Source organism: Aquarana catesbeiana, linkage group LG03 (assembly GCF_042186555.1).
Source record: "Aquarana catesbeiana isolate 2022-GZ linkage group LG03, ASM4218655v1, whole genome shotgun sequence".
NCBI lineage: Eukaryota > Metazoa > Chordata > Amphibia > Anura > Ranidae > Aquarana > Aquarana catesbeiana.
In genome coordinates, this window is record NC_133326.1 from 604,372,918 (window position 1) to 604,517,096 (window position 144,179).

The window sequence follows — 144,179 nt, forward strand, 5'->3', positions numbered from 1 at the left end:
CCACTATTTCTGACCTGCTTCTGAAAATGCAAGTTTTCTTGATGTCCCTGGTGACGTTCCAGGTCATTGATTTGGAACAAGCCTGCAGCAGCCAGAGTCAAGTAAAGTCAGAATTCCTGATCTGCATACTTGTTGTGGGTCAGTTACTCAAAGTAATAAAATCCTTAGAGCAGCATAACAGCCAGACAACTAGCATTTTTAGGAGCGGTAGTAATGGCATCTTTCTTTAGTACAGGCTTCCTTTCTGGAGTGCTAACATGCAGTAAATTCATCGGCTTCATTAATGCCTTTAGCAGAATTAAAATCCATCTTTTCAAATAAAAGTGGTTAACCAGAAGTACTCTACGCAAATATGACAGCATTTACGCAGAGCAGTTTAAATACATTGTTTTATAGTGCAAGACACATCTATGGAAATGCATTGTAAATACATCTGAAATTAACATTGATATGTTTGACAAAGGATTTGTTAGAAATGAATAACATGCTGGCAGGCAAATTGTGTTATCTGATTTATGTGTATGACTGAATAGCATAGGAACGGCATGAGAGGAATTGACAGTAGTAGTGCAGTGCATTGCTGTGCCATACACTTTGAATGGCACCACTATGTAGCTACATCACTAAAGCTGGCCATGCACGGTGAAGGCCAAATTTCGATCAGTGGGTGGCTTTGTCTATCTGCACTGTATAGCATGGATGGAGGAATCGGTTAGTTTTTTTTTTTTTATAGTGATGTATGATCATCTTTAATTTTGCTACATCCCTATTTTGTCCTGCAGTGATGGCAGGAGGAACTAGAGTGGCCATTGGGGGACCCCCTCTTCAGCACTCCAGAGGCATTGGAGAGTGTCAGTGCACTAAGCTCAGAAAAAAAGGAAAGTTTTAGCAAATCAGGTGTCAGCCAGGTAGGTATAAACCTACTTTTTTCATGATCTCTGATTTGTTTGGGTTGTTTTAAAGGAAATTTGTTGTAAGAGATTGAGGTGGCCGTGGCTCACCTCTCTTTCTGAAAATGCTAGCTGCCTGGTTGTCATGCTGACCCATTGCCGTCAATACTTTCTGTTCCTGCCCAGAACAAGTATGCAGATCAGAAATTCTGACTTCAGTGACTCAACAAGTCTGACAGGCCAAAGACTTAAAAGTTATTAAAGTGTGCGGTGGATATCCCAGTGGGAAGAATAACACACAATCTTCATCAGTGGGTTTTAATTATTTTAATTAAATTATTTTTTATTTTATTTTATTTTAATATTATTTGGTTAATGGAAGGTAGCAGGTTAACAGATATCAATGGGAGCAATCCTCTGCACACAAGCCCTTGATATGAAGTCTGTGATATCAGTGCCTACTACTTTAAAAGGAGAGGTACCCACTCCTTTAAATCTTACGTTACCAGAGCAGCTTCTGAGAAGGGGGTGGCTGATAGGCAAGACGTGGTGCAAACAGCACAAAAGACTGGTGCAAGTCTTGATCACAGCACCATGGTCCTTAAATCCAAAGTAGTGGGCCGTGGTGTCCCTTGTCTGTTCCTCCTTGCCAGAAACCTTTCCCCTAGGGCCATATACAGCAGGTAAAATAAGTATTGAACATGTCACCATTTTTATAGATAAATGTATTCTTAAAGGTGCTGTTAACATGAAATTTTCACCGCATGTCAGTAACAACCCATGCAATCCACACATACAAAGAAACCAAAACAAATAAGTTCAGAAATTAAGTTATGTGTAAAAAAAATGGAAAAAGTATTGAACACATGAAGAAAGGGAGGTGAAAAAAGGCATGGAAAGCCAAGACACCAGCTGAAATCTATCAGTAATTAGAAAGAAATCATGCCCCTTGTCAGTGCAAATTAATATCAGCTAGTTCAGTCTCAATTGATGGTCTATAAAAAGGTGTCTCATTACCAAGGTGTCACACAAGAAACATCTCATGATGGGTAAAAGCAAAGAGCTCTCTCAAGATCTTCTCAACCTTATTTTTGCAAAACATACCGATGGCATTGGTTACAGAGGGATTTTTAAACTTCTGAGTGATCCAGTGAGCACTATTGGAGCCATAATCCGGAAGTGGAAAGATCATAATTTTACCATAAACTGGCCACGACCAGGTGCTCCTCACAAGATTTCTGGCAGAGGAGTGAAAAGAATTATCAGAAGAGTTGTCCAAGACTCAGGACCACTTGTGGAGAGCTTCAGAAAGACCTTGAATTAGCAGGTACAATTGTTTCAAAGAAAACTGTAAGTAATTGACTCAACCATGGCCTGTATGCACGCTCACCACGCAAGACTCCATTGCTGAAGAAAAAGCATGTTGAAGCTTGTTTAAAGTTTGCTGCTCAACATTTGGACAAGCCCGTGAAATACTAGGAGAATATAGTCCAGTCAGGTGGGACAGAAATTTAACTCTTTGGATGCCATAATACACATCATGTTTGGAGGTCAAATGGCACTGCACATCATCCTAAAAACACCCCCATACCAACAGTGAAGTTTGGAGGTGGTAACATCATGTTGTGGGGCTGTTTTTCAGCATAAAGTACTAGCCAACTTCATATCATTGAAGGATGGATGAATGAAAAAATGTAACAAGACATTCTTGATAAAAAATCTGCTGCCCTCTACCAGTATGATGAAGAGGAAATGAGTGTGGACATTTCAGCAAGACAATGATTCAGGGCACATGGGGTACAATCACAAAGCCAAGGAAATTCTCAATTGGTTTCAAAGAAAGAAAATAAATGGCCCAGCCAATCACCTGACTTGAATCCAGTAGAAAATCTATGGAAAGAACTAAAGATCAGAGTTCATAGACGAGGCCCACGGCACCTTTAAGATTTGGAGACCGTGTGGATGAATGGGCTAAAATCACACCTGAGCAATGCATGTGACTAGTTTATCCATACAGGAGGATCCTGAAGCTGTCATTACCAACAAACGATTTAGTACAAAGTATTAAATAGATTTCAGTTAGCGTGTTCAATACATTTTACCTGAGTCATTCCATTTTATTACACATAACTTCATTTCTGAACGTATTTGTTTTGGTTTCTTTATATGTATGGCTTGTTACTGACATGTGGTGAAAATTTCATGTCAATAGCACCTTTAGAAATATATATACACCTAGAAAAATGGTGTTGTCTTCAATACTTAATTTACCCGCTGTATGCTATCCCTATGCAATATGGATTCTGTCCTACTCTATCTATTACGCAACTGCGCAGCAACCACAGTGGGGCACTGCTATTTATAACCATTGCCCACCCTAAAGATATCCACTGAGGTCAGCCAGGGTTGCAATGTCCAAACGGACACCTATGGAGATCGCACCTATGGAAGCTACAGAAAAAGAAGGCTCGTCTCCTCCTCCATCCCCTCTTTAAGGCAGTTTGCAACACAGCGCCACCTACAGGGGAAAAACAAACTGCACTTGCCTACATGTTGATCATGCAAGAAAAGTAGTAGCCATGTCACTTTCTGTAAGATGAACTGAAATCACAAGTAATACTATCGTTCCAAGCTATCTTGTATGAACTACCTTGTCCCCCAAGTAATGGAGATGAAGAGAGAAGACATGTTTGTAGTCCATATTTGGAGATCAGCCTAAGATGACAACACAGCTTCTCCATAGTTACAGTGTGTTGATTGAGCTTAGCCACCCCACGTGAGGAAGTTTGTTATTAGCAGGATCACCAGATCAAAATAAAAGGAACAAAGCCTGAAAAAACATACATTTTCAGCCACCACATCTAAGAACTTGTAAGCTGTGATTTATTACATTTTTGTTTTTAGGTTTAGATATGCTTTAAACCCCATCTGCATATTTTGTTTCCTAAAAGAGGTGACTATTAGGCTTTATGCCCACAGGAGTAAAAAAATGCCACATTTTTTACTGATCTGAACCCAAGTGCCTTGCTGCCTATGGAAAAATGCATACCACTGCATCAGTAATATAGTGATGAAGACATGAAAAAAAATAGAAGATTTTACATTAGAGTGCACAGGGGTGCGCTCTCTAACAGTGAAAAATCAGAATCTGAGAAAGCGCTCTCCTGTGATGGTGGAGGTGAAGAGTAAGGGCTAGGAGTCTCTTAGCAACAAGGCAGGATGGGATTATGTGATCTTTTTCAGTCAAGTTTCAGGAGCTACATAAATGGCCTACACCTAAAGCAAGGGCATTATTCACTAATAGTGATGATGTTGCGCTGTCAAGTGCCAATATGTGAAATCCAATAATGAAAATAAGATGTAATAGATAACTGTGTGCTTCTAAACAACACATATCATGATTGAACTCATAAAAATAAAAAAAATGGTAATCATATAATGGGTGAAGCAATTAACGACCGATATAAATAGAATACAAAGTGACCACAATATAAATATACAGTGCCAATAACATGCAAAAACCATAACTGACGTGAAAAGTGCAAGTGCAGACAATGCTGACTCTGATGCGGTAATAAAAACTAGGTGATCTATCTCCTCCGCATTACAAAGCAGTAAATATAAGGTGATTGATGTCTCTTCCTACAATTGCTATGACAGCTCAGTGCTCACAAGCCTCTTACCTTACTGCTGTAAGGTAACAGCATTGCATAGATAGCTCTTATAGGGGGTCCATATGTCTCCACCTGCCTCTGGGGATCTTTCTATGGTGAGCCCAGCCTGTGGAACTAGATGATTGATACCTGATACACTCCGTAGTGGTGGTATATAAATAAGGAATCTCCAATAGTGTGATATCGTTTTCCAAAGTTTATTTTTAAAAGAACAGCTATTTTAACTCACATTAAGCAAAGTAAAAATGGTAATATACTCCATGAGCAGCGAGCTTGTACTCCTGCGTCAATTCCAGTCTACCTGACGCGTATACCTTCACGACCACGTGACTTCATCAGGGGTATTTGAACACTGAAAAATCTAAATCTGAGAAAGCTCTCTCCTGTGATGGTGGAGGTGAAGTGTAATGCCCCGTACACACGGTCGGACTTTGTTCGGACATTCCGACAACAAAATCCTAGGATTTTTTCCGACGGATGTTGGCTCAAACTTGTCTTGCATACACACGGTCACACAAAGTTGTCGGAAAATCCGATCGTTCTAAACGCGGTGACGTAAAACACGTACGTCGGGACTATAAACGGGGCAGTGGCCAATAGCTTTCATCTCTTTATTTATTCTGAGCATGCGTGGCACTTTGTCCGTCGGATTTGTGTACACACGATCGGAATTTCCGACAACGGATTTTGTTGTCGGAAAATTTTATCTCCTGCTCTCCAACTTTGTGTGTCGGAAAATCCGATGGAAAATGTCCGATGGAGCCCACACACGGTCGGAATTTCCGACAACACCCTCCGATCGGACATTTTCCATCGGAAAATCCGACCGTGTGTACGGGGCATAAGAGCTACGAGTCCCTTAACAACGTCAGCAACAAGGCAGGATGGGATTATGTGATCTTTTTCAGTCAAGTTTCAGGAGTTACATAAATGGCCTACACCTAAAGCAAGGGCATTATTCAACTTTAGTCAAAACCGCCCAGTTTGTTTTATCCACAGGCACTCCTTACCTTCATAGAGCAGTTTGTGGTAAAAGTAAACTATGCCTTTAAGTGTTTATGTGCTTGTTTCCCTACGCCTGACTACGAACAACATGCATAGTCCCGTTCTTTCTAATTATCCCTTTTTACACTTGTACACTCTATGCCCTGCACACAAAAATGTATGCCTGAAGATCTCCTCTCCTTCTATATAGAGCTGCACGATTCTGGCCAAAATGAGATGACGATTCTCTCATGATTCTCGCGACGTAAAATCTTTCACATTATACAAAAAAAAATTGGGCTAACTTTACTGTTTTTTCTTAATTCATTAACCAGTTGCGGACCAGCCGCCGCAGTTTTACTGCGGCAGGTTGGCTCCACTGTGCGAAATCACATTATTGTACGTGATCTCGCAAGGTCCGGATAGCAGGCGTGCGCGCGCGCAAGCCGCAAGCTCCATGTGTCCGGCCCCGATTCGATGTCCGTGGGGATACCCGTGATCATCTCACGGAGAGGAAGAATGGGGAAATGCTGATGTAAACAAGCATTTCCCCGTTTTGCCTAGTGACACTGATCACAGCTCCCTGTAATCAGGAGCGGTGATTAGTGTCGTGTCACACATAGCCCATCCCCCCACAGTTAGAATCACTCCCTAGGACACACTTAACCCCTGCAGCGCCCCCTCTTGGTTAACCCCTTCACTGCCAGTCACATTTACACAGTAATCAGTGCATTTTTAATTGCACTGATCGCTGTAAAAGTGTGAATGGTCCCAAAATAGCACCAAAAGTGTCCGATGTGTCCGCCATAATGTCGCAGTCACGATAAAAAACGCTGATCGCCGCCATTACTAGTAAAAAAAAAATATTAATAAAAATGCCATAAAACTATCCCCTATTTTGTAGACACTATAGCTTTTGCGCAAACCAATCAATAAACGCTTATTGTGATTTTTTTTTTACCAAAAATATGTAGAAGAATACGTATCAGCCTAAACTGAGGGAAAAATGTTTTTTATATATTTTTTGGGGATATTTATTATAGCAAAAAGTAAAAAATATTGCGTTTTTTTTCAAAATTGTGCTCTTTTTTTGTTTATAGCACAAAAAATAAAAACCTCAGAGGCGATCAAATACCACCAAAAGAAAGATCTATTTGTGGGAAAAAAAGGACATCAATATTGTTTGGGTACAAGGTCGCACAATCGCGCAATTGTCAGTTAAAGCGTCGCAGTGCCGAATCGCAAAAAACGCTCTGGTCAGGAAGGGGGTAAATTCTTCCGGGGCTGAAGCGGCTAAAGTAATTTTTTCAAAAAAAATTGCATTTAAAAGACCGCTGCGCAAATACAGTGTGACATAAAATATTGCAACAACCATCATTTTATTCTCTAGGATCTCTACTAAAAAATATATATATAATTTTTGGGGTTCTAAGTAATTTTCTAGCAAAAAAAAAAAAAAAAAAGATTTTAACTTGAACCCAACAAATGTCAGAAAAAGGTTTAGTGTTTAAGTGGTGAAACTTTCCTCATTTACACACCAAAGTGTATTCCTTTGACAAATTGTTACAATGTTTATACTTAAGTTCCACTGCTAAAGAATGTTGTGATTCTTGGCAGACTACCCGTTTTTTTCTTCCTTTCTTTTGAAGGCTGTGGCTTCAGCAGAGCAGAGAGAATTCTCTGCATAGAAAGAATCGGGAAAAACTTTTGTCAAGATCGCAACGGGGAAAAAATCGCGATAACGATTCTTGGCAATTAATCGTACAGCTCTACTTCTATAGAACTGCTCTCTTTCCTTGCCCCGCCCAGGAAACAAATGCTTGAAGCTTGATACACATGCAAAAAATGCATTTAAAAACCTGTAAAATGCCTGAAAGTCAGAAAAACAACACTTTAAAATCACCAGCTAAGGTGTGAATGCAGACTGAAGCTGGTCATACACTAGTAGATTTTTTAACAAGCGTTTGTTCAAATATTTGTACAAATTTCATACAAAAATTTTTAGGACATTTAAAGACTTGATGAATGTCCTTCAAATTTCCTGTACAAAAACCGCACTCACTGTTGGAAACTTTTTCTCAATAGAACAAGTTTCCATCTTGCCCCTTTGATTTTTTTGTTACTATGGTTGAAATTGAATGATGATTTGACCCCATTAATGATTTGAAAATTGAATAAATGTTCTTAAAAAAAAAGTTTGAATTAAATTTTACTGGTGTATGGCCAACTTCAGACTCACAATGGTAAGTGGTGAGTTGGGGGATAAATGAAATACGACACTGTCTGATATACACTTATGCCCCGTACACACGGTCGGACTTTGTTCGGACATTCCGACAACAAAATCCATGGATTTTTTCCGACGGATGTTGGCTCAAACTTGTCTTGCATACACACGGTCACACAAAGTTGTCGGAAAATCCGATCGTTCTAAACGCAGTGACGTAAAACACGTACATTGGGACTATAAACGGGGCAGTGGCCAATAGCTTTCATCTCATTATTTATTCTGAGCATGCGTGGCACTTTGTGCATCGGATTTGTGTACACACGATCGGAATTTCTGACAACGGATTTTGTTGTCGGAAAATTTTATATCCTGCTCTCAAACTTTGTGTGTCGGAAAATCCGATGGAAAATGTGTGATGGAGCCTACACACGGTTGGAATTTCCGACAACAAGGTCCTATCACACATTTTCCGTCGGAAAATCCGACCGTGTGTATGGGGCATTAGGCTGGGTTCACACCTATGTGAATTGGATGCGGATTTCTCCGCATCCAATTTGTATAGCAGGAGAATGTGACCGACTCTCTATGGAGCCGGTTCACATATCTATGGGGTGGCTGCGGAGCGCACTGCACAAAAACATTGTGCATCTTTAGCTCCATTTCAGGGCCGAATTCAGGCAAAGATTAGACATGTGCGCCGTCAATAAATTTGTTTTGTTCCGTTCCGTTTCGTCAATTCGTATTTCGGAATTCATATCCGAAATTCTATTTGGATTTGTACGACATACGAATTTTCGTTAGGTTCATTAACTTTTCGTAGCAATTACAAACGTTCGTTATGATGAATTTATCATTATGAGGGGCTCCCACTATCCCTGTGCTGTGCTCATTATGAGGAGCTCCCACCATCCCTGTGCTGTGCTCATTATGAGGAGCTCCCACCATCCCTGTGCTGTGCTGACTTCCTGGGTTTTTAACTTCATCATAACGAATAATCGTAATTAACGAACATTCTTATTTTGTCCGATTCTGAATCTCCCATCGACTACCAGTACCAGTCTCCCACTCCCATATTAAAAAAGGTCATTTTCCCAACCCTCACTCAGCAACAGAAGAAAACCTCTGATTGGTCAACAAAACACCAGTCACGTTTCCGTTGTAACGGAATTTGGATCCGAAATTTGTAAATGAAATTTTGTATTTCGTACAAAATTTGGAAGCATAGCAATTCGTATTTCGGATCCTCCCGAATGTACGAATTTACGGAAATTCGTACGAATTTTCAATTAGTGCAAAACTAATCGCACATGTCTAGCAAAGATTCGGCCCTGATTCGTCCCTGAACCAGAGGATGGGGACGCACAGTGTTCCTGTGCGAACCGCAGCTGGTTCCAGTGTGAACCGAGCCTTAATGTTCTTCTTGACATGAAATCTGCTTGCACATCCTTTTATTATAGTTCTAGTATAATTATTTCTATGAGTATGATCGCAATCTTCTAAAGAGCCTAATGCTTTGTAACAGGGGTCTTTTGGTGATCTGAGATTAACATGCAGAATGGAAGCATAACAATGCAAGCTCCACATGAAATGAGATTGCTCCCTCCCTTGGTAAATTAGGGTGTTTGTTGACAGGTTTGCTTAGTTTAGTCAACAAGCAGGAAGCCAGATTACTGGGTAGGCTGTGGTAGGCTGATGATGTGTGCTGCAGTCATGGAAACCACAGGCACATACCACAATTCACATATGGAATGACCCGCTAAACCTTCTGTTTGGAGTTAATAAAAATGCAATCTTTATATGCTAACTAAAGGGCACAAGGTGACTGACCAGTTGTAAGCCGACTGAAGAATGCGATTTAGGGCTGATTATTAATTGGCTTCAAATGTCATGTATAATGTTATTTCACATTTTATGTCAGAAGAGAAAATACAGTAGGGGGAATTTATCAGAACTGGAGCAGCCAGAATCCGGAGCAGCTCTGCATGGCAACCAATCAGCTTCTATCTTTAGCTTGTTTGGTCAAGCTTCAAAAATGAAAGATATAAGCTAATTGGTTGTCATGCACAGCTGCTCCAGATTCTGGCTGCTCCAGTTTTAATAAATTCCCCTTCAGTGATCATGAACTTATATCAGATTGGTCCTTCTGACTCTTTTGATTAAATGAACAGTCAGGATTAGTGACTGACAAGCCACTTATTGTAGCAATTAATTAAAAAAGTGAATCCCCCCCCCCCCACACTGCAACGCACCACTCTACTGATACATATCAACGAGGAAGGAGGATCTGGACAGCCGCACTCCAATATAAACGCCTTTATTGTATAAAAATAACAAAAGTTCAAACAACAGCAGGGTACGTGATATATTATATGACGCGTTTCACATTCTCAATAGTGCTTAGTCATAGCTATGGCGTTTAAAAGGCGTTTATATTGGAGTGCAGCTGTCCAGATTCTCCTTCCTCATTGCTACATGCTTAGCCTGCAACTGCTGCTTCCACCCTGAGGAGAGTGTCATTCTCAACACCCCTACCTGGAGTGGTAACCTTTTCTCTTACTGATACATATCCTCTTTGCTGAGTGCCAGCAAAAAATGAATACTGTGTCTCCTGCACAGCCTGATCCCTCTATGTCCCCTACATCTCTGTCTGCTTTCAGTGGCGGAGAAAGCTGCCTGTGTCCAGCGGGGAGGATCCACTGACAGACGGGTGCCAGCATTCAACACCTGCACAGCCCACTTTCTCTGCTGTTCCCAGTGATCCCCCAGCTGCTTTCCCTGCTTGTAGTGGCAAAGACAGTGTGCTGTGGAGGGAGAAGAGGGCCAGCAGATCAAATGTTCAAGAATTGAAAATTCATGTTTACAATGTCCTCTTTTGTGAAGGAACAGGAAGCACTTTGTACAGAGCACTTCCTGTTCAGTGTGTGGGTGCAAAAAAGTAGAGGATTGAGGAATCTGTCCTCAAATCCCTTCCTATATTTCAAAATTGAAATATTAAACAATCCCTTGTCTACAGTCTGCTGTCAGCTGGGAATCCTCAGCTGACAGCTGAATGGGGATGTCATGGTTGTTAGGTTGCTAGTAGCTGTCGGCTTCCTAACAGCCAACCTGAGGGAAGGCTATCACATTTAGCAGCAGTAGTAATACTACTGCTAAATGTGTCACTTCCCGCTGCTATCAGAGGTTCAACAATTTAGTTTGGCCTTTGCGGAATCTCGGAACAAGTAAACTTCGGTCCAAACCAAATCCAAAATTGTTCTGGAATAAAAACCTCTAGATCCTTTCTTAAATAACTACTGAAATGCTAAACAGATGGTGGAAGAGTTTTCGGTATGTGCCCAAAACACTAAATTCAGAAAAATAAGACCCTGCCTCTAACCCATAATAAAGGTCACCTAGAAGGAACTATATAAATTTGAACCATTCTGAATTTCTCAATATAGAGACTGGTTGAACCACCAAGTAGGGAGACCTTGCTATCATTATATATATTTCTATCATATAAAAAAAATCAAAATGTATTGATATCACAAACAAAATATCTTTTGGTTGTAATGTTAGTGGATCTGTTAAGGGACCAGTATGACACCTACAAGCATTTTTACACTGCCTCACTCAAAACTGAACTGGATAAGCAAATATTGTCTAAATATAAGAATCATGTGTAGGCTTATTTGAATCTTGGTGTACTATAGCCTCCAGATCTGTACAGTAACCGGTATGAAACTTTGCCTTTGTTCAGGAGCTTCCTTTAATAAAGACCGGTCACTGCTGTTCTCTCTCCTTGTGACAGCTGACATGCTTAGGCAAAATATTAAACATAATGAATAATTGCTTCCAGTTGGATGTTCTGATCTTGATATGCCCCTTGCATCCCACAGTTCAGAGCATATGCCTCTCCTCAGCATGACCTGTAGACAGTTGCACACTGTGAGCCATAGGATGCCTATTCACTTTAAATGGTAAGTTAACCTTTACACATTGAAAGACAAGAAAACAAATTTGCTAATGCATTTAATTTAGGCAGTTAAAGCAGCCTGATTTTTAAATGCCTACAGTCTATTTGGATGGATAGAGTAATTGATCTAATTACACAGCTTCCTTGTTAAAATGCTGTTCCCCCATCCCCTAAGTATTGTTCACATAAGCCAAAAATTTAGGCATTTGGTCATGTGGATCTCTGCTGTAGGAGATGATCAACCAAATTTTATCCTTTCATTTAACAGAGATCTCATGATTGGCTTTTGGTTTTGGCTGTGTAGCTAGAACAGAAAGGAAATAAGGAGGAGCATCAGGATAGGAAAATATTTTAGCATTTCAGTTATTCTTTGTTAATTCTTTTTATTTTAATAACAGAGTTGCTTTCATCCCTGAGTTTTCCTTAATATTTTAAACAATAAACCTGTACCAACAGAAATACGGGGGCTTCCATTGTTGACTTCCTTTTTGAAAATGCTATTTGCCTAGCTGCCTCCAGCTTTAACACTTTACAATTCACTGACCCAGAACAAACACGCTAAACAGTATGGCCATTGTATCAACATTAAACTCAAGCATTGGTATATTTAGAAGCAAAGGTCAACAGTAACAACCTTCATGCTTCCTTAGTTTGGATTTCCTGTAAAAGAAATGATGAACTAAAAAAAGACCCCACTAGTGAAGTAGTAATGGAGTTGATAGAACCCCTAAAACTCTAGGCAGATATAAAAGACACAACGTCATGCAGATTTTTTGGATTGCTGGTGGGGACAGCCTGTTTGGTGGAGGAGCAATATAATCCAGAATCCACAGCCTGCTCCTAAAGAGCGTAACCTGCACCTAGATGTTTTGGTAGACTTACGCAGTACTTTCTTTCAAGTAAAAAAGGAACCCATGTCAGCTAGCAATTCTCACAGGATAGATAATGATAGTGAACACCCTAGTGACAATGCAAGTGGTTCTTTGGTCAAACTGACTGAAATGTGAGCACAGCACATGTTCAAAGTGTTTTCTGGTACTGTTCCTTGTGCCACAAGAAGAAAGTTTTGAAGTCTGGAAAGAGCACACTAACCAGTGTCTAAGGGAGTAGTCCTGTTCAAAATGACTAATTAATCGATTACAGTTACTCTTGTCAGGTTTGGTGTATCACACTGCTACAACAGTTCTTCTGAAGTGGACTCTATGAGGACCAGTAGGTTAGTAAGATGCTTGCTACATCATCATTCTCTTACACAAATCATTTTATCTGACAGAATTCTTTCTCTCAATGAGTTATTGAAGCTAGTGAAGAAACAAGAGGCTGATATTCAGTTTTGTACTCCTAAGAAGGTGAACCTGTTCCAAAAGAGTATCCCTATTTTAACTCCCCCCTAAAGAGAACATTCTGAGTCTTACCCACCCAAATCTTTGGTTGCTCAACCAGTTGCTTCACTGATGAGTAGGATTCTTGAAGGTGTTTCAGGTGGGGTCACAATTGCCATTCTGCAAAACAGTGTCATGAGGACTCTGGGGAAACAGTGCTAAGTGTGGCATTCCCTGTACAAAAGAAAAGATGCAGATGTGGGCATTTTTAGGCCAAAGCCAGGAGGACCTCTCACAGAGTCTTTATCTATAGTTAAAGGAGAAGTCCAGCCAAAGCTCTTTTGGCTGGGCTTCTCCTATGGATCACAGGAGTGCAGTTCGTTATGCACTCATGTGACCTGTTTTCAGCAGAGAGCGGACTGAAGTCTGACATCACGGATATCAGTTCAGTCACCACGTCATCCTGACAATGGGAGTCTGGATCCGCCAGGTTTTCAGCCTCTCAGCAAGCGGTTAAGAGCCTGAGAAGGGCACTCAACAGCTCCGCGCTCCAATGAGCGCGGAGGGCGATGAGCAGTGAGCTGTGATTGACAGTCTACAGCTCTCTGCTCACTGAGTTGTCAGAACCGAGTGATCGGCAGTGTTCGATCACTCAGTTTTCAGTGCAGAGGCGCCGGAGGACAGATGCAGCATCAGACTAGTTAAGTATAAATCCAAAAGAAATAAAAATAAACCCTTATTTCTCTTTTAAAGTCAATGTCAACGGGCATCCACCCCCAGATTTTTTTGACACAGGTTCCCAAGATACCCTTATTTACTCTTACACTACCAGAAGTAGTTGAGCAACATACCTCTTCAGTCTAGTGAGAGAATAGAATTATGTGGCCTGAACACTGAGTCATTTACTTTTGATGGAAGTTTGCATGTAATTATGATTGTTCCTGATTTAGAAAACGGGTGTTCCTCCTATCGAGATCATGGCTCATGTCTATCCTGACACAGGTATTTCCTTTACATCTCCACCGCAAACTAATTGTATAGCAGTAAATAGTGCCTTCCAGAAGTTTTTTGAGGGAGGTTGGGCTGTTTCTTCTGAACTAGTTGATATGCCATCTGAACTTCAAGCATTCTGTGATGTCCTCTCTGTTAAGCATGGAGTAGTGTATCATATCGGTGAGCACCCAGTAAAAATTCCACCAGGAGGAGAGGTAGTGCTGAGGAGAGCCTCCAGTATTGTCCCTGAGCTGCTCAGGGATGGAAGTTATGTCCTCGTGGAAACTCTTGAAGAGATGATGAACAAAGAAGGGTGGATAGTGATTTCTAAGAGAAAGGAATGGAAAACCAGAGTAGAATTATCTACAATTGTGACTGTGAAAAATGATTCCCCCATCCTCTCATAACTGCTACCCTGTGCTGGGTTTTAACCCCTATGCTAAAGTGCACAGAGTCCAAGTCAGAAATACACATTCTACCCTCAAATTCAGTGTGAGGGACCCAAAGTTGCCAGGGCTCTGACAAGAAACTCACACAAGAATTTTCTAGATTTGTCAGAAGTATTCTCTACAGATGGTATGGAGGATGTAGGCTGTGCTAAGAATTTTCAACATACTCAGCCCTTCCAAGAGAGACCTTGGAGGTTGGCAGCAAAAGATGTGGATGAGGTAAGACAGACACTACATCAGATAACAGACCAGGGGATCATTGTGGTCAGTGATAGTGCCTATGGCTCCCCCATTGTGGTAACGAGAAAAATGCAGATCCTTCCACCTGTGTGTAGGTTACAGAACTCGGAATCAGAGGACAATACCTGATCAGCATACATTGCCCAGAATTGAAGAAGCTCTGGAGGCTTAAAATGGAAATGTTGGTTCACCGTACTAGACCTCTGGTCTGGATAGTACCAAGTTGCCATGACACTTTAACCACTTCAGCCCCGGAAGATTTGGCTGCTCAATGACCAGGCCATTTTTTGCGATATGGCACTGCGTCGCTTTAACTGACAATTGCGCGGTCGTGCGACGCTGTACCCAAACAAAATTGAAGTCCTTTTTTTCCCACAAATAGAGCTTTCTTTTGGTGGTATTTGATCACCTCTGCGGTTTTTATTTTATGCGCTATAAACAAAAGAAGAGCGACAATTTTGAAAAAAACACAATATCTTTTACTTTTTGCTATAATAAATATCCCACTTTTTTTTTTCAAAAAAACAAATTTTTTCCTCAGTTTAGGCCGATTTGTATTCTCCTACATATTTTTGGTAAAAAAAAAATCACAATAAGCGTATATTGATTGGTTTGCACAAAAGTTATAGCATCTACAAAATAGGGGATACATTTATGGCATTTTTATTATTTTTTTTTTTTTACTAGTAATGGCAGCTATCTACGATTTTAATTAGGACTGCAATATTGCGGCGGACAAATTGGACACTTTTGACACATTTTTGAGACCATTGACAATTATACAGCGCTATAAAAATGCACTGATTACTGTATAAATGTCACTGGTAGGGAAGGGGCGATCAAGGGAATAACTGATTCACTGTGTTCTAACTGTAGGGGGATGGGACTGTCTAGGAGAAGAGAGTGATCGGTGTCCATACTTAGTATGAACACACGATCTCTCTCTACTCCCATGAAAGAACCGGGATTTGTGTGTTTACACACAGACATCTCGGTTCTCTCTCTGTCGCGAGTGATCGCGGGTGCCCAGCTGTCATCGCGCCCGCCGGGCACTTGCATCGGCTCCAGGCACACGCTGCGACGCGCGCGGCCCTAGTGGCCAAAAGGAAAAGCGGCGTAAGGTAACGTCGATTTGCCCAGCCGAGCCAACCTGCCGCAGTAAAACTGCAGCGGCTGGTCTGGAAGTGGTTAAGATCAGGAGAAGCCTTTGGGTGTCTATCAATTTACTCGCATGCCACAAGACATAGAAGGTGCATCTGCAACATTCCAAAAGTTAATGGAATCAATATATGCACAGAGGATGATTAGAAGTGAAAAAGCTGACTAACTAATTGGACCTCTGTATAGGGCCGTGAGTGCCAAAGACTAAGAAGTGTTGAGGAAGGCTCCTCCTGATGAGTGTGGTCAATTCCTTAGAGAATGGGAGAAGCTTAAGATAGACAAAGGATCATCTAATCTCGTATGTTTTTTGTTTACTCTTTACTCCAGAATTCACTGGTTTCTTTTCTATCTATTCATCTCTTCAGTCCACACAGGTTGATCTGCGCAGTCAGCTCTGCATAACAAAAAGTAAGTCAAAACTATTTGATCTATTGCCATGGCACCACTGAATATACTTTCCCTGAATGTTCAGGGAATAAATGTCCCTCAAAAAAGGACCAAAGCCTTCCGTACTTTCCATAACAAGAAGGCTCACATAGTATGCCTCCAAGAAACACACTTCACCAAAGATTCTACTCCAAAATATATTTCTCCTTTTTATCAACAAATTTACACGGCTTCTGCCTGTACCAAGCAAAGGGGAACTCTAATTGCATTTCACCGATCCACACCATTCACCTTATCATCAGAAATTAAAGACCCAGAAGGTAGATACCTGATACTCATGGGTTATATAATGGATACAGCAATCACGGTGATTTCCTACTACGCTCCTAACAAACAACCTACACCATTCCTCTCACATATATTACAAGTGATTAATACACACAAAATAGGAACAGTGATAATGTGTGGGGATTCGAACCAGGTCCTCCTCCCATTTCTAGATAAATCACCTTTTACACCATCCAAAATAACCTCTAGATTACCTTTTTCTCAACTTCTTTCCAAATACAATCTGGTAGATTCATGGAGAGAAAGTAACCCAATGAAAAAGAAATTCACTTATTTCTCGCGCCCTCATCAAACCTTCACCAGAATAGATCATATTTTTCTAACAATAGGAATGATACCAGAAATTATTGCATCAGATATAATTCCGATTCCGTGGTCTGACCATAATGCAGTATACACTACTATAGCCTCAGCCATACCAAAAGCGCATGACCCAACGTGGTACTTACCGGACATTATGCTCAAACACCCACTACATCAGATGGCCATTGAACAAGCTTTAAAGGAATACATATCAATTAATAATACAACAGACATCTCCCCAATAACACTGTGGGAAGCTCATAAGCCTGTCTTGCGTGGTACAATACAAAGACAAATGGCACTATTTAAACGGGAACGCAAAAATCTAGCAAAAAAACTAGAACTCAATTTTAATGCAGCCTACATATCATTCCAAGATAATCCATCTCAGAGTACAAAATCTCATCTGGAAAAATCTAGATTGGAATACGATCTATTTCTCACGGAGTCAGTTGATAAATCCCTCAAACGCTCCAAACACAATTTCTACATGAATACAAACAAACCAGGTACATATTTGGCTCGGGCATTAAATTCAACTAACAAATCTTTCAAACCAATACGTTTGAAATTATCAAAAAATGTTTACACTTGTAATCCAGTTAAAATAGTCCATAAATTTCACTCACATCTCGCAACTTTATACAAGACAAACAATGAATTTAATCCTACAGAGGCTGAATCCTTCTTCTCAAAAATAACCTTACCTGAGTTATCTCAAAATCAAAAAAGCAGTTTGGATGAGCCTATAACTATAGATGAAGTTGCTAACACCATAAAAGACCTAAAACTTAATAAAAGACCAGGCCCAGACGGCTACTCGGCTTTATACTATAAAACATTCTCAGGGGTCGGTCGAATTTGATGGAGCGACGATTAAGATCCTGCCAGACCTCTCAAGAGCGACGCTGCAGAGAAGGGCACAACTGAAACCCATACTAGACATGGCTCACCGGCAAGGATGCACATACCGCTGGGGATACCCCTTAGCGGTGAACCTCCGTAAGGGATCTAACACCTTTAACCTCCGCTCTCCACAAGACCTACCGGACTTTTTTACTTTCTTGGAAGCGGAACCGATCCCAGTTCCTAATTGGCTGGCACTGATCCCCCGAAGAACGGATCGACCAGGCCCCTCCCAACGCCGGATTCCTCAGCAGCCGCGCCAACAGCGATCCAGAAGACGGCACCGGGAGCCCTCCGACGAGGGTACACGTGAGTTGTAGCTTGATTTTCTGATCCCAGTGCAGCCCCGACATCCACATCCACTATCCCCTGGATGCCTTACCTAAAGTGAGCCCCCCGACACGATCACAATGCCCCCACCTGCATGACAACAAAACTGCTTACCCCACAATCTACAGTCACCCACCCCACTCACTAGCTATACAAGGTACTGGGATCCTGTCAGCTGGAGCGTGATTGGGATAAATTCATAGCCCTGTTCACTGAAGTGACTTCCTGGACTATTTACTCAGACCCACAACATCGGCGAGAATCAGAGTCTGAACTCTGGTTGATGACCACGGACACTCACCACTCTATGCACCAGCCGGAGACAGCAACCCCTGACCTCTCTATACCTCGCTGATAACAGTGAACAGTGCCAGCCTCAGCTCGTACAGATCCCCCTTTTGTTAGGAGAGTACACAATACAGGTTCTAGGTTAATAATATAGTTTTGTGCTCCTAGATGGCTAATATATTTGATAGACACATTCCGCTGCCGGGGATGGCAGAGGGGAGGGATCTCCGACATTGACATCTTAATGACTCACATATTGATAGATGATGGGGAAACCAATAGGAAAATGACCACAGTCCCCGGAGTCTTATCTCTTTCAGGTGATAATCTGGGGGTAACAGAAGTAGATAACATACTAAGATAACACATACAGGTCTTTATTAAGGAGTGGGAAGCAGGTCCACTACCTCTATGGGCTCAGCCGAAGATAGAAGGAGGGATGATTGGGAATGTTCAGGGTATACTGGATGACAATACAATACTCAGTTTGTTAACCTGTTTGTGTTTAACTGTTTTAATGTTCTGTTCTACCAATTAACACTGCATATGAAGGTTTACTAGTAGTTTTCATACCAATACTGTTAGCCTTTCTCAAGTGAGTTGGGAGAGGGGGGTCGATGAGTTCTATTCTGACTATCGCTTCCCACACCCCCAATTAGGATTACGCTCGTTTACCAGCAGCTCTCTGGTGAGCGTATTAGCACTAGTGTGCTACTTCCTTTAGCTTAATAATACTGCACCCTACAGTGCAAATTCGATTCGATCTTCTTTCTCTCCTTTCCACTTACTGATCTATTTCATTCCTTTCTACCTTTTCCCCCTCCCCCCCCCCTTCTTCCCCCCCCTTCCCCCCCCCTTACTACCCAAACCCACGTATTACGAAGGGACATGGAGACGGTGAAAGTATTTTCACTTAATGTGAAAGGCCTCAATGTGCCTGAGAAGAGGAGGATGTTGATCAATGACCTTCGCCGACACAAAGTCGACGTGGCGTTCCTACAGGAAACCCACTTTAAAAGGGACAACCTCCCGATCCTGAAAAACAACTTATATCCATGGGCATATCATTCCACTTTTGCGGAAGCTAAATCAAGAGGAGTTTCCATCCTGGTCTCCCGCTCAATCCCATGGACATGCGCGGAAGCAAAATGTGACCCAGAGGGACGCTATCTGTTCCTCAGAGGAGACTTGGGTGGAACAGAAGTAACACTAGCCAATCTATATGCACCTAATGATCACCAAGACTCTTTCCTAAGCAAGATAATAGATGATTTAATGGAGTTTCAGAGGGGTCAGCTAATCCTGGGTGGGGACTTCAACGTTCCGTTGATCCCCACGGAGGATACCTCCTCGGGTCACTCATCAGTCACACCAACTACCAGGAAGCGCATTGCACGCTCCCTGCACAAAGCCCAATTAATTGATGTATGGAGACTCCTTCATCCAACGGAGAGAGACTACACTTTCTACTCCTCCCCACACAAAGTATATTCCCGAATAGACTACTTCCTAATTCCCCATGCGCAATTACATTCTGTCCGCAAATCCTCGATTGATTCAATCACATGGTCAGACCACGCCCCAATAATGCTGACATATGCCTTGACAGATAATTCTACCTCCAAAACTCGGACATGGAGACTCAATGAAAGTCTTCTTCAGGATGAAGGGGTCTGTAGGGACGTCATCCGGGAATTAGATTTTTATTTTAAGACCAACATTACCCCGAACAGTAACCCCGGGATGATTTGGGAGGCGCACAAGGCGGTAATCCGGGGCGTCCTAATCAAACACGGAGCAAGGATCAAAAGACAACGCACGTCACAAATAAAATCACTCCTAGATGAGTTACAAGCAGCTGAAGCTAGACACAAACACGCCCAAACACCCTCTAATGAGGCCGAAATCCTACTCCTGCGTAATAAGATTACGGATCTAATGTTATTCCGAGCCAAAGCGACGATCCAGATCTGCCGACGCAAGAGTTATGAATCGGGAAATAAGTGCGGTAAATTCCTAGCCAATTCCCTGAAAGAACAGGTTTTGGCGAATTATATTCCTTACGTCGTGACCCCCTCAGGCCGGAAAGTAACATTACCCCGAAACATCGCAAAGGAGTTTAGAGATTTCTATGCATCTCTATACAATTTACAACGACCTCCCTCCCCACAGGACCAAATTGACGCATACCTCCATAGATCAGACTTACCTACACTTCCCACTGAAACTAGGGAATCACTAGAGGAACCGATTACCGTAGAAGAACTTAAAACAGCAATAGGGGTTAGTAAATCAGGCAAAGCCCCAGGACCTGATGGGTTAACGGTGCAATACTACAAAACCCTGATTCAATCACTGGAAGGTCCCATGCTTAAATTCTTTAATTCCATAGGCTCAGACACATCCATACCAAGAGACACCTTAGCTGCTCACATTGTAGTGATACCCAAGGAAGGGAAAGACCCCTCGGCCTGTGGTAGTTATAGACCGATCTCCCTCCTTAACACGGACCTGAAAATATTCACTAAAATTCTGGCCAACAGGATCCAAAACCACCTCCCGAATCTGATCCATCAGGATCAAGTTGGATTCGTCCCAACCAGGGAAGCAAGGGACAACACGATCAAAGTGTTGAACCTCATCCACATAGCTAATAAAAATAAGACCCCATGTGTGCTTCTAAGCATAGACGCAGAGAAGGCCTTTGACAGGGTGAACTGGCACTACATGACCTCCGTCCTGGGCTATATAGGTATGGGCAACAAAATGCTCACCTGGATAAACGCACTCTATTCAGATCCTACAGCCCAGATCCGAGCTAATGGGATCTTGTCTGACTCGTTCCCGATCAGAAACGGAACCCGCCAGGGATGTCCGTTATCCCCCCTTCTTTTCGCCCTGTCATTGGAGCCCTTCTTGTGTAATATAAGAGCCAACCAAAACATAAAAGGAGTTGAGGTCGGTAACTCGCAACAGAAAGTGGCCGCTTATGCGGATGATATGATGTTCTCACTAACCAACCCATTGATATCTCTCCCCAACCTCCTACAGGAATTCAGGGAATATAGCGCTTTGTCTAATTTGAAAATTAACATCACCAAATCCGAAGCCATGGGTTTAGGTATAAATTCTCGACTACTTACGTCCCTTAGAGGAAGTTTCAATTTCAAATGGACGACTAAAGTGCTACATTATTTAGGAACTTATATCCCTTCCAAAATGTCCCAAATATTTGCACTAAACTTCCCCCCGCTATTGAATACAATTCGGTCCCTATTATCCAAATGGCAGTCAGGTCTACACTCGTGGTTCGGTAGATGCAATATTATTAAGATGTGTATACTCCCCAAATTCTTATATTTGCTACAGGCCCTACCGATCCAGATCCCTTCATCATACTTTGCCCAGGCCAATAAACTAATCTTTGACTTCATATGGGCCAATAAAAAACCCAGACTCTCCAGGAAGCTCATAACCTTACCTAAGCTGTATGGGGGTTTGGCGGTCCCAGACCTTCGTAAATACTATTACGCAACCCATTTGGTCAGACTCATAGACTGGAATAGACATCACACTACTAAACTTTGGACCAGACTAGAACAATTACAATGTGATATACCCCTCAATAGAGCACCATGGTGTTATGAATTACTCCCAAGCCACATGAAAAGACATCCCCTCATAGGAGTGACTACACGCATATGCTCGACCTTGTTCGTAAGGTTTCATCTTACATCATCAACATCCCCGATTCGTCCGATCTTGGGTACACCCGAGTTCACACCGGGGTATACAGACCCACTATTTATATCTCTGAAGAACTCTAACCACTTCCAAGCCTCTCACTTCCTACTGAATGGAAGATGGCCTACTATAACAGAACTTAGAAACCCAGCCGGACCGTTTCAATTAGATTTTTTGAGAGCCCTCCAACTTGATCACTTTCTCAAAACATTGGCACCCCCCGATAGCTTTAACCAACCCCTGACGACATATGACCTATATTGTACGGAAGAAGACTCCATGCCACATGCCCTATCAGCCACATATCAATTGTTAATTACACCCCCCGACAACTTTAGCTTACAAAGTTTAGAATCCTGGGAACAGGACCTACAATGCAAATTTACTATGCGTCAAAAGCAGAACATAATTCATTTCACATACAGATCATCGATCTGCACGAAAACGCAGGAGACTAACTACAAGTTGATCACTAGGTGGTACAACACTCCTGTAAAACTACATAAGATGTTCCCTCTCACAACGGATAGGTGTTGGAGATGCCATAGTGACCGTGGCACCATCCTTCACATTTTTTGGACATGCCCACTGCTAGATCGGTTTTGGGGAACCATTCGAAACGTTATACAAAAGTTTACCGAACGCACATTATCAAATGATCCTGCCCTCTTTCTGCTCCACGCCACCACCTCAACCAGCAAAGTGTATAAAAAATCAATGATACGGCATCTGATGGACGCTGCCAAGGCATGTATTCCCCTGCTTTGGAAATCTACACAACCCCCATCGATTGGTGCGTGGATCAGAAAGGAAGAGGATATTAAGAGAATGGAAGATTTAATTCTGACTGCTAGAAACCAAAGCGAAGTGTTCACCAGGACTTGGTCCGGATGGAACATATTTATCTTCTCGGCGGAAGGCCAGGCGCTTTTAGAAGGGAACTAATCTGTTTAGTGGAAGTCATCTTGATATGCTATTATCTGTTATAATAAAATAGGACTGATCCTCACTAAGCCAACAAGACGGCACAAGTAGTAGTCGTCTCCCTGCCCCCCCACCCCCCCCCCTGCTACCCCATATCCTCCCCATCCCTCTCCCCTGGACCCCCCCCCCCCCCCCCTACTATCTCATCTCTCTTCATTTCCCATTTCCTACCTTTTTCCTCTCTATTGTGCAGGCCTCTTTTTTCCTTTCTTTCCTTTTTCTCTCCTTCCTTCTTTCTTCTCTCTTTTTTTAAGTAAATTGAAACGGAAACGGAGAGGTTCGGTTCCACCCACATATTGTTTCTTAGTCATACATATAAGGTTTATTAGTAGCCTACAATGATTTGTTTTTGTTTTTCTTTTTTTACAAGAAATCATAATTACGGCATCCATACGAGCAGTTTATGTATAAATGGAGGCTGCGTCCTCAAATATATTGTTGTGCACATGCCTTGTATCACTATGTGGGACCCATGTCCTCTCCTGTTCTTTAATAAAATATAATTTGAAAAAAAAAAAAAAAAAAAAAAAAAAAACATTCTCAGAAATACTCTCTCCCATTCTCACTGAAACTTTTAACAAACTTCTAGATGGACATTCTTTTCGGCAAGAAACACTAATGGCAATTGTTTGTATGATCCCAAAACCCCTTTCTGATGATACTTCCTGTGTGAATTATCGGCCTATCTCTCTGTTAAATCTCGATATTAAATTATTAGCAAAAATAATAGCAAAACGCCTCAATAGCATTATAGGAAAATTAATACATAGAGATCAAGTAGGCTTCATGTCAAATAGACAGGCAGGCAATAATATACGCAGGGCAGTGTTATTGGCACATATTGCTAAAAAACGGAAAATCCCTTTATGTTTTCTATTTCTCGATATTAAGAGGGCATTTGACACAGTATCCTGGCAATATATGCAATATTCATTACAAAAATGGGGTTTTGGACCCCACTTTTTAACATGGATCAAAGCATTATATAATAAACCCAAAGCCTATAAAAAATATGCTGGATACAAATCTGAAGCCTTCAATATCGAAAGAGGTACCCGACAGGGTTGCCCATTATCTCCCTTATTATTTGCCCTTATACTCGAACCCATGGCCCAATACATCAGAACAAACCAAACTATAACTGGCATTGAAGTAGGAGGTATTACACACAAATTATGTATATTTGCAGATGATATATTACTTTTTCTATCATCACCACAGGTCTCTGGTCCTAACTTAATACCAGCTCTTGATGGGTTTGCAGCCCTATCCGGCCTTATGATTAATCCTAAGAAATGCCTAGTGCTTAATATTTCACTCACAAACATGGAATTGATCCCGGCTAGGGCTGCACTCCCATTCACATGGGCAGAAAAATCAATCCCATATCTTGGAATTCATTTAACAGCATCTCATTCTGACTTATTCTCAACCAATTATCCTCCTGTATTAAGACAGATCACAAATCTAATAAAACAATGGTCGCAACTTCCTTTATCCTGGATAGGGAAGATTAATGCAATCAAAATGACTATTCTACCCAAATTGCTTTATCTATTCAGAGTCCTCCCTATTCCAATTCCTTCCTATTTTTTGAGAATAGTACAAAAAAGAGCAACTTCGTTTATATGGGGCTCTTCTAAACCACGTATACCTATACACACACTACATCTTCCCAAAAATAAAGGAGGCCTGGGATACCCTAATTTTACTAACTACTACAGAGCAGCACATTTGGCCAGTCTGTCCAAATACCATGCAAAACAGGAAATCCCATTATGGGTATTTATAGAGGCTTCAGAAAATGACCCTCTATTAATATCAAATTTATTATGGCTTGATCCTAAAGACCGCTTTAAAATTCATAATCCCATAACTAAACACTTCTTATCTCTCTGGGATAAACTAAAAACCAAATATCAGTTACAATCTCCACACAATCCTCTCCTTTCTTTTATCAGAAATCCGGCCTTTTATCCGGCATGGATCTACCCAAATTCTTTTAAAGCTTGGACAACATCAGGCATTCAGACACTAAATGACTTCATAGCATCTAAATCATTCCTTTCATTCCCATCGCTTAGAGAAAAATATGATCTACCAAACTCTGAGATATTTAGATATCTCCAAATCAAAAATTTCTATACACCATTCCTAAAGGGGGATACACCATTATCCCAATTATCCATTTTTGAATCAATTTGTACAAAAGATCCATTTGCTAAAGGTACAATTTCATCACTTTATAATCAGTTATATGGAGTAGCAAATCTTAATAGACCCTCTTACGTTCAGAGGTGGGAGGAGGACCTGGGACGAACTTTAGAAGACACGGACTGGTCTAACATATGGCTCACATCTAAGTCATCTTCACCCAACATCTTAGCACTGGAGACAAATTATAAAGTCCTAACTCGCTGGTACCTTGTACCCGCTAGAGTGGCAAAATATTCACCTAATACCTCAGCTCTTTGTTTTCGAGGATGCCCAGAAATAGGCACATATTTACACATATGGTGGACGTGCCCAGTAATCCAAACCTTCTGGAAGGAAGTCTTCGTGATTGCATCTAAAATATTTAAAAAAATAATACAACCAGATCCATATTTAACTTTACTTAATCTAAAACCGGAATGGTTAACACTCTCTCAATTTAAACTTATGATCCAACTAATAACGGCTGCAAAACAAACAGTGGCCAAGGCATGGAAATCTCCTACATTGGTACTAGCAGAAACAATTCACAGAATGAATAATACAATGTCCCATGCTAAGATGGTAGCCATCGATCAAAATCAAATTCCAAAATTTGAAAAACTTTGGCATCCTTGGATAAAACAACAGTTCCTGTCAAACTTCAATGACTCTGTCCTGTTGCCATGGTAACAGATTAAATGACTTACAGAGACACCCATTCTAAGGCTTCAAAGAGAACTAAAAAGAATAATAAACTGACGAGCGGGACAACCTTGTGGACCATACCTCTACCTTTCAACCCTTTTTCTTCTTTCTCTTTCCTTTTCTCCACCTTATGATTAAAGCTCATTATCAGAATTTATTTGACCTATATACACTCTACTTGTAAACAATATGTATAGTAGGTATAAATCATTTAAATACCTACAAAAGTAACTAAGGAAATGATATATATCTTTAATTTAGGTTTACGTGAACCCAATGTTTAATATTTGAAATTTCATGATATTTACCTATATAAACCCTACTGTAAAACAATGAGCTTACTTTATAGATCCTTGTAAACTTACTTTATGTATCTTTATAACATTGTATACTCAATAAACTTCTTTTGACAAGGAAAAAGATAGACAAAGGACTACTCTGTTATGTGGTATTGTATTATGACTGCCCTGAGAGATGACAACTGGTTCTCCCATATTGTTTCCAAAAGATGTTTTTCAGAAGTCTGCGTGACCATCATGGCCATCTTGGACCTGAAAAAATGTATAGCCTAGTAGACATTGCCTTGATGTTTACAGACTATAGCCCTGCCAGGTTTAAGCTGCCCCAATGGGGTACTTACAGAATTTAGGCCCTCTGGAATTTGTCAGTATAGATTTTCTTAGGGATTTGAAGGTAGACTTAAAGCTTGGCATATAAATCATTTGCTCCCTATTCCTTAAGTCATTGCTGAACATAGCTCAGATAACACTTTAGACTTTAACTTACCCTAGCTTCAGGCAGACCTCCCATCTAATCTTCCTGATACTCATTAGAGTGATTGCACAGTTTTTTTAGTCAGATACATTTTTATTAAACAAAGTACTATATAATACTAAAATTTGGAGTACCGACTCCATGAAAGGTGAAATTACAAGAAATCTAAAATTTTTCTCATCACACAAATTCTGGGAGTACATCCCGACAGCAGCTGTGCACATGCATGAAAGTACAAAAAATAAGGAAAAAAAAAAAAAAGGAAAAATCAACAGAAAGCAAAACAAGCATATAAAATAAACAACAAACAACCAAATGTCCTGGAGTGTGCAATACTCCTACCAGACATTTCGGAAGCATGAGAAAGAAGGCACTCATAATGGATCGAGCGACCTATCAATAGTATAGTTCACTACCCACCATACTATCCACTAGCCCTTGCACCCCATGGCTAATCCTTTAACACTCCTTCCTCTGGTTATAGCTGCAACAATCTAGTAAGGGTAAGTTGTGGGGGTCACCTCAGGGGTGTCTAACCAGTCTTGCCAGATATTCCTAAATTTTTTGGGTGCGTTCCTATGCTGATCGATATTCTTATCGCTAATAAGTATCATACTGACCTGTTGACACATTGGAGCCTGGGGAGATAACCAGTAAGAGTGATTGGACTGTATTTGCTGAGGTCTCTGGTTCAACAAACTCTTCCCCAATAGAGCCACTGAACCCTGAATCTAAAGAGTTTGAGTCTCAGTTAGTGAGCAGGTCTAGTCAGGGATCCAGTCCTTCTATGGCCACACCATCTTTATAATCAAATCCATACTTCCACTTAGCGAAGGTTCTGGGTGTCCTATTTACCTACAGGTTTACACACTATCCTGTTTTGAGAGGGTTATTTCTCATAACGCAATAACAAATGCAAAAAACGATATATATGGACTTTAAATATGCACCCAGGAATTATTAATTAACCATAAAAATGTTATCTAAAACATGCACTGTTTTTGCATCATTAAAGCGGTAGTAAACCGCTTTAAGAAAATAAATAGATAAAAATCTTCTCCCTGCAAGTTAATGTCATAATGTGCTAGTATACTAGCACATTATGAAATACTTACCTGAAAACGAAGCCCTCCAGCGGCCATCTGATTGGCCGAGCCATGAGCCGCATGCATGCGGGAGTCACGGCTGTGCCACAGCTTTCTCATTGGATGGCACACCATCCATTGAGAGCACAGGGCGCAAGCACTGCTTAAGTAAATATCTCCTAAACGGTACATGTTTAGGAGATATTTACCGTACTTACAGGTAAGCCTTTATATTGGCTTACCTGTAGGTATAAATCAACAAAAAAAAACTTTACTACCACTTCAAAATCCACAAATCACAGAATAAAAAGAATCATTTTTTGGATTACAGCAAATACTGTACTGTCTTTTGGAGCAGCTATGAATTGTGGCATTAACTGCATTAGTTTATGACATCTATAAATCCCATAGCACTTTAAGTAAACATTGATGCTCAAACTTGTGAAACTTGAAGCTTTAGAAAGGAGCAGATCTAGAGCAAATCCTTTGGGAGGGTGTAAGGATCTGAATCTGCCTATGTACAATATCTAGAATATTTTAGCTGCACTGCCTCGTGCTGCCGACTGCAGCTCTGTCATATCCTCTTCCTGCTCCATCACCATGGCTAGGGGCCATCCTCCTAATTTTATGCACTACCGGATATGTCCCCTGTAATCTGGCCTAAATTATAATGCTGTTGCTTTTTGCAAAGTAGCCACAGTAGTCCATAGATTAGGGTGACCAGACATCCACGGTTTAAGGTCCCTGGATTGAGGACACTGTCCCCGGTTTTGTCCCCAGATTGGATTTGAGCAGGGGCTGGGGCAATTTCAAAGACAGTCAGTGCAGAATTATGAAAAAAAAAATCTGAATTACATCCCCCGCTCTGCCGGGGGTATTTTTTTCATTATCTGTGCCCCTTTCTGATGATCATGTGCTGGTTGGAGCAGAGAGAATATTTCTTCAGTTTCGGGTGCATGCCCGTTCCGCTCCTGCTCGCATGCTCTTCTGCCATGGCTCAAGTCCCGGCCAGCCACCTGCCCATCTCCTTGCCTTCCCTGGCGGAGTGATCTTCCTCCGCTCCCCACCCAGTAGTAGCTGGGGATCGGAGCGTAAGGCTTGACAGGCTGTGAGGCGGGCGGCGACGAGCAGAGAGTCGCTAATTGCCGCCATTACTAGTAAAAAAAAAAAAAATGTCCCTGGATTTCATTTAAAAAATCTGATCACCTTACCATAGATTCTAATGCTAGCCTTTCCTGACTTTGTCTGGTTTGCTTTCAGTAATGCCTGCTGGGAAACAACCGTGGCTAAAGGCCCCATATTCTTTAACAAGGTACTTAGTCCTCTGGCCTCCCATACACAGCCCTGAACTGCTGGTGTGTACTGTACCACCTGCAATGAGGGCATGCATTGCACTGATATCCATTATTCTAGGGAAACCATTCAGGATCATTTTTGCTTTTAAAGGCTTACTGAGAATCTAAGGAAACATCAGCAACAAGCTGATCTATAGGGCAATCTGGAAGGTTTTAATCAGAATGAATCTACTTTCACGCCTTTCATACCCTAGGGGCTCTTACTGGTAGCTCTGAGATACTGAGAATCTAGTCTGACACAGCTACATTCCAGGGTGCCAGAAAGAGCATTCATATCTCTTCCTGTCAGCATGCTGCTTCCTCCATCCCTCTGCATCCACTGATACTCCAATATCTCACATTGCCACTGTATCATATCCTTAATCCTCCCTGTTCAGATTCCTAAAATAAGCCACAATGGAAGTTGACATGCATAGTGGGTCAGGAATGGAGGCACAGACCTTACTACCTAGGGTGGCAGAAAACGTAGAAATGTCTTTGGCAGGGGTCTTGAGACCTGGCATTAGAGCAGCCCTTTTCAACCAGGGTGCCCAGGCACTCTGGGGGTGCCTTGGCAAAATGCCTAAAAATGTATCAAAAATTGTATACAAGCCAGCAGGTGGATGAAGCCTGCCTTTTATGTACACAAAGCCACAGGTTTTCAATATGTGTCATAATGACTTTCTAGACATTGGCATCCTAATAAGGAGGATGTCTGTTGCCTCCACAGCATCCTTGTTTGACCCTCTTGTGCCCCTCTCCCTCAGAACTGGGGTGACATTTATAGTTAAGGTGTAGAGCTTCTAAAAATAAAGTCCACAGAAGCTCAATCCAGGAACAGATATCCAATACAATTCAATATGACAGATATATGACAGAAGAGACCATCACCGGTGTTCTGACGAGAAGTGCCCTCCACCGAATAGTGCCCGCGCATGCACAGGACGGAGCTGAACTTTAGCTGATTTGCCAATCAGCTGGAGTGTTGTGACCAGGGCGCAAGCGCACATCGTAGGAGGCATCTCTCGATGGGAGATACCATTTCATGGCCAAAATTGAAACCTATACAAACAGTGGGGGGAGATCGTAGTTCTCACATTGTGCTTCACTGTTGCGGGGTGGCTTTACAGTGTGCTGATGGTCCGGTTTTGTCTGTGTTGCAGGGTGGGTTTGCTGTTTTGAATGGCTGATTTTGCCTGTGTGAAAGGGCGGTTGCAACACAGACAAAACAAGCTCTTCAACACAGCCACTAGCCGCCCTCCAGCAGCAGCGATGCACAATCTGAGAACTGCAGTCTCCCCCGCTGTTTGTATAGGTTTAAATTGTGCCTGTGAAATGGTATCTCCCATCTAGAGATACCTCCTATGTTTGCACATGCGCCCTGGTTACGTCAGCCCAGCTGGTCGGCAATTCAGCTGTTGTGCTGTTCCATACAGCGCATGCACAGTACATCCCGGGCCCTATTCAATGGGGGGTGCTTCTTGACAGAACACCGGCACCCAATCACACAGCCGCTTACCTTTCTTAGTGGGCCCTCATCACAAAGGCCACATCAGCGTGCATATGATATATAGGAAGCCCATCAATCTTCATGCACCATATTCATGTAGCAGCAGACCGGATAATGTATGTAGTAAACCCAGGTACAGCTCTCCTTGTTCAGTATATACACTCAAGCAGTATTCACCACATATATAACATCCCATGTGGATAAAAAGGAATAAACTTCGATACGCAGTATGTAAGAACAGCGTTTTATTTCATGTAAAAATAGGGGAAATAAACTCACACAGTTACATAGTAGGTGAGGTTGAAAAAAGACACAAGTCCATCAAGTCCATCCTATGTGTGTGATTATATGTCAGTATTACATTGTATATCCCTGTATGTTGCGGTCATTCAGGTGCTTATCTTATAGTTTCTTGAAACTATCGATGCTCCCCGCTGAGACCACCGCCTGTGGAAGGGAATTCCACATCTTTGCCGCTCTTACAGTAAAGAACCCTCTACATAGTTTAATGTTAAACCTCTTTTCTTTTAATTTTAATGAGTGGCCATGAGTCTTGGTAAACTCCCTTCCCTCTCATTTTAAACAAGTAAAAATCGCTTGTGTTTGTTTTTTGAATCCAGCAATCCCCACCAGAAAGATGGCAGCTGCGTCCCAGCATGCACTAATGTCTCGTTGCCATCTCCTCCCTACGACGTTTCGTCACAGAATGACATCATCAGGGGTGTGGCTAAACGAACGCTCAGATGAATTATATATGCGGGACATGTTAATTGCAATGCGGAAGTGGGCTGCGTTCCAGACGCCAGATGTGATGAAAACAATCGTGGCCATTAGAACAGCAGTGCAATTTATATATATTTGTTTTTACTAGATCAACAACTTAATTAAAAAAAAAAAAGATCAGACTAGCTTTTTAGCTTTATAATGTGCACAACAAGTGCACAATAAGGAGATATAAAAAATCTATATAAAAATGATGTATAACATTCAGACACAGCGCCATCTTGTGGATAAGGAGAATATCACACTAAACCTTATACTGTATATATCAGGGGTCCTCAAACTTTTTAGACAGGGGGCCAGTTCATGGTCCCTCAGACTGTTGGGGGGCCGCACTATAGTTTAAAAAAACATGAACTAATTCCTATGCACACATCTTATTTGTAGTGCAAAAAAAAAAAAAAAAACAGGAAAAAAACAGTACAATATTTAAAATAAAGAACAATTGTAATCAATATGAACTTATCAGTATTTTACAGACTCCCCTCATTACAGAACCACTCCCAATCACAGACACCCCCTCCCCATCACAGACTCACCCCATAACAAAGCCCCCCCATGACAGATCCCCCCATCACAAACTCCTCTCCATCACAAAGCCCCACATAACAGATTCCCCCCATAACAGACTCCCCCATATCACATACTTCCCCCATCACAGACTTTCCCCATAACAGATTCCGCCATCACAGATCCCCCCATAACAGACTCCCCCATCACAGATCCCCCCATATCAGTCCCCCCCATAGCACAGACTCCCCCATCACAGATCCCCCCATATCACAGATCCCCCATAACAGACTCCGCCATCACAGATCCCCCCATATCAGACTCCCCCATCACAGATCCCCCATAACAGACTCCCCATCACAGATCCCCCCATATCACAGATCTCCCCATCACAGATCCCCCCATATCACAGACTCCCCCATATCACAGACTCCCCCATAACAGACTCCCCCATCACAGATCCCCCATAACAGACTCCGCCATCACAGATCACCCCATAAGAAACTCCCCATCACAGATCCCCCCCATATCACAGATCTCCCCATCACAGATCCCCCATATCACAGATCTCCCCATATCACAGATCCCCCCCATATCACAGACTCCCCCATATCACAGATCCCCCATCACATATCCCCCATCACAGATCCCCCCCATATCACAAACTCCCCCATATCACAGATCCCCCATCACATATCCCCCATCACAGATCCCTCCCATATCACAGACTCCCCCATATCACAGATACCCCATCACATATCCCCCCCCATATCACAGATCCCCCTATATCACAGATCCCCCCATATCACATATCCCCCCATATCACAGATCCCCCCATATCACATATCCCCCCTATATCACAGATCACCCATATCACAGATCCCCCATCACAGACTCCCCATATCACAGATCCCCCCATATCACAGATCCCCCATCACAGATCCCCCCATATCACAGAGCCCCCCATATCACAGATCCCCCATCACAGATCCCCCCATATCACAGACTCCCCCATATCACAGATCCCCCATCACATACTCCCCATCACAGATCCCCCCCATATCACAGACTCCCCCATATCACAGATCCCCCAACACATATCCCCCCCATATCACAGATCCCCCCATATCACAGATCCACCCATATCACAGATCCCCCATCACAGACTCCCCATATCACAGATCCCCCCATATCACAGATCCCCCTTATATCACAGATCCCCCCATATCACAGATCCCCCCATATCACAGATCCCCCATCACAGATCCCCCCATATCCCAGATGCCCCATCACAGACTCCCCATATCACAGATCCCCCCATATCAAAATAAAGAACAATTGTAATCAATATGAACTTATCAGTATTTCACAGACTCCCCTCATTACAGAACCACTCCCAATCACAGACCCCCCCCCCCTCCCCATCACAGACTCACCCCATAACAAAGCCCCCCCATGACAGATCCCCCCATCACAAAGCCCCCCAACACAAACTCCTCTCCATCACAAAGCCCCACATAACAGATTCCCCCCATAACAGACTCCCCCATATCACATACTTCCCCCATCACAGACTTTCCCCATAACAAACTCCGCCATCACAGATCCCCCCATAACAGACTCCCCCATAACAGACTCCCCCATCACAGATCCCCCCATATCAGTCCCCCCCATAGCACAGACTCCCCCATCACAGATCCCCCCATATCACAGATCCCCCATAACAGGCTCCGCCATCACAGATCCCCCCATAACAGACTCCCCCATCACAGATCCCCCCATATCACAGATCCCCCATAACAGACTCCGCCATCACAGATCCCCCCATAACAGACTCCCCCATCACAGATCCCCCATAACAGACTCCCCATCACAGATCCCCCCATATCACAGATCTCCCCATCACAGATCCCCCCATATCACAGACTCCCCCATATCACAAACTCCCCATAACAGACTCCCCCATCACAGATCCCCCATCACAGATCTCCCCATATCACAGATCCCCCATAACAGACTCTGCCATCACAGATCACCCAATAACAGACTCCCCATCACAGATCCCCCCCATATCACAGATCTCCCCATCACAGATCCCCCATATCACAGATCCCCCCATATCACAGATCCCCCCATATCACAGACTCCCCCATATCACAGATCCCCTATCACATATCCCCCATCACAGATCACTCCCATATCACAGACTCCCCCATATCACAGATCCCCCATCACATATCCCCCCCATATCACAGATCCCCCCATATCACATATCCCCCCCATATCACATATCCCCCCCCATATCACAGATCCCCCATATCACATATCCCCCCTATATCACAGATCCCCCCATATCACATATCCTCCATCACAGACTCCCCATATCAAAGATCCCCCATATCACAGATCCCCCCATATCACATATCCCCCCTATATCACAGATCCCCCCATATCACAGATCCCCCATCACAGATCCCCCCATATCACAGATCCCCCATCACAGATCCCCCCATATCACAGATCCCCCATCACAGATCCCCCATATCACAGACTCCCCCATATCACAGATCCCCCATCACATATCCTCCCATATCACAGACTCCCCCATGTCACAGATCCCCCATCACATACCCCCCCATATCACAGATCCCCCCATATCACAGATCCCCCATCACAGACTCCCCATATCACAGATCCCCCCATATCACATATCCACCCTATATCACAGATCCCCCCATATCACAGATCCCCCATCACAGATCCCCCCATATCACAGATCCCCCCATATCACAGATCCCCCATCACAGACTCCCCATATCACAGATCCCCCCATATCACATATCCCCCCATATCACATATCCCCCATATCACAGATCCCCCCATATCACATATCCCCCCATATCACAGATCCCCCCATATCACAGATTCCCCATCACAGATCCCCCCATATCACAGATCCCCCATCACAGACTGCCCATATCACAGATCCCCCATATCACAGACTCCCCTCATCAATATTACACTGCCGCCCCTTGTATAATGTCACAGCACTCTCACTCAGCACTTACCTGTATCACGCAGGACGCGAGGCATGGTAGGTCCGGACTGAGGGCGGTACTTTGGAAGTGAGGGGCAGGTGATTGTTTCCAGGGTCCACCCCGATGCCTAGTAACCAATCACCTGCTTCTTAGCACAGAAGGTCCTTTGTCAGGGCCAGTCATGTTTCCCGTCCTGTGTGATGGAGGTAGCAGAGGGCAGGGGGAGTGCTGCGATGTTAAAGGGGCAGTCCGCGGGCCGGATAAAAAACGCTGGAGGGCCGGATTCGGCCCGCGGGCCGTAGTTTGAGGACCCCTGGTATATATGGTGAACTATTATAAAGTCTATTAAACATCAATACAGTAATAAAAAACTACTAGATTAAAACCAACAAACAGAAATACTAAAAACGAATCATATTTCAATTTAATCAAACACAATATCTAGTGGGACCATTCACCATGCATTACTAATGAATGCATTCACGTCCCATTTTATATTCATGCCGTAGGGGGCTATATGTTTTGGCCTTAAAGATTCATTGAGTCTCCAATTTGGCAACCCCTCTAGTCATATGGCTACCCTTCAGTTTCCTGTAAGTTGTCAATGAAAAAAATGAAAAACACAGTCCCTTTTAAACTTCTATTGTGATGGGTCGCATAATGATGCGAAAGACTGCTTTGGGTAACCATTTTTGGTATTAGTGACATGTTCTTTTAGTCTCGTTTGAAGCTGATGTATGGAGCAACCTATGTGTTCCAAACCACATGGACACCTGTGGCCAGGATCTAACTATCCTTCCACTTTACTGTATTAAGGATATTAATTGCCTGCGTGGAGTCACGCAAGAATGAAGGTGTTTGAATAACTAGTGGTTGCAAAAAATGATCAATGTACTTCCCCACTCGGGAAGCAACAGAATTGATGCCACTAATAATCGGCCTTCCCGGGGGGTGTACAGGATCCTTGTGTACCTTAGGCAGGTTATATATCACAGGTACACGAGAAGCAGCTGGGACCAAAAAGTATTTCTCCTTTTTGGATAAGATCTTATTTTGGTACCCCTCTTCAACCAAGGATATAAGTTCCTTTTTATATTTGGCTGTGGGGTTCCCGGCCAAAGGGACACAGGCGTCATGGTCGGATAGTAACCTGGACATCTCCAACTTATAAGCCTCAGAGTCCAAGATCACTATCCCCCCACCCTTATCCGCGGGTCGCACAACTATGTCCCTATGTTCCCTCAGAAGCTCAAGGCAATTTTTAACCATGTGCTTCCTCATATTCTTCTTTGACTGAAGTTGCTCCAAATCCTTAGCCACCATATCCCTAAACACTGAGAGTGAAGGGGCCAAACTACCGGGTGGATTAAAAATGGAAGCATTGGCCAAAGAGGTATTCCTAACTCCTGAGCCAACAGTGACGTTAGTCCGGAATGGATTAGTAATCAAATAGCGTTTGATATTTATCTTTCGAACACATTTGTGGAGATCAATAAAGGTCTCAAACTTGTTGAGTGAACGTGAAGGTACAAACATGAGACCATGATTCAACACATATCTCTCTTCGTTGGAAATAGAGGCGGTGCTCAAATTGAAGAGACCGGAGTCCTTCAAACCCTCCTTCTTTTTTGAGTGGACCCATCTTCCCCCTCTGGCCCCTCTTTTTGATCTATTAGTCTTTTTGTTTTTGGGAACCCCCGTGGAAAAAACGATTGTTTTGATGAATTGGACCCCCCTGCCAGGGTATTCCATTTCCGGGGTATTTGGTGATATATCTATCCTCATCATTCCCTTCCCTCAAGAGGGGATTAAATCTGTTAGAGGTATTAATGGAATTCCCATAACGAGGGAAGGAGCGTCTACCCCTCCCTCTTCCTCTACCCTGACCCCGAGGGACCCCCCTGAATGGGGATATTCATAATATGGAGTTCCATTTGGGCGTGAAGGCCCCGAAGTATGTGGAGGTTGGCCTTGCGGTGGTCCCTGAGGCCCCACACCCACATTACCCTAAGCCCCGATTCACACAGGGGCGGCACGACTTGCAGGTCGCCTCAGCGAGGCGACCTGCAAATGTCTTCCGTGGCGACTTGCAAAACGACTTCTGTATAGAAGTCTATGCAAGTCGCTCCAAGTCGCCCCCAAAGTAGTACAGGAACCTTTTTCTAAGTCGGAGCGACTTGCGTCGCTCCTATTAGAACGGTTCCATTGTACAGAAAGGGAGGCGACTTGTCAGGCGGCTAGGTCGCTTGACAAGTCGCCCCTGTGTGAACCGGCTCTGAGTTGCAGGCACTCCACCCCCTGTTCCCTCTCTACTTTGCCATTTAAAGACTTTATTACTTTTATAGTCAGAAAGATTCCTAAGATATCTTTTCTTTTTCTTTGTTTTCTGCGCCACTTCCTCTTTCTCCAAATGTCTTTTTAAATTATCAGATCTTTTAATATAGTCCTCACTTCCTTTATATGGATTGAGTTTCTCTTTAAGAGAACTAGTTTCCTAATCCAATTTCAATAGTTTTTGTCTCTTTTTGTTGAGCATAAAGCCCAATAATGCTACCCCTGCCTTATTAAAATACTGATGCCATCTTTCTGGTGGGGATTGCTGGATTCAAAAAACAAACACAAACGATTTTTACTTGTTTAAAATGTGAGTTTATATCCCCTATTTTTACATGAAATAAAACGCTGTTCTTACATACTGCGCATTGAGGTTTATTCTTTTTTATCCACATGGGATGTTATATATGTGGTGAATAGTGCTGGAGTGTATACTGAACAAGGAGAGCTGTACCTGGGTTTACTACATACATTATCCGGTCTGCTGCTACATGAATATGGTGCATAAAGATTGATGGGCTTCCTATATATCATATACATGCTGATGTGGCCTTTGTGATGAGGGCCCACTAAGGAGGGTAAGGGGCTGCTTCCTGCTCACCACTGATTGAATTGTATTGGATATCTGTTCCTGGATTGAGCTTCTGTGGACTTTATTTTTATAAGCAATGCACCTTAACTATAAATGTCACCCCAGTGCTGAGGGAGAGGGGCAAACAAGGATGCTGTGGAGGCAACAGACGTCCTCCTTATTAACTGATGACATCATTGGTTGTTAAGATGCCAATGTCTAGAAAGTCATTATGATGCATATTTATAAGCACTGCAACATAATTATATATGCTGTTTATTGATTTTTCTTCAACATTGTGCCAGCTGCTGCTATTTTATTGTCCTTTGTAGGAGAACTTCTAACGGCAGCAGATCTTTGTTTATTTTATACTGGGGTGACATTAGCTGACTGGTGGAGAGAAATTGAGGGTGAAGAGAAACATAGGAATACTAGTCAGCACCAGTGTGGAAAAGTGTATTTGCTTTGGAAGAATAAATCACCTCTAACGTTGGGTGTCCTACATGTAGATGTTTCTGCATTATGTAAAGCTGTCAGAATAGTTTTTTACATTTTAGAATGGGGTGCCTCGAGACTGTCCATAATTTTAAAGGGTGCCTTGACTGAAAAAAGGTTGAGAAACACTGCATTAGAGTCAGAATGCAATATTTTTTATTTCTTTATTTAGTCAAGGCGACAAAAGGAAAAGTAAAGATAGACAGCCAAGCATAACATATCCAGGACAATAGAATTGCAGCTTCCACCATGATAATATACCACAATGCATACAGTGTTATCTTCACGTATGGCTGAGTAAAGAAAAGTTGCCTGAGATGGAGTGGTTCATAATAAGGCCAGCAAACACGGTTCAAATCTCAGCCGGTCAAGCAGGCCGAGATTCGAACCATTGATGGGCAGGCTGAAGCCTAGAACACACAGGCTGAATGTTGACCAGCATCGGCCTGTTTAATAGAACCCGGCTGACATTTGGCCCGTGTGTACGGCAGCCGATCCGACATTCGGCCAGCTTCTGTCCAAGGCTCATGACAGAAAGAGGTCTGTCGACTGGCTATGGATCAGCGTTCTCAGCCACCAGCTAAGAGTGCTGACCGGAGGATCCTGGCGGGGAGCCGTCCCCCTGTCAGAACACAACAGTGCCGTTCGCTGTACTAACATTGGATTGTTAGTACAGCTGCTCCAACCTGAGCTGTGAGGTTTGCTTTGTTCACCCAACCTAGCAGTGTGTACACGGCTTGAATGTACCAAGCTGATTGATTGTTCATCTTGGGTACAATCAGCTTACCGGATTTGCTTCCGATCATCGCAAACGACTTCTTTAGCTGCTAGCAATTGCCACTGTCTTCCCTGCCCACTCCACCCTCCCCTGCCGAGAGCAGACAATAGCTCAGCTGAAGGAAAGAAATTTGCACAGTCTATGGCCTGCCTTAAGCCTCATACACACGATCGGATTTTCGTCTGGGAATTGTGTGATGACAGACTGTTTGCCTAGTACGCTCCATCAGGCAATTGTTGGCCAACTTTCCGCCAACAAATGTTGGATGGCAGGCTAGTAAATTTTCAGCAGACAGTGGTCTGTTGTCAGATTTTCGTATTGTGTGTACACAAGTCCGTCATACAAAAGTCCAAAATATAAACACACATGCTCAGAATCAATGCTCACCAAACACGACATTAGCAGAAGGCGCCCAAAGGGTGGAGCTCAAGAGCTGAAATTCCACGTAGTACATCACTACGTTCGTGTTTGTTGACGGACAATTGTGTACCGTTTGAGAAGTTCCTGGCACACGCCCTTCAGACAAAAGTCTGACGCTTTGTTGGCCAACAATCCGATCGTGTGTACGAGGCTTAACTCCATTAACAGAAAAAAGAGGTGTCTCGCCATCCGGGACAAAAAGAAAAAGTCCTGTGGGTAAAAAATGTTTTTATAAGGGGGAAATATAGTGAATTAGAATATAGGAAGAGAAATAGGGATAAAGAAAAGGAAAGAACTCAATTTAAGTGTTTAAAGTTATGTAAAGGTGATTTTTTTTTCAGCTTTGGATTTTGTGGGGAAGGTTCACACCCTCTTTCAAGTTTTCATTGCTGTCTGTGTCCCTATTTGCCCTGGTGTCTACTGTTACCGAGTCAAAAATTGAAGGGATATCTAAAATTTTAGAGTTGTCGCCCAAGAATAAGGTGAGTGTAAATCATCCAATGGGGGACAATGACCTGGCGTCAATTACCCATAATGGGAATTTACCTCACGTTGGGGAAATTTTCTCTCATTTCCTGTTGCACCTCCAGGACAGGAAGTAAAGGAAAATCTCACTAGCAGGACGCAGACAGAAGAAAACAACCTGATATCCCTTCTCTACTTTATCCAAAGTTAAAAAATGACTATGCATACACTGTAAGTAAATGTACATACAGTATATGATGAATAATTACTGTTACTTTGTTAAAATGTATTTTTTTTTTTTTTTTGCACACAAGTCCAGTCAATCTGTTTCTGGGGGACAAAGATAATGCAGTTTTGGAGGAGATAGCTTTTCTATCACAGAAATAATGAAATGAGATAGCTGGTGACTGTGCTCTAAGGTTAAATGATATCGGTCCATGCATGGAGAGCTCCCTCTACAGTTCTCTGTAGATAGCCACATGATCAGGGAGTAATCTGTTGAATATTGCTAAGAATTGCAATAATGTGATTTCAGTAGACAGATTTAGAGGCGGTTGTATGAAACGTATGATACAGAAAAACTTAAAAGAATATCAGTTGCTTTTGGCAACAATACATGGGTAATGTAAGCAAAGCACAGATCCTATTAGGAAGGTAGGTAAGGAAGGCAGCAGACATTTTGAAGAAAATATTATTGGGCACTATTTGTACACCATTTCAGACCTACCTTTGGGAGCATATACACCATTTTCCATTATAGGTATACAGGAGCAAGCTTACTGGTGAACTAGAAAACTGGCCTTTAAAAGTTTGGCCGGAATGATGTGTTTTTGGGCAAATTTTCTGAACTGGAGCAAGTAGCAGAAGAAAACGCAGAAGAAAATAGTTATCCGCAGTGAAAACGACTTGAGCAAACCGAAGCATCAGAATGGGGAAGAAAGGGGATTTAGACCTGGTTCACACCTATGCATTTTTTAGTGCGTTTTCAGTTTTGCAGAAACACACTACAGTTCATTTAATGTGGTTTGCTATGGATGTAGTTCACATCTGTGCATTTTATGGAAAGGGCCAGGGATTTTTTTCTGGTTTTTGGTTCCATAGACTTCAATGTGTATTGAAAAAGCCAAAATGCACCTGGAATATGCAAACTGCAACCTGCATAGGTGTGAACCAGCCCTTAAGTGACTTTGAATGGTTGTTGATGCCAGACGGGCTGGTCTGAGTATTTCATATACTGCTGATCTACTGGCATTTTCACGCACAACCAGGTTTTACAGAGACTGATCCAAAAAAGAGAAACTATCCAGCGAGTGGCAGTTGTGTGGATGAAAATGCCTTGTTGATGTCAGAGGAGAATGGGCAGACTGGTTTGAGATGATAGAAAGGCAACAGTAACCACATTTACATTACAACCAAGGTATGCAGAATACCATCTCTGAATGCACAACACAAGCAGATGGGCTACAGCAGCAGAAGACCACTAGGGGTGGTACTCCTGTCAGCTAAGAACAGGAGACTGAGGCTACAGTTTGCACAGGCTCATCAAAATTGGACAATAGAAGATTGGAAAAATGTTGCCTGGTCTGATGAGTCTCGATTTCAGATTCAGATGGTAGGGTCAGAATTTGGCGAAAACACACCACCAATGGTTCAGACTGACGGTGGTGTAATGTAATATTTTCTTGGCACACTCTGGGCCCCTTAGTACCAATTGAGCATTGTTTAAATGCCACGGCTTACCTGAGTATTGTTGCTGACCATGTCCATCCCTTTATGACTACAGTGTACACATCTTCTGATGGCTCCTTCCAGGAGGATAATGCACCATGTCACAAACCTCAAATCATCTCATCACTGGTTTCTTGAACATGACAATGAGATCACTGTACTCCAATGGTCTCCACAGTCACCAGATCTCAATCCAATGGAGCACCTTTGGGATGTGGTGGAACGGCAGATTTGCATCATGGATGTGCAGCCGACAAATCTGCAGCAACTGCGGGATGCCATCATGTCAATATGGACCAAAATCTCTGAGGAATGTTTCCAACACTCTGTTGAATCTATGCCACAAAGAATGAAAAAAGTTCTGAAATAAAATAAAAAGTGGCCGGTGAGTGTATAGTCCATTGTCATAGTGGCATTCATCAGTAAGATTATTTATTTTATTTTTTTACTGTGTTTTTTACCTCCTTGTAACATCCTCCACAAACTCCTGAACCTCTTCTTTTTCCCCTCATTGTTTCCAAGCAGTGCCTGTTAGTTTTGGTCATGTTCCCTGCTCTATGCACACTATAAATTCTATAGTCCATAATCCATCTCAGGAGTGAGCAAGACAGGGTAGCTAAGCTCCTACTTACAGCAGGACCATGGAGAATGAACATAGTCACCTGCTAACAGGACACAGCAACATATAAAAAGGGAATTTGGAAGAGGCTGAGAGCAATAGAAAGTACTTTTCTGTGTTAAAATACATACTTGAATAGAACGGTTTTTAAACCAGAGTTTAGTGTCAATTATTTTAATTTTTTTTAATATTATAACAGGATTTATATAGCACCAACAGTTTGTACAGCACTTTACAATATAAAGGGAGACAGAACAGTTACAATACAGTTCAATACAGAAGGATTAGGAGGACCCTGCACACAGAGCTTACAATCGAAAAAGGAGGGAAAGGTGGTAAAATGTAAAAGCTGTAGTGGATGAGCTGATGGAGGTGGTTGGTTTTCCTGAATAAATTAGTTTTCGGGAGATTACTGAAAGGTGGACATGGTAGGACAGATTGAAGTAGGGAGCTCCAGACGATGGGAGAAGTTCCGGAGAAGTCCTGAGGGCAAGCATGAGTGGAGTTGATGGGGGAGGTAGAGAACAGGAGGTCTTAGGAGGAGAAGAATGAACGATTTGGGCAATATGTCGAGGTTAAGTTGTTGATGTAGCTGGGGGCAATGTTGTGGATGGCTTTGACGTTGTAGTTACTATTTTGAATTCTATATGTTGAGTTAGTGGAAGCCAGTGGATGGATTGGCTTATGTTATGTATATGTACATATATATAATGTAAGAATTACATTATGCATTTACTTTTACCCACTGGATAGGCAGTGCTGGCATCGGGTCCTCCAGCATCCAAGCCAAAAAGGCCAAAGTGTGCACACCTCCCCCCTATTCATTCAATAAAAGCAATTATATGTAGTCAAGTAGTGGACCCTTTGAGACCTAATGGTGACCTCCAGCGTTAGGGACAGCTGACATACTTCTGTGTAGTTACAAGGCATGGTGGGTGTAATGCAAGGTAGATTGATGGGCGCCAGACACTTCTTGAATGCAAAGAGATTTATTGTCTCTTAAACAGAACTGGGGGAGAGAGGGTTAGGGCCAGGACAATTTTTAGTAGATGCAATGTTAATTAGCAGACTCTGAGACTTCTATAGGCAGACAGCCATACAGGGAAGGGCATCCAGCTAGACACCACATCTGCATGAGTAGGACCGCTGTCTCCTATGGCAACAATCTTGTAACAGTTTCTAACACCATTGCAATGAACTCCTCCACTTCTTCTACAACCTCCTATTGTAGAACTTCACTCAGCTGAGCTCCCAGTCTTCCACTAGACTAACAGATCCACTTGCCACTGGATCCCCTGAGCTCTTCCAGTCTTCACACTCAGTATCTTCCTCAAGCGTCACCCCTGCATCCCTGCTGGGTCCCTAGCTTGGCATTCACAGATACTCCTCAAGCAACACCCCACTGGCCTGCTTGGTCCCTGGCTTGGCACACAATAATGCTCCGCAAGTGTCACCTACACTGGCTGGGTCCCTGGCTTGGCAACTGCTGAAGTTTTCCTAATTCTTCACCGTCCCTTTACTGGTGAGAATACTGATCAGGTGCTTGCTTCATCTACTCACAGTGGTCTCTGGTAGCAAAGTGGATGGTCCCTTAGTGGTGACAGCTTTCCCCTCTACCTCCGACCACAGCTGGCTCTCCAGCCAGCAGAACCGTTGTTTCTGGTCGGACTGCAAGCCGCAGTCCCAACCCTGCGCTGCTCTCTTGCTTCTGGATAGGCCCTCAGACAGCCTAGCAGCCAGATGTCTCAGGATAGGCCCAATGCTTATGGCCTAGCAACACGTCCACCCAAACAGCCGTCCAGGTGGCACAGACCCCGATCACCTGACTCCACCCAAATAAATAGGTTCTCCCAGCAGGTCAAGGGACCCAAGAAAATCCCTGCCCATTGGCTGAGACACCCCAACCATTCCTAATCTGTCCTTGCAATGTCCTTGTCTTATCTAATGTCACCAGACACCCGGCCATCTAGTGACAGAGGAGAGAAGTGCAGTAATTCTAGAGTTAGGGTGGAATCAATTGATCTCCTATCAATTGGCCAAGGCAACTATCACTTGGCAAATAAATTTAATAGCAACCCTGCCTAAACATCAGGGTGCTACATGTAATTTTAGGTAACCATACACTTTAAGATTTATTTAAATAAAATGTGGTTCTCCTAACAAATTGGGCTTTGTCTGTACCTTGATAAAGAGATCCATAGCAGCCCAAAAGCATTTGTGTTGTAATATTGTTGTTTCTGTTTAATGAAGAGTAAACTCTAGAAGGATTATTGATGTCTATTGGTGACTTTTGATATATTAAGAAAATGAAATGGCATTATCAGTTTTGTTTTTTTTCTAGCACCTTCAATAAACTCTTAGTAGAGTTTGATCTGATCAGGATTCGCTCTCCAATTACAGATCATAGTGGCACACGGAGAAGAGGAGAAGCTGAGAGTGCCGGCGGAGGACCCAAGGAAAAGAAGGATCAGGGCTGCTCTGTGCAAAACCATTACATAGAGAAGGTATGACGTGTTTGTTGTTTTTTTTTAATGCTTTTAACTGTACATTCACTTGAAGGCTCCATTCACAGGGCCAAAGTAGCCCAGGTGCAGCAAGTATACAGTGGATATCTGTGGCCAAGAGCCCAGGTGTTTGCGGACAGACTGCCCAAGTCTATGACAGGCTGAGAAGATCTGTGGTTTCAGCACATCGAGCAGTTACATGTGGTAAGGGACACATGATTATCCTCGGTCATCAAAGTGGTGAGGGATTAGAACCATTGTCAGATTTTTATTCCTGCGTCCCCATTAGGAAAATTTGAAATAGTCATCAGTGTCACCGGGAATGACAGAGAGAGAGAGCAAATCCATAATTTTATCAGAACTGGAATAGAGAGGAAATCTTTCAATTAGGACACTTGTTCTTGTGACAACTGTCACTTCCTGCTTAGTCTCTCTAGGCTATGAAGGGAAATCTCGTTAATGAGAGACTGAGACAAGAAAAAACTTTGCATACTGTACGTCCAGCTGTGATTGCTGCAGGTGATCACTGGCTTCGCGAACAGACAAATAGCTGAAGATGCTGACAGCTCGTCATTTCAGTGTGAGGGCTCAATGGCCACTGCTATCCGCATGCAGCTGTCAATCCCCACAGCAGGAATCATTCAATTCCTGCCACTGGGATTTGCAGCTTAGCAAAACGCCTGTATGAATGGTGCCTAAAGGATAGGAGGGTGTTAGTTCCGCCTTTAGGACCAGTTCACACCACATGCATAAAAAATGCATGGAAAGTAGCAGTGGCGGCTGGTGCTCAAAATTTTTTGGGGGGTGCAAACAAACTGAAAAATACTGAAACCCCCCATCAATTGCAGTCTCACTGTGCCCATCAAATGCAGCCATTGTACCCATCAAATGCAGCCACTGTGCCCATCAATTGCAGCCATTGTGCCCATCAAACGCAGCCACTGTGCCCATCATAAGCAGCCACTGTGCCCATCATATGCAGCCATTGTGCCCATCATATGCAGGCATGTGTGCCCATCATATGCAGGCACTGTGCTCATCATATTGAGCCACTTGTGCCCATCATATGCAGCCACTTGTGCCCATCATATGCAGCCACTTGTGCCCATCATTTGCAGCCACTTGTGTTCATCATATGCAGCCACTTGTGCCCATCAAATGCAGCCACTTGTACCCATCATATGCCGACCTCCACTCCAGCGTGTGTCTCCTCTTCTCCTCTTCCTAAGCGCCAGGCATCCAATAGGGTGGCCTGGCGCTTTGGTTAATTATGAAACAGGTCTTACACCCTGCCTCCTCATTGGCGGGGAGGAAGGTTAGTGTGAAAATAGTGGAAATTTATTCGCTATCGTCACACAATTGGGTGGAATCAGGGCGCACTCTCTGCGCCCTGAGCCCACCCTATTTTGAAGCCTATTAGAGCCTGTGGCTCGATCAGGTGCTTCAAAAAGTACCACCCCTCCCACCCCCGCCATAGGAATCTATGCGTCCGGCGTCCTGAAAGGGTCCAGGTGCATGGATGGGGGGGCGGCGCCCGTGTGCCCACAATGCACGGGCCTCCACTGGAAAGTAGGTTATATGATTTCCAATGGCAGTGCGTCAGTTCTAGGGCTTTCTAGTTTCAGAAAAAAGTAGAACATGCTACATTTTTCCTGCACTGGACTGTACTGGAACACAGTAAAACGCATAAAAAATGCACCGGAATGCACTGGAAAGCATAAAAAATGGATCAAAAATGAACCAGACCCCAGTACAGTGAAAAAAAAACAGGAAAAAAAAAGAAAAAAATGCACTGGAACGCACCAAAAACGCATTAAAAATGTGCATGCAGAAACGCATCTGGAACGGATCTGGAGTGCGTTTTTGTGGTGTGAACCAGCCCTAAAACTGTTATTTGTTTTTATTTGATTTGGATAATCTGCTACTTCTTGATGGAATTATATGGAAATTTTTTTTTTTTTAACGATTTGATTCCTTTTACATTTTGATTGTAAGACATTGCTTTTTTCACCATTCAACCTTAATTTGGCAGAGGAGCTAGAGGCAGTCCGAGCAGGCCTGCACTGGCCATTCGGGCACACTGGGCATTGCCCGGGGGGGGGGGCGGGGGTGCTGGAGCTTCCGGGCTGCATGTCCTAACCTGTGTCCCAACCACTGCTCAAAACTATTGGTTGCCCGCCTTAGCATCCTAGCAACTAATAAGGTGCATGGAGGCCCCAGAAAATGTAACTTCCTCCTCCAGCTGCTCTGCCTTATAGTGTTGCCTTCCTATCTCAGCTTCCGTTCCGACTGCTGAGAACGAAGCTGGGAACAGTCAGAGCCTCAGAGTGGACCTGCTGGCTGGCCTGGGACACTGCTAATGACTGCGAGTTAGGGTAGTGTACTGGCAACAAGCAAGTTCCCTCCATGCTCTTTCTGAGTACAGTGTATGGTGAAATACCTGCACTGCCCCGGATCTTAAAAAAAGGAAATTAATATAAAATAATATTAATATAAAAATAGTGAAGAAAAATAAAAAAAATAGAAGAATGGTTGAAATGTAAATGACAAAATCAAATGTGACTGTGTGCTAAGTGCTGCAACTCAAACAGCCTGAATATTCAGCTCATAAACTTGTGGATAAAGTAAAATTGCGCAACCAAATACAATAGTATATCTGAAAAAAATACAGTTTAACTGATGTGTGTATTCAAGTCCATGCTGTGCTCCAATAAATAAACTGTGATGTTGAACACTCAGGATAAGGCTTGAAACTTCTGTTCGGAAAATATGATAAGAGAGGCTGCTTACAGGATGAGGTGGATCTCAGATTATAGAGATCAAACTCAGCCTCATGGTGCAGTACTCTTGTTTAAAAGATTTATTAAAAGCTTGACAGGCACTGACATCCAAAGACAATGAAATGATTTTCAAACAGCCGCGGCTCAAGCCAGCCAGCTGGTGCTTGGTAACGTCAAGAACTGGTGCTCCACCCGATGCGTTTCCCCATACAAGGCATCGACTGGGAACGGAGGCTCTCTGAGTATACCCTGCCTTTCAGCTAGCGCCACGCTCTTTTGCCAAGCTTCTATAACAGTTCCTCTGCAGAGTGATTGGTGGTCTGCTCCCTCTGCCTCCAATCACCGCAGGGAGATTGAGAAACACTTTCAGCTACAGATCCATTAGCCAATGCTGAGAGGTCAGGACATAAGAAGGTGGCCTGCACTTCAGCGCATGGTGCTTTGGACTGATGTGATATGACACTCATACTACAGAGAACATGCGAGTGCAATAATTTGTTGTTTTTATTTTTGTCAATTAGGAAGTTAGGATTGATCTCCTTTACATTAAGGTCTGCTTAGTAATCCTCCCACTGCAGTATGTCACCTCTCACGGCGCTGCTCAGTCTAAAATGCCCTTCCCTATTTTTTGTCCCAATCCAGGCTTGACTCAGAGTGACAGCAATCTCTGCCATAGGTAGATTTGGAGATCCGTGATAGTCATTCACAGAGCACTCAGTGATAATCAACTAAACACAACAATTGGAGAAGAGGCGTGGAGGTGATCGTTCCTGGTGAGACGACGATTGAGGCCCATACAGATTTATATTGGATGCCTATAAACTCCTTATAATCTGGCAGCCTAGACTTTTGGTGAGTGCGCATTCCATGTTTGGTGAATGGGAATGAATTGGTGGCATCCTTTGCGGAATATTGATGCACATGGACTTTTCAGACTATTATATGAATTTGAGTGACTTTTTGGTTAATAAGGATTAATATATATGATTGTGCTATTGTGATTTTTATCATTATAATTTATAATTTAAGTGCTGCAATTACTGTTTATAATTACATAGCCTTGGTCAGTGGCGGCCCGTCCATAGGGGGCGCATGGGCGCCAAACCCTCAAAGCTGGTCATCAAGAAAAAAAATAATAAATTAACTAAAAAAGGTCCTTTAAAAAAAAAGGTCCTTTAAGTGCACTGCGTATGGGCGCCGGACGCAGTGCACTATGGGTAGCCTGACGTCTATACAATCACATGATTGCAGGCGACACGCTTCATTTGGCAGGTTTTGTGAGTGCTTGTGGCGCAAAGCTGTCTGCCACAACACTCCCATCCTACAGTCAGTGTCCTAGTTGTGGGGATTTCTATTGACACCGCCGTAAGACATGGGCAGTGCTTTCCCTGGAGGCGCGCCGTCATTTTCGGTTTCCCCTGGCCCCGTGTCTGCACTATGGAAGAGAGTGCAAACACAGGAGGATTCGCAGCCTGATCCACAACCCAGTAAGTGCCGGGCTTCCCGCAGGGGGTTCTTGTCATCAGTACTGCGAGGGGAGTCTGTGGTGTCAGAGACACGAGTCCCACAGGCGGGGGTTGCTATCAGAGCACTGTCTGGGGGGGGCACCTGGTTACCAAACGGGTCAGTGGCAGGCTTGACGTTTTTTATTAATAAGGGCTCTTGTGGACACAATTCCCAGGCCACCCACCTGCTGCAACCTCGCTTTGGTGTCTTATTGGTAGTAATAGAGCATTGCATGATTGCACCTGTTTCAGAGAGAGTTCTGTCTGAAACAGGTGCAATCATGCAATGCTCTATTACTACCAATAAGACATCAATCATAGTGAGGTGGCAACAGGTGGGCGGCCTGGGAATTGTGTCCACAAGAGCCCTTATTAATAAAAACGTTAAGTCTACCATTGACCCGTTTGGTAACCAAGTGACCTCCCCTCACTGACAGCAGCCCCCCCCGTGCCATTGTGTATTCCTATTTGCTCATGCAGGCGCATGCCCCTGATTACTCAATGGGTGCAATCTCCCTGTACCGCGAGGGTTTGTGCATCTGGGCTCATACTGAACCATTGCTTTTTTTTTTTTTGCAGTAATGTTATAGCTTTGCAAGACTGTCTGCACATATAGCCCAGAGATTTAAGTGTCAAAAGGTACTCTTTTCCTGACATTGTATGCTGACCTATATACACCTATCTGTAATGCTGACCTATATACCCTATCTGTAATGCTGACCTATATACCCTATCTGTAATGCTGACCTATATACCCTATCTGTAATGCGACCTATATACCCTATCTGCAATGTGACCTATATACCTTATCTGTAATATGACCTATATACACTGATCTGTGATGCTGAGTTGTATATTCTGTCTTGTGATGCTGAGCTGTATACTCTGCACTAAGATGCTGAGCTGTATACTCCTGACACTATGGGTGGAAGCAAGTGAAATACAGGGTACGGAGTGGGTGGATTCTATAAGGAGTGTGGCTTAAGAGAAGTGGCAGGTGTCAAAAAGGAAGGGCGGGGTCTAGCACCCCCCCCCCATCCTAAAACTTCACCAGCTGCCACTGGCCTTGGTTGTACCATCTTTCACTTGCTTGACGCAACCCAGTGATAATGTCATTGGCATGTCCTTTTTGATCTTTTCATCCTGCAGATTTCTATTTGTGGTGAACATACAGTAGACCTCAGAACACAACATGCAGAAACACAGATTCTGTGCCCATCACTGTTGCTCTGTGTGATTGCTGTAAATTCTTCCACACTTCTCCCCATTGTAATAGATAAGCATGTTTCTGAAATCATTAGCTTTATGTATGTACATTTAGGCCTGTTGTGTTGCCTGGAGCTTTTGCACAGTAGCAAGGACTATACAAGCTATATGCCCACCACTGATCCCCTCTTACACTGTCCCGTCTGGCAAAGGATAAAAAAATGATAATGAAATTCAGCGCTGACTAATAAATGGACTTAACACAATAAATGCAAGCAGGCACTAAGGTCAATTCAAAGAAATACCTCAAAAGCATAAAACATATAAAAAGTGCTGCGCAAATAAAAGTCCTTAAATAAAATAAATGTATAAAAAATGAAGTGACCAAATCAGAAGACAAAGACCACCAGTGACAATTAAGCTGAGATCAATATCTGGATGGTGACAAATCCCTCCACCGGGCATGGATGGCCCCTCACCTCAGACATTCGACCTGAAACAGGTCACACCGCTTATAACCATAGATGGATCAATCTGTGTGATTGTTGGTTCCTCCTTTACTTCACAGCACACGGTACAACAGCGGATGTTACATAAAAAACAAAGGGCAGACCATAGTGCACTCCGTGGCTACTTTATTAAATGTATAAGGAAGGCAAATAAAACAGACACTTACAAAGACCGGCACTCCGATCCGAGTGCCGGCTGATAGGCGTGTGATCGTGTCTGCGACTGACCGCGGGTGACGTCATACGCTCCTTCCCCCGTACGCGTTACGTCCTGTGGGCGGGACTTCATCGGCGTGGGGCGGGATGCGCAATGACGGCCCGCACTGTTTATGTTTAGTGCCATGGTGATGGTAGCACCAATCAGAGGATTAGGGGCGATAATCAGGGAGTCTGGCACCTCCCATCACTGCATCTTAACCCATGGTTGCTAATGCGCTCCCCTTACAAAAGGGAAAACGAAACTTACAACACCTCCAGCAGTAAACAAATAATAAAAGAAAAGAAAATTATAAAAAGAACATTTCCTGCAATACCCGGATGACAAATTTCATTAGATGCAGTAAAGAAGTTCATCTTAAATTTAAAAATTGCAGTATTTACTCTTAAACACGCATAAACACATGCTGCAAGTTTGCATGTAAAAAATCGCATAAAAAAATCGCATATATACAAAATAATAACAGGACGTAACGCGTACGGGGGAAGGAGCGTATGACGTCACCCGCGGTCAGTCGCAGACACGATCACACGCCTATCAGCCGGCACTCGGATCGGAGTGCCGGTCTTTGTAAGTGTCTGTTTTATTTGCCTTCCTTATACATTTAATAAAGTAGCCACGGAGTGCACTATGGTCTGCCCTTTGTTTTTTATGTAACATCCGCTGTTGTACCGTGTGCTGTGAAGTAAAGGAGGAACCAACAATCACACAGATTGATCCATCTATGGTTATAAGCGGTGTGACCTGTTTCAGGTCGAATGTCTGAGGTGAGGGGCCATCCATGCCCGGTGGAGGGATTTGTCACCATCCAGATATTGATCTCAGCTTAATTGTCACTGGTGGTCTTTGTCTTCTGATTTGGTCACTTCATTTTTTATACATTTATTTTATTTAAGGACTTTTATTTGCGCAGCACTTTTTATATGTTTTTCCCGTCTGGCAAAGGAGCTGTTATTTAACCCCTTGATGCCAGCAGCATGCATATATGCAGTTGCTTGTTGAGTGGGCCTTAATGCTAAACAGTCGCATATATGTGGCCCTGTTAGAACAACTTATCATGCTGAGACCATGCTCCCAGCACGGTAGCCGGTACCAGAAAGCTCCCGATGCATACCAGCGCTAGGGAGCTTTATGATCATGTGACCATGATCACATGATCAGAAACCCCACCTTCTGGCATCTGAAACACCTCGAAGGCCCGGGAGGCGCCAAGGGATTAAGCAAAAAGATGAAATGCATAGTAATAGTGTAACCTGCAGCATCCAATAAGATTCAAGCTTTCAGTTAACTGAAAATTACAGAAAAATTAAGGCAGGAATCTGATTTTACCATAGATGAGACCGTTCTACTTTTTTTTAATAATAATAAATAACACCATATTTCCTTCATATTTTATTTTTCTGTTTCAATATTTTTATTACGTTTCGAGAGAGTATGACAAGCCATGGTTTTCCCACGCAGGGGCAATATTGAACAGGCACATACAAAAGAAACAGCGTATGTACGTAGAATGATTAACATAACTTTAAACTGTTGCCAGGACCCAAAAGGGTCAGGGTAGAGGTAAGGCAAATAGCACGCGTTATACTATATTGTCCCCTAAGGGAAATCAGTCTCCATATAATGTCTGTCATATCAAGAATGAAGAGGAAAAGATAGACGGAGGAGGAATAAAAAGGGTAAAGAAGAAAAAGAAAGAGAGAAAGGCCCCAGGAGAGGGCGAGGAGTACCACGGACGCGGGACCTGCACAAGCAAAGTTTAAACATGATACAAACATTACATTGATGTAAGAGTCCTGAGTGTGCTTTCCCAGATGTAAACAGTTGATTTGCAAAGTGTGCTCCAGCAGAGGGTAGGAAAACATCAAAGGCAGTTGAGAGTGAGAACTACATGTAATAAATCTGCCATTAGTCAGAATGCACCGATTTCAACTATTGGGTATAATGGACTATTTCAGTAGTATGCAAAATGCGCAGGCAAGCTGCTGAAATGATCTGGTCACACACTGTGTCAATAAATAATGCTATTATATATACTGAGACTTTGTAGTTGACAAAGAATAAACGCATGTCGTCACTGAAGTCAGCTTTTCTGCATTGACTATGATGATGGTGTATGTTCAGGTCACATGGTATAGTGTTTCATTTGTGTGTCATTGTCAAGCAGAAGGTGTGTCCTCTAGGACTCCACAATCAGCGATCACAATCTTCTTGCTGGTCTTCCCACTGTTGGAGCCATAACTTTCCATCTTCTTCACGACTTCCATTCCTTCCACTACATTACCAAACACCACGTGTTTCCCATTCAGCCTTTGATTTAATGATAGCAACAGAGAAGAACAAAATATATGAGTATAGTGCAAGTTGAATTTGTTGGTGTCAATAAATTAAACAGAACTCTAGTTTTTGTCAACCACAAAGACTGATTTCATCTAGTGGCAGAAAGCTGTCTGAAGCAAAAAATATATTTTTTTAATAGTGCCTGATTTTAAATTAAAAAAAACAAAAAACCTGGAGTTCTGCTTTAAGGATCATTATCAGGTAGAACACACAAAAAAAGTTTTCTATATCAGTTTCATAGATTTCAGGGCTGTATTTATGGAAAGACATTAAGTCCTCATGCACACGGACGTTTTTACAGCTGCTTTTTTGAGCTTTTTTTGCAGCTTAAAAAGGCCTGTCTATGTTAGTCTATGGCTTCATGCCCACCTAGGCGTTTTTGAGCTGCAAGTGGCATAGGCGTTTTTAAGCTGTAAAAAAAACCCAGGACCAGTGGGTTCTGAGAGAAGTTTTTCAGCTGTAAAAACGCTCTAACGCTGAAAAACGCTCAAAAACGTCATTCACCAACGTTTTTTAGCGTTTTTGATCCATTGAAAAAAAAAAAAAAAAAAAAAATTTAAAAAAAAAACGCTCAAAAACGCTAACGCGGAAAAACGCTCAAAAACGCTCAAAAAACGCTCAAAAACGCTATTGCAAAAACGCTGAAAAACGCTGAAAAGAGTTTAAAAAAATCACTGCAAAGATACTGGCGTTTTCATAACGTTTTTTTAACAGCCTGTGTGCATGAGGGCTAATAGCTAACACCAACAACAACATTCAGTATGTAACAGTATGTAATTACCTTTCTTCAACGTTTGTTCCTTTATTCAACCAAACTGACTTGGTGGACATTGAAAGGTGGGGGATTGGCGTTTGGGGTTGGAAGTAGACGGGTATATCCATTCTTTCTATGCACACACATTAACCAAATTCCTGATTGTCTCTAACAATGTGTTCTAGTTTTATGTTTTAGAAGCAATTTATAATTACATGGCATTAATGCCCCATGTATCAAGATACCTAAGAACTTGGGATAAATGAAACCTATAGTTAGTGCCTTGTTATCCTTATGTACCTCATCTCAGGGATACTAAATGTTAGATGATGTTATGGTATCTTGTACATGAAACTTTGCCTCATCTTGCTATATTAAACACTTCAGCTCCGGAAGATTTACCCCCCTTCCTGACCAGGTCATTTTTTGCGTTACGACACTGCGTTACTTTAACTGACAATCAGGGGCGTTGCTTGGGGGTGGCTATTGGGGCTATAGCACCGAATCTGGGGCCCATAGCCCCGAGTCTCTTTCCGCAGGGTCCCTGCCTAACCAACGGGTTGCGGCTGGCGGGCTGGCTGCATGAGAGAGGCGGAGGAGAGGAAAGAAGCAAGCTCTTCACAGCCAGGCCTCTTCAATTTGGGAGCGAGGTGCGGCGAGCAGCAGAGAGATGACATAATTTCTCACTGTCCGTCACAAATCGGTGCTCTCCTGCCTTCACAGCAACCCAGATGTCACTTGCCAACTGATGTGGATTGTCACTTGCCATGCCAGCCAGTGCCACCAAATGTGCATTGACGCTGCATTGGTGGCAGGCTGACAGCACTGGTCCATTTAGTGAGAGCAGGAGAGCGGTGATGCGGGCGGGCAGTGAGAGATGATGTCATCTCACTGCTCCCCGCCGCACCTCCAACATTGAAGCAAGGGGGTCTGGCTGCAAAGTGGAGCTCCACGGTGGCTGGTGACGTGGCAAGTGACAATCTGCAAATGGTGGCAAGAGATGTGGCAAGTGACAATCTGCAAATGGAGGCAGGAGACGTGGCAAGTGACAATCCACATTTAGTGGCAGGTGACGGTGGCAAGTAAGATGCTGCATCTGGTGGCAGGAGATGTGGCAAGTGACACGCCCAGGGCTCCCACTGATTCTGCAGTATAGTGAGTTGAACCACTTCATTATATATTAGAATGTAACAATAAAAATAATGCACTTCAATCACCCTGACACCATATCAACCATTATGCCATGATGATTGAAGTGCCAACACCAGCCATTGCCCGTGAAAAATTGCTTACCACTGGTCCCCCCCGCTGGCATGCAAAAAGGTTGGTGACCGCTGCAATGGGCTCTAGCCCCAGATCTTTTGCAAGCCTAGCAACTCCCCTGCTGACAATTGTGTGGTCGTGCAACGATGTACCCAAATAACATTTTTGTCCTTTTTTTCTCACAAATAGAGCTTTCTTTTGGTGGTAAGTTATAGCATCTACAAACTATGGGATTTATTTATGGAATTTTTATTTATTTATTTATTTATTTATTTTTACTAGTAATGGCGGCGATGAGTGACTTATAGTGGGACTACAATATTGCAGCGGACAAATTGGACACTAACTGACACTTTTGTGGGGATCAGTGCCACTAATATAGTGATCAGTGCTAAAAATATGCACTGTCACTAGACTAATGACACTAGCTAGTAAGGGGTTAATATCAGGGGTGATCAAAGAGTTAACTGTGTGCCTAGCCGGTGTTTTCTTACTGTGGGGGAGGTGCTTTTACTAGGGGAAAGCATGGACCATGTTCTTGCTTTGCAGGAACACAGGATCCATGCCTTCCTTACTGACAGAACGGCAATGTGCCTTGTTTACATAGGCAGACTGCAGTTCTGCCTGTGTACTGAACAATCAGCGGGTGCTGGTGGACATCAGGTCCGTGGGACCAGCTGATTGGCTCCCGCTTCGTAGAATCACAGCGAGAGTGAGCCACCAGCGGCTTGCTTCCGCGCCTACTTCCCAGAAATGCAGGATTACGTACAGTGGGTATAAAAAGTCTACACACCCCTGTTAAAATGTCAGATTTCTGTGATGTAAAAAAGATTAGACAATGATAAATCATTTCAGAACTTTTTTCACCTTTAATGTGACCTGTAAACTGTACAACTAGATTGAACAACAAACTGAAATCTTTTAGGTAGAGGGAAGTAAAACTAAAAAAAACTAAAATAATATGCTTGCATAAGTGTGCACACCCTTACACTAATACTTTGTTGAAGCACCTTTTGATTTTATTACAGCACTCAGTCTTTTTGGGTATGGGTCTATCAGCACGGCACATTTTGACTTGGCAATATTTGCTCACTCTTCTTTGCAAAAACTTTCCAAATCTGTCAGATTGTGAGGGCATCTGTTGTGTACAGCCCTCTTGAAAACACCCCACAGATTTTGAATCAGATTCAGGTCTGGGCTCTGGCTGGGCCATTTCAAAACTTTCATCTTCTTCTGGAGAAGCCATTCCTTTGTTGATTTGGATGTATGGTTTGGGTCGTTTTCATGCTGAAAAGTGAAATTCCTCTTCATGTTCAACTTTCTAGCAGAAGCCTAAAAGTTTTGTGCCAATATTGACTGGTATTTGGAACTGTTCATAATTCCCTCTACCTTGACTAAGGCCCCTGTTCCAGCTGAAGAAAAACAGCCCCAAAGCATGATGCTGCCATCACCATGCTTCACGGTGGGTATGGTGTTCTTTTGGTGATGTGCAGTGTTGTTTTTGCACCAAACATATCTTTTGGAATTATGGCCAAAAAGTTCAACCTCGGTTTCATCAGACCACAACGCATTTTCCCACATGCTTTGAGAGCCATCAGATGTGTTTTTGCAAAATTTAGCAGGACTTGGATGTTTTTCTTCCTAAGAAAAGGCTTCCGTCTTGCCACTCTACCCCATAGCCCAGACATATGAAGAATACTGGAGATTGTTGTCACATGTACCACACAGCCAGTACTTGCCAGATATTCCTGCAGCTCCTTTAATGTTGCTGTAGACCTCTTGGCAGCCTCCCTCGTCTTTTCTTAAATTTTGGAGGGACGTCCAGTTCTTGGTAATGTCACCTTTGTGCCATATTTTCTCCACTTGATGATGACTGTCTTCATTGTGTTCAATGGTATATCTAATGCCTTGGAAATTCTTCTGTACTCTTCTCCTGACTGACACCTTTTAACAATGAGATCTCTCTGATGCTTTGGAAGCTCTCTGCGGACCATGGCTTTTGCTGTAGGATGCGACTAAGAAAATGTCAGGAAAGACCTACTAGAACAGCTGAACTTTATTTTGGGTTAATCAGAGGCTTTTAAATGATGGCAGGTGTGTACTGACTCCTATTTAACATGAGTTTGAATGTGATTGCCTATTTCTGAACACAGCTACATCCCCAGTTATAAGAGGGTGTGCACACTTATGCAATCACATTATTTTAGTTTTTTATTTTTACTTCCCTCCACCTAAAAGATTTCAGTTTGTTTTTGACCACTTGCTTACTGGGCACTTAAATCCTCCTCCTGCCCAGACCAATTTTCAGCTTTCAGTGCTGACGCACTTTGAATGACAATTGCGCGGTCATACAACACTGTACCCAAATGAAATTTTTATCATTTTTTTCAAACAAATAGAGCTTTCTTTTGGTGGTATTTAATCACAGCTGGGATTTTTATTTTTTTGTTAAACAAACAAAAAAAGATGGAAAATTTTGAAAAAAAAATCATGTTTAATAGTTTGTTATAAAATTTTGCAAACAGGTAATTTTTCTCCTTCATTGATATGTGCTGATGAGGCGGCACTGGTGGGCACTGATAGGCTTCACTGATAGGCACAGATAAGGCGGCACTGATGGGGACAGATAAGGCGGCACTGATGGGCACAGATAAGGTGGCACTGATGTGCCCTGATGGGTGGCACTGATGGGTGGCACTGATGGGCACTGATAGGTACCACTGATAGATGGCACTGATAGGTGGCACTGATGTGCAGCACTGTTGTTGAGGCACTGATTGTGGGCACTAATAGGTGGCACTGTGGGCACTAATGGGTGGCACTATGGGCACTGATGGGTGGCGCTGGTGGGCACTGGTAGGCGGCACTGTTGCCTATTGCTAGGTGGCACTGGCAGGGGGCACAGGTGGGCACTGAGGATCTGGCTGCAGCTCACCGTGATCGGGACTGATGTCCCTCTCACAGCCGCCGGCGATCAGCTTTTTTTTTTCTCCCCACGCAGTCAGCGCGAGGAGAAAGAATAGCCGATTACCGGCTCTGTTGACATCACATGATCAGCTGTCATTGGCTGACAGCTGATCACATGATAAGGGGTCGTATCGACCCCTTACTCCGATCTGTGATCCAGCGAGTCTCATAGACTCACTGAACACTGAGTGCACCTCGCGCGCCCTGCAGGGGGCGCACAGGCCGCTCGGGCATGGGAGGACATCAATAGACGTACTCCCGGCGAAACAGGTCCGCGCTGTAGCCGTCATTCGGCTATAGCACAGACCTGAAGTAGTTAATATAGGTCACATTAAAGGTGGGAAAAGTTCTAAAATGATTTATCTTTGTCTCATTTTTTTTACATCACAGAAACTTGACATTTTAACAGGGGTGTGCGGACGTTTTATGTCCACTGTATATATACGTGATCCTGCGCAGCTATAAAACTGCTATAGGGCGGTCGGAAACTGGTTAAGGTATAACTAAAAGCAAAACTTTTTTTTTAGCTTTGGATAGAGATGGGTTAGAACACCTGTCTATTGCTGTCTGTGCCCCCACCTGTCTATTGCTGTCTGAAAACCTACATTTTGCGTTGTCCCCAGAAAAGTAGTAGAGGGGAAATCTTCCAATGGGGAGACTATTTCTGGTGACCTGGAGGTCCCCAAGGAATTTCCTACATTTTTAGGGATTTCCTCTCACTTCCTGTTTGGCTATGGGACAGGAAGTGAAGGGAAATAACCACGATTGGACACAGATGGTGAAAAAAAAATCGAACAGGGGGTTATAACCTTCCCTTGCTCTATCAAAAATGAAAACAAACGTTTTGCCTATATTTCTACATTTAAAGTCACCCTTTAAGATGTTTTAAAAGAAAGGTCTGCTTAGCAGTGCCAAATAATGTGAGTTGTGAGGCTTGAATGTGCAGTCCCACCAACTTCTACTTCTGTAGTCTATAATATATAAGTCTGTAGTCTAATGGAATTAACCTCCAAGCTGCTCTGCTGCTCTCTGCCATGACATAGGAATGCCATAACATATAAGAACAGAGATATCAAGTTAAAGCGGACCTTCAGTCATTTTTTCATCTTTCCATCTATTAAATCTTCTGCCCTTGTTGTTTTAACTTTGGATAGTAAAACATTTTTTTTTCTGCCAGTAAATACCTTATACAGGTATTTAAAAAAAAAGCCTAGGCTTATGACATCATGGACAGCTCTGTCTCTCACTCTTGTGAGAGTTTGCCAGGAAGGGAGGGGGGATGAATCATAAAAGGGCCAATAAAGGCTGCAGAGCTGGAGCTGTGCCTCTGTGTGTAAATCCAGGAAGTGAACAGGCAGCAGCTTTAGCTGCCCACAGTTAAAATGGTTGCAGCCAGACTCAGTGGAGGGAGAGTCCGCATGCATGATTGGCAAGTACAGAATGACAGTATATATAAAATAATATGCAAAGTGGTTGGGGGGGAAGCTTCAGAATGGCAAATATGTTTTTATTACAAATGATGTGAGCAGACTGCAGTTCCTCTTTAAGGAAAAGCCTCTATAAATAATCCATTGCATACTGTATAGCCTTACTATACGCAACTCCCCACAAACAAAGTCTCTTTGTTTTAAAATAAGAATTTATTTAATTCTGTAAACCTAGTTACAGAATGTTGATAAAGATTTTAAAAATAACCTCTTATTCCCTGTCTATAAAGTGGAACTAAACGTTCTTATGTTTTACAGATCAAGATGGCTCCATCTTAGCTGCTATTTAGACCTACAGTTGCAATGGTGCTGCATATGTGACTAGCTACAGTATCTCACAAAAGTGGGTACACCCCTCACATTTTTGTAAATATTTTATTATATCTTTTCATGTGACAACACTGAAGAAATGACACTCTGCTACAAAGTAAAGTAGTGAGTGTACAGCTTGTATAAAAATGTAAATTTGCTGTCCCCTCAAAATAACTCAACACACAGCCATTAATGTCTAAACCGCTGGCAACAAAAGTGAGTACAGTCCAAATTGGGCCCAATTAGCCATTTTCCCTCCCTAGTGTCATGTGACTCGTTAGTGTTACAAGGTCTCAGGTGTGAAGGGGGAGCAGGTGTGTTAAATTTGTTGTTATCGCTCTCACTCTCTCATACTGCTCACTGGAAGTTCAACATGGCACCTCATGGCAAAGAACTCTCTGAGGATCTGAAAAAAAGAATTGTTGCTCTACATAAAGATTGCCTAGACCAGGCATGTCCAAAGCCCGGCCCACGGGCCAGTCGCGGCCTGTGTTCCAGTTTAATGCAGCCCCCCTGGTGATTTGGAGATATATATATATATATATATATATATATATATATATATATATATATATATATATATATATATTTATCTTTAGTGGCCCCCAGGGCCATAGAAGATATATATTGTATTTATTGGCGCTGCTTCGGAGGGGGCGGGATAAGCGCCGTCAGAGTGCATACAGGAGAATCTCCTATTTAACTCAGCGGCGTCTGTAATAGGAAGTCCCATCTCCTGGGCTGCCATTGGACGACTGCTCTGTCTATCATAGGAGGTGGGACTTTGTATTAAAGAGTCTGGTCAATATTCCTATCTTCAGGCATGTGATGAAGGGGCCCTGCTTGGCTCCGAAACGTTGCACTTATTCCTGTGATGTGATCTCTTTCATTAAAAAACCTTTGGACGGAAGTTGTCGATCCATGGTGTGCTGGCGAATATGTACACTTGTTTGTATTAAAGAGGCCGCCGAGGACACAGGAGATTCTCCTGTATATAATCTTTTGGTGCTCACCTGGCCCCCTCCCTGTCCCCTCTGAGGTTGCAGATGGGCATCGATCAGGCTGTACTGATGGCAATGGTGAGGCTGCATTCATGGCAAAGGTAAGGCTGCATTCATGGCAATGGTGAGGCTGCAAAGATTGCAATGGTAAGGCTGCATTGATTGCAGTGGTAAGGCTGCATTGATTGCAATGGTGAGGCTGCATTGATTGCAATGGTGAGGCTGCATTGATTGCAATGGTGAGGCTGCATTGATTGCAATGGTAAGGCTGCATTGATTGCAATGGTAAGGCTACATTCATGGCAATGGTGAGGCTGCATTGATTGCAATGGTAAGGCTGCATTAATTGCAATGGTAAAGCTGCATTAATGGCAATGGTAAGGCTGCATTCATGGCAATGGTAAGGCTGCATTCATGGCAATGGTGAGGCTGCATTCCTGGCAATGGTGAGGCTGCATTCTTGGCAATGGTGAGGCTGCAGATGGGCACTGATTAGGTTGCATTGATGGGCGCTGCCCCTTATTTTGCTTCACATTTCTTTATTTAAATTTTAAGCTTTTCCCTGAAACGTCCCTCTTAAAGTGAAGGTGCGTGTTATATGCAGATAAATACGGTATATCCAAATAGCACGCTCGAGCTCATCCTTATGCCCTGTACACACGGTCAGATTTTTCGACGGAAAAAGTGCGATCGGATTGTGTTGTCGGAAATTCCGATCATGTGTGGGCTCCATCGGACTTTTTCCGTCGGAATTTCCGACACACAAAGTTTGAGAGAAGGCTATAAAATTTTCCGAAACAAAATCCGATTGGTTAAATTCCGACCGTGTGTACACAAATCCGACGCACAAAGTGCCACGCATGCTCAGAATAAATTAAGAGACGAAAGCTATTGGCTACTGCCCCGTTTATAGTCCTGACGTACGTGTTTTACGTCACCGCGTTCAGAACGATCGGATTTTCCGACAACTTTGTGCGATTGTGTGTATGCAAGACAAGTTTGAGCCAACATCCATCGGAAAAAATCCATGGATTTTGTTGTCGGAATGTCCGATCAATGTCCGATCGTGTGTACAGGGCATAAGTCCTGAGCAGCGCTTGGGGATTCGTTGGTGGCCACAAAAGATATATATCCAAATAACATGCCTGAGCTCATCTCTTTACCACACACAGCCACAAAGGCAAGAGAATTCTCGTTGGGCAGTGTATTAGTGCTCAGACGAACACACATAGACCGAATTTTAATGGTTCAAAGAATGTCAGGCAAAATGGTCGGCCCTCACGCATGTTCACTCAATCAAATCTGGTCCACTTTGAAAAAAGTTTGGACACCCCTGGCCTAGGCTATAATTGCCAAGATCCTGTAACTGAGCTGTAGCACAGTAGTAAAGACCATACAGCGGTTTAACAGGACAGATTCCACTCATAACAGGCCTTGTCAAGGTCGATAAAAGAAGTTGAGTGCACGTGCTCAGCATTATATCCAGAGGTTGTCTTTGGGATATAGACATATGAGTGCTGCCAGCATTGCTGCAGAGGTTGAAGGTGTGGGGCATAGGCGTGCGCAAGGGGTGTGCCAGGTGTGCCTGGGCACACCCTAATACTGGGGTTGGCAACCTGTCAATGGTGGGCAGGTGACAGGAAAATCGCAATTCTTCCTTTCCGACCCTCAGAACCTGGACAGGAGAGGTCTCGGGGTGCAATTTACTGGATCTGATCTGTATTTTCCTCCTGCAGTAGCTGAAAGTAGGCTTCTCCTCCTCTCCCTTTTGTCAACATTTATCTGCCACAGGAGGAAAATATAAGGGATCGGTACTAAGATATGCCACCCCGCCACCCCTCCTTTCACTGTTCCTCTTCCTTCTGTTGCACGGGTCCCCCATGTACTCCCTTGCTCCCCCTTCTTCCCATTGTTTCAGGATGGAGAGTGGGGAAGAGGCCGATAAATATGTCAAACGCAAATGTGTTGGATCTTTGGGGTGCACACCCTAATGCAATAGGCTGCGCACACCTATGGTGTGGGGGGTCAGCCTGTCAATGCTGTCATGGTCTGCATGGCTGTCGTCCCAGAAGGAAGCCTCTTCCAAAGATGATGCTCAAGAAAGCCTGCAAACAGTTTGCTGAAGACAAGCACACTAAGGACATGGATTACTGGAACCATGTCCTGTGGTCTGATGAGACCAAGATAAACTTATTTGGTTCAGATGGTGTCAAGCGTGTGTGGTGGGTGAGGTGAGGAGTACAAAGACAAGTGTGTCTTGCCTACAGTCAAGCATGGTGGTGGGAGTGTCATGGTCTGGGGCTGCATGAGTGCTGCTGGCACTGGGGAGCTACAGTTCATTGAGGGAACCATGAATGCCAACATGTACTGTGACATACTGAAGCAGAGCATGATCCCCTTCCTTTGGAGACTGGGCCGCAGGGCAGTATTCCAACATGATAACAGTGGCCACACAAAATATTAACACTTTGGGCCCAATTTGGACATTTTCACTTAGGGGTGTACTCACTTTTGTTGCCAGCGGTTTACACATTAATGGCTGTGTGTTGAATTAAATTTGAGGGGACAGCAAATTTTCACTGTTATACAAGCTGTACACTCACTACTTTATATTGCAGCAAAGTGTTGTCACATGAAAAGATATAATAAAATATTTACAAAAATGTCAGGGGTGTACTCACTTTTAGTGAGATAGTGTATGACACCAGCCATACGAGGGCTAGAATCTTTGGTTGAGAGATGACAGAAGCACAATGGCAACTGTGAGAATTATCACGAGGGCCATACTGTAAGAAACAGAAAATCAAGTATTTAAAATGTTTATATGCAGTATTTTCATTTCAACATATTATTTGTATTCCTATTTAAAGTATTTTTGAAGTTGCTAGAAAATGTGACTACTCCAGGAAGAGTCAGTTCCCCAGCACAGCCCCTTCCTTCCTTGCACGTCATAACCCTCTCCTCTTCGGGAAGTGTCTAATTACTGTCTGGCCGTCCAGACAGTTTTCCATTCTATCGAGAACAAAAAAAGGTCTTGGCTATAGATGCACTCCTAACACCATATTCTTTCATTGAAAATCTTTTGCCCCATACACACGATCGGATTTTCGGACAACAAAACCGTGGATTTTTTTCCGAAGGATGTTGGCTCAAACTTGTCTTGCATACACACAGTCACACAAATGTTGGCCCAAAATTCTGAACGTGGTGATGTACAAGACGTACCACGAGCCTAGAAAAAGGAAGTTCAATAGCCAGTGCGGCTCCTTCTGCTTGATTCCGAGAATGTGTGAACTTTTGTGCGACAGACTTGTGTACACACGATCGGAAATTCCAACAAGTTTAGTTGGTGGAAAATTTAAGAACCTGCTCTCAAACATTTGTGGGCAGAAATTCTGACAGCAAATGTTCGATGGAGCATACACACGGTTTGCTATTAGCTATGCTATCAATGATCTTACCAATCGGCCTTGATAGTTGATATAAAGAACTGAGAGCCATTACTGTTGGGCCCCGCGTTGGCCATGGCGAGGACACCTGGGGTACTGTGCTTCAAAATGAAATTTTCATCTTCAAACTTACCACCGTATATTGATTTACCTCCAGTGCCATTGTGATTGGTGAAGTCACCACCCTGGAATTAAGATGGAAAGTGGAAAGAGTTGAGTACAATATGTATATTAGATGACACTGATCAGGGATAAGATCATAGATTTGCTTGTGGGTCACATTGTAATCCTTTTACATTCACCTCAATATTTGCTCACACAGGAGTCACCAAATCACTAATATTCTCATGTTGATACTTCTGATGTGCAGAGAATCACACACATCTGCATGAACATATTTAAATGATTTTAAAAAGTTGTCAATTTACCATAGGTGTGCGCAGCCTATTACATTAGGGTGTGCACCCCAAAGTTCCAACAGACATAAATGCCACCTTCTGTCACAGGAAGAGGGCTCTGGTGGTGGGAGGCAGTCGATTGGGAGCATATTATGGTACACCCTAAATACTGGTGTAACATGTTCCTAAAGTTAAACCTATACTTTTATATAATGGGGGCATTTACACTGACCACTGGAACCCCTGACCACCCACCTGGTGCTGCTTCTGGATAATGCTAATGCACATGGGGTGATTAGGGTGTGCCCAGGCACATCCGGCACACCCTGTGCGCACGCCTATGCAATTTACCTTTTGTGCAGCTCCTGTTATATTTTCATCATCCATCCTCTGCCCTTTCACTGTTTACTGCTGATGCTTTTAAATATCCATTTTAACCATCTCCATGCTGTGTATGAATGAAAAACTCAACAAACGCTTCATGGTAACTGCTGCTTTACATATACACTAAATATACACTCACTGGCCACTTTCTTAGGTACACCTCGCTAGTACCGGGTTGGACCCCCTTTTGCCTTCAGAACTGCCTTAATTCTCCGTGGCATAGATTCAACAAGGTGTTGGAAACATTCCTCAGAGATTTTGGTCCATATTAACTTGATAGCACCACACAGTTACTGCAGATTAGTCGGCTGTACATCCATGATACGAGTCTCTCGTTCCATCACATCCCAGAGGCGCTCTATTGGATTGAGATCTGGTGATTGTGGAGACCATTGGAGTACAGTGACCTCATTGGCATGTTCAAGAAACCAGATTGAGATGGTTTGAGCTTTGTGACATGGTGCATTATCCTGCTGGAAGGAGCCATCAGAAGATGGGTACACTGTAGTCATAAAGGGATGGACATGGTCAGCAGCAATACTCAGGTAGGTCGTGGTGTTTAAACGATGCTCAATTGGTACTAAGGGGCCCAAAGTGTGCCAAGAAAATATCCCCCACACCATTACACCACCACCACCAACCTGAACTGTTGATACAAGGCAGGATGGATCCATGATTTCATGTTGTTTTTATGTCAAATTCTGACCTTACCATCTGAATGCCCCAGCTGAAATAAGGACGCATCAGACCAGGCAATGTTTTTCAAATTGTCCAATTTTGGTGAGCCTGTGCAAATTGTAGCCTCAGTTTCCTGTTCTTAGCTGACAGGAGTGCACCCTGGGTGGTCTTCTGCTGCTGTAGCCCATCTGCTTCAAGGTTCAATGTGTTTTGCATTCAAAGATGGTATTCTGCATACCTTGGCTGTAACGAGTGGTTATTTAAGTTACTGTTCCCTTTCTATCATCACAAATTGACCATTCTCCTCTGACCTCTGACATCAACAAGGCATTTTAGTTCCACACAGCTGACGCTCACTGGATATTTCCTCTTTTTCGGACCATTCTCTGTAAACCCTAGAGATGGTTGTGTGTAAAAATCCCAGTAGATCAGCAGTTTTTGAAATACTCAAAATCACTTAAATCCCCTTTCTTCCCCATTCTGATGATTAGTTTGAACTTCACCACGACTAGATGCCTAAATGCATTGAGTTGTTGCCATGTGATTGGCTGAATAGCAGTTTGTGTTACCAAACAATTGAACAGGTGTACCTAATAAATGATTTTATTTAATAAAGCTAGAGAAGGCAAAATTTGTCACAATTCTGCAGAGAAACCAATCAGCATCCAGGTTTTATTGCTAAAGCATAATTAAACAAGCTGAGGTTAGATGCTGATTTGTGACTAATTTAGCCCTCTCTAGCTTTAGTAAATAAACCCCAAAGTGGCTGGTAAGTGTATATATCAAGCATTTATTCAAGTGTCTCATCAGTTCCTAACTAATGAATTAACAAACACTGCCCAGGCCCATCTCGCAATCAATTTAGATCAGGCACAGCCAGGGAGTACAGGATACAAGTACTATTTATGCACAAGTACCAATCAGTTCGTCTCAAGCAGAAACAAGAAAAAAATTATCAAAGAACCGTGCTCCAGTCCCGACAGACTGCAATTGAACTTGCATTTTCTTTTACAAATCTTTCTTTCTTTGTCCGATTCCTACTCTGTCCACCCTGTAAAACGCTCCCTCTACCTTTCCTTCTCGCAATAGTATCATCTCTTCTCAAAATCTCATTACTTTACCCCATTTTTTTCCACCACACAGTTTAAATATATCAGCCTCACTCCTACCCTCTCTCTATTACTGCACTCACCACATCCTGATAATACTGAACCCTCATGTTGACATAAACTCCCAGATAGTGGGGTATGTGCACTCATATAAATCTCACTTCCATCTTACACCCCTCCACCTCCTGCTTCCCCTGGATGCGTGATGAAGGGGTACTCTGTGGCTACGAAATGTCAATATCCTTTGCTGTGATGTGATCGTTTAATAAAGAGTTGGACCCTATTATGGGGTTTCCTGGTGTGCTGGTGACAAATTCCTGGTTCCAGTTGGTGGTCACTGCAGAACCACCTACTTTTCAACCCTTTTCAGGAACATGTGCATTCGGAATATTGCTCAGAGCTCTCTGCTCCTTCTTCCCCATATGCCTGAGGTACTTCCCCTGGCATTCTGACAAACTGACAACACCATAAGTTGCAAAAGATATAACTGAGCTGAGTAAAGCTCAAACCCTCCAAGACTTCACCCTGTATAAATCTGCCCTCCTAAAATATAATGCCTCCCTCTGTGCTGCCAAACGGATCTAGTTCAGCACTCTCTGTAGCACCCTCTCATCCAGTCCTCATTAACTCTTTTCAACCTCTAATTCTCTGATCAATTCATTTACTGCTCATGACATTGCCAAACATAAACCAAGATATACTTTGTAACAACATGTTAATTGTTCAGCTATCTCCTACACTTCACCTACCCTGTCTACCATTAGAGATGGGCCAAACACCCCCTGGTTCAGTTTGCACCAGATAAGGGTCTGGTATGGATTTGGGGGGGGGGGATGCGGTTTTTTAAAAACATTTTGGCGTGGGGTTCCCTTAAAATCCATACCAGACCCTTCAGTCTGGTATGGATTTTGGGGGGAACCTCCACGCCAACATTTTTTTTTTTAAACGCCATGGGGTCCCCCAAAAATCCAGCACCCCCCCTCAGCAACCATACCAGGCTACATGCCCTCAACATGGGGGTGTTTTGGGGCGGGGGGCTCTGCTCCCCCTCACCCCAAAGCACCTTGTCCCTATGTTGATAGGGACAAGGGCGTCTTCCCGATAACTCTGGGCGGTGGTTGTGGGGGTCTGCGGGCAGGGGGCTTATAGGAATCAGGAATCCCCCTTTAACAAGGGGGACCCCAGATCCCCCCCCCATGTGCATGAGAAAGGGGTACATTGTACCCCTACTCGTTGACCAAAAAAAGTGTCAATAAGAAGAAAAAACACAAACAGTTTTTGACAATTCCTTTTATTTAAAAAATTTAAAAAAATGTCCCCTGATGTATATCAATCATGACACCCACCGCACCACCAGACACAGAGAAAGAAAAAGCTCCACCAGTGAGGAAGGCTGACCACTTAATGCCTGCTCTGCGGGGTTACAGTTTCCTAAATAGGTAAGGGACGTGGCACCTGGTGGCATCACCTGGTGACCCCGCCCCCTTGTGATGTCACTGACCCAGCATGCACCGGTCGGTGACATTACACCTATTTAAAAACTGTCAAGCGGCAGAGCAGGCATTCGGCGGTCAGCCTTCCTCGTGGGTGAATCGTTTTTTTTTTTTGGTCCAGCGGTGGTGGCGGGCGTTGTACTTGACAATGAATCTACATCGGGGGACATTGTTTTTTTATTTTTTAATAAAGGTATTGTCAAAAAATGTGTTTGTGTTTTTTGTTCTTATTGACACTTTTTTCGGTGAATAAGTAGGGGTACAATGTACCCCATACTCATTCACATAGTGAGGCCAGGATCTGGGGTCCCCCTTGTTAAAGGGGGCTTCCAGATTCCGATAAGCCTCCTACCCACAGTCCACCATAACTACTGGCTAGGGTTGTGGTGAAGAGGCCCTTGTCCCCAGCTCCCCTAAGCATCACCCTCATGTTGAGGGCATGTGGCCTAGCATGATTCAGGAGGGGGGGCACGCTCGCCCCTTTTCCTGGCCTACCAGGCTGCATGCTCGGATAAGGGTCTAGTATGGATTGTGGTGGGGACCCCACAACATTTTTTTTTTTTTTTTACAATTTGGCATGGGGTTGCCCTTACAATCCATACCCGACCCGAAGCCCACTGACAGCTGATGACTCATCCATTGTTAAAGACGCAGCGGCCCCGCTCCATAACAACCAGCTATTCACTGTGCACTGATTGGGCAAAGCTTTGCCCAATCAGGGCTTAGAACTCACTGTGCTGTGCACAGTGAGTGAGGTGTGAGGTGTGAGGTGCTTGGCGAGTGAACAGGCAATGTTCGGAACGAACCATTCGCCCAACACTATTTACCACCATATTTGATACTTTCTTCTTTTGACCCTGTTACTACAGAGGAGCTTGCCAAACTCTTCTCAGATGTCTACATAATCACCTGGACCCTGCTCCCTCACAACTACCCTGGTGACCCTCTATTGCTCTATTCTATGCTCTCTATTTCACATCTTCAATCTCTCCTACTCAGCTGGCATTTTCCTCTCTCCTCCAAAACATGTACTCATCACCCTCATACTTAAAAAACACTTACTGGACCTCACCAGTCTCAGGGCCGATCCCAGGCGGGTGCATGGGGTGCAGTGCACCCAGGCGCCAGAGGTGGGGGCGCTGAAGCGCCAGAGTGCTCCCCTCCCTCCTCCTCCTCCTCCCCTCCGTGTCCAGAGGTGGCTCTGTCCGCAGGTCACCGCAGCGGAGCAGCCGCTGTGTTTTACGCTAGTAGAGCCCGTCTCCCCTCCCTCCTCCTCCTGTCTGAGAACTAGGAGAGCAGCCACCGGAGATCGGAGCGGCTGGTCTCTGTGTTGAGAAAGACCAGCCGCACAGTGATTTCGTTGGGGGGGGCGGTCCGTGCCTGCAGCCTGACACAGGTTCTCTCCTCCTCTGTCTCTCACTCCCGCTTAAGCTGCTGCCTGTCTAGATCTGCTCTTCACCTGGGTGGTGCGGCTGCACACTGTCCTCTCTAGCTGCCGCCTGGGTGTTAATGGGTCTGTACTAATAGAGGGAGGTTTGTCCCTGGGGCGGTCTGTACTAATGGGGGGGTTTGTCCTGGGGGGGTCTGTACTAATGGGGAGGTTGTCCTGGGGGGGTCTGTACTAATGGGGGGGTTGTCCTGGGGGGGTCTGTACTAATGGGGGGTTGTCCTGGGGGGGTCTGTACTAATGGGGGGTTGTCCTGGGGGTCTGTACTAATGGAGGGGGTTTGTCCTGGGGTGGTTAATGGAGGGGGGTTTGTTCTGGGGGGTCAGTACTAATGGAAGGGGAGTTGTTCTGGGGGGGTCTGTACTAATGGGGGGGTTGTCCTGGGGGGGTCTGTACTAATGGGAGAATTGTCTTGGGGGGGTCTGTACTAATGGGAGGGTTGTCTTGGGGGGGTCTGTACTAATGGAGGGGGGGTTGTCCTGGGGGGTCTGTACTAATGAAGGGGGGATTTGTCCTGGGGGTCTGTACTAATGGAGGGATTTCTCCTGGGGGGTCTGTACTAATGGAGGGGGGTTGTCCTGGGGGGATCTGTACTAATGGAGGGGGGGTTGTCCTGGGGGGGTCTGTACTAATAAAGGGGGGGTTGTCCTGGGGGGTCTGTACTAATGGAGGGGGGTTTCTCCTGGGGGGTCTGTACTAATGGAGGGGGGATTTGTCCTGGGGGGGTCTGTACTAATGGAGGGGGGATTTGTCCTGGGGGGGTCTGTACTAATGGAGGGGGGATTTGTCCTGGGGGGGTCTGTACTAATGGAAGGGGTTTGTTCTGGGGGGGTCTGTACTAATGGAGGGGGGGTGTTTGTCAGGGGGGGTCTGTACTAATGGAGGGGGGTTGTCCTGGGTGGGTCTGTACTAATGGAGGGGGGTTTGTCCTGGTGGGGGTCTGTACTAATGGAGGGGGGGTTTGTCCTGGGGGGTCTGTACTAATGAAGGGGGGATTTGTCCTGTGGGGGTCTGTACTAGTGGAGGGGGGGTTCTCTTGTATCATGTCTTCAGTCTCTGACCTTCTCTTGTATCATGCCTGCAGTCTCTGACCATCTCCTGTATCATGTCTGCAGTCTCTGACCTTCTCTTGTATCATGTCTGCAGTCTCTGACCATCTCCTGTATCATGTCTGCAGTCTCTGACCTTCTCTTGTATCATGTCTTCAGTCTCTGACCATCTCCTGTACCATGTCTGCAGTCTCTGACCATCTCCTGTACTATGTCTGCAGTCTCTGATCATCTCCTGTACTATGTCTGCAGTCTCTGACCATCTCCTGTACTATGTCTGCAGTCTCTGACCATCTCTTGTATCATGTCTGCAATCTCTGACCAGCTTATGTACCATGTCTGCAGTGTCTGACCTTCTCTTGTATCATGTCTGCATTCTCTGACCATCTCCTGTATCATGTCTGCAGTCTCTGACCTTCTCTTGTATCATGTCTTCAGTCTCTGACCATCTCCTGTACCATGTCTGCAGTCTCTGACCATCTCCTGTACTATGTCTGCAGTCTCTGATCATCTCCTGTACTATGTCTGCAGTCTCTGATCATCTCCTGTACTATGTCTGCAGTCTCTGACCATCTCCTGTACTATGTCTGCAGTCTCTGACCATCTCTTGTATTATGTCTGCAATCTCTGACCAGCTTATGTACCATGTCTGCAGTGTCTGACTGTCTCTTGTATCATGTCTACAGTCTCTGACCATCTCCTGTACTATGTCTGCAGTCTCTGGTCATCTCCTCTACTATGTCTGCAGTCTCTGACTGTCTTTTGTATCATGTCTGCAGTCTCTGACCATCTCCTGTACTATGTCTGCAGTCTCTGACCATCTCCTGTACTATGTCTGTAGTCTCTGATCATCTCCTGTACCATGTCTGCAGTCTCTGATCATCTCCTGTACCATGTCTGCAGTCTCTGATCATCTCCTGTACTATGTCTGCAGTCTCTGATCATCTCCTGTACCATGTCTGCAGTCTCTGATCATCTCCTGTACCATGTCTGCAGTCTCTGATCATCTCCTGTACCATGTCTGCAGTCTCTGATCATCTCCTGTACTATGTCTGCAGTCTCTGATCATCTCCTGTACCATGTCTGCAGTCTCTGATCATCTCCTGTACTATGTCTGCAGTCTCTGATCATCTCCTGTACCATGTCTGCAGTCTCTGATCATCTCCTGTACTATGTCTGCAGTCTCTGATCATCTCCTGTACCATGTCTGCAGTCTCTGACCATCTCCTGTACTATGTCTGCAGTCTCTGACCATCTCTTCTATCATGTCTGCAGTCTTTGACCGTATCCTGTATTATGTCTGGGGACTCTTTCTAACAGAAGCCCTCTCTGTGTGCATCAGAGAGACTCCCCTTCAGGTCTCATTAGTGTTCTCTCTTCCTGTATTTTCTTTATTGTTAAGAGATCATGGGAGGATTTCAAGGTAACAAAGACTTCTTAGGGGAGCAGCTCTGTATTTGAGTCGTTGCCATAGAATCATTTGTAAAGGGGAGGAGTTGGTAAGATGACCACGCCCATGTGGGGGGCGCCAGAAATATTTCTGCACCCAGGTGTCTGTGACCCTAGGATCGGCCCTGACCAGTCTAATCATTTCCAAAGACCCTTTTGCTCCTATTTATCTCTAAACTCCTAGAACACATAGTTTACAACTGTCTGGGCCACTTCCTTACTAACAAAAACCTTCTTGATCACATAAAGTCTGGCTTTTGCCTGCAACACTCCACAGAAACTGCCCTACTGTTTTAACGACATACGAACTGCTAAAACCAGTGGCCACTACACACCTCTGCTCCACCTCAAAAAACTGCATTCCCTTGACTCTGCTCTCCCCTGGTTCTCCTCCTGCCTAACTAATTGTTCCCTTAGCATCACTTACAACTCTATTTTCTCCTCTCCGTTTCCTCTTTCTCTAGGGGTCCTCCAAGGCTCTGTCCGTGAACCTCTTCTATTCTATAGTATATCTGCTCCCTTGGTCAGGATACTTCCCATGGCTTCCATTACCACCTCTTCTCATACTTTCAGTCTGCTCGCCAATCATTTATTTACTAAATGACATATGAGAATGGATGTCACACCACTTCCTAAAACTAAATCTTTCTACTAAAGGAAAAGTATAGAAAAGCTATTTTGGCTATACTTCTCCTGTAGGTCACAGAAGTGCAGTTCGTTCTGCACTCCTGGGACCATTTTCAGCCAACAACGGCTAAAGTCCACTGTCGGCTGATAAAACTCAGCTGGTCCCAACCATACGATCTGCTGAGAGCCTGAGCCAGCCCCTCCCGACCACTTAACAGCCGGGCACAGCAGAGAACCAATGACTGACAGTCACAGCTCTCTGCTCAGAGCGGAGGGGGAGAACTGAGTGATCAGAGGTTTTTGATTGCTCAGTTCTCACTGCAGAGCCGGCAGGAGACAGATGCAACATCGGATCGATGCTGCATCCACCTAGGTGAGTATATATTTATATTTTTTTAAAGTCCATACTTCTCTTTTAGATTAGTTCAATATGCTAACAACACCATACAAAGTCATTTACCATTCTGCCACCAACCTAGTCTCAAAAAATCACCCAAACGGTCCTTTCCGATCATCCCAAGACCTCCAGCTCTCTAGCTACCTCGTCACCTCCTCGGATGCTCCACAACTTCTCCAGAGCCTCTTCAGAAGGCCAGCCATACACGGTTTGAAATTTTGGCCGGTTCAGCAGGAATTGATGAATTGATTGATCAACTTCGGTACAACCAGCCTGCCGAATTCACTTCCAATTATTGCAAACAGTTGCTATAGCTGCTAGCGATAATCACTGTCCTCTCCAGGTGGGGACGGCTTCCCTTGTCCCCCTGCCAGGAGAAGACAATTGCTCAACAGGAGGGATTCCCCTGTGAACAATGTCTATGTTGATGGGGGAATCGTGCAAATTTCTGTCTTGCAACCCATGGTTGCAGGAAAGAAATTCACACCATCTATGGCCTACCTAACAATTGAACTTTCAATTTCTGCATCAACTCATCTGCACACAGTTGTTACATTTTGTATCACTTGCTCCTCCCTTTTAGATTGAAAGCTTCTATGAGCAGGATCTTCTTAACCTCTTGTCTTGAATTGTATTGTAACTATGCTAACTCCCTAAACATTATAAAGCACAGCACAAACTGCTGGCACAGCATGAGTCCTGTATAATAATAATGTGTAAACTGATTCTTCCCAAACAGAGATCCAACTGTCCAAGGAAGAGAGAAACAATGTGAAGATTTTTAGTAATGAGGTAGAGGGAAAGCGTACTGATAGAAAAGAAAGATCTTTGAAGATAATAAAGGATATTTTTCTGATTGCAATTGGATTGGCTAATGCCTGTCACTGCGATAGCATTACTGAATGGCTTTATTAATACAATCCTGGCTTCTTTGTTTATGTATCATGATAGTTTAATGTTTTATCTGGAAAAAGTAAACCCTTTTATGTACAAGTAACCCATATGTGGGGCGGCAAAAAGCTGGCCTTTAATGGCCCCACACCGCACATGTGCTGCTAGGCGGACAGTGTTTATGTGCTGGGAGCACACTCCCTGCATGCTCCCAGCACAAGGACTAAGCTGCCGAAATTGGCTCTCGAGAAAAAATCGGTAGCCGGCAGGTCCGGCTTCTGATCATGTGATCGCTATGAAAACCAATCATAGTGGTCACATGATCACCGATCCTTCCCCTGGGCATTAAGAACTTTTAAAAGGGATGCCAGGGCGGGTGGGAAGGGGTTAAAAATTGTACATGGTTAAGGAAGAGTTTGGCAGGTAAAGATGAACTGGACTGCATCTTTGATTACATACAAATGAACTAGTAAACACAACGAAACAATACTTTTTTTTTTTTTAATTGACATTGCATTGTATTTGTGTGACTTGTGTAACTAGTGACAATGTCGTTTTACAAAGGCCTGGCTATATTTTGACAATCACTCCCGCTGTGTAATACAAAGCCATTCTTGGCTGTCATAAAGGCTGGGGGAGTGGTGGCAGGGGAAGAGCAGGAAATATTAAATGTACCCTAGAAACTTTGTTAAAGTTTTTGAATTACAGTGGGGACAGAAAGTATTCAGACCCCCTTAAATTTTTCACTCTTTGTTATATTGCAGCCATTTGCTAGAATCATTTAAGTTCATTTTTTTCCTCATTAATGTATACACAGCACCCCATATTGACAGAAAAACACAGAATTGTTGACATTTTTGCAGATTTATTAAAAAAGAAAAACTGAAATATCACATGGTCCTAAGTATTTAGACCCTTTGCTGTGACACTCATATATTTAACTCAGGTGCTGTCCATTTCTTCTGATCATCCTTGAGATGGTTCTACACCTTCATTCAACTCCAGCTGTGTTTGATTATACTGATTGGACTTGATTAGGAGAGCCACACACCTGTCTATATAAGACCTTACAGCTCAAAGTGCATGTCAGAGCAAATGAGAATCATGAGGTCAAAGGAACTGTCTGAAGAGCTCAGAGACAGAATTGTGGCAAGGCACAGATCTGGCTAAAGTTACAAAAAAATTCTGCTGCACTTAAGGTTCCTAAGAGCACAGTGGCCTCCATAATCCTTAAATGGAAGACGTTTGGGACGACCAGAACCCTTCCTAGAGCTGGTCGTCCAGCCAAACTGAGCTATCGGGGGAGAAGAGCCTTGGTGAGAGAGGTAAAGAAGAACCCAAAGATCACTGTGGCTGAGCTTCAGAGATGCAGTCGGGAGATGGGAGAAAGTTGTAGAAAGTCAACCATCACTGTAGCCCTCCACCAGTCCGGGCTTTATGGCAGAGTGGCCCGACGGAAGCCTCTCCTCAGTGCAAGACACGTGAAAGCCCGAAGGACTCCAAGATGGTGAGAAATACAATTCTCTGGTCTGATGAGACCAAGATAGACCTTTTTGGCCTTAATTCTAAGCAGTATGTGTGGAGAAAATCAGGCACTGCTCATCACCTGTCCAATACAGTCCCAACAGTGAAAGCATGGTGGTGGCAGCATCATGCTGTGGGGGTGTTTTTCAGCTGCAGGGACAGGACAACTGGTTGCAATCGAGGGAAAGATGAATGCGGCCAAGTACAGGGATATCCTGGACGAAAACCTTCTCCAGAGTGCTCAGGACCTCAGACTGGGACGAAGGTTTACCTTCCAACAAGACAATGACCCTAAGCACACAGCTAAAATAACGAAGGAGTGGCTTCACAACAACTCTGTGACTGTTCTTGAATGGCCCAGTCCGAGATCTGACTTAAACCCAATTGAGCATCTCTGGAGAGACCTAAAAATGGCTGTTCACCAATGTTTACAATCCAACCTGACAGAACTGGAGAGGATCTGCAAGGAGGAATGGCAGAGGATCCCCAAATCCAGGTGTGAAAAACTTGTTGCATCTTTCCCAAAAAGACTCATGGCTGTATTAGATAAAAAGGGTGCTTCTACTAAATACTGAGCAAGGGGTCTGAATACTTAGGACCATGTGATATTTCAGTTTTTCTTTTTTAATAACTCTGCAAAAATGTCAACAATTCTGTGTTTTTCTGTCAATATGGGGTGCTATGTGTACATTAATGAGGAAAAAAATTAACTTAAATGATTTTAGCAAATGGCTGCAATATAACAAAGAGTGAAAAATTGAAGGGGGTCTGAATACTTTCCGTTCCCCACTCTATGTATCACTTTCAGGCACTACTGCCTCTCACTGCTATTCTCAGGAAATTTGGACTGAGTTTTGGTAATATCATTACTGTACAGCCGTGGCCAAAAGTTTTGAGAATGATACAAATATTAATTTTCACAAAGTCTGCTGCTTCAGTGTTTTTAGATCTTTTAGTCAGATGTTACTATAGTATATTGAAGTACAGGTTCTCCTCACTTAACGACCAGGTTCCGTTCCAATGACCAGGTCGTTAAACAAATTGCTTGTTAAATGAGGAGCCACAAGTAATCAATATTTTAAGCATTCTTAACTACTGTATGTATTGTGAAAAAAAAGGTCAAAACACAAAACTCCAGCTCAGTAACGTTTTAATTTGCATAAGTACAGAACACAAACAAAAATTCTGTACTGTACTGTACAATATAATGATGTATAGCGCGCCATTCGGGTGGGGAAAGCTGGTCGTAAGTCCGAGTGGTATTTAAACAGGTAAGTCGTTAAATGAGGAGTATCTATATAATTTCAAGCATTTCATAAGTGTGAAAGGATTTTATTGACAATTACGTTACGTTTATGCAGAGTCAATATTTGCAGTATTGACCCTTCTTTTTCGAGACCTCTGCCATTCGCCCTGGCAAGCTGTCAATCAACTTCTGGGCCACATCTTGACTGATGGCAGCCCATTCTTGCATAATCAATGCTTGGAGATTGTCAAAATGTGTGGACGTTTTTTTTGTTCACCCGCCTCTTGAGGATTGACCACAAGTTTGTACTGGGATTAAGGTCTGGGGAGTTTCCTGGCCTTGGACCCAAAATTTCGATGTTTGGTTCCCCAAGCCTCTTAGTTATACCTTTTGCCTTATGTCAAGGTGCTCCATCATGCTGGAAAAGGCATTGTTCCTCACCAAACTGTTCTCAGATGGTTGGGAGAAGTTGCTCTCGGAGGATGTTTTGTACTATTCTTTATTTATGGCTGTGTTCTTAGGCAAAATTGTGAGTGAGCCCACTCCCTTGGCTGAGAAGCAACCCCACACATGAATGGTCTCAGGATCAGTGGTGGCTGGTGCTCAAAATTTTGGGGGGGTGGCACCCTGGACGGCAGCCGTAACCCCTCACCCCCCCGAGACATTTCAGTCACCTGGCACCTCCCCAGCGTGGGGGACGGACAGTGGATGCCTTACCTTAGGAGGCAGGGGGAAGGAAGATCCGAGGGCCGTTCTGACTGATTCTGCAGGGAGCACACAGAGAGACATTCTCCTCCCAGCCGCACAGGAAAAGGAAGTGTGTCCTGAGACATGATTGGCCAGGGAGTCCTAAGACCTAAGACTCCCTGGCCAATAGGGGCTTCCTGATTGGCCGGGAGGAGAATGGGAGAGACAGTAGCGAATATTGATTCACTAATGTCACACAAGTGGGTGTGCTCGAGCCCACCCTTTTCTGAAGCTTATTAGAGCCTCTGGCTCTAATCACGTGCTTAAATAAAAAAACCCATTGGAATCCATGCGTCCGGCACCCCACATGTAGATTGGGGGGCCACGCGAATGGATGGGGGGCGGCGCCCCTGTGCCCCTAATGGACGGGCCACTGCTCAGGATGCTTTACTGTTGGCATGACACAGGACTGATGGTAGCGCTCACCTTTTCTTCTCCGGACAAGGATTTTTTCTGGATGCCCCAAAAAATCGGAAAGGGGATTCATCAGAGAAAATTACGTTACCCCTGTCCTCAGCAGTCCAATCCCTGTACCTTTTGCAGAATAGTCTGTCCCTGATGTTTTTCCTGGAGAGAAGTGACTTCTTTTCTGCCATTGTTGACACAAGGCCATCCTTCAAAAGTCTTTGCCTCACTGTGCATGCAGATGTACTGTAGGAGACACCCCTTCAGGCACTTGCTGGACTTTTTTGGGTGCCCTGAAGCCTTCTTCACAAATGTAGTGGAAATGATTTTTATGGAATTAAGTTTATTTTCATGGCAAAGAGGGACTTTACAATTAATTGAAATTCATCTGATCACTCTTTATAACATTCTGCAGTATATGCAAATTGCCATCATAAAAACCGAGGCAGCAGACTTTGTCTCAAAACTTTTGGCCACAGCTGTACTTCTCACTGTTTTTCTTGCTGGAGGGACAGACAAAGAGACACAGGGGTTGATTTACTAAAGACAAATAGACTGTACACTTTGCAAGTACAGTTGCTCCAGAGCTTAGTAAATGAGGTAAACCTTCACTTTGCAAAGAATATCCAATCATGTGCAAGAAGAATAACCCTTTCATGACTAAGCCTATTTTTGAAATGTGGTGTTTACAAGTTAAAATCCGTATTTTTTGCTAGAAAATTACTTAGAGTTCCCAAACATTATATATATTTTTTTAGCAGAGAATCTAGAGAATAAAATGGTGATTGTTGCAATATTTTATATCACACGATATTTGTGTAGCGGTGTTTTAAACGCAAATTTTTAGAAAAGGGACACTTTCATGAATTTTAAAAAATCCAAACAGTAAAGTTACCCCAATTTTTTTGTATAATGTGAAAGATGATGTTACGCCGAGTAAATAGATACCAAACATGTCACCCTTTATAATTGCACGCACTCGTGGAATGGCGACAAACTACGGTACCTATGAATTTCCATAGGCGACGCTTTAAATTTTTTTTACGGTTACCAGGTTAGAGTTACAGAGGAGGTCTAGCGCTAGAATTATTGCTCTCGCTCTGACGATCGCGGCAATACCTCACATGTGTGATTTGAACACCGTTTACATATGCGGGCGCGACTTCCGTATGCATTTTCTTCGCTGTGCGAGCTCGCGGGGACGGGGGCGCTTTAAAAAAAAATATTATTTTTTTTTATTTATTTTATTTTTTTTTATACTTGTAAATTGTGTTAAAAAAAAACACTTTTTTATTTTTTATTTTATTGCTGTCACAAGGAATGTAAACATCCCTTGGTGGTGACAGGTACTCTTTATGGAGGGATCGGGGGTCTAAAAGACCCCCAATCCCTCCTTTGCACTTCACAGTATTCAGATCGCTGAAAACGGCGATTCTGAACACTGTATATTTTTTTAGAACCGGCGCCATTGGCAGCGGAGTAAACGGGAAGTGACGTCATGACGTCGCCTCCGCGTTTACTTTGAGAAGGCTGGAACGAAGCCGCCCACAGCTTCGTTCCAGCCCGCCCCCAGCCGCCGAAGGCGGCCGATTGGACACCGGGCTTCCCAATCGCACGGGAGGCCCGGTAAGAGCGCCGGGAGGCGGCGGGAGGGGGGGATGTCCCCTCCCGCTCCTCCGGTATAACAGCCGAGCGGCTTTTAGCTGCATCGGTTGTTATAATCGGATAGCCGATCGCCCGCTCTAAACAACGGTACTGGGATGATGCCTGCAGCTGCAGGCATCATCCCGGTATAACCCTGGAAAGCCGAGTACGCAGATGTGCGTACGGTCGGCGGGAAGGGGATAAAAAAACAGGATTATTGCTTGCACATGATTGGATGATGGAAGGCAGCACAGCTTCTGATCATTTACTAAGCTCTGGAGCAACTGCACTTTGCAAAAAGCACAGTTTATTTGCCTTTAGTGAATCAACCCCACAAAGTGCAGAATAAGGCATGGCAAGTCACAAATGGGGAGAAATTAATATTGGTAACTAACCCTTCTTTATTTGGCAACAGTTTCCAGTGGTCAACAGGTTATGAAAGAGACAAGGAAGGCATCGAAATAGAATGGTACAAGATGAAGTTTAGGTTGGTTATTGGAGAGAAAGAAGGTGGTGGGTTCAAATTAGATTCAATTGTGTTTTGATTGTTCTAGACCCTTTCAGCAAATGATACATAGATTTGAATGTGATAATATTAAAAAAAAGATATATGGACTGACCTGGCACATAAAGCTTGGGATGATACGGTGGAAAGTGCAGCCCTTGTAGCCATATCCGACTTCCCCAGTACATAGCTTCAGAAAGTTCTCTACAGAAGTGAAAATTCATAATGTAATGGAAAATAAAAGAACTGAGCTGCAAAGAAATGAGCTGAGAAATATAATAATAAACCCAGGGAAAACAAGGTTACTTTGAAGGTTAGTCCACCCAAAGCTCATATCTCAGTTTTGTAGGGTCACTTTTAGGTTAAATCTCCTACTGGTTTCCTATATCACTTGTGGACTCTGGAAGCAAGATTTTCCTGCTTCTGCTTTCTCCATATTGAGCATTAAGGGCTGATATAGTTGGGAACTCAGGTGCAGAAATCTGCAAAATCTGGTTGATGATTCTAATCATCATCATCCATTCAAAACTGAAAATGAGTCTTGAGTGGACTAACCCTTTAATAATACAAAAGAGACATACTGTTTGGATAAGAGTTAGTTCTCAGATGTTAGATGTAAATTCAAAACTCTCTTTGTAAAGAATGGCATCAGCATGCTCTTTATATGCGCCACACTGTGTATCATCTTATTGGTGGGTAATTAGATTGTTTAACATTGTGTGAATCCTGCAGTCTTCTGCACTGACTGTGTTAGTCACACACAAAGAGAAATGTATTCATATCACCGTGACCTGAATAAGTGCCCTACCTGCAGTCTTGGGCACTACATCAAACCGGAGCTAAGAAAGGATAGGAGGAGAGGTCAGCCAGGTGCACTTCATTGCTCACATAAAGATCTACACTTAGAATATTGCTGCTATTGCAGCTGCCGTTCCATCTCAGTGAAGTGATTGAAAATCACAGTGTTAAAATGCTTCCATTTAGGCAAATAGGAAAAAAAAACAAGCAAAGTTAATGGGTCTATTTATGAAAAATTTGGCCATAGGCCATAGCTATCTATTCAGCAAAACTGCATGCACATTTTTTCTGTATGGACTAACCATCTGTTATGAGAATGAGGAAAAATGAAATGTTCTTAAGCCATTTTCTCTACTGGTCAAATGTTTTTCAAATATTATAGTCAGTAGTAAAGATAGGTTAATTCATCATAAAAATAGAGTAAATTGGGGAAATACTGTATTATGGCCACTAGATGGAGCTGGGGATCATAGGAAGTAAATACATCTTAGGCCCCTTTCACACTTGTAAGACTTGTCCTACGACTTGGGAATGCAAAATCGTATGACAAGTCGTTCCCCATGATTTCCAATGACAACCATTCGTATTAGTACGACTTCAAGTCGTGCTGACTTCAAATTAGTCCCTGCACTACTTTGGTTTGATCCTACTTCAGCCCATTGAATATCACGGAAGTCAGATCAAAGTCGCCGTCTTAACTGATCCGACTTTGGCATGCGACTTGTGCTCTGATGATCTTGAAGGGGAACTCCACGCCAAATAAAAAAAAAAAAAAACGACATGGGTTCCCCCTCCAAGAGCATACCAGCCCCTTCGGTCTGGTATGTAGACCCCCACGCCAAAAAAACTGGGTGGGGGTCCCCCCCAAAATCCATACCAGACCCTTATCCGAGCACACAGCCCGGCAGGTCAGGAAAGGGGGTGGGGACGATCAAGCGCTCCCCCAAACCGTACCAGGCCGCATGCCCTCAACATGGGGGGGTGAGTGCTTTGGGGCAGGGGGGGCACCCCCACCCCAAAGCACCTTGTCCCCATGTTGATGAGGACAAGAGCCTCTTCTCGACAACCCTGGCTGTTGGTTGTCGGGGTCTGTGGTCGGGGCGCTTATAAGAATCTGGAAGCCCCCTTTAACAAGGGGGCCCCAGATCCCGGCCCTCTGCCCTATGTGAATGAGTATCGGGTACATTGTACCCCTATACATTCACCAAAAAAAAAGTGTCAAAAATAAAACAGTACAAAGGTTTTTAAAGTCATTTATTAAAGGCAGCTCTGGCGTCTCTTCCGATCTCTTCTGCCTCTGCCGGGTTCTTCTCCCCTCTCTGGGTCTTCTCTGCTGATGTCTTCTAGCCCTCTCCGGTTCTTCTCTCTCTGTCCACTGTCTTCTGCCTCTGCTGGGCCCTCTCCACTGTCTTCTCGCTTTTTTGTCGGGTCTTCTCCGCTGTCTTCTCCCTCTGTTCTTCTTCCGATGTTGACTCGACACTCTCTCCCGCTCTAATGCTGGGTGCACGGTGTGCCACTACTTATATTGGCATGGGGCGGAGGTCACGGGTGATGTCATCTAGAGGCCCCATCCCTTATGACATCATGATGGGGTGGTGATGTCATAAGGGGTGGGGCCTCCGGGTGACATCACCCGGTGACCCCGCCCCATGCCAATATAAGTAGTGGCACACCACGCACCCAGCATTAGAGCGGGAGAGAGCATAGAGTCAACATCGGAAGAAGAACAGAGGGAGAAGACAGCGGAGAAGACCCGGGCAAAAGAGCGAGAAGATAGAGGAGAGGACCCAGCAGAGGCAGAAGACAGCGGACAGAGGGAGAAGAACCGGAGAAGCATATGGGTCTGGTATGGATTTTGGGGGGACCTCATGCAGTTTTTTTGGCGTGAGGGTTCCCCTTAAAAATCATACCAGACCAAAGGGCCTGGAATGCACTTGGAAGCGGAACCCATGCTGTTTTTTATTTTCAAATTTGGCGTGGAATTCCCCCTAAAGATTCAAACCAGACACAAAGTTCCTGCATTGTCAGGGATCAAAGTTGGATGCCCGCTTATTGAAGTTGGACGCATGTTGGACTTCAAGTCGCGGGGCAAAGTCGGATCCACAGTCGTACGATTGTCGTGTCCTACCAGTATGAAAGGGGCCTTAGTAAAAAGAGATATAACATTACAATTTTATTGAACACTGGAGGGAATTAGCAAATAAATGGGCATTCTGTAGTACCAATGATTACATTATTTGCTAATTCCCTCCAGCATTCCCTAGAATGGGTAAAATGTATCTTCTAAGATAGTGTTTCTCAACCTTTTTTCAGTCAAGGCACCCTTTAAAAATGATGGACAATCTCGAGGCACCCTTTAAACATTATGGACAGTCTTGAGGCACCCCATTCTAAAATGTAAAAACGACTAATAGTTTTACATAATGCAGCAATATCCGCAAGTCCAAGTAGGACACCCAACGTTAGAGGTGATTTTTTCTTTGAAAGCAAATATACTTTTACAAACTGGTACTGACTAGTATTCCAATATTTCTCCATCTCTCAGCTAATGTGACCCCACTGCTGATGAAGAGGGGCAGGAGAGGGTCAAACAAGAATGTTATGCAGGCGATTGACATCCTTCTTGTCAACTGATGATTCCAACTAGACATGTGCAGTTCGTTTCGTACGAATCGAAAATTCGTTCATTCGGAAGCATCCGAAATACGAATTTATATGCTTCCGAATTGTATATGAAATTTCGTTGACGAATTTCGGATCCAAATTCCGTTACAACGGAAACGTGACTGGTGTTTTGTTGACCAATCAGAGGTTTTCTTCTGCTGCTGAGTGAGGGTTGGGAAAATTACCTTTTTTAATATGGGAGTGGGAGACTGGTACTGGTAGTCGATGGGAGATTCAGAATCGGACAAAATAAGAATGTTCGTTAATATCGTTTTATTATTGTCATAATAATTACGATTATTCGTTATGATGAAGTTAAAAACCCAGGAAGTCAGCACAGCACAGGGATGGTGGGAGCCCCTCATAATGAGCAAAGCAGGGATACAAACCCAGGAAGTCAGCACAGCACAGGGATGGTGGGAGCCCCTCATAATGAGCACATCAGGGGTACAGCCCCAGGAAGTCAGCACAGCACAGGGATGGTGGGAGCCCCTCATAATGAGCACAGCAGGGGTACAGCCCCAGGAGGAAGTCAGCACAGCACAGGGATGGTGGGAGCCCCTCATAATGAGCATAATGAGTCCAATGACTGCCTTATTGAGAAAGGCATTTTTTTGTTTTAAATTCATCAAAACGAACGTTTGTAATTGTTACGAAAAGTTAACGATTGTAACAAAAATTCGTATTTTGTACAAATCCAAATTGCATTTCGGACTCGAATTACGAAATACGAATGGCTAATACGAAACGTAACGAAACAAAATGAATTTAATGACGGCGCACATGTCTAATGCCAACCTAGAAGGTTGTAATGGTTTACAATGAAAACCTGTGACTTGTGTAACTAAAAGGCAGCCTTCATTCCCATGACAGCTTGTATACAATTTTTGGGCAATTTTTAGGTATTTTGCCAATGCATCCCTGAAGAAACCTCAAGGCATCTGGTTGAAAAAGGCTGTTCTAAGATACATACAGTATATTTCCTATGATCCACAGCTTCATTCAGTGGTAATAATGGGGTATTCACTCCAGTGGCGGCTGGTGCTCAAAGTTTTTTGGGGGAAAAATTCTGAAAAAAAAACATCAATTGCAGCTTCACTGTGCCCATCAAACGCAGCCACTGTGCCATCAAACGCAGCCATTGTGCCATCAAACGCAGCCACTGTGCCCATAAATTGCAGCCACTGTGCCCATCAATAGCAGCCACTGTGCCCATCAAACGCAGCCACTGTGCCCCATCAAACGCTGCCACTGTGCCCCATCAAACGCTGCTACTGTGCCCCATCAAACGCTGCCACTGTGCCCCATAAAATGCTGCCACTATGCCCATCAAATAGTGCCACATCAAATGCTGTTACTGTGCCCATCAAATAGTGCCATTGTGACCACCCCACCTGCTCGCTGTCTTCCCGGCACTTACTCTGTCTCGGTGAGGGCAGCGAGCAGTGGGACCTTGCAGCAGGTCAGACAGCGGCTCCTGTGTCCTCCTTGTGTCTCCTCCCCTCCTCCTGGTAGGCATCCAATTGTAGCGCCTGTCATTTCAGCCAATCAGGTGATGATGGGTAACAGACCCGCGCACTTGATTGGCTGAGAGGCAGTTCAGTATTAGGAAAGCAAATATTCATTCGCTTTTCTAACACACCTGGGTGCACTGTGAGCGCAATGGCAAATCAGGTGCTTCAAACCCCCCCCCCTCCCCCGCCTATGTAATTCAGGCGCCCGGCATCCGAAAAGGGACCAGACACCTGAATAGGAGTTGGTTACCGCGGCCGTGGATAGATTCATGGATTCATGCAATGCATGAATCTATCCATTATACACAGAGGGGGGTGGCTGGAGAGAGGGGGCGGCGCCCGTGCGCCCTTAATGGACACACCGCCACTGATCCACTCTATGTTCGTTATGAATGAACTTGCTTTTTCTACTGCACTTCATATATGAAGAACATTCAATCAGAAGAGAAAAGCCTAGGAACATTACATTTTGCCCCATTCTCACAACAACTGGTTAGTTTGTACAGAACATGCAGTTTCAATGGATAAATAGTTATGTAAATGGTTATAAATATACCCCACAGTGTCTTTTTTATATAATTTCTTTATTTCATATGTTTAGAAAAATAGAATACAGTTTAGAAATATAATTTACATTTTTAGTTAGGTAAATATAAAATGTGTTGCATATAAATATTTCATGCTTATCATATGCAAACAGGAAGTGGAGCTCTATGCTACTGGTGCCTTTTTTTTTTTAACCAAGTTCACTATATAATGAATAGCCTGTTTTTTATAAAATAGAGCTCAATAACAAGAATTAATATTATACACTACAGATTATTCCCTCGGAGGAGGAATGCAACCCTCTCTATCTCTGCTTTGTATTTTGGGCCCCATTTGAAACTTCAGTTTGACTAAAACAGAAAGTAAAAAGCCAGTGCTGGGTTCTCTCAGGGTACAGATTATATGCAAATAATATACAAATAATATACCTATATACAGTATCTCACGAAAGTGAGTACACCTCTCACATTTTTGTAAATATTTTATTATATCTTTTCATGTGACAACACTGAAGAAATGACACTTTGCTACAATGTAAAGTATTGAGTGTACAGCTTGTATAACAGTGTAAATTTGCTGTCCCCTCAAAATAACTCAACACACAGCCATTAATGTCTAAACCGCTGGCAACAAAAGTGAGTACACCCCTAAGTGAAAATGCCCAAAATGGGTCCAAAGTGTCAATATTTTGTGTGGCCACCATTATTTTCCAGCACTGCCTTAACCCTCTTGGGCATGGAGTTCACCAGAGCTTCACAGATTGCCACTGGAGTTTTGTTCCACTCCTCCATGACTACATCATGGAGCTGGTGGATGTTAGAGATCTTGCGCTCCTCCACCTTCCTTTTGAGGATGCCCCACAGATGCTCAATAGGGTATAGGTCTGGAGACATGCTTGGCCAGTCCATTACTTTTACCCTCAGCTTCTTTAGCAAGGCAGTGGTCATCTTGGAGGTGTGTTTGGGGTCGTTATCATGTTGGAATGCTGCCCTGCGGCCCAGTCGCCGAAAGGAAGGGATTACGCTCTGCTTCAGTATGTCACAGTACATGTTGGCATTCATGGTTCCCTCAATAAACTGTAGCTCCCCAGTGCCGGCAGCCCCAGACCATGACACTCCCACCACCATGCTTGACTGTAGACAAGACACACTTATCTTTGTACTCCTCACTTGGTTGCCGCCACACACACTTGACACCATCTGAACCAAATATGTTTATCTTGGTCTCATCAGACCACAGGACATGGTTCTAGTAATCCATGTCCTTAGTCTGCCTGTCTTCAGCAAACTGTTTGCAGGCTTTCTTGTGCATCATCTTTAGAAGAGGCTTCCTTCTGGGACAACAGCCATGCAGATCAATTTGATGCAGTGTGCGGTGTATGGTCCGAGTACTGACAGGCTGACCCCCCACCCCTTCAACCTCTGCAGCAATGCTGGTAGCACTCATACGTCTATTTTCCCAAAGACAATCTCTGGATATGATGCTGAGCACGTGCACTCAACTTCTTTGGTTGACCATTGTGAGGCCTGTTCTGAGTGGAACCTGTCCTGTTAAAGCAGAGTTCCACCAAAAAGTGGAACTTCCGCTCATCGGATTCCTCCCCCCCTCCGGTGTCACAATTGGCACCTTTCAGGGGGGAGGGGGGTGCAGATACCTGTCTAAGACAGGTATCTGCACCCACTTCCGGGAATAGACTCCCGCGGGAGTCACGTCCCCTCCCGCACTCCCCCGCTGTCTCCTGGGAAAGACACAGGTCCCAGGAGATAGCGGGGACCATTGAAAACGCGCAGCAGTAGGGAATCGGGAAGTGAGGCCGCAATGCTTTACTTCCTGATTCCCTCACTGAGAATGGTGGCGGCAGCACCCGAGGACCGAGGGACGGTTCGGTCTCGGGTGCCGACATCGCTGGACCCTGGGACAGGTGAGTGACCTTATTTTAAAAGTCAGCAGCTGCAGCATTTGCAGCTGCTGACATCTAAAAAAAATTTTTTCGCAGGACCCCCGCTTTAAACTGTTGTATGGTCTTGGCCACTGTGCTGCAGCGCAGTTTCAGGGTCTTGGCAATCTTCTTATAGCCAAGGCCATCTTTATGTAGAGCAACCATTTTTTTTTTCAGATCCTTAGAGAGTTCTTTGCCATGAGGTGACATGTTGAACTTCCAGTGACCAGTATGAGAGAGAGAGAGCGATAACACAAAATTTAACACACCTGCTCCCCATTCACACCTGAGACCTTGTAACACTAACGAGTCACATGACACCGAGGAGGGAAAATGGCTAATTGGGCTCAATTTGGACATTTTCACTTAGGGGTGTACTCACTTTTGTTGCCAGCGGTTTAGACATTAATGGCTGTGTGTTGAGTTATTTTGAGGGGACAGCAAATTTACACTGTTATACAAGCTGTACACTCACTACTTTACATTGTAGCAAAGTGTCATTTCTTCAGTGTTGTCACATGAAAAGATATAATAAAATATTTACAAAAATGTGAGGGGTGTACTCACTTTTGTGAGATACTGTGTATAAATATATATATATATATATATATATATATATATATATATATATATATATATACCGTATTTATCGGCCTATAACACGCACTTTTTTCCCCTGAAAATCAGGGGAAAATCGTGGGTGCGTGTTATAGGCCGATCCCCGCCGATTTCTGTGTCATCGGAGCGATCGCGGCAATTGCCGCGGTCGCCGCCGACATACACAGCCGTGGGTAGATTCAAAAATGGCGCCGAGACTGCAGGGAGCCGAGATACACATACTCGAGTGTTCTCGGCTTTTTCCGGCGCCGCCGTCACGCCCAGTCCCGCCCCTGGACCTGTGTTATGTCCATCATAGGGCGGGACTGGGCGTGACTGTGAGCGGCGCCGAAAAAAGCCGAGAACACTCGGGTATGTGTATCTCGGCTCTTGTCGGATCCGAGATACACATACCCGAGTGTTCTCGGCTTTTTTCGGCGCCGCTCACAGTCACGCCCAGTCCCGCCCTATGATGGACATAACACAGGTCCAGGGGCGGGACTGGGCGTGACGGCGGCGCCGGAAAAAGCCGAGAACACTCGAGTATGTGTATCTCGGCTCCCTGCAGTCTCGGCGCCATTTTTTGAATCTACACCGAGTGCACAAAACTGCACTGACATGGCTGGACTGGGGCAGACCTGCACTAACGAAGCTGCACTGGGGCAAGGCTGCACTGAGGCAAAGCTTCACTGACAAGGCTGCACTGGGGCAAAGCTGCACTGACAAGGCTGCACTGGGGCAAAGCTGCACTGACAAGGCTGCACTGGGGCAAAGCTGCACTGACAAGTCTGCACTGGGGCAAAGCTGCACTGACAAGGCTGCACTGGGGCAAAGCTGCACTGACAAGACTGCACTGGGGCAAGGCTGCACTGACACTGAAAAGGCTGCAGATGGACAGATAAGGCTGCATTGATGGGCATTTTAATATAAGTTTTTTTTTCCTTAAACTTCCCTCCTAAAAATTTTTTTTCCTTAAAATTCTCTCCTAAACTTGGGGTGCGTGTTATACGCCGGCGCGTGTTATACGCTGATAAATACGGTATATATATATATATTTTTTTTTTTTTTTTTTTTTGCATTTAAAAATGTGAACGTTAAAAACAAATCCAGTTATAATCTCCTATGTACAAACTGATTCTGTCATGGGGAAGGACTGAAATAGCAAGTAAACAGCCAGTGCTAGGCTCTCTCAGGGTGCACATTTTATGCAAATTTTCTTTCTATTTATTATCTATTATAGATACTTATATAGCGCTGTTAATTTACAGAGTGCTTTAAATATTTACTGAACATTCACATCAGTCCCTGCCCTCAAGGAGCTTACAATCTAAGGTCCCTAACTCAGATTCATATATACACATACTAAGGGGCCAATTTAGATAGGAGTCAATTAACCTACCAGTATGTTTTTGGAGTGTGGGCAGAAACTGGAGTACCCAGAGGAAACCCACACAGGCACAGGGAGAACATGCAAACTCCAGGCAGGTAGTGCTATGGTTGGAAGTCGAACCAACAACCCTAGTGCTGTCAAGTGGAAGTGCTAACCACTTAGCCACTGTGCTGCCCAAAATGTAAGATATAAATAAATATAAATATATTGTTTTCTTTCTGTTTTTTGAACCTGCTGCTGACATAAAGAGTTGATACTGTAAGATACCTGCAGCAGCCTACAGAACCTTTCTATGGTCAAATTAGAGTTGCCACCTGTTCAGGATTCACCCGGACAGTTCAGGTTTGGAATTATGCGTTTCAGACTGTCTGAGACCCAGACACATTATTCAGACTGGACTAATGCCGCGTACACACGGTCGGACTTTTCAGCTACAAAAGTCCGACAGCCTGTCCGACAGCCTGTCCGACAGCCTGTCCGACAGACTTTCGACAGGCTTTCGACGGACTTTTGGCGGACTTTCAATGGACTTTCTAACGACTGGACTTGCCTACACACGATCACACCGACAGATTCGTATGTGATGACGTACACCGGACTAAAATAAGGAAGTTTATAGCCAGTAGCCAATAGCTGCCCTAGCGTCGGTTTTTGTCCGTCGGACTAGCATACAGACGAGCGGATTTCTGGGTCCGGCGGAGTTACGACGTAAAGATTTGAAGCAAGTTCCAAATCTACAGTCCGTCAGATTTGCTAATGGAAAAGTCCGCTAAAGGTCCGGTGGAGCCCACACACGATCGGATTGTCCACCAGATTTGGTCCGCCGGCGTCCGTCGGACCAGTCCGGTCGAAAAGTCAGACCGTGTGTACGCAGCATAAGTATCCCCCCTTCTCTCTTCTGCCTCTAAGTGAGTACACTAAGGTAAATCAGGGTTCTCAGAGCACTCATTATATCAGAGCTCCCCCTTACATCAGAGTCCTCTTTGTACACCAGAGCATCCCTTATGTTAGAGTCCCCAGAGTTCTCCCTTACATCAGAGTCTACAAAATCCCCCCTTACAGTGAAAGGGAACGCTGTGAGTTCAGATGTAAAAGGGAATCTCTGTGGACTATGAGGTAAAGGGGGAACTCTGTGGACTATGATATAAAGGGGAACACCGTGGACTCTGATGTAAAGGGGGAACTCTGTGAACTATGATGTAAAGGGAGAACTCTGTGGACTCTGATGTAAAGGGAAAAATCTGTGGACTATGATGTAAAGGGGGAACTCTGTGGACTATGATGTAAAGGGGGAACTCTGTGGACTCTGATGTAAAGGGAAAACTCTGTGCACTATGATGTAAAGGGGGAACTCTGTGGACTATGATGTAAAGGGGGAACTCTGTGGACTCTGATGTAAAGGGGGAACTCTGTGGACTCTGATGTAAAGGGGGAACTCTGTGGACTCTGATGTAAAGGGGGAACTCTGTGGACTCTGGTGTAAAGGGGGAACTCTTTGGACTATGATGTAAAGGGGGAACTCTGTGGACTCTGATGTAAAGGGGGAACTCTTTGGACTATGATGTAATGGGGAACTCTGTGAACTCTGATGTAAAGGGGGACTCTTGTGATTAACTTCATATGATTAGAAATGTTATTTAATAGCAACATCTATGCATAGTTTATCTATGCATACTATGAAAAAAAATAGCTGTGTGAAGCTCAAGTGTTCGGGTTTGACTTGAAGGAAAGGTGGCAACCCTAGGTCAAATATCAGGCTGTTCTCACAGGCAGAACTTCACAATGGTGCTAAAAGTCCTCTCCTTTCTGCCTTCTGCACATTCATATGGGCTATTGGAGCTACATTGCTCCTTTTACTTCCTTCCTTACTTTTACTCATTGTGGCAGGTCAATAAGAATGTGGATAGGGCGGGAGGAAGTTGCACGCTTAAATGCTACCTGGAAGTGTCTGAACTTGTTAGATCAACCTGCCATTCAGCCATAAAAGCAATGTTTTAGTAAAGCAGGTATGTGCCTGCACTTTATACCTGCAGCCATTTTGCTGTTTTAGTTCTTGACAGATTCTTGTTAAATGTAGGTACATTGTTTATTTACATTGTTTGCATTGTTTTTGAAGCAGCCATTCACACAGGTGCGTAAACTTGCACTGTATTCAGATCTGTGACATGAAATCCAAAAATCGGTGCCTAAGAACATGCATTTTACCCGCTTACACGTTTAAACTCATGTATAAGTATTTGTAAACTCGTAAATTAGGTCTAAACAAAGGGGAAAAATACATTCATTATGTACACATAAGCATCTTTACATGTTTAAACACATCTATTAGCAAGTATTTTAACCCCCCTGGCGGTCTGATTATGTCTGATTTTTGAATGTCAAAGCGGTACATTGTTTTGCATGAAAATTTGTTGTTTTATATTGTAGGCCTGTAATTCTTAGGAATAACTCACTTAAGTCTGTCCAAACAAGAGTCTAGTAGACATCCAGGGTATGATAACGTTTGAAACACGAAATCATAAATTATAATATAATAAATAACTATAAATAATTATTAAAAAAATAATGATATAATAATAATACATTTTATTCAATAATGTAATCAAATGAAAATCACTGTCCAAACAAGGGTGCAATATTACTAGTCACTGTAATACTAGACACTGCATATTGGTTTAGTTAACATCCCGGGTATGATAAATTTTGAAACATAGGACTGCACAAAGTCCAACATCACAATCAGGACAATGGAACCTGGTTTCCTTTCTGATTTTCTTTCCACTGTTATCTCTCTTTGAGCAACAAACCACGCACATCCTTGTAGGTGCTGACTTTTTCTCGGTTGGTGGGATGTAGTCCATGAAGTGACGACCAGTCAGGTGTTCTGGGTTGACAACACCAATAGCACAACCTCCAGCTCTATTCACAGCCATTGATGGTGTTTGGTGGTTTACAAAGATATGTTTGGCAACTTTCCAAATGAAGTCAGAATGAATCACAGGCTTGTCCCTCTTTTTTTTGGGCATAATGTAGGCATTCCACAAGCATTGCTCAAGAAGATGCCTGAAGATCTTCTTGTAGTACTTCTTTTGCTGTTTCCTCATTGCTGGGTAGAATGTCATTGCTTGGTTGACTCTGTCGACACCTCCCATGGTGTTATTGTAATCTATCACTACTGGTGGCTTCATGATTTCATTCCCAATTTTCGTGTGGACAATATCAGTGCAGGTATTTTGGACCGTACACATTAGGCACACATCTATCTTGTCACGCCATCGCAGTGCCATAATTTTGCCTTTCTGCCAGGCAACCATTTCTCCAGTCTTCAGCTTCTTATTGCCAAACTTTGGCGGCATGTCGTGCCGGTTAGCCCTAACGGTTCCATAGGCATCTGTTTTGTTTTGCAGAAGAAACTCAGAAAGTTCAGGAGATGTATAAAATTTGTTGGTTGTTACGCAATAGCCCTGATTTAGCAATGGCTCAATTAGTGAAAGAACGGAAGATGTTGCCATTTCATAGTTGCTGTATTTTGGATTGAATTTTGTTCCTTTTCCTGTGTATAGGACTGAATCCCAAATGTAGCCAGTTGACGATTCGCATAGCATGTAGGATTTTACATTAAATCTTGCTCTCTTCGATGCATTGTATTGTACCCAGCCGGGCCTTCCCTTGTAGGCCATTAAACTTTCATCTATGCTGATATCTCTTTCTGGCACATAGCTCTGTTGGAAATTCTTTAGAATCATTTGAGATACTTCCCAAATTTTCTTTCGTTTTGGTGCAGGATGAGTAGTTTCATCAAATTTTCATTGTTTTCCAAGTGTAAATATTTAATGATCAGGGAAAATCTGTACTTTGACATGACCGTGCCAAAGAATGGAGTGGCAAGTAATTTATTAGTTGTCCAATACTACTTCTGCAGGGGTTTCCGCACCACTCCTTGAAGTATTATTAGGCCCAGAAATTTCCAAATGTCATCTTTGGTCACTGGTTCCCACTTTGTGCTTCTTGGAAACTTTCGATGCGTAGTAGTCAATTGCTGCTCTTGGTACCGGTTTGTCTCAGTATCTATTTTTTCAATAACCTCATCGGTCAGAAATAGTTGTAGATATGCCAAGGGGTTGTCGTCTTCAACGTCTACTTTCATACCATATGCTCCAGTAAATGGGAATCTTGGGGGCGCTGCGTGATCCGTACCACAGTCAATAGAGCACCAAGTTCGCACATCACTGAGCTCAGTCGCAGAATCGTCACTGTCGTCACTTTCAGTGTGTGATGACGAATTTCCCCACAAATCACTATCCCTCAATTCTGCAAGTAAATCTAATTCACTATCGCTGTTTTCTAGCTGGTCTTAAACTGCTTTTGACATAGAGGAATGCTTTTTTGATGCCCTGGATGTTTTCAAGTTTCCAGGCAGAAAGAATGGTAAAAGTGCAGGCAGGGCATTGGACAAGGCACTAGGGACAAAACTGAGTTGAAATGATTTGATACAGTAATGTAATCCTAACAGATTACAATGTATTGTGTGTGTTATGTTTTGTACTTTTTTTAATTTGCCGCCAGTTCCACCCACATGCGTCGCGACGCTCGCAGGGACCGGAACCCAGAACACTGATGCAGTGTGCGGAGGAATCAGGTGGAGGATACAGCGGGAAGACATCACAGGATCCTAGGGACAAGGTAAGTAACTGTACAAGGATACCACGGTGTAATCCCGAGTGTGGCTCGGGGGTTATCGCTTTTGGTACTGAAAATTAACCCAGATTTAGAGAGGGAATGAGGTGGGAGACCCAGGAGGAAGATTTTGGGATTGAAAGGCACCCAAGATCCAAAGATGGAATGGGGTTGGGAGTGAACCATCCGCCAATAGGAGACAATCAATGAGCAAGACCAGTAAATGTGGTACAACAAGCCTAGTTCTGTTTTTCAGCACCAGCAAGGGCAGTCAGCAGAGGGATATATGGAATGGAGCAGGTCCAGGGTTTGGTACTAGTGATAAAGAATTTTATGTTGATTTTCCTTCAACAGGGTACAAATAGAGTTCTTGAATGCTTGTGACCAAATAAGTTGCCACATTTGCAGAGGCAGCTCCTTCCCCAAGGCCTGCTCCCATTTTGGCATATAGACATGCCGAGGCATGGGCAACGTAAAGTAATGAGAAACTGATAAATACGGGAAATCATAAACTTAGAGGGTGCACCTTCAAAACTAATTTTTTTAAACTCCATCAGGTGAGAAAATTGGAGGTTAGTGGTAAAGGACTGTGTGTAATATCGTATTTGTAAACAACTAAAGAAGGCCTGCCTGGGTAGGTCATAAGCGTCCTGTAGGTCCTGGAAGGTCCGCAGTATTCTAGTACTAACATCGACCAACCGACCAAAGTGAAACAAGACCTTTTGCATCCAAAAGCGAGACATCTGCGAGGTCAAACTGTCCGGGACATTGTGTGTAACAAAAAGGAATTTGCTAATGAAGCAGCAGAGGTAAGGGGGTATAGGAGATGGGCATGTCACCAAAGAGTGCGTAGAAGCGACATAGGTCCTAACGATCATGAAGTGGGGGCGTCAGGTACTCCACAACATAGAATTCGGGTGGACAGGGGACAACCACAGTTTCTCTACCTCTGTCCTATGGTTGTAAGCGTGGAGGGTATACCAAAAGACGAGAGAGTGTAGCTGGGTTGCTCAGTAATACTTAGCTATGTTTGGGAATGCAAGGCCACCTTAACCATAGAGGATGGAATTAGTGATCCTGTGTCTTTTATAGTTCCAAAAGAAATTTAGCAGGTTGGTTTGAAGGTTCTTAAAGGCACGACAGAATGGGACAGAATGGGAATAGACTGCGCCTCGAAAAGATAATGAAATTTAGGTAGGATCACGATCTTCATGGTTTCCATGCAACCAAACAGAGATAGCTTGTGGGATTTCCAGTTGGCTAAGAGACGTTAATAGAAGCATATAAAGCAGGGAAGTTAGCTTTATAGTGTCATAAAAAGATGTAAGGTGAACACTGACATACTTTAGAGTAGAGGTTCTACAGGAATAATTAAATGATTGAGAAAAGTAGTTTAATGTCTGGTGAGGTATGTTGAGAGGGAGGGCCTCTGTCTTAGAGTTATTAATTTTATAGCCTGAGAGAGAACTATAGTGGTCCAACTCACTGTGGAGATTTGGAAGGGAAACATATAGCTGCGTAAGGGTAAGCAAGACATCATCAGCAAAGAGGGATATCTTGAAATCTCTAATTTGAACAGGGATACCATGTATATTTGGATTTTGTCTAATATGGGCTGCTAGGGGGTTCAATACATAGGGCAAAGAGGAGAGGGGACAAGGGACACCCCTGCCGTGCTTCCGTTATATGGAAATATGGAAGGAGGGGGAGGTAACAAATGGGGTCCTAACAAGGGTTGTGGGAGATGAATACAGATGAGTGATAGCTTGCAAGAAAGGGCCCTTAATACAAAGGTGTTGGAGAGTGGCGAACATTAACTGCCAACTTAGCCTATCAAAGGCCTTTTCTGCATCAAGACTAAGAAGCAATGCGTCAGTCTAATTTCTGTTCACCACCTCAATGAACTTGATAACTTTCCTGGTATTATCACCAGCCTGACGGAAAGGGACGAATCCTACCTGGTCTTTACGAATTATGCCCCATACACATGATCAGAAACTCTGTCAAAAAAAACTTGGATGGTTTTTCTGACGGAATTCTGCTCAAGCTTGCCTTGCATACACACGGTCACATAAAAGTTCTCTGAACTTTCGACCGTCAAGAACGCGGTGACGTACAACACTACGTGAAAATGAAGTTCAATGCTTCCGAGCATGCGTCGAATTGTTTCCGAGCATGCGTGATTTTTTGCGCGTCAGAATTGAATACAGACTAACGTAATTTCGGATAGTTACTTTTTCCGACCGAAAAATAGAGAACCTGCTCTCAATCTTTTGCTGGTTGGAATTCTGCCAGCAAAAGTCCGATGGAGCATACACATGGTCGGAATTTCTGAACAAAAGCTCACATCCGACTTTTGCTGGCAGAAATTTCTGATCGTGTGTATGGGGCATTAGTGACGGCAATTATTATTCAGTCTGTTCGCTAGAAGTTTAGTAAAAAATGTCAGGTCCAAATTAGGCAATGCTATCAGCCTATAGTTAGAACACATTGTGTGGTCCTTTCCTGGTTTGGGAATCATCGTGAGGAAAGAGGCCTGCATTGTCTCCCAGAATAGGGGAATCAGCCAGAAAGGAATTAAACAAAGAGGTAATATGTGGTGGAAGGAGCCGGTAAAAGGAAAACAAGCGTTTATACACTTTAGACCAAACAAGATATTTGATGTACATTCGGGGCATAGATATTACAAAGAGTAAGATCAGAGCCTTTCCAAGAGCCTCGAAGGATAAGGTAAAGCCCTAGTGCATGCATGCATGAGCATCATGGGAAATGTAGTTCCAAAACATCTGGGGTGCCAAGGTTCGCCATCACTGCCCTAGAGGATCAGCATTTAGGGAGTGCAGTTGAAAAGGGGAACTTGCTTAGTGATTTTTACCTGCAGGCAAGCCTATAATAAGGCTTACCTGTAGATAAAATGAATATCTCCTAAACATACACTGTTTAGGAGATATTCACCCCAGATGTAGCCGGTTATGTCACCAGCGCATGCGCTCTGAAGGTCCAGCATACCTTGCCGGACCTTCAGAGCTTTGTGCCAGAAACTGAGTGCTCCCGCGTTTTTTTTTGACCAGCCGTGGTTTACTACCTCGCTACGCACACCCGTTTCTGCAGATTAGAGGCTAGGTATAATTGAGGAAAGTTTTGAAGGGCAAATGCCATAGTAAATGATTGATCTTGGTGCGTTTCTTGGACAAAGATGATGTCTGTAGTGGATCGTTTGAATCCTCGTAGAGACAGGCTACATTTACCATTAGAATAGAGTCCTTTCACATTTAATAATAGAATGTTAATCATGGTGAATGTAGAAGAAGCAATAAAGGCAGCATACTTAACAGTCTGGGATCCAACAAAGTACCGGTAATCTGAAGGTGGCCAAAAAGAATCCCATGGGAGGTCCAGGGTCAATTGGTTGGGAACAGCTGGAGGAAGGCAAAACTTCAGAGATGGCGGGTGGGCATCCATGTGGTAAATAGAAGGAGGGGGGAAGAAGAAGAACCATGGAATGAAAGGAGAAAAAGAGAGACAAGACAAAGAACAAAAAAATCTAGACATATTCAACATTTTCCAATATAACCTGCCAAAGTAGGGTGGCAGGTTGGGGGCACCCGATTAGTCCCTCCTGACAGGAAAATGGGGAAACCTCCAGTCAGGTAAAAATAAACACAATTAAAAAAAAGGGGGAGCAAGGAACTGTCAAGTCCGGACCAAGGAAGCGGAGAGGTCACTCTAGAGCCTGCATATAAATGTAGCTATAAGTCAACCTGCTAACAGACTGTCTTTATATGCACATAAAATTTAATGGTATCTCTGTATTAGCCCGTAGGGATCAATATTGAGTTGGCCCACCCTTTGCAGCTATTACAGCTTCAACTCTTCTTGAAAAGCTGTCCATAAGGTTTTATGAGTGTGTCTATGGGAATGTTTGACCATTCTTCCAGAAGTGCATTTGTGAGGTCAGGCATTGATGTTGGACAAGAAGGCCCGGCTTGCAGTCTCCACTCTAATTCATCCCAAAGGTGTTCTATCGGGTTGAGGTCAGGACTCTGTGCAGGCCAGTCAAGTTCCTCCATCCCAAACTCGCTCACCCTTGTCTTTATGGACCTTGCTTTGTGTACTGGTTCAAATCATAATGGTGGAGGGGGATTATGGTGTGTTTTTTTTTTCAGAGGTTGGGCTTGGCCCCAGCATACCACACATTTTGGACAATTTCATGCTCCCAACTTTGTGGGAACTGTTTGGGGATGTCCCCTTCCTGTTCCAACATGACTGCGCACAAGTGCACAAAGCATGGTCCATAAAGACATGAATGAGTGAGTTTGGGGTGGAGGAACCTGACTGGCCTGCACAGAGTCCTGACCTCAATCTGATAGAACATCTTTGGGATGTGGAGACTGCGATCCAGGCCTTCAGTGCCTAACTACACAAATGCGCTTCTGGAAGAATGGTCAACATTCTCATAGACACACTCCTAAACCTTGTGGACAGCCTTCCCAGAAGAGTTGAAGCTGTTATAGCTGCAAAGGGTGGGCCAAATCAATATTAAACCCTACGGACTAAGACTGGGATGCCATTAAAGTTCATGTGCATGTCCCACTTCAATAAATCCACTGGTTACGCATATCTTAATTGCCACTAGGTTGTCAATTGCCCGCTACTGGAAGAACCCCAACTCCCCCCCCATTACAACTGGTAATTAATACTCAATAAATGAACATTGTGCCATGGAACACGTTTGCTAAAGCTCAACTGAATACCCACAAATGTTTTAAACAAAGGAAGTTGTGGCTTCTTGACCCAAGATGTACCCTCCTTCATTAATTCTCACAATTTTCCTTGACCCACTCAATATTAATAGGACTTGCGGATCCTAATGCCAGATGTTAGCCTCATACTAATCCTCATGAGTCTGACATCCTTGTTCATCTAGCTCCTGTTGTGGCTCCTACTGTATTACTCCAGGTAGTATCTAGCTTCATCCTCCCTTTCTTTGTCTTCTCACACTAAAGCTTAATTACAGATGTTACTCACATTAATTGCTTCTGTATGCGTGTTTGCATCCGGCCTGCTTACAACTACTTTGTAACCTTCTATGGTTTTGTATTATCCCTGACAAACCTAATAAAACTTTTTAAGAAAAAAAAAAAAGTTCACGTGCATGTAAAGGCAGGCGTCCCAATACTTTTCACAATATGGTGTATAAAGCCCAAGAGAGCTGGGATATACTCGTAGCTTAAAGGGGGGACAGCCAGGCCGCCGAGCCCATAGAGTGTACAAAAAAATAGATATGTCCCCTACAACGGCGTCCCATCATAAAAAAAAAAATAAATAAATAAAAATAAGGAAAAACCATTTAGCTAAACCAGTGGATCTGAAAAGGAACAGCATCCAGAGGGCCAATCACTGCGTAAAATATAGCAGTAAGGTATGAAAATACAGCGGGGAGGGGAGATCAGCAAACATAGAGAGTCAAACCAGCTAATAGTAAAGAAACCAAACTTAGTCAAACAATGCCCATAGAGCTAAATAAACCAGCGAGTCTGTGGTAGTATGTCCAAATGGAAAAGTCCTGGACAACTGACTAGAGCATAACCAACAGATAACTGGAGAAGTTCAGAGGTAGGGCATAGATTCTGAACGTGAGTGCACAAGGGAAACAGACTCCATCAGCTAGTCAGGCATTATTAGAAGGCTGAGAGGAAGCTGCAGAGGAACATGGTCATAGGCGCTTCCTCCCGGTGACCTGGATCCAGGGCTCTGGACACGAGGGGGGGGATCAGGAGAGGTTCCCAGTCAGGGGTGGCTGGCAGGAGGATGGCCTCGGACCCTGATGTTGTTGCGTCTGCCTCTGTTGTCCAAGTCCTCGAGATAACATTGGAAGTCTCGGAGCGTAGAGGTCTGAGTGGCAAGGCGACTGTAAATTTGTAAAAGTTCTTGCTTAGTGTCATGGATGTCCTCCTCCATGGACGTAACTTTAGTGGAGAGATTATGGAGATCTGTACGTGGCATACTTATTTTGGACCTACGGGTCTCACACACCTCCTGGATAAGCAAGTGAAAATCTTGTTTCGTAGGCATACAGTGGACGTAGTCACACCAAGAGGTGTAAGCTTCAGGATCTGTGTCAGAGTCAAAGAGGGGGGGATCCATATGGTCATCCTCTGCTCCAGGTGGGCAGGGAGCAGACGGGGCATGGTGACCCAGAGAGGACTGGTGGAATGAGTTAGCCTAAAATTTCTTGCAAGAGCCAGATAAATGGCCATTTATCTTCATCTTAGTACCCACAATGGCTTATTTGTTTCTAATATAAGCAAAAACCAGCACTGCTGGTGGCATCTCAAGGGATTAGAATCTTAGAAAGTTGGAGGTACCTGTGGGCAGTACTAGAAAAGTTTGGATTCAGGGTTCAGTTTATTACTTGGGTCAAGTTACTCTATGCCTCCCCACAGGCGACCATTAGACTGGCCAACAGAATGACACATCCTTTTGCTCTGGGCAGGGGAACAAGGCAAGGTTGCCTGCTGTCTTCCCTGCTCTTTGCAATTGATATTGAACCACTGGCAGCCTTAATAAGAGCTAGCACCCAGATATGCGGGTTCCAATATGGAGTCTTGCATGAAAAAATTAGTTATATGCAGATGACACGTTACTATTTCTGGGTGATCCCAACTATTCATTGCCAGGGGTAATGTCTATAATAACGCAGTTTGGCCACTATTCTGGTCTCACCGTAAAGTGGTCTAAGTCAGCCCTGATGATGTTGAACGAGGACCGGGAGGTGGAACTTCCCGACTCATGCCCCATCCCCGTGGTTGCCAGCTTCAAATATCTGGGTATATTAATATCGCCCGAACTCAGGGATTATTGCTCCCTAAATGTAAATCCCTTATTATCTCGGTTTCGGGATAAGATTAACACTTGGAATAACCTTAGAATGTCACTGGCAGGCAAGTCCAACCTAACAAAAATTATTTTAATGCCCCAATTGCTATACTTCTTACACAACTTGCCAGTAGTAATACACCTAAAAATTTTCAGGGTGATAAATACCCTATTTAGTAGGCTGCTATGGAACACTAAGCCCCCTAGGATTAGACTAGAGCAGCTACTGCAACCCAAGGACGGTGGAGGGTTGGCGGTCCCCAACCCTTGGCTGTACTATATTGGGTCCCAGCTGCAACATTTGGTAGGTTCTATGTCCTCAGATCTGGTGGGTTCGGAAGCGCAGCTGATGCTGTTTGCATCTGGAGCCGAGACCATCCCGACGGGACTGGAGGCGCAAATGTTCATGAAAGCCAATAAACAGACCCCAACACTCGCGTTAATACAAAAAATATGGAACAAGGGCAGGCAACTCCAGGGGGTACAGGGATTTACAGATTTTAGCCCAATATGGGGTAATCGTTCCTATGTGGAGCTGGTTAAGTTACAACGGGGGCCCAGATGGCGTGCTCATGGTGTGACTCTGCTATCCCACATATTTAGTGATGGCAAGCTACTATCCTTCTTGGAACTACAAGCTAACTTCAATCTACCTGATACCATGCTTTACTCATACATTCAGCTTCAGCATGCTGTTGCTGCGCAGGGGGATGCAGGAGAGTGGGCACTGTCACCAACTCCGATATTCCATATGCTGTACTACAGCAATTTAACTAAGGGGATCATATCCCAATGCTACGAAATGTTACTTGCAAAACACTTGCGGGCATACCCCTGTAAGGTAGTATCTGCATGAGAGAGAGACCTTGGGCCACTTACGGGAGACCAGTGGGAGGAAGCCCTACAATCCATAACAAAATGCTCTCTGAATGTTGCACGAAAAGTCTCCCAACTATATATAATACTAAGAGTTCACTATACCCCGACAAAACTACATAGGATGGGCAGACTGGCGGACCCTTTGTGCTGACGTTGCCGGCAGCATAACGGGGATCTCATTCACCTATTATGGCAATGCCCAAAGCTCCATAGGTATTGGAAAGAGGTGGTCGGTACACTCAACGGGGTGTTTCAGACCATGGTACTTATAGACCCTATATGCTGCATACTGGGTGTTCTGGAGGATGTGATTCCTGAGGAATTAATCAGGGTAGCATTTTCTAGGGCACTGTTTCAGGCCAGGAAACTCATTCTAATGGGTTCGAAGTCTACCTCGCCACCCACTAGAGCCTCATGGATAACACACATGGGAAATACCCTGATTATGGAGAAATATATATTCCAGCACAGAGGATGCCCAGGCAGGTTTGAGTGGGTATGGTCACACTGGTTCGATGCACCTGGTCTAAGCCCTAGAGAACTTGTGATGTCACGACTTTTACAATGTCCTTAGGGGGGAAGATAGACTATATATATATATATATATGCATATATATATATATATATATATATATATATATATATATATATATATATATATCATGCATGCTATGGGGTGTGTCAGAGGGCAGATGGAGTGGAGGAGTGCAGATGTATGGAGCAATTGGATGAGTAGTAATGGTAAGGTTAACATGCTTATGTATATAATTATTGGGTGGATAAAAGTCATATCTGTACTTGTACATTGAAAGCTATTGTATATTGACATGTTCAATAAAAACCCTTTTGATTAAAAAAAAAGAATCTTAGAAAGTTATAGTTTAAAAAGATGAGAAAGTATATAAAACTTCTAGTATCAACAATGTTATGAGGATTTGAGCTATGTAGAGGAGGAGTAATAGCTGCATTTTAAATAGTTGTCAATATTTGGTGATGATGGTCACTGTGCCCACTGGCAGGCAAGAGCTGGAAAGGTGCTCTAGTCTCTAGTAATAATATGACTTAATGATATATATGGTAGAGTAGACAGGTGGAGATGGGGAGCTGTTCAAGAAGATGAACTATACCGCCATGAAACAAAAAGTTATCTGCAGAGTGTTGAATTCTGCAGGAAGCTCTGGCCCAGCAGTTTTACTTTACATTGCCAGATGATATATTCATTTCTATTTCTCACTTGCGGTAGCTAGGCCATAGTCATTAATTATGGAACCTTGGCTATCATACAGCATACAGTATTCTGTTTCATAACATTATCATTTGGGAGAATGACAGCAAGCATCAATGGCATGCCCCTTTTCTTCATTCTCATCATCATGGATTTGGCTGCCAGTCAAAATCTCAAACTAGATTATCATCTGCTGCTGATGTTGCCTTTTGTGTCCAGTCCTTTTCTGGCAAAGATTGTCTATTGCACTGTTGATAAAGAGGGACGAAGGAGAGACAAGAAAAAATGTATATGGTCAAATCCCCCAGCAGTCGTAAGGGTTTCCTCCTCATCTCTCTGATGATACTCAGTCATCCATCACAGAATGTCTGATCTGATCCAACCTGCTTATGAAGGTTTTTGGAATATAAGACACATATGCAGATGTGATACACATACATTTCCCCTACTTCCCCATACTCTTTAAGTGGTTGTAAACCTCAGACATGAAATATGAACAAAGCATATCCCTCTTTAGCATGTACTTGTCTCTTTCCAGAACACTAAGTATTATTTCTGTCTGCTGCTTCATTCATCTGCTATCTGCATGAGTTGCTTCTGGCAAGTTTTCCAGACACCAAAAGAAAAAAGGTGACAGGGGAGGGACCTCCAGCTGACTGACAAACCCCAGTTCTTTTCCTGTGTCCTGTGTGAAGGGGGGTGACCCTCACTGAACTCTGTAGAGTGTAACAAAAAATAAAAATAGATACCAATAATGTTTTTGAATATTTATTTCAAAGAAAACTATGTGGCAGTTATTGGAGTGGAGCACAACTGGTTTACTAGAAGTTCACTGTTTTTTAACTGCGAACTGTATTTATGTTCTGTATTGTACTGGACTATGCCTTAAAATTCATAAAAAATACAAAATAGAATATAAGATAATAAAGAATACAAAATAGTAGTATAAAAGTAGTACAATAGGGACCAGTGCTAATACAAAAAAATGATCTGAAACAGGAGCATAGCTAATAAAGGAGATAGTATGCCAAATAGCACCAATTTCTAGGCTTAATAGGAAAGTGAGCACGCTACAACCTCCCAGCAACGGTATCTAGAGATACCTTGTAAATACCTTGTAAAGATTTATTCTTTTTTCTTACCAGGAACTGTGTACCGAATGTGGGATCGATGTCCCGCTGTGTCAGATCGTCGTGCAGCCGCGGTAGTGATGTCCCTCCTCCTATGACACACAGCACAGTGATTCCTAGCATTGGATCACTGTGCTGTCTGTCACAAGAGGAGGCGGGACATCGTTATGCGGCTGGCTGCGCGGCAATCTGACAGAGCATGGGAGGGGAAACTCACAGGAGCGCCGGGACGATTTACGAGCGTCACCCAGCGGCAAGGCCCCACCCCTTTTTCTCCTCCATTTCGGACATTTGTTCATTCACTCGAGTATAAACCGAGGCAGGTTTTTTCAGCCAAAAAATGGGCTGAAAAACTCGGCTTATACTCAAGCATATACGGTAATTTAAAGTGCATACCGATTTTTTTTTAACCCAGTAACATATCCTGTGTAATTGTTAGGAAAATTGTGCCAGCCTGCACAATCGGTTACTGGCACAAGCTCCTGCACATATGGGTGCACACATAAATGGTTCTACACTTGAAATTCTGCACAGTCCTGTGCCTCCGCACAAACAGGCTATTTAAAGCTGAGCCCCACCAGGCCCCAGTCTGTAGTAGTTTACCCTTGATTTGTTATCCTGCAACTACATTCTTTTTTTACCACTGCTACTGAGCCGACTTGTCCTTTAGCTGTCTGCTCACATCTGCTTTTGTATCAATTCTGACTTATGATTCTGCTGGCTGTCCTGTACCCTATTGACCTCAAGTTGCTGACCTAACTTGTCCCTGTTATCAGTTTTGTACCCCCTTCTCTCCTGACTCTGACTTGTTTTCCTACCCCATCTCAATCAGAGACCCACACCAACCTGATACTCCATTATTCTTGGAAACACAATTCTTGAATTCCAGTGCCAGTCTTATTACAGTATCAGTAGTGGTGCCACAACTTCATCCCTATACTCTGTGTCCTCCAACCCAGGGGGTTTGGACTGGAGCAGAAAGAGAGGCCATTCTTGCCATCTCAATCTCCACATCATAGTTACGGTACATAGTTGGTAAGGTTGAATAAAGACACCTGCACCAGTTCAACCTGTGTGTGTTTATGTGAATACCATTTCCCATATGCTCCTATACTGTATTCGCTAAGATGCCCATCCAGGTACGCGACAGTAAACATATTTGTTGATGTTGTACTTAACTCAGGCCTTCAAATTTGTTACCAAATCAAACAGTGCTTGATGCAATGGGTTGGGAATCCTTAGTGGCAATAACTGAATGAATAGTATAATTTTTTTTTCCATCTTGGGATAAATGTAATTTTCAGAAGGCGCCAAGAAGGTTACCAATGATAGCTCAAGCATTTCACGTGTCCTTTAGCTTTCACTTGCATCTAAAACTATGGTGTCACTGCAAAATATATTATTCTTTCCTTTTATTTAATCAGTTCTATGTGCCCTATATGTATATTATTTGTAGAAGAAAGTGGTGCACCTACATGCAGTATGTAAGAAAAGCTGGATATATACTCAGTAATGAATTAATTGTGTCTTTCTTTGCTTGAGTCACTTTGCTAGAAATGGTGTTGCTGTCCTATATTTTGCACCCACGCACTATGATGACATCATCAGCCATCTTCCCTGGGGTGACAGACATTGCAGTGCGTCCAACTGCTGCAGAAAAATAGCGAGAGCAGCTGAGGTACATTTCATTCTGAGACTTCATACCTCTGACACAGATCTTGTTAAGCTATATAAAACTGGATGCGCTGTAAAATTTACACAGCTGTACAGGGAAGCTGCCATTTAACCCCGTAGCTGCTGCAACATAAATCCAGCATCAGTAATGAGTTCCTGACAGGCATGCCAACAGTGGAGGGAGCGGCTCCAGGAAGGCTGGTTGAGGATTAATCAGTAATTCCTTTGTCCCTCTTTATAATCAGTTGACATCTGTTCCTATATTGTGATGTGCCACCATCCCATAAAAATCTTTAGTATATAACGTCATCATATCCCCCTGGTGCCCCAGCAGTATGCCACATACTGTATCTCACAAAAGTGAGTACACCCCTCACATTTTGTTATTATATCTTTTCATGTGACAACACTGAATAAATGACACTTTGCTACAATTTAAAGTAATGAGTGTACAGCTTGTAGAACAGTGTAAATTTGCTGTCCCCTCAAAATAACTCAACACACAGCCATTAATGTCTAAACCGCTGGCAACAAAAGTGAGTACACCCCTAAGTGAAAATGTCCAAATTGGGCCCAAAGTGTCAATATTTTGTGTGGCCACCATGATAATCAGTGTTAGACACTGATTATCTATTGTAAATTGGAACTGCATGTAATGTGCACCGGTGTGGGTTATACATCCACTGTGTAGTTTTTCCATCCCCCCATATACATCTATACTAATTAGGTAGTGCCACACACCCCCTTGTTTCCATTTGTTGTTTCCATCTTAGAGGTGTGTTTGGGGTTGTTATCATGTTGAAATACCGCCCTGCGGCCCAGTCTCCAAAGGGAGGGGATCATGCTCTGCTTCAGTATGTCACAATACACAGTTGGCATTCATGGTTCCCTCAATGAACTGTAGCTCCCCAGTGCCGGCAGCACCCATGCAGCCCCAGACCATGACACTCCCACCACCATGCTTGACTGTAGGGAAGACACACTTGTCTTTGTACTCCTCACCTTATTACCACCACACACGCTTGACACCATCTGAACCAAATAAGTTTATCTTGGTCTCATCAGTCTACAGGACATGGTTCCAGTAATCTGGAATGATAAAGTCTGCTTGTCTTCAGCAAACAGTTTGTGGGCTTTCTTCTGCATCATATTTAGAAGAGGCTTCCTTCTAAGACAACAGCCATGCAGACCAATTTGATGCAATGTGCGGCGTATGGTCTGAGCACTGACAGGCTGACCCCCCACCCCTTCAACATCTGCAGAAATGCTGGCAGCACTCATACATCTATTTCCCAAAGACAACCTCTGGATATGACGCTGAGCACGTGCATTCAGCTTCTTTGGTGGACCATGGCAAGGCCTGTTTTGAGTGGAACCTGTCCTGTTAAACAGCTGCATGGTCTTGGCCACCGTGCTGCAACTCCATTTCAGGGTCTTGGCAATCTTTTTATAGCCTAGGCCATGTTAATGAAGAGCAACAATTCTTTTTTTCAGATCCTCAGAGAGTTCTTTGCCATGAGGTGCCATGTTGAACTTCCAGTGACCACTATGAGAGAGTGAGAGTGATAACACCAAACTTTACACACCTGCTCCCCATTCACATCTGAGACCTTGTAACACTAATGATTCACGTGACAACAGGGAGGGAAAATGGCTAATTCGGCCCAATTTGGACATTTTCACTTAGGGGTTACTCACTTTTGTTGCCAGCGGTTTAGACATTAATGGCTGTGTGTTGAGTTATTTTGAGGGGACAGCACATTTACACTGTTATACAAGCTGTACACTCACTACTTTACATTGTAGCAAAGTGTCATTTCTTCAGTGTTGTCACATGAAAAGATAGAATAAAATATTTACAAAAATGTGAGAGGTGTACTCACTTTTGTGAGATACTGTATAGAATCTTGTGCAAAGTGCTGATAATCTATAGTAATCTATTCACAGTCTTTGTGTTTGTTCTGAGCATTGTAACTGACTGAACTGGGAAATATAATTGATTGCTATAGGTGATTGCTATTTGCACCATTTAATTAAAGCTGAAGTTTAATCTGATTATAGTTTGCCTTCCTTGATTCCTCCTTTCCATCAGCATACAAATTAATTTTTTTAATAAAACATTTCTATTTTCATTATGTTCTTAATTTTGGACTCATCCCTGTGTCTCGGAGCTTCTCTATGCAATGCAGGCAGATCACGGCTGGTGGGAGGGTCCAGCTAGGTGCGGTACATAGGATCCTGAAAACAAAAGCCCCCTATTTCAGTGCTCCTCCAAGAGCCCTTCACCCTGATACAAACAGCAGCCTGGCTTTTGGGAGGAGTTACGCAAACAGCTTGTTGGGTGAGTATCAGTCTGGAGGAGTGAGCGTTCATAAGCAGACTTTATTTGCATTCTGACTATTCCTAGGTAACACCCACAAGTGATGCTGAAATACTTGAAATCTAATGAATGAAAGGGGTGGACCAGAAAAAAAAAAAATCAGGCTTTTAATTTACACTTTGAGATGCTGACAGTGTGCAGTAAAATCAGAATTAGCAATTTCAGGACAGAAAAGGAGTCTGTACACAGTGCCAGATTTAGACCTTGGGGGGTCTTCAATTTTGGGGGCCCCTCAACACAGAAATGTAATTATATGACAAATAAAAAGTCACATATCACAGTAATGCCTCAAACTACATTATTTACAAAAAGTCCTCCTTCCTGCACCTAGCATCTGCAAAATGTTTACCGTAGCCTCCCTGGCGGTTTTCCCGAGTGTGGCTCGGGGTTAAAATTCAGGACCATTAGCAGGAACCCCGAGCCACACTCGGGATCGCATTACAGGATCCTGGGGCGGCGTTACTTACCTTGTCCCCGGGATCCTGCGATGTCACCCGCAGTGTCCGAGGGCTCCGTCCTCCTCCGAAGTCTCTCCGTGCCAGGCTCCGTTCCCTGCGAGCGGCGCGACGCACGGGGGCGGAGCCTGGCGGCAAATTAAAAAAAAAAGTAAAAATCATAACACATACAGTACTGTAATCTTACAGATTACAGTACTGTATGAAATGATTTCACATCCCTTTGTCCCCAGTGCTTTGGCCCATGCCCTGCATGCAGTTTTACATGATATACACTGTTCTTTCTGCCTGGAAACTGGAGATTGTCCAAAGCAACCAAAAAGTGTCCCTTTACGTCAAAAGTGGCTTTAGACCAGCTAGAAAACAGCGATAGTAAATTAGAACACTTGCAGAATTGAGCGATAGTGAATTGTGGGGAAATTTATTTTATTACTATTTTTTTAAATTTTTTTTAATTATTTATTTTTATTTATTATATTATAATTTATGTTTTTGTTTTTCAAACTTTATAATACCCGGGATATCTACTAGACTCTGGTTTGGACAGATTTAAGTGTGTTATTGTTAAGATTTACAGACCTACAATATAAAACGCCAAATTTCCATGCAAAATAATTGTACCGCTTTCAGCACCTAAAATCCGAAATAATCATACCGCCAGGGAGGTTAAAGCCATACACAGTGCAAATTTTCATGGTGGCAGGAAAGAAATTTGCACAATCCCCCCATCAGCACAGACAGCGCTGACAGTGAAATCAGGAATTGTCTTTTCCCGGCAGGGAAATATCACTAGAAGCTGCTATATGATTGCAACAGAATCCAGCAGGCTGGTTGTACCCAAGATGATTGATCGATCAACTTGCTACATTCAGCCTGCCCATTAACGGTTCGTATCTCGAGTATTCAAACCACTCCAGCCCCAGGAAGGCCATGATCCCGGGCCAGGATGAGCCACCATGTTTCCGGAGTCCAACCTCCATTCAATCCTATAGGGGGAGCCGCAAAGATGGTGACGCCCATAAAGCGGGGAAAGGAGGAGGAGACTTGGGGTCAGAGGGTTTGTGGAGAGGAAGGGATGAAGATTTCCGCTGCTTGTGTGCTGGAGATCAGAGAGAAGACCAGAAGGAGAGAGAGAAAGACAGCATGTCAGTGTGTGTCCTGTATACCTCCTCCTCTACCACCAGGGGAAGGCATTTATCCATTGCCCCAACCCCCCCTCTGACATCACTGAGACATTGGGCATTCCAAACCTCTTTTACTGCACCTACATAGTGACATGGTACATACCATTCATCACCCCCCTACATAGTGACATGGTACAATCCAATCATAGCCCCCTACATACTGATATGGTACATTCCATCAAACCCCCCCACATACTACATCACCATCAGCCCCCCAAATATTAACAATCCATGCATCACCTTCTCTACATACTGACATGGTATATTTCATCTATCAACCCCCACATACTAACATGGCATATTCCATGCCAAGCAGGGGGGTGACACCATGTTTTTCTGCACCAGGTGACACCAACATTAGTGACGCCACTGCTTGACAGCCAGTAGGCACAGAGCACTAAGACCCCTTTCACACTGAGGCGTTTTTCAGGCGCTTTTGGGCTAAAAAAAAATAGTGCCTGTAAAGCGCCTGAAAAACGCCTCCCCTGAAGTCCCAGTGTGAAAGCCCGAGTGCTTTCACACTGGGGCGCTGCACTGGCAGGATGTTAAAAAAAGTCCTGCAAGCAGCATCTTTGGGGCGGTGGAGGTCCTGCCCATTGAAATGAATGGACACCGCTGCTGAAGCGCCTGCAAAGCACTTCAACAACGGCGATACACAAGCGCATTTAAATTAACCCTTTATTCGTCCGCTAGCGGGGGAATAGCACCGCTAAAACGACAGTAAAGCACCGCTGAAACTAGTGTGAAAGCAACCTTAGTCTTTCAGGGGTCATCATGGTTCTCAGATAATTCTTTATCAGTGCCAATTTGCTGAATGACCTTTCTCCTAAACAGCTAGTGGCCATCATGCCCAAATCTATTCTAATGCCCTGTACACACGATCGGACTTTCTGCCAACAAAACCATGGATTTTTGTTCGAAGGATGTTGGCTCCAACTTGTCTTGCATACACACGGTCACACAAATGTCGGCCAACAATTATGTACGTAGTGACGTACAAGACGCACGTGATATCTCCATTACGAACGCAAGTTATATCTCCGGCTCGTACTTGATTCCGATCATGTGTGGACTTTTGTCCGATGGACTTGTGTACACACGATCGGAAAGTCCGGCAACAAACATTTGTTGGCGGAAAATTTGAGAACCTGCTAGCCAACATTTGTTGGCGAAAAGTCCGACAACAAATGTTAGATGGAGCATACACATGGTCAGACTTTCCGCCAACAAGCTCACCTCCAACATTTGTTGTCGGAAAATCCGATCGCGTGTACGGGGCATTAGAGCTACATTAAAACCTGGAAAGGTATTAGCAAGCCTTTCTTCATGTAATAAAATTACCTGTTGAAATGGAGTGAGACATGACCGGAGCTTGGCAAAGGCTGCAAACTGGACAATTTCCTTAACAAACACATTACTGAATTATTGAGGGAAGATAAGTTACACTTTTTCATAAAGGAAGTCTGGGGCCCCCTCTGGCAGGGGGGCCTGGGGAAAATGCCCCTTTTGCCCCATTATAAATCCGACGCTGTCTGTACAGCTGTGGAAGACTAAAGGTAAAGCTGGTAAGTTTGGCCATAGCAACCCACCAGAGTAAACTATCATCTTCATGTGCAGAAAATGGAATGTGGAATCTGGTTCCTGTAACACATTAACTTTTTTAAATACGCGGCCAAGCCAGCATCTTTTGATCATTTTGTTGGCACTGTGAAGGCAATGCTATTGCCCCAAAGAACAATAGAAGTCATCGAGGCAGTGCAAAAGGAAGTCCGGCTTTGAAGAAGGATCACTCAGTAGCAGAAAGAGCTAAATTGGGTTGTTTATTTGTTTAGTGAGTTGGTGAGGTGCAATAACAGGGCTGAGTCTCAAGATGGTGATATAAGCAAGGGCACATTTGCTGCCTATGATGTGATACATGGTATAATATGGCACGCAGTGGGAAGAATTGCAAAAGAGCATGCTCTGATGACAATGACAGGTACTGATTGATATTCAGATATGATTTTTTTTGCCCAGGGGCCCTCAGTAGTTTGCCACTGACTGAGAGGGAGGGTAATTGGCTGCTGTGAAATACCCCCAATACACCTTTTCTTTACTCTTATATATTGGACTTCTACCTTTTTAATTTATACTAGTGTTCTTGTTCTCAAGCATGCTAGTTATGTGATCACACAGTACCAGTGCATTACACATCATAATGATATATATATATATATATATATATATATATATTGTACAGACACATTACTATAACTTCATAGCCTTTTATACTGGGAAGGATGCAATACCTATGCTAATGCTAGATAAAACAAAAGGGGATAAGCAATCTGTCCCTGGGAGCTTACAATTTATTAGCAAAGTGTAACTGATACAAGAAGTGAAGGTATCATAACAGCCCATCCTGTCATCTCTTTGATCCTTTGTAGAGAAGGTATTTCCATTATTTCAAGGATTAAGAAGCCTCTGGGGCTTCCCTGATGAAGGTTAGTTGAGCTGACAGGATAGAATCTATTTTTTTCCTTGTATTAAAGGCATTAATGTGCTGGGCATTTTCTGCATTGCAGATTTGGGATTGAGCTTGTGAGGCTTTGACGTTATACCAGGTCCTACTGCTATTAATCAATGTACCAGTCAGAGAAGCTATTAATAGGTGCCTCTGTGTTCAGTTATGTGTAATTCAGCTCTAGTGCAATTTACACAGCTTCTCTCTATATGGCTGTTTTTCTATAGATCATACATTCTTTTTTAGATGGCTCTTTTTCTAATCCTCAGTCATGTTTGTTCCTGTTAGACATAAGTATGTGTGATTTGTAATGTGATACTGAATGTGTCACGTAGTGTTTATAAGTGCACAGGGCTATAGAATAGTACTGGATCCTTTGCTTTGGGTGCAGGTATTTATTGGCAAAGGACTACCAGCTTTGGGCATCAACACCATTTTACTTCTTCTTCTTTCCCCAGCAGCACCTACTTCCCTTCCCTGACTCTCCTGCTGCTTTGTTCAGCCACTGGGAGTGAGAAGAGGAGGCCCTCTATAAGCTTCAAGTTGCAATTTGGAATTTACACTGGGCTAAAAACTAGCAAAAAAACCCCCAAACTTTCCTTTTGACAGGGAAAACCTTTCTTATATGAGTAAAGTGGTTGTAAACCCACATAAAAAAAAAGACCTTCAAGACAAAGGCATAATGAGTTAGTATGCATAGCATACTAGCTCATTATGTAATACTCACTTGAGATCGAAGCTCCTGCTGTGGTGCCTGTAAGCAACATTTCTCCCCGGAGTTACTTCCGGGTATTGCGGCTCCGGCGCTGTGGTTGGCCAGAGCTGCAATGACGTCACTCCCGCGCATGCGCGCGGAAGCCGCTGGTAGCGGCACACTTACTGGAGCAAACGGCACGTACATGCCGTTTGCTTCAGTGCACATGTGCCGATGACATTGGCACATGCAGATACAGGTGATATCTCCTAAACCGTGCAGGTTTAGGAAATATCCGGGGTAGCTACAGGTAAGCCTTATTATAGGCTTACCTGTAGCAAAATGTGGATTGTAAGGGTTTACAACCACCTTAAGCCCCAATAAGAAGCATATAGTATATTCCCAGTGTCAACAGATATTTTGAGTTATTATACCCAGTAGGCCTGTGCAATCCGTTTCGTAACAAATCGAAATTCGGCCGAATTTTGCATCTTTCGGACATTCGGATGCATCCAAATGTCCAAATAAAAGAATATTGAATTTTAACTAATACGAAAGAAATAATAGCGGATATAATGAATGAATTCAACATGATTCTGTAATTCGTTAAAGATCTAATGAAAAAAAAGGTCAACTCAAAGTAAATCTTATGCAGCGTACACACGGTCGGACTTTTCAACCTGACTGGTCCGACGGACATTCCGATCGTGTGTGGGCTTAATTGGACCTTTAGCGGACTTTTCCAGTCGAAAATCTGACGGACTTTAGATTTGGAACATGCTTTAAATCTTTACGTTGTAACTCTGCCGGACCCAGAAATCCGCTCGTCTGTATGCTAGTCCGACGGAAAAAAAACGACACTAGGGCAGCTATTGGCTACTGGCTATCAACTTCCTTATTTTAGTCCAGTGTACGTCATCACGTACGAAGCCGTCGGACTTTGGTGTGATCATGTGTAGGCAAGTCCGTTCGTTAAAAAGTCTGTTGAAAGTCCGTCGGAAAGTCCGCCCATGTGTACGCGGCTTTACAGTCCAATCAGCTGATTAATTTTGTGCTGGAGGTTGGATTACTGGCAAAGTGCATTCCTGAGCACTGAGTGAGAAGGATGTTGTATTGTATTTGAGCAGAGGAGAAGAGATATTGTCATTGTGTGTGTTAAAATATTCAATAAACAAACAACTTTCCAAGCTACGAATCATTATCACAAATATATATACATACATAAATATCGAATTTCAACTAATACAAACAAAATTATAGCGCATATAACGAATGAATTCGACATGATTCTAGATTCAGTATTACAAATATCGACACTCTACAAATAATAACAAATTATCTGAAAACGTATTAATGTAACATAACGAATAGAACAGAATGAAATTATGTATTTTACGAATGACAACGAACCGAAACTAAACAAAATTTTCCGTTGTGCACAAGTCTAATACCCAGCTGGCCCTCCTAACCGGACCTGGGTCCCATCAGTTTAAAAGGGGGCCCAGGCACCTGCTGAGCAGGAGGGCAGGCTGCATTACCTTATTAAAAAAAACTAACCTTGGTTCTAATATTTGTGCCCCCACCCCACTGCTGTCCGGGCCCCCCTCTCCTGCAGCACTACCAGCTTTCCTCCTCTCCTGCAGGTATGCAGGGGGATCAGTTTCAGGATGAGCAGAGGGGGGAGCCCTCTCAGGTACTGCAAGGGGCCTCATATAATTAACAATAAAGGATATACATAAATATATATATATATATATATATATATATATATATATATATAAATAATCACAGCAATGACTCTAATTTTTCTGCACTACCTATAGCTACAGAGAGGAATGAGAGCTAGTTTGAAGGCCAACTCTGGGAAACGTAAAAATAATCCCTTGCATGGGTGCTATATCTGCACTGCAAAGGTTAACTGCTTGTTTAGTCTAGGAAGGAGTTTTTGCATTTACCTAGTCCTCCGCTCCCCTGGCAGATGGCGGTGGACTGTCCCTCTGTGTCATTAAATCCAATGTAGGGCTATACATTGGTCTTGATGATATCAAGACCCTAGATTGCTGGAGTATGGCGGAGAAGATGCTACGGGGACCAGTCTATGGAGGATTGGAAAAATAGATAATCTTTTTTGTGTCCCCTAGAGCTAAACAAGCAGGTGACCCTTGCAGTATGGGCCCAGTCCCACCGCATGGCAAACTTTTTACGTTTAATGGCTTATTCACATGAGGTCAGATAGCTGTACATAGTGAAAACTGAGCATCTCTGCATCAGGAAGTGACAGTGTTTATGTACCTACATATTCACCAGCACACCAAGGATCCACAAATGTCGGCCAAAGATTATTATTGCAGAGTGGTCACATCACAAGAGAGAGTGCAACGTTTCGGAGCCTCGCAGGACCACTTCGTCAGGCACGTGAAGGGGTCCTGCGAGGCTCCCAAATGTTGCACTCTCTCTTGTGATGTGACCACTCTGCAATAAAAATCTTTGGATGACATTTGAGGATCCTTGGTGTTCTTGCGAATATGTGCATTTATTTGTGATTTTCCAGTAACCAGCTGGTAGTTGCTGCAGCACCCACTACAGATGAGCTTTGTTTCCAGGAACGTGTGCGAGAGGAATATAGACAAGAGTGTTTATGTACCTGCCTGTTCAAACCAATAACAGGATGCAGCTATACTCTGGTAACTGCACATCTGAGCTTTAACTTGCATACAGCGATGGATGCGTGCCCCTGGATGCCCCTTTTAACCACAACTGTTTGTATACATTTTACCCCCAGTGGCTTATGCATTTAAAGCTCTAAACCTAATCTCATCTTTCCCTGCCTCCTTCCCCCCTCATTCACTTCCAATTTTTTGCACTTTTTTATATATCTGCCTGCAGTTCTGCTTTAATTTTTTATTAGTACATCTAAATCTAAAAATGGAGTTTGGCAGACTGATTCACCATAAAACTGAACCAACAATAGTTCATCCATAGAAGGACTGATTTAACACATTCTAGTAGATCCTGGGGCAGGTATCAATAAAAACAACTTAAAGTGGTTGTAACCCTAAAAAAAAAATAAGATCCTGTTCCTTTAAGGCATCTTGTAATATACCTGGTTGAACCTGCCAGTTCCTGTGTCCCGTGTCTGTGCTGACCACAGTAATCATGACTGCTGATCCATGATTACCGTGGTCAGTTTACATGCCTCCGTCATCCTGCTGCTCTGCTGTGACAGTCTCTCCCCTCCCTCCCTGTCAACATAAGAGCGGCTCTCCTCCCTGCCCCTCCCACCACTATTCAGCTGCAATATGCAACAAATATACATGTACCCCCTCCAGTTTATGCTGCTATTAACAAAAGTGTATATGTTAAAGGTATTTAGCCTTTTCATTAAGAAAAAACAAAACACATATGCTGCGTATACACGAGTGGAATTTCAGACAGAAAGAGTCCGATGGGAGCTTTTCATCGTATATTCTGACCGTGTGTATGCCCCATCTGACTTTTTCTGTCGAAAATTCAGACGGACTTAGATAGAGAAAATGTTCTATATTTTTCCAACGGAACAAATTACTGTCGGAAAAGCCACTTGTCTGTATGCTGTTCCAAAGCACCAAAAACAACGCATGCTCTGAAGCAAGTACGAGACGGAAGGTATTGGCTACTGGCTATTGAACTTCCATTTTCTAGTCCCGTCGTACGTGTTGTACGTCATCGCGTTCTGGATGGTCGGAATTTTCGTGTGACCGTGTGTATGCAAGTCAGGAATTCCGTCAGAACTCCGTCGGAAAAACCTTCAGAGTTTATTCTGTCGTGTGTACAGGGCATTAGACCCCATACACACTATTAGATTTTCTGCAGATTTTTGTCTTCATATTTACCAAAACCATATAATATGGTCAAACCTTAAGAGTTTCAATGTGTATGCAATCAGGCAGGCCTTTGCACTATATGGTTTTGGTAAATCTGAAGACAAAAATCTGCAGAGAATTGAATTGTGTGTATGGGGCCTTACACTATTGTTAATGGCAGCATAATCCGGAGTGGATACATGTAAAGTCACATAGTGACTTTACAAACACTTTATAGCCGGCCATACATGGGTTGAATTCCAAAAGAATTTTCTTTTGAAAATTGTAACAAAGAATTATAGTTTGAATTTTGCATTAGTGAGCCACAGCAATGGACGATTTTTGTGTAGCCATAGAATTTGAGTGTTCGAGCATGTTGGAAATCTTTTGAAAAACGAACGATTTTCTAATCAATGATGGGAGAATTGTGCGAGAAATATAATTGTAAAAGAAATGCGCAATCTGCGCAAGAAAAAAAAAATCCTGGAAAGAAATGAAGAATCCCAGCCACAAAAATAATTTTTTGTAGCAACATGAGGTGAAATTGAGGGCTTGGTTGGTCAAATTTCAAAATCAATGGTGGCACCATCGGATCACAAAACGCACATAATTTCTTATTTTCGAAAGAAAATTCATTTGGAATTTGACCCACGTATGGCCTTCATAAGTTACACTTGTGATTTTTATTTGTTGTCACAATTAGTTACCAGATGATGAGGCAATAAGCTCCATATATAGAAAGGTATGTGGCTGCATGTAGCCAATATTAATGGCACACGAATTAGGATATTTTACCCCATTCTTTAAATGGACAGTTATTTTAAGGCAACTTCATTGCTGTTTCCAACTCCATGCCTGATCAGTTCTTCATTTTCATTACCATACTTTATCCTGTCAGTCCTATTGCTGTTTAGCAAAAGTTTTATCTCACCATTAAAAGTCTGACTAGCTGACTGCTTCATGCAGTATTAATGTAGGGCCAAGACAACCATTCGATTAATCAACAACTAATCGATTATGAAAATAGTTGTCAACTATTTTCATAATTGATTAACCGGCCATCCGATTAGTTGGCCTGCATACAGAGTGCATTATTTGTTTACATATCATAAAATACAGTGCAGCACACATACAGTTCAGTACACCATCCATACATGTCAGTGAGTGCCTGAGAACTTGTGAATGTGTGAGGAGCAAAGTCTCATGGGACATGTAGTCCTGGGCAGGAAGTGAGTGGTTCTAAAGGCAGAAGTTTTTTTTTTTCCTTGCTCTATACTATAATTTGCAGCTTGCTATTGGGGCACTCTGAAGGCAGGAGAAGCCAGAAGCTTCGCTGATTCACCCCAGAAGAGGAGAATCAGAAGCAGGTAAGCATAACATGTTTGTTTAAAAAAAAAATCACTTTAAAGACTGTGTGCAGGGAAGATTAGCATCTGAACCCAGAGAAGGTGGAGGCTAATAGACTGGAGGTAATAGAAGGCATTACTATTACATTTAAAGTAAACTTTTACCAGTATTTTGCATTATATTTAAAATGATTATATCCATGAAAAAAAATTAGGGAAATTTATATCTTCCTTCCACCCTTCATGTCTGACTCCTAGTTAAAATGCCCATATAGCCTATTTCTGGGTGTATTTTGCTGCTGCTACTGAGCGTCTTTGGCCTGGTTCACACCCATGCGTTTTTTTGTGCTTTTTGCGGAAACGCACTACAGTTCATTCAACATGGTTTCCTATGGGACACGTTCCCATATTATCCGATTAATCAAAACAATAATCGGCCAACTAATCGATTATAAATATAATCGTTAGTTGCAGCCCTATATTAATGTATAGTTTTTTTTAGACATGGCTGGTCATCTGTACAAAAATACATCTGTTCTTATGTCTCACTTATCCATTTCCTATAGATTGTGTCTGTCTTGTGTACAGAGCCCTCCACGGTACATCTTATGCCGCGTACACACAACCGTTTTTTCCGTCAGAATGAACTCTGACGGTTTTTTCGACGGAGTTCCGCTGAAACGGACTTGCCTACACACGATCACACCAAAGTCCGATCGTTTAGAACGCGATGACGTACGACGGGACTAGAAAAAGGAAGTTCAATAGCCAGTAGCCAATAGCTGCCCTTGCGTCATTTTTGGTCCGTCGGAATAGCATACAGACGAAAGGTTTTCCCGATAGGAATTGATTCTGACGGAAAGATTTAAAACATGTTCTATTTCTAGGTCCGTCAGAATTTTTGAAAGAAAAAGTCCGGTGAAGCCCACACACGATCGGAATGTCTGATGGAATGATTCCGTCGGACCTTTTCTGCCGGAAAGTCCGGTCGTGTGTATGCGGCATTACTGTTTGCGACAATATGTAATTTCTTACATTTTCTGATTTCTATACATTGTAAAGTTCTAAAAAGCATTAGAGATGTACATGTACATGTCATAAACAGAGACCTGGCACAAGACTGAAATGGGCCACCAACTATCTTACACGTGATCTTAGAGATCTGGTTACTCTCAAAATCAGGCATAGGTTTATAATTTAAAAGGATAGTAAAACATTTAAGAAAAAAACAATATTTGATATTCACACTTGTTATCGGAATGAATACATTTCCAAAATCTATGTAATAGAAAACAAATAAGAGATAACATAATTAAAAGAAGGAAGCGATTAAAAAAGATTCTTTGTGTACATTGGGCACACTGTTAAAGTATCAGTTTTTCTTGGACCCCACAATCTTATGAGCTGAATTACAACTACTCCCGCTTCATCATCTGGTTTAGAGGTTCTTTTAGACATTAGATTACATTTTGTGGCAATCAGATGACAATCCTATGTCAGTAGGGCAGCCTATAGTCCCACACAACTTTTCTCAGGGAGATAAACTTATGAGACAGGTCCGCTTGAGATTCTCTTTTCCAGAGATAAGCCAACGTCAGGACTGAAGAACTCCAGAGAGTGAAGCTGTGCCTTCCTGAGCCTAAACAGGAATGCTAGTGAAAACCAAGCAGCCCCCTTTAGAGCTGAAGCTGGCACAGAAGGCATCATGTGATGATTAGTGCTGTGCATCCAACTGTTTTGTGATGTCTATGGCCAGTTTTATGTCCTAGGTATATTACATTTAAAAATCCCCAAATCTATAGTATGACATTTATTATTAAAATAAAAGAGATCAAATAAACAGTGGACGTGACTTATTTATCAGACTGTACCTCCATCACTATACGGCCAAGGGGAATCCCATCTGCTGTTATGTCAAAGAACGCCCTTTTGTTTTCCATGATGAAGGTGGTCACGTTGCAGAAGCCTCTGAGATGCTGTACAAGGAGCTTTGTGTCCACTGCCTTATATACCTAGCTTACCAGTAGTGTGTCAGTCTCACACAATAACGGATAATACCTCCCTCCCCTTTCCCGTAACTATGAACCCAAGAATATTTGATACTAGCTTAGGATATTTCCTCACTAATCCTGTCAGATATATTGTGGGTAGCACCAAATGCTGTGTGATTAGGGAGGGAGAGCAGGGGCAGAGAAGACAAAGCTATTTTGGTAACGTCAGAACCATCTGATGACTAAACTTGTATTATTCTGGCACATGCCCCTGAAGTGTCTACCTTGTACTGGGACATTCCCGGATCTGAACCAAATCCATTGTCACTATCATATCCTTTGCTGATCCTTTGTGGGGGCTTTTTGTATTTAAAAAAAATGGCAGCATTGGAAATCTGCTTTACCTCCACAGTCATACAAAATATCACTATAAATATTTTTTGCATGTAATTTAATACTATGTGAAGTTTTTGGCTATGCAGAAGATGGTAGGTATTCAGATAACTGCCAAGGTATTTGTCTGTTTCTATATATAAATCGGGTGTCCCACTGGGGTTTGAGTAGGACAGAGTTCTTTCAAAAGTAAAAATAAGAGTTGTGTCAGATTTATTAAGTTTTTTGTTTTGAAACAAATGTTTTAGATCTGATTCTCTCACTGTACAAAGTTTGCTTTACAAAAAAGCATTTAGGGCTCTTTTATACCTATTCATGTGCATTGCCAGGGGTCATGATCTTGAGTACCCTGCCTCAAACGGTGCAGTCCAGTGGCAGAGACATGTTTTCCTTCATGTGAAGGAAGAGAGCAGGGATGGCCTTCTGGGAAAGTAATGTCAGCTGGTAACTGCCACCCAGGGACAGCTCAGACCATGACCTGGCAGAGGATTTTTTTTTCCACCTGTTTGTATAAGAGCAGTTATAGTGCCAGCAATGCTAAGCTGCCATTGAGACACTAGGTGCTACTTTTTTGGCAACAGGAATTGGCGGAGGGAAACCTAATGAGTCTGCACCTTGTATTGGTCAGGTTTGTGCTCCTACCACACTGCAAAGAAAGCTAAACTGGCCTTAGGGGCAGTAGTTTTAGGGGGGGGATTGATGGAACCTGAATCTACAGATTGATAATTATTTTATGTTCCAATTGGTGGCACCCTTGTGTTGGTACTGTCCCCATACAGCATATGATTTGCAGATAGGTAGTTTCCACACACCAAGGGGTCAAAATGGCCCCCTGGGTGTGAAGGAATCTTTTGAATAGAAAAAAAGACCCAATTTTCTAGGGTCTTTATTAGGAAGTAAGACAAAATGCAGAGAGACACTGCATTTTAATAATCCTTTGTCCACATTCCTTCTATGTTCCCCAAAATGCACCCATAGGGGTCTGACGGTTCTACCCATAAAGGAGAACTCTGCCCCCCATGGCTTCTTTCATGTGGGCAGAGCCATCAGACCCCTATGGGTGCATTTTGGGGAACATAGAAGGAACTTGGAGAAAGGATTGCCAAAATTCAGTGTCTCTTGACATTTTGCTTTACATCATATAAAGATCTTTTTGATATTTAGGTGATCCCTTCATACCTGCCAGATGGTGACAGACTCAAAATGCTGTGTGCTGGGGAGATATATTGGATTTTCCAGCTAAACCGCTTGCACCCTAAAGCTGGCCATAAACAGAGCATTTTTCTTTCCTGCGATGTGCTGACATTCTTGCCGGTTAATGGCTCTTCTTTCCTGGCAGCGTGGGAGGAAAGAACTGCCGATAACTGGAAAGTTAGTTTACATGTGATCAGCTGTGATTCGCCCTTTACTGTGATCTATGATCAACCAGTCACAGAGCGTGCTGGATGCGCGCTCCAGTGGACACGTGGGAGGCAAGGTTCTGGGAGAATGTCCATGTCCCAAAACTGGAAGCCCGGGGCTCGGATGGAAGGGGGGGGCCTTTATGGTTTCTTGCACCAGGGCCCTGAAGGTTGTAGTTACGCCTCTGACTATGATCTTAAAAACCAAATCTGATGTTTGACCTTTGTTTGTTCAGTCTTAGGATAAAAGTTTGGAAAGCCCTTCACACATACTGGAACCTGCAAGGGCATCGCAAGACATAGATCATAAATTGTAAAGAACAGGTCAAGAATGATCTGAATGGGCCATTCCATGCCTGTATTTGTCAAGGCAATATATTGGTTCCTCATTGGAAGAGATTGCACTTTTTGGCCCTGTTTCCAGCTCAGAGTTGCCATTTCCACTGCAACTCCTGTCTCATTCATTGGCTTTTCCAGCACACCCCCCCTGGTCCAGGTCCTGCCTCATCTCACTTACTAAAACTGGAATAAACCACCGAAACCCCCCCCCCCCCCCAAAAAGAAAAACCCTGCAAGACAATAGCATAATGTGCTAGTATGCATCGCATGTAATTCTCTATTTCCCACCCAATTTATATTATTACCACCACAGCCTACTGCTGCATAATGAATTATCACCTCAGTTTCCATTAATATTATTGCAAAATGTCAGCGATCACCACTGTTGGAGGTTCACAAGGCACGCAAAAATTTGTAATAGCAGATATGTAACGCTCCCTAACCCCGGTGAATTCAATGTCAAATATTTTTTTATGGACACAATTTAAAATAAAAATGTAACAATTACAGAATAAGCCCTTTTTGGGCACATGCTAGCATACAGTAAGAAAACTTTCAATGTGCCAACTGACCTACTTTGCTGCATTTCTCATACGTAAGGCAGCCCACTGTAATAAAAGAGGTGGCCCATGCGTGTTGGGGGGCAATGTGTCAAAAAACATGCGCTCCTGCTATGCTAGGTGTGCATGGGGCCTAAAAGTGAAGTTCATGTGTTTATACATTTCCACTTTCCAAGCTGGATTGCAAGAACAATGACAGCTGAATGTCTCTGCCCACTCACTCCCATGTATAAAGCTGGACATACACTATACAATTTGATTGTATAATCCCTGTACAATTTCCTTTAGATTTACCAAAACTATGTAATAGAAGGACCCACCTGAACAATCCATTCAGTTTGTATCAGGTATTTGCACTACATAGTTCATGGTAGATCTAAATGAGATTGTACAGTGTATGCCCACCTTAACCACTTCAGCCCCGGAAGGATTTACCCCCCTAATGACCAGGCCATTTTTTGTGATACAGCACTGTGTTGCTTTAACTGATAATTGTGCGGTTGTGCGACATTGTACCCAAACAAAATCGATGTCCTTCCCACAAATAGAGCTTTCTTTTGGTGGTATTTGATCACCTCTGCAGTTTTTATTTTTTGCACTATGAATCAAAAAAGACTGACAATTTTGAAAAAAAAAACTATACTTTTTACTTTTAGCTATAATACATATCCAAAATATTTTAAAAACAAATGTATTCACCAGTTTAGGGCAATATGTATTCTTCTACATATTAATGGTAAAAAAAATTTGCAATAAGCGTATATTGATTGGTTTGCGCAAAAGTTATAGCATCTACAAACTATGGGATAAATTTACACTTTTATTTTTTTTATTATTAATGGCAGCGATCTGCGATTTTTAGCGGGACAGCGAAATTGCGGCGGACAAATCTGACCCCAAGTGACACTATTTGGGGACCAGTGACATTATTACAGTGGTCAGTGCTAAAAAAATGCACTGATCAATGTATAAATGACACTGGCAGGGAAGGGGTTAACACTTAGGGCGATCAAGGGGTTAACTGTGTTCCCCAGGTGTGTTCTGTGTGGGGGATGAGCTTACTGGGACAACACAGAGATCGCTGTTCCTGATCACTAGGAACAGCAGATCTCAATGTTGTCCCCTGTCAGAATGGGGATCTGCCTTGTTTACACAGGCAGATCCCCTTTCTGCCTCTCTTTACCGCGATCGTGGGTGGCCGGCGGTAAAGAGAGGCCGGCCGGTATCCAGCAGCGGGCGCACGCCCGCTATATCTCATGCACGGGCGTACAGTACATCAGTAGTATATGTGTGGTGGGCGGTCTGGAAGTGGTTAAAGGAAGTAGTAGGAAAGTGGGTGGAAATAAAAAAGAGGTGGTCCAGTAATGAGGGAGGTGTGGTCCAGAGAGGTAAAACACACCCTATTCTGTGATGCAGTAAGGAAGTGCATGATGGGATATGAAGTTTCCTGGATGGTCACTTGATGCTATAAAAGGTCAGGGGCCTTGGTGCATTTTTTTAAATTTTGAAATTATGGGCAGATTCAAGGCTGTCATGGACTAGGTACAGTGCCTTGAAAAAGTATTTATACCGCTTGAAATTTTCCACATTTTGCCATGTTACAACCAAAAATGTAAATGTATTTTATTGGGTTTTTATGTGATAGACCAACACAAAGTGGCACAAAATTGTGATGTGGAAGGAAAATGATAAATGTTTTTCAAAATTGTTTACAAATAAATATGTGAAAAGTGTGGTGTGCATTTGTATTCAGCCCCCCTGAGTCAATACTTTGTAGAAACACCTTTCGCTAAAATTACAGCTGCAAGTCTTTTTGGGGATATCTCCACCAGCTATGCACATCTAGAGAGTGACATTTTTGCCCATTTTTCTTTGCAAAATAGCTCAAGCTCTGTCAGATTGGATGGAGAGCATCTGCGAACAGCAATTTTCAAGTCTTGCCACAGATTCTCAATTGGATTTAGGTCTGGACTTTGACTAGGCCATTCTAACACATAAATATGCTTTGATCTAAACCATTCCATTGTAGCTCTGACTGTATGTTTAGGGTCATTGTCCTGCTGGTGAACCTCCGCCCCAGTCTAAAGTCTTTTGCAGACTCTAAGGCCACATACACACGGGCGGACTTTTCGACCGGACTGGTCCGACAGACTTTCCTGCGGACTTTTGACGGACTTCAGACGGACTTTTTAACGAACAGACTTGCCTACACACAATCACACCAAAGTTCGACGGTGTGATGACGTACACCAGACTAAAATAAGGAAGTTGATAGCCAATAGCTGCCCTAGCGTCGTTTTTGTCCGTCGGACTAGCATACAGACGAGCGGATTTCTGGGTCCGGCGTAGTTACGACATAAAGATTTGAAGCATGTTCCAAATCTAAAGTCCGTCAGATTTTCGTCTGGAAAAGTCCGCTGAAGGTCCGATGAAGCCCACACACAATTGTATTGTCCGTCGGACCAGTCCAATAGAAAAGTCAGCTTGTGTGTACGCTGCATAACAGGTTTTCTTGTAAGATTGCCCTGTATTTGGCTCCATCCATCTTCCCATCAAATCTGACCAGCTTCCCTGTCCCTGCTGAAGAAAAGCATCCCCACAACATGATACTGTCACCACCATGTTTCACAGTGGGGATGGTGTGTTCAAGGCGATCTGCAGTGCTATTTTTCCGGCACACATAGCATTTTGCTTTTAGTCCAAAAAGTTCAATTTGGGTCTCATCTGACCAGAGCACCTTCACGACTTCCTGGCGGGCTGTGCACGTGCGGCTGCGAACATGCCTGAGCTTATCCTTAGTCACCACACATTGTGTGAATGTGGGTTCTCACTAAAGTTGATAATAGAAATCAGATGATTTGGCCATGTATCTGTAATGTGCATATCACAGCAGATATATTTGTGACCCAATGCACAATGTTTAAAGGCTCATTCAGACAAGCCCGCAGAGGGAAAAAAATGAACCCTATTCCTGCACGGGCAGCGCCTAGTGTTTTTACAATGCAAGGTTTTGTTTACCTAATTTTAAATGTCACTAATATATTCTCAGACTTCAGGAGAGCTCAGGTGCTGAAAAATGCAGACATGCTGCATTTTCCCACACCTCTCTGCTTCATTTATTGTGAACAGGGCACATCGAAAAAAAAATTCACTTTGTAAAAGCAAAGAATAAAATAAAACAAATTTGTACTTGCCCATACAAAGATGCATATGCCTTACTTTGTATAAAAGCACAGGTCTTCCTTTAAAACCCGGCGTTAAACTTAGGGCTCTTTCACACGGACGATCCGTATGTCCGTTTTTCATCCTTCCGTTTTCGGATGAAAAACGGACATACATGTATCCCTATGGAATAGCGGATGTCAGCGGATGAACATGACACATGACATGACATGACATCCGACCCGCTCCGATCCGAAAAAGTGTAACGGAGGAAAACCCTACTTTTCCATCCATTTTCGGATCAGATCGGGTGACGACGGACTCTACGGTCCTTCATCATCCGATCCCCCATAGGGGAGAGCGGCGCTCTGACAGGTCCGTCGCTGCACAGTGTGCAGCGATGGACCTGTCATCTTCCTGCTCAGTGGGGATCGGCGGAGCGATCCCCGCTGAGCAAGCGGGTGTTTACGGGGCGGATCATCACTGATCCACCCCGTGTGAAAGAGCCCTTACTGGTAACTATTTCCAGTGGTCTTCCAAGACAGCCCATGAGATTTGGGCCTCAAGGACAGGAAACCCATTGCCAGAATAGGATTTAAAGGATAATAGAACTGAGAACCAAAAGGACAGAACTGAAAAATAAACAGAAGAATACCATCATAATAAAAAATAAGGCAGGAACTTGGCTGTCTTGGAAAACTACTGGGAATAGTGTTAACGGTAAGTAACTCCAGTTTTCCCCAGTCTTCCAGGCAGTCCATGAGATGAAGTGTTTGTTCTCTCTAAGATAATAAACATCTTTTTATTACATCCAAGACCATAGGTGTGCGCAGCCTATTGCATTAGGGTGTGCACCCCAAAGCTCAAACACACACCTTTCTCTGCAGCCTCAGCTGCACCGGATTGTAGATGAATGGGAAGTGCTCTGTGCATGGGAGTGGCTTCCTGTTCCTTCACAAACTGAAGCATAGTAAACAGTTTACTATGCTTAAAGAGGAGTTCCACCCGAAGTCCAGTAAAAAAAAAAAAAAAAAAAATTAAAAGTCAGCAGCTACAAATACTGCAGCTGCTGACTTTTAATTGGACACTTACCTGTCCCAGGGTCCAGCGATGTGGGGGATCGAAGCCCCGCTCGTCTCCCCCTCCGTTCAGCGGTGCCGGCATTGCAACTGTGGGCGCCGGGCTGTGGCTTCACAGCCTGGCACCCACTGCGCATGCGCGAGCGGCGCTGCGCGCCGTGATTAGCCACTCCGTAATGGGTCCCAGATGATTGACAGGAGGGAGGGAGCAGAGCTGAGCCCTTCCTGTGCCGAGGGGGAAGTGATGTCACCAGCCCAGGCACTGGAAGAGGTAGACTACGAGGGACCACCTAGCAACAGGCATTTAGAGGTAAGTAAAAAAAAAAAAATATCTGTCAGATTGGATGGAGAGCGTCTGTGAACAGCAATTTTCAAGTCTTCCCACAGATTCTCAATTGGATTCAGGTCTGGGCTTTGACTGAGCCATTCTAATGCCCCGTACACACGGTCGGATTTTCCGATGGAAAATGTCCGATCGGAGCGTGTTGTCGGAAACTCCGACCGTGTGTGGGCTCCATCGGACATTTTCCATCGGATTTTCCGACACACAAAGTTGGAGAGCAGGAGATAAAATTTTCCGACAACAAAATCCGTTGTCGGAAATTCCGATCGTGTGTACACAAATCCGACGGACAAAGTGCCACGCATGCTCAGAATAAATAAAGAGATGAAAGCTATTGGCCACTGCCCCGTTTATAGTCCCGACGTACATGTTTTACGTCACCGCGTTTAAAACGCTTTTAAAACGATCGGATTTTCCGGATTTGCATACAACTTTGTGTGACCGTGTGTATGCAAGACAAGTTTGAGCCAACATCCGTCGGAAAAAATCCATGGATTTTGTTGTCGGAATGTCCGAACAAAGTCCGACCGTGTGTATGGGGCATTACACATAAATATGCTTTGATCTAAACCATTCCATTGTAGCTCTGACTGTATGTTTAGGGTCATTGTCCTGCTGGTGAACCTCCGCCCCAGTCTAAAGTCTTTTGCAGACTCTAAGGCCACGTACACACGGGCGGACTTTTCGACCGGACTGGTCCGACAGACTGTCCTGCGGACTTTTGACGGACTTCAGACGGACTTTTTAACGAACAGATTTGCCTACACACGATCACACCAAAGTTCGACGGTGTGATGACGTACACCAGACTAAAATAAGGAAGTTGATAGCCAATAGCTGCCCTAGCGTCGTTTTTGTCCATCGGACTAGCATACAGACGAGCGGATTTCTGGGTCTGGCGGAGTTACGACATAAAGATTTGAAACATGTTCCAAATCTAAAGTCCGTCAGATTTTCGTCTGGAAAAGTCCGCTGAAGGTCCGATGAAGCCCACACACAATTGTATTGTCCGTCGGACCAGTCCAATAGAAAAGTCAGCTTGTGTGTACGCTGCATAACAGGTTTTCTTGTAAGATTGCCCTGTATTTGGCTCCATCCATCTTCCCATCAAATCTGACCAGCTTCTCTGTCCCTGCTGAAGAAAAGCATCCCCACAACATGATACTGTCACCACCATGTTTCACAGTGGGTTTGGTGTATTCAAGGCGATCTGCAGTGTTATTTTTCCGGCACATATAGCATTTTGCTTTTAGTCCAAAAAGTTCAATTTGGGTCTCATCTGACCAGAGCACCTTCTTCCACGTTTGCTGTGTCCCCCCACATGATTTCTCGCAGACTGAAAAGGGGACTTCTTATGGCTTCCTTTCAACAATGGCTTTCTTCTTGCTACTCTTCCATAAAGGCCAGATTTGTGGAGTGCACAACTAATAGTTGTCCTGTTTACAGATTCTCCCACCTGAGCTGTGGATCTCTGCAGCTCCTCCAGAGTTACCATGGGCCTCTTGGCTGCCTCTCTGATTAATGCTCTCCTTGCCCAGCCTGTCAGTTTAGGCAGACGGCCATGTCTTGGCAGGTTTGCAGATGTGCCATACTCTTTCCATTTTTGGATGATAGATTATACACTGCTCCATATTCAAAGCTTGGGATATGTTTTTATAACCTAACCCTGCTTTAAACATCTCCACAACTTCATCCCTGACCTGTCTGGTGTGTTCCTTGACCTTCATGATGCTGTTTGTTCACTAAGGTTCTCTAACAAACCTCTGAGAGCGTCACAGAACAGCTGTATTTATGAGATTAAATTACACACAGGTGGACTCTATTAACTAATTAGGTGACTTGTGAAGGCAATGGGTTCCACTAGAGGGGTATCAGAGTAAAAGGGAGCTGAATACAAAGGCATGCCACACTTTTCACATATTTGTGAAAAAAATGTATCATTTTCCTTCCACTTTCTATCACATAAAATCCCAATAAAATACATTTACATTTTGGATTGTAACATGACAAAATGTTCAAAATGTCAAGGGGTATGAATACTATTTCAAAGCACTGTAAGTGAGAGATACACACATTGGAAAGGCTTGGGAAGAAGAGGCTTCTCTTTGGAAAGTAAAATTCCACCTGAAAAAAGGTGAACTTAGCTTTAAAAGCCCTCCAGTGTGTCCAGTGTGTTTTGTAATCTGCATCAAAAACACACAGACAGTGTTTTTCATATATTCCAATGACCCTAGTTAAATTGGAGTTCCACCCAAAAGTGGAACTTCCGCTCGTTGTACTCCTTCCTCCCTCAGGTGCCACATTTGGCACCTTTTGGTTGGGAGGGGGGACAGGACACCTGTCTTTCACAGGTATCCTGTTCCCACTTCCGGAAGCCTCAGCTGCGGGTATTGATGTCACCGCCCGGGCCCCCTCCTCCTTCCCCGGCCGCCGGGCCAGAAGGAGAGAGGAGCAGAGCCTCACGCATTCGCAATAGGGTTCCTGGCGTGAAGCCGTAAAGCTTCACTGCCGGGTTCCCTTACTCGCAATGGAGGCGGCATGCACCCGATAACTGATGGAAACATCAGCTGCGGTGCCGACATTGCTGGACTCCAGGACAGGTTAAGTGTCCGATTATTAAAAGTCAGCAGCTGCAGTATGTGCAACTGCTGGCTTTTAATTTTTGCAGCGGTGGGCGGACCTCCGTTTTTACACCAGTGCAGTCAACAAAAGTAGAACATATGTAGCAGAACGCACAAGTCCTGAATTGAGATGAAAAAAGAAAGAAGGGAAAAGCCGCACCAGAATGCATTAAAAACACACACATGCAGGAACAAATCCGGAATACTAAAATCGTGGTGTGAACCATCTCCTACAGAGTATGCAGCTTCTTTAACTTTTATTCCTTGCCTATGTTTCTGTTTAAGCTGGTGCCATGACTGCTATCCCAGGTCTTCTGTTTCAGAGTGTCTCCTTTCTTTTGCAGCATCCTATGGAGCTACCCTTGCTTGCAGGGACTAGAGATGTCTCCCATTATTGTGTGCATCAATAGAAACACACAGACCTGTAGCCTAGGATAGTAAGGTACTAATCAGCTCCTTCCTTTTTCAAGCTAGGAGGTTGGCTTGAGACTGCACTGTTCACCGCTGACTCTTTCCTGTGAAGACTGGAAGTTCAGAGTAGTAACACTGAGAACAAGAGCCAGGGAAATAAATATAGGAGAATGTCAGCCAAGACTAAAAAACGATCAAATCCAGATATAGTTGGTTTTGTGCCCACAAACTTTCCACTTTTTTCAACTGACATTCTTTGTAGCACCACCAATCTCCCTACCCAATATCATGACTCATGAGAGAGTTGGAACATTCCAAAAATTATTTAACTTTAAAATAAAGCAGCCGATGGTCTGTAGTAGGATGACATGGGTGCTGACTCTGGTGCATCGCACCATACTGTTTTTGTGAATTATGACATTCTATTAAAAGAGAAGTTTGGGTTTAAAAAAAAAAGAACATTTATACTTACCTAGGTGGATGCAGCATCAATCCGATGCTGTTTCTGTCCCCCGCCAGCTACTGCAGTGAGAATTGAGCGTTCATATGACACTGATCACTCAGTTCTCCCCCTCTGCTCTGAGAAGAGAGCTGTGACTGTCAGTCATTGGCTCTTTGCTCTCCCCTGCTGTGGAGGGGGCAAGAGAGAGGCTGAGCCAGGTGCCGTTCCAGGCTTTTGGGCAGATCCTGAGCCTGGAACAGCTGAGTGATGTCAGCCGACAGAGGGAATTAGCCCGCTGTCAGCTGAAAACGGGCCACAGGAGTGCAGAACACACTGCACTCCTGTAATCCATAGAAGTATAGCCAAAAAAGCTCTGGCCATACTTCTCTTCTCCATTGAGTTCTGTTGATGCGAGGTGCTGGATTGTGTTGCACCGAGTTGGAAAAGTACTTCATGCCGTACTTTTTCCCAGTGCACACCACTGCAACAGGATGGTGGGACTGTGCCATTAATATCATCTGTACACTAAGGCTATGTTTGCACTAGCCCGCATGCTAAAATGCAGCGTTTTACAGCGCAGGCACGTGTCAGTGCTGGACCTGGCAGGGAGAGCTAGGACTGCTTGTTTAATTTTATTTTATTGGCACTTTCCTGCTGTTTAAGGGGTTAAAAACTCCCATTTTGCGGGGCTTCGAAAGTGCCGCCCCTTCATTCCAATGGGCAGGGGCGTTTTGGGAGCGCTGTGTACAGCACTCCCAACCCGCCACATCGATACTGCTTGCAGGACTTTTTTTTCCCGCAAGCGCACCACCCCAGTGTGATAAGTCACACTGGAATGAATGAGAGGCGCTTAGCAGAGGCTATTTCTAGCGCTAAAGCTCCTGAAAACTACCTTAGTGTGAAAGGGGTCTTAGACCAGTGTTTCGCAACCTTTTCACCTTCGAGGAACCCCTGGCAAAAAGTCTGAGATCTCGGGGGAACCCCTGAAATAACTTTTATGTCTACAGCTCACAGAACATTGATGTAATCAGCGAGCTGTAGATATAACAATTATTTTTGAAAATAGCATTAACCAGTTGCCGACCAGCTGCCGCAAGTTGGATCGGCTGCGTGAAACAACGTACTGGTACATCAGGCCGTGCACTGGCTTTTGAGGGCACACGTCACGGGAGCTTGCCCGCGAGTCCAGCGGACTCGATAGCCGCCGGCCACCCACGATCGCGGGAAAGAGGCAGAACTGGGATCTACCTTTGTAAACAAGGCAGTTTCCCATTCTGACAGGGAAGGAGAGAGAGATCAGCTGTTCCTAATGATCAGGAACAGCGATCTCTCTCTACTTCCAGTGAGCCCATCCCACTGACAGTTATAAAACACCTCCCTAGGGAACTCTTAACCCTTTGATTACCACTAGTGTTAACCCCTTCTCTGCCAGTGCCATTTATACAGTGATCAGTGCATTTTTTATAGCACTGATCGCTGTATTGGTGTCACTTTCACACTGAGGCCTTTTTCAGGCGCTAAAAATAGCACCTGCAAAGCGCCTCCACTGCCACCCCAATGTGAAAGCCCGAGTGCTTTCACACTGGGGTGCTGCGCTGACAGGACATTAAATAAGTCCTGCAAGCAGCATCTTTGGAGTGGTGGAGGAGCGGTGTATACACCGCTCCTCCACTGCCCCTGCCGATTGAAATGAATGGGCACCGCAGCCAAAGCGCCTGCAAAGCGATTCGGCATCGGCGCTATTAACTCTTTCTTTGGCCACTAGCGGGGGTTAAAAGCGCCCCACTAGCGGCCGAATAGCGTTGCTAAAACAACGCTAAAACTAGCGGCGCTTTACCGCTGATGCTGCCCACGGCTCAGTGGCTCTTAGGGTCAAGAACAATAACAAAGATAAAAAATCCCTAAATCTTTCCCCTATTTTGTAGACGCTATAACTTTTGTGCAAACCAATCAATATAAGCTTATTACGATTTTTTTACCAAAAATATGTAGCAGAATACATATTGGCCTAAACTGATGAATACATTTTTTTTTGGATATGTACTCTAGCAGAAAGTAAAAAATATTCTTTTTTTTTTTCAAAAATGTCGGTCATTTTTTGGTAATTGAACAAAAACTAAAAATCGCTGAGGTGATCAATTACCACCAACAGAAAGCTCTAGCTCTAGGTAACCTTAGTTAGACTTGCCGGTAACGGTATTTCTACGAGTCTTTCAGGACAGGCGAAGCTCCAGCTCGTTCCACCCAGGATGTAGCTACAGCCCGGGTTGAATGGGCCACCACCCCTGCGGGAGGTTCTATTTCCGCAGCCTTATAAGCTTTGTGAAAAACCATCCGAAGCCCCCTACTAATCGTGTTTTTGTAAGCCGTAACCCTTACAAGACCCAGAAAATAAAACAAAAAGAGAATAGGATCTTCTAAACTCCTTTGTTACCTTCAGATAGCGTAAAACGCATCTCTTTACATCCAGACTATGAAATTCTCTTTCTTTAGGGCCTGTTGGATTTGGATTTGGAAGGATTATCTCCTGAGCTCTGTGGAAAACTGAAGCCACCTTCGGCAAAAACTCCGGGTCTGTTCTCAGTACTACCCGATCTGGGAAAATTGTCAAGAAAGGCTCAATGATGGATAATGCCTGAAGTTCACTGACCCTTCTAGCCGAAGTGACTGCTATCAGCAGTGCTAGTTTTAAGGACCACAATTTAATTGTGGCCTCCTCTGGTGGTTCAAAGGGTCTTCTAGTCAGACCCTGTAAAACAACTGAACGATCCCATTTGGGAAAACACTTAAAAGGCACTGGTCTAGCTCTAGCTAGTGCCTTGAAAAACCTGATGATCCAAGGGTCTAGAGATAACCTTCTCTCTAAAAAAACTGATAATGCAGCCACCTGAACCTTTAAGGTGCTTGCTGCCATACCTTTTTCTATTCAATCCTGTAAAAATTCCAGAACAGAAAAGTTCTCCTTTGGGGAGTAATTTTTTGAATCACAGCAAAAATTAAAGCATTTCCAGGTTTTAAAGTAAATGGCCCTTGTGACCTTCTTTCTGCTATTTAGCAGGGTACAAATTAAATTATTGGACAAACCCTTACTCGTCAGGATTTGCTCCTCAGTAACCAAGCTGCCAGGTTGAATTGACCTACGTTGGGATGCAGAAGTGGACCCTGAGTCAGCAAGTCCCTTTGGCCTGCAAGTAACCAATGGGACTCTACCGCAAATTCTAGTAGGCCTGAAAACCAAGGCCTCTTGGGCCAATACAGGGTCACGAAAATGAGTTGTCTTTTCTCCCTGTAACTTCCTGAGTACTAATGGAATCATTTGTACAGGGGGAAAAGCGTAACACAAACGAAAGGTCCAGCACTGCGCCAGTGTGTCCAGGCCCTCCGCTTGGTCCTGCCTGTTCAGAGAATAGAACGGAACCCTCGCATTTGTTTCTGATGCAAAAATGTCTATCTGGGGAAGTCCCCATCTGTCCACTATCCACTGAGAGACCTCCTGACTCAGGCTCCATTCGGACTCTAGCACCCTCTTCCTGCTTAAAAAGTCCGCTATATGGTTTAGGCTGCCCTTCAGATGTACTGCTGTTAGGGATGCCACGTTGTCCTCTGCCCAGGTCAGAGTCTGAAGAGCTAAGTCTAGAAGACACCTGCTCCTTGTGCCCCCCTGCCTTGAGATGTAAGTCACTGCCATGGCGTTGTCTGACAATACTTGGATGTGCTGGCCTCTGATCGTCTGTCTGAAGGCCCACAACCCCAGAAAAATGGCCCTTAATTCCCTCCAGTTTGAGGATCTCCTGGATTCCTCTACTGACTAGGACCCCTGAGCCAACTGGTTCTCGAGATGTGGACCCCACCCCCAGGAGCTCGCATCTGTTGTGAGAATTCTTGCTGTCGGAAAAATCCAAAGCAAACTCTTGCTCAAATTCGCCTGATCCCTCCACCACCATAACTTTCTTTTTACTGGTGATGGGATCCTTATCTGTTTTTCCAAAGACTCTCCCTAGGCCCAACTCTGAAGGATTGCCTGCTGGAGGTCTCTAGCATGGAGGCAAGCCCACTGAACAGTTGGGATAGAGGCTGCAAGAAGCCCCAGTGTGGACATGGCTGCTCGAACTGAAACAGCCAGATTTGTCTGCACTCTCTTTACTGACGCCTGTACCTTTACCATCTTTTCCTCTGGGAGAAAAGTCTTTTCCTGTACCGAGTCGATTACATAACCCAAGAAAATGATCACTTGGGAGGGAATTAGGCTTTGTTCAAAATCCAACCCAGACTCTCTAAATGGCTCTGTGCCCTTTTCAGATCCCAGTGTAAAAGATCCTCTGAGCTGGCAAACAAGAGAAGGTCGCCCAGATATGGTACTACAGCTACTCCTTCCAACCTGAGTGGTGCCAGTGCCTCTGCCATGATCTTCATGAAGATCCTTGGAGAAGCAGAGAGACCGAACGGAAGAGCCCTGAACTGAAAGTGTTACACCTCTCCCCCTGTCCTGATTGCCAGACGCAGATATCTCTGTGACGCCGGTGTTATGGGAAAATGCAGGTATGCGTCCCTTAGATCTATAGAGGCTAAAAAGCACCCTGTGGGCAGGAGTTTCCGCAGAATAAATTGTGTCCATACAAAACTTTTTGTACTGGATGGGCCTGTTTAAGATCTTTAGATTCAGTATTACCCTGAATTTTCCTGATGGCTTTTTTACTAGAAAAACGTGAGAATAACCCCCTAGTTCTTCCTCCCGCTGGGGTACTGGGATGATTACCTTTTGTTGTAGGAACTCCTGCAAAAGCGATGTCATCGCCACCCGCTTTCTCCTGATCTCTGGGGAGCTGTATCACATAAAAACGGGACGGTGGGCTTTCCGAGAACTCCAGTGCGTAGCCCTCTGAAATTACCTTGAGAACAAATGCACTGGAAGTCGCCCCCTCCCACTGCGGAAGAAAGGACTGAAGCCTTCCCCGCACAGTCAGGAGACCGTCACTGGGTTTTAGCGGGTTGACTGGGGGGACGAAACAACACCCCAGGCTTCCCTCAACCCCTTTGAGACCTCCAAGGTCTCTTTTGTCCTGTTTCCTTTGAGTCCCGGGTCTGGAAAAAAAGACGAAAATTCTTTTTAGGCTGTGGTGTCACCTTTTTTTTGGTCGGGAATGTTCTATCTAGAACAGCGTCAAGATTCTAGTCGAATACTAGATCCCCTTCGAAGGGTAGGCTGCATAACTTTGCTTTGGAGGCCGAATTCCCTGACCAGGTCTTGACCCACAAAGCTCTTCTAGCAGAGTTAATTATAGCCGAAGATCTTGCAGAAATTTTTTTAACCGACTCAGCCGAAGCATTCGCCATATAACCTACTGCTTTTTGTAGGACTGGCAAAGTATCCAACAAATCTTTCCGAGAGGTACCTGCCTCAATATGGCCTTTCAGTTGTTCCAGCCAGTGTTATAAATTCCTGGCCACCACTGGAGATGCCATAGCTGGTTTGAGATTAGTTAATGTAGAATCCCAAGCCTTCTTTAATAGAGAGTTAGCTTTTTTGTCCATGGTGTCCTTTAAGACCCCCATGTCTTCAAAAGCTAAATTGGTGTTACGCGACACCTGCGAAAAAGCTGCATCAAGTTTAGGTCTCTTGTTTCAAACTTGTACGCTATCGTCATCAAAGGGAAATCTCCTTTTGAGAGACCTGGAAAAGAAAGGGGCCCTCCCTGGATCCTTCCATACCCTCTTTATAGAACCTGTCAGCACTTTATGCACCGGGAACACGCGATGCTTGACTTAATCCATGCCCTGATACATTTTGTCATGTAGTGACAATTGAGCCTAATCCTCTTTAATATTCAGGGTTGTGTGTATGGTTTTTAGAAGGTCCTCTACCTCTTCCAAAGATAACCTATAACCAGAAGGGGAAACCTCCTTTTCCTCATCTGATCCTGAAGACTCATCTTTCTCCTCCTCAGGCTCACTAACCACTCTCCTGGTTGTAGAGGAGGTGTGAGCGCTGGGTGGAGAACTTTCTGCTGACTGCGCTACCGGACGTTTGTCCAGATAGGAACAGAAAGATTCAAATGTAACTTCCAATTTCTTCCTGAAAGAAGTGTGCATCTCACTAGGCTGGACAGAGGGTTCTTTAGTGGAAGTTTCCTCTCTGACCAGATCTGCTATGCAAGTTTAGCACAGCAGTTTAGTCCACGCCTCCCTAAGGGCAGCTTTACATGAAGCACAGCGTTTTTTAGGTGGAGGGGAAACATGCTTGAACTTTTCTTTAGATATTGCCTGAAAAACACCAAACCAACAAAAACACTTTAAAATAAGCTGTGCATAAAGATCTTCTCGCTAGCAGATCTTTTAAATTAAACAGAAAAACAGACAGTGGCACAAAGCATACCCCACAAAACACCACCGCTGCAAGACAAACACACGCTGCACAGAGAAAACACCTGTGCAGTGTGCGACAGGAAGAGAGGGAAATAGAACATAGCCCCGGTATAATAGAGACCCCTGCCTCTCCTACCTGGGCTTGGCCTGTGCAAGTGGCTCCTGCTCCTGCCACTACTGCTGGTTGTTCTGGCTCCACCTGTCAGTACACCGCAGCCGTCCGGTAGCCATTGAAGAGATTGCCTCGCTTTATATCTGAATTTTCCCGGTCCTTCGCCACTGCGGGGCCTGGAAATTGCACGGCCGAGGCTGCCTCCCACTTCCGCGTCCCAGCGGCGGGAGCCAGAAGCCGCCGTGCACCGCCGGAAGTCCCGCCCCATCCGGCAGTGACATCGCCCGCCACTCGGAACGGCCGAGTGCAGACCTTAAGGCTTCGCAGTGGAGACAGTCCGCACCCGCCATCTATTGGAGCAGGACCCCCGGCAACCTCTGCCCTCGCCGGGCTCGAAAAGCAGGAGACACCGCAATACCCCCCACCCATCAGGTGGGGTATTGGGCTGGGCCTAAAGAGAAAAAAATGACAACTCACAAGGTATGCCCTTAATTCACCTCCACCTGGAGAGAGCACAGTACACCCCTGGTCCCCTGCAGCGCTTCCACCATGGCCGGAGGAAACACTACAACTGAGGCCATGGTGGAAGTGTCCATGCTTTAAAGGAATAACTGCAGTGTTTCCTGGGAAGTGGGTGGAGCTGCGCTCTCTCCAGGTACTGTCCTGAAAGACGAGGTGAGAAAAAGGAAATAAATTTTGTTTGGATACAGCGTCGCACGACCGCACAATTGTCAGTTAAAATAACGCAGTGCCGTATCGCAAAAAAAGCCTGGTCAGGAAGTGGGTAAATCCTTCCGGGGCTGAAGTGGTTAAACAATAGATATCAAGACTTGGCTCCTTAATGTCAAACTTGTGCTAGAGGGACCAGGAGGAGAGTACAGTACGGGGGGGGGGGGGGGGGGGGGGGCATGAGGGAAACAGCACAATATGGGGTGGCCTGGAAAGCATAGCACAGTATGGGGTGGCCCGAGAGCACAGTTTAGAGGAGCCAGTAGGGGAAAGTGTAGGGGGCCCAGAGAGAACAGCACAGTATAGGGGGGCCAGGAGAGAACAGCATATTACAGGGGGCCAGGAGAACACAGCACAGGGGGGGCAGGAGGGAACAGTACAGGGAGCAGGAGGAAACCGTACAGGGGGCCAGGAGAGCACAGCATAAGGGAGCAGTACAGGGAGGCCAGGAGAGAGCAGCACAGTATGGGGGGCCCAGGAGAAAACAGCACAGTACAGGGTGGCCAGAAGGAAAAGTATTAGGGGACCAGGAGGGAACAGCACAGGGGGGCCAGGAGGAAAAAAGTATTTGGGGGCCAAGAGGGCACAGTATTGTTCAGGGGGGCCAGGGGGAAACGGTACGTTCGGGGGGGCAGGGGAAACGGTAACGTTCGGGGGGGGCTGGAGGTAACGGTATCATTCAGGGGGACCAGGAGGAAACAGTATCGTTCAAGAGGGGCCAGGAGGAAGCTGGTGGGCACAATACTGGCCATCTTTAATTTTCCTCACGCAAAGTAGCCTAGGGAAGCTGCTGGAATGTCCAATTCCTGCGCCGCTCTCCTGTCCCTCCAAGCAGTCACACATTCACATGCATGTATCTGGTATGGAGAGGCAGCTGTGATGTCAGTTGTTTCTGTGCACTGCAGCCTGTCAGCTATGCGGGGATGTTATCCGCCATTCATTTGCTTGTGATGAACAGCAGATCGTGGCAGAACCCATTTAAGAAACACTGCATTTTTAGACTCTGAAAGATCTCTGGGTGAAGGGACCAACACACCTTGATCTGATGACTATGCTAAACGTTCTAATTTCCTTTTAGTGTCTGTAAATCTTGAGATGGCCATCTCCAAAAGTAGACCTGCTGATAAGTGTGAGCTGTTTCTCCACCAATGTCTTACTCTTGAAGGTACAATTACTAAATTGTCCAGCGATTCCAAGTTCCCTTCCCATACTGGGAGGAAAACCTGAAGAGGTCTGGTGAAAACCTGCCCAAGGAACTAATGGAAAAGTTGCTGTCACTAGGCCCAATCACGGTTCTTATTGAAATTGGTTGACTGCACTGAAGTTGAGAGAAGATAATTCTGGTCCAGAACATAACCCCCCAAAAAAGGAGTCACCTACTTGAGAAGGCATTGCATTTGATTTGTCCAGGTTTATCAACTAAACCAGCTTGCTTAACCATTGCTGCATATTTTTCCTAGCTGAGCTTCCAAGGCAGCAGTCAAGAGACTTTAGAAAAAATTGGGAGGAAATATTATGAGCTCAGTTTTGGATAGATTGGAGTTTGAGGAAGTGGTGTGACATCTTGGCGGATATGTCCATTAGTGATGCATGAGGGGAAGAGATAAATTTGGGTGTCATCAGCATAGAGATGGTATTGGAAGCCATGGGAGGCTATTAACTGACCCAGGTAGGAGGTGTAGCTGGCGAATAGGAGTCATCCAAGTACAGAATCATGGGAAGCCAGAAAGGAAGTAGCATTGTAAGGAATGCTAAAGGTGTGGTTGGATAAGTGGGATGAGAACCAGATAAGAGTACAGTCATGGAGACCAAAGGCATGGCGTTTGAGGAGGGATTGACCCACCTATCAAAGGCAGCAGAGTGATGTAGGGGTACAGAAAAGTGTACATTGGATTTAGTGGATTTAGCCATGTGCAGACAGTTTGTGGAGAGCAGTTTTGGTGGAGTGTTGATGGAAAAACCCAGACTGAAAGGGGGGGGGGGGGGGCAAATTAAGGTTCTCAGTGATGTGATCACTCAGTTGTGAACCAGACATTCAAGGCATTTGGATATAAGGGGAGCAAGGAGATGAGGCATAGGTTAAGATTGGTGGGGGCCAGTAAGTATGGGGGTGACTAGTGCATGTTTAAGTTGGGAGAAGATGTGAGTTAGGAGAAAAAAAGTTTAACCCTGCGCTTACCCAACAAAACAGCAGCTCACACAACAAATAAGGATTTTGTCAAAAATTATAAGTGCACAGACAAGTGTAGCGCTATAGATTTTACAAGCTTATGATATAACTTATATAAGAATACGAAAAGAAAAGTCTATGTCAATCCACAATATGCAAAAATAAAGTCTCTGGTACTCTTCAGATGTCCCTTCAGATACAAAAGACTGTTAGTCCAAAGGGTATATAGAATTCCTTAATCACCACGTGGATAACACATGCAAAGACTTAGGTGTGATGGACCCTCCACATAGAAAGAGTGAAGGCTTACCAGAGGGATTGAACTCATAAGAACATACGTTCAATGAGTCAATCTAGCTTGTATCATCAACAGGCAATACAAGGAGGGACCTCCCAACTGGATGGCGGCAAAACTCCAAATGTATCCAGAATCGTGAAGGAACTTTCTTTAAAATGGATGGCAAACCTTCCCTTGGATCATCTCAGAGGAATAGCCCATACGAAAATAAAGAAGGGGGGCCACATAGCATAATACCGTTTTGTAAAACTAATTTATTAAAATAAGTAAACAACTTACATTTCAGTAGTAAAAAAAGCGCTTCAAGTAAAATTATGGCAGGCAGTGGAGTCTCCCGACACGTTTCATCTTATAAGACGAAACGCATCGGAGACTCCACTGCCTGCCATAATTTTACTTGAAGCGCTTTTTTTACTACTGAAATGTAAGTTGTTTACTTATTTTAATAAATTAGTTTTACAAAACGGTATTATGCTAAGTAAACAACTTACATTTCAGTAGTAAAAAAAGCGCTTCAAGTAAAATTATGGCAGGCAGTGGAGTCTCCCGACACGTTTCATCTTATAAGACGAAACGCATCGGAGACTCCACTGCCTGCCATAATTTTACTTGAAGCGCTTTTTTTACTACTGAAATGTAAGTTGTTTATTTTAATAAATTAGTTTTACAAAACGGTATTATGCTATGTGGCCCCCCTTCTTTATTTTCATATGGGCTATTCCTCCGAGATGATCCATGGGAAGGTTTGCCATCCATTTTAAAGAAAGTTCCTTCACGATTCTGGATACATTTGGAGTTTTGCTGCCATCCAGTTGGGAGGTCCCTCCTTTAATTGCCTGTTGGTGATACAAGCTAGATTGACTCATTGAACGTATGTTCTTAGGAGTTCAATCCCTCTGGTAAACCTTCACTCTTTCTATGTGGAGGGTCCATCACACCTAAGTCTTTGCATGTGTTATCCACGTGGTGATTAAGGAATTCTATATACCCTTTGGACTAACAGTCTTTTGTATCTGAAGGGACATCTGAAGAGTACCAGAGACTTTATTTTTGCATATTGTGGATTGACAGACTTTTCTTTTCGTATTCTTATGCAAGTTATATCATAAACTTGTAAAATCTATAGCGCTACACTTGTCTGTGCACTCAGATGTGAGTTAGCAAGTGTAGGATATAGTCTCGAGTGCCTGTAGCATTTGTGAGATAACAGGGTCCAGGTGGACAGTAAAGTTTAGCAACCTCACCTATAGCAGGGGATGAACAAGGAGGTTTTGATTGTACCTGTGGAAATGGTGTGTAAAGTGGGAATGGTATCTGTTCAGCAGAGAGCCTCACAAATTGCATCACTTGTTTAAGCGATTACTGCAGCCACCTACTGCCTAGGTGATCAGCAAAGCGTTGATGAGGACAGGATGGGCTGTTAAGAGTGAAAAAAAAAAAAGTCTGATTGGAAGTGAAGAGGCAGCAAGTGTATTTGAAGGCAGATTTATATTGGTTGACATCTTTGAGACTTGGTCTTACACCACAGCTACATTTTTTTCCCCCCCAGACTCTTGGTATCATCTGAATGCCAAAGTTGTAGGAGCTGGTGCTCGATTCTGAGGAGTGGGTGGGGCCAGTGTGTCTAGGGAGGATGACAGTGACAGGGACAGGACAGTGACAGTGACAGGAGTGACAGTGACAGGGAGATGACAGGGAGGATGACAGTGACGTTTTGTAGACAGAAATAGCTAGATTGGGGCAGGACAAGGTTCCTACAGGTAATTGTTAAGCAGTTGGAGAAAGAAAATTAGGTAGATGATCAGAGAGGCAAAGGATTGTTGGAGAGGTTGCAGAGAGCAGAAAAATACAAGGTTGAGGGTGCAGCTGTCAAGTAGAAGCATGTATCCATTGCTTCCGGTTAAAAAAAAAAAAAAAAAAAAAAAAAAAAAAAGTTAAAAACTGAGAAGTAGCAGGGGTGTTAGTATTAATAGGGATGTTGAAGTTGAATGATTGTGGGACTTCCAGAAGAGAAAGTAGGGTAGCCAGGCAGAGAAGTCATCAAGAAAGGCTGATACTGGTCCAGGGGGCCAGTAGATCACAGCTATTCAGAGAGATGATGAATACAATGTGCCTCAAATGAGAAGAGACAGGGAGGTGGGTGAAGTACTTGAAGGGTGTTGTGGGGGCTAGATAGATTCCCACACCCACCCCCCTTGCATCCACTGAGTCCAGGGAAGGCCGCCATGGGAGAGAAAAGGGGGGGGGGGGGGGGGGGGTGGGTGTTGGATTCACTAAGCCAGGTTTCAGTAATGGCAGGTAGATTAAATGAGTTAGCAGAAAAGGTTGTGAGAGTTTGTTACAGTGGGCATCCAAAAGGGTGCAAGAGAGTCTGGTCTTGGGAAGGAGGAATAGAAACTAAAAATTTGTTGATAGTGGCTGCTGCCAGGGTTCAGGTTGATCGGTGCATTGGGCAGTTAAATGGATACCCAGGGTTTGGAGATGCAGAAGGGTGAGGGAGTATGAGTCATTTAAATGAAGGGACACGTTCCAGTGTTCTACATGCTAATAAAGCTTCCAGATTAAAAATTAGCAGGAGTTAGTGAGTGCAGCAATGAGGACAGAAGAATATGTAGGGAAAATAAAAGGTTTTA

At 43.7% G+C, this 144,179-nt stretch overlaps 1 protein-coding gene and 1 long non-coding RNA gene across 4 annotated transcripts in view; one reads left to right on the top strand and one right to left on the bottom strand.

The window, feature by feature from the left end:
• Positions 1-49,390, top strand: part of LOC141133055 (uncharacterized) — a 161,119-nt gene extending 111,729 nt beyond the window's left edge. The window contains exons 4-6 of one of the 2 annotated variants that reach the window (XR_012243004.1): positions 44,931-45,034; positions 45,103-45,238; positions 48,457-49,390. This is a non-coding gene — a long non-coding RNA (uncharacterized lncRNA). The remainder of the gene's footprint in view (positions 1-44,930; positions 45,035-45,102; positions 45,239-48,456) is intronic. The other variant, XR_012243003.1, reaches the window with a different exon arrangement.
• A 3,244-nt stretch (positions 49,391-52,634) lies between these two features.
• On the bottom strand, positions 52,635-121,192 carry LOC141133057 (peptidyl-prolyl cis-trans isomerase-like). Of its 2 annotated transcripts, XM_073622166.1 has the most exons (5): positions 121,005-121,192; positions 81,626-81,656; positions 80,933-81,021; positions 64,837-65,009; positions 52,636-53,561 (listed from the first exon to the last, which is right to left on the bottom strand). In XM_073622166.1, exons 1-5 carry the CDS (start codon positions 121,071-121,073, stop codon positions 53,411-53,413), a joined length of 513 nt encoding a protein of 170 aa, XP_073478267.1. In that variant the 5' UTR covers positions 121,074-121,192; the 3' UTR covers positions 52,636-53,410. The 2 variants fall into 2 exon arrangements, with proteins under 2 accessions (XP_073478268.1, XP_073478267.1); XM_073622167.1 differs by lacking the exon at positions 81,626-81,656 and having other exon boundaries at positions 52,635-53,561; positions 121,005-121,144.
• Between the last annotated feature and the right edge of the window lie 22,987 nt (positions 121,193-144,179).

What these genes read in the sequence shown, in the direction of transcription:
- LOC141133057 (XM_073622166.1), bottom strand. Translation starts at nt 121,073, where the DNA reads ATGGAAAACAAAAGGGCGTTCTTTGACATAACAGCAGATGGGATTCCC. An exon ending in TTGGCCGTATAGTGATGGAG is followed by an intron (nt 81,657 to 121,004) that starts GTACAGTCTGAT and finishes ATCCTTTCTTAG; the next exon opens with CTCCGGTTTGATGTAGTGCC. An exon ending in TCCCAAGCTTTATGTGCCAG is followed by an intron (nt 65,010 to 80,932) that starts GTCAGTCCATAT and finishes TCTTAATTCCAG; the next exon opens with GGTGGTGACTTCACCAATCA.